This window comes from Fringilla coelebs (genome assembly GCF_963513975.1).
Source record: "Fringilla coelebs genome assembly, chromosome: 10".
Classification (NCBI taxonomy): domain Eukaryota; kingdom Metazoa; phylum Chordata; class Aves; order Passeriformes; family Fringillidae; genus Fringilla; species Fringilla coelebs.
The window spans coordinates 23,961,407-24,093,979 of record NC_140036.1 but is presented as its reverse complement, the minus strand read 5'-3'; the positions used below and the strand labels follow the sequence as shown (position 1 = coordinate 24,093,979).

Sequence of the window (132,573 nt, the reverse complement as noted above, 5' to 3'; positions counted from 1 at the left end):
AATGGGGGATGGGGATGGGAATGGAAATGGGGATGGGGAATGGGAATGGGGGATGGGGATGGGAATGGGAATGGGAATGGGAATGGGACTGGGTTCCTGTGCCAGCTGCAGGGACCCCAGCAGGGCTGGCAGCCCCAGCTGGGTGTGGGGATCCCTCCTGGGCTGGCAGCAGCTGCACCTCTGGGCCCCCTCCTGGTGTCTCCTACATGGGGGGAAAATGGGAAAAAATGGGAAAAAGGGGGGGGGGAGGGGTTGGGGGGGGAAATGGGGGGGGAAAATTGGGGAAAAATAATGGAGGAAAAATAAGAGGGGAAAAATAAAGGGGGGAAAACAATAAAGGGGGGAAAACAATGGGAAAAACAGGGGGGATGGGAAAAAAAGGGGAAAATCGGGGAAAACGGGGTAAATGGGTGAAAATGGGGGAAAATAATGGGAAAAAATAATGGGGAAAATGGGGGTGAATGGGGAAAATGGAGAAAAATGGGGGGAAATGGGGAAAATAATGGGAGGAAATAATGGGGGGAAACAATGGGGGAAAAATAAAAAGGGGGGAAAATAAAAAGGGGGGGAATAAAAAGGGGGTGAAAATAAAAAGGGGGGGGAAATAAAAAGGGGGGAAAATAAAAAGGGGGGGGAAATAAAAAGGGGGGGAAATAAAAAGGGGGGGGAAATAAAAAGGGGGGGGAAATAAAAAGGGGGGAAAAAGGGGGGAAAATAAAAAGGGGGGAAAATAATAAGGGGGGAAAATAATAAGGGGGGAAAATAATAAGGGGGAAAATAATAAGGGGGGAAGGGGGGGAATAATGGGAAATAATGGGGGCAATTGGGGAAAACTGAAGAAAATGGGGGAAAAGGGGGGGAAAATAATAAGGGGGGAAATAAGGGGAGACAAATAAGGGGGCAAATGGACAGAAATGGGGGGAAAATAGGAGAAGGGGGGAAAAGGGGAACAAAAAGGGGGGCAAAAAAGAGGGGGAAGTTTGAGGAAGAAATGGGGGGAAAAGGGGGGGAAATGGGGAAGAAAGGAGGGGGAAAATGGGGGGGAAAGGAAAAGCAGGGGGAAGGAGGGAGAAAGGGGGTAGAAAACAAAGGGGTGTGGGGAGGGATTTCTCCAGCCCTGTTTCAATGCAGCACTCACTCTGCCAGCAGCCAGCCAGGGATTGTTTGCTCCTCACGGATCTTCCTCCTCCCCAGCCCTTGGGGTGAATCCCTTTGTCCTGGTTTGAAGGACAGCAGTCTGCCAGGAGGGCAGGAACCTTCCTGGAATGGAAAATCCCAGGAAAATCCCCTGCTCTGCAGGCTGTAACTTTGAAATTATGGGGTTTTCAGGCAGGAATGTGGGAAAAGGAACAACAGCTCTTTACTAGAATGTGTCTGATGAGGAAAACAAGCAGCAGCCAAGGAAAACAATCCCAGTGACAATCCCAAAACCTTTTCCACCCTTCAGGCCATTCCCCCTTGGGTGTAGGTGTGGCAACAGTGGGATGTCTGGTGGGTGTGGGGTTTGGGGTAAAGTGGAACAAAAAACCCCAAAGCAGCAGCAGGAGACACCTGCAGGAGGGAGAAGAGAGGGATTTTGGGGGGTTTTCCTGGGCTCTCACCTGTCCTGTGTGATGTCCTGGGGGTGCCAGCCAGGAGAGGGGTCAGGGATTGGGGTCCTGGGTTTGCCCTAAAGCACTGAGCACAGGGACTGGGGTCAGGGATTGGGGTCCTGGGTTTGCCCTAAAGCACTGAGCACAGGGATTGGGGTCAGGGATTGGGGTCAGGGATTGGGGTCCTGGGTTTGCCCTAAAGCACTGAGCACAGGGACTGGGGTCAGGGATTGGGGTCAGGGATTGGGGTCCTGGGTTTGCCCTAAAGGACTGAGCACAGGGAAAGGGGTCAGGGATTGGGGTCCCAGGATTCCCCTCAAGCACTGAGCACAGGGTGGGGGTGCCCTCAGAGAGGAGTTGGGATTGGGGTCCTGGGTTTCCCCTAAAGCACCTGAGCTGAGGGTCGGGGTCCCTCTGGAGAGAGGAAATAGGGATTGGGGTCCCAGGTTTCCCCCAGCAGAGGGTGAGGGGTCAGGGATTGGGGTCAGGGATTGGGGTCAGGGATTGGGGTCCCAGGATTTTGAAAAGACCCCAGTTCCTGGAGCACAGACTCACCCACAGCAGGAGGAGCACAGAACTCTGGTGGCAGGGAATTGTCCCCACAGCAGCAGCAGCAGCCTGGCCCCAAACCCATCCCTGTCCCCTCCCTGTCCCCAGAGGACCAAGGGCAGCCCTGAGCCCAGCCAAGCCCCCAGATCCCTGCCCTTCCCTGGAAAACCCCCAGGCACCGAGCTCAGCCCCAGATAAAAACCCCAACAAATCCTCAGCCCCATCCCAAGCAAAAGAAAACCCCAACAAATCCTCAGCCCCATCCCAAGCCCCCCTCGTGTCCCCTGAGCACCTTCATTCCATCTCTGAGGAGCAAAAGTCCCTGGGAGAAGGAAATTAAAGAAAAAAAAGAAAAAAGGGGAAAATGTAACCTTGCACACCTGTGGGGTTTGCACAGGTGGGATCTGGTTCTGGTTCCCCTGGGCATGGAGGGAAGGGCTGCACCAAAAATAGGAGAGCAAGGGCTGAAGAAGACACCCAAATATCCTTTGATACAGGAATTAATTTGTTATTTAACAGTGCTTGTGGGCAAAAAATGCAGCACCAAAGGAGAGCAACACCTCTTTTAAATTAAGATTAAAAAGCACTGGAGAAGCCACCCAAATGTTTTTTGATACAGGAATTCATTTGCTAGTTAACTTTTGTTTTGTACCAAAAGTGCAGCATCAAAGGACAGCAGCACCTCCTTTAAATTAAATAAAAAGTACTGAAGAGGCCACCCAAATGTCCTTTGACACAGGAATTCATTTGTTATTTATTTACCTGTGCTTTTGAACCATCCCTGGTGGTGCCTGCCCAGCACCAGCCCCTTCTAAAGCAGCCCCATCCCCAACCCTGAGCAGAATAAAATGTTTATTTTGAAATAAACCTTCCATTAAAATCCTGGCAATCTTTGGTACCACGACAGGTCACCTCTGGTTTGGTGTCTGTGGGCTGTGAATTTCAAAACCAGATCATTTCCCTGCCCTGGCTGTCACAGGGGTTTTGTCTTCTCTGGCTTTGGGGGGGTTTTGGTGTCATTGTGGCTTTTACCAAACCCCACAAGTGCTGATTCCATCTCGGGCTTGGCCTCAATAACCCAGGCTTGGCAGGCCAGGCTGATGGGGAAAGGACAATGCAGTTCTCAGAATGGGAATAGCACCAGATCATCACCAAACAACACCAGATCATCACCAAACAGCACCAAATAATCACCAAACAACACCAGATCATCACCAAACACCAGATCATCACCAAATAATCACCAAACAGCACCAAATCATCACCAAACAGCACCAGATCATCACCAAACAGCACCAGATCATCACCAAATAATCACCAAACAGCACCAAATCATCACCAAACAGCACCAGATCATCACCAAACAGCACCAGATCATCACCAAATAATACCAAATCATCACCAAAGAATCACCAAACAACACCAAATCATCACCAAACAGCACCAAACCATCACCAAATAACACCAAATCATCACCAAACACCAAATCATCACCAAACAACACTGAATAATCACCAAACAGCAAATCATCACCAAACAGCAAATCATCACCAAATAACACCAAATCCTCACCCAAACCCAGGCAGGACTCCATCAGGGAGCAGTTTGCACTGGGAAGGGGCAGATCCCTGGCTGGGAATAAGGGAGCTGGTAGAAAATCAGGAATTCCCTGGATAATGTGCCAATGGTTCACTTTAAGCCGGGTTTAACTGCCTGATGTGCCCCTGGTTCACTTTAAGCCAGGTTTAACTGCCTGATGTGCCCCTGGTTCACTTTAAGCCAGGTTTAACTGCCTAATGTGCCCCTGGTTCACTTTAAGCCGGGTTTAACTGCCTAATGTGCCACTGGTTCACTTTAAGCCGGGTTTGTTTGGGCTGTGGATTTGGAGGAGCGGAGCTGGGAGCAGCTCCAGAGCTAAACTGGAGGCTCCTGTCTGCCCAGAACTTTATTTTTTTGGAGACTGGGAAGGCAAAAATCAGCATTTCAGAATAAACCTGGGGGCTGGGGCTTTAATGGGGATTCTGCTGAGTGTCCCAGGGTGGTGGAACACCCTGGGCTGGAAGGGATCCACGAGGATCCAGTGCAGGATCTGCCATGGGAAGTGCCCCAGGAATGCAGGAAAATCCCCCCCTGCTCCTTATTTTTGGGGGTTTCCATCCCTGAATCCCGTCCTGAATTTCTGGAGGAATTCCCCCAGATCCCACCCAGGCTCATCCATCAGTGATAATTCCCAATTTTCCTTTGTTTAGACTGATGCAATCTCTGGAATGTTATAAATCAGGAGAGACCATTTATCTTATTCCCCAGGCAGCACTCATGACTAATTAAATCCCATCATTAACTGGAGCAGGCCCATGAGGAGCAGCAGGAACACCATTCCCAGACAATGGAAGAGCATTTCCCACTGGATTTGCATCCCGAGGGCTGAGCAGGAGTAAAACAAATTCCATTCTTTTACTATTTGCTCTCCAACATAAAGATTTCACATTTAAACACAATGATTAATTTCTCTAGATGAATTCTGGTTGGTTTTCCTAAAGCACCAGAGCCAATGGATGCACTCAATTTTTCCAGGGATTTTTCTCTCAGCAGCACCAAAACCCCTAAATATTTTATGAATGAACCATGAACATTTCTCTCCAGATTATCCCTCCCATTGCCTCACAAATCTTTGGAGTTTCAGCTCCTGTAATCCCTCTGCTCCTGGAGGAAAGGCTGCAAAGGGCATTTGAAAGGAGCTGAGCCATGTCCATAGGAAGCAGGATGGGATTTGGGAGCTTTCCCATTTATTCCTCCCTCAGGCTGATGGATGCAAGGCCTGGATTTGATTTAAGCTCTGTGGCAGTCAGGATTGGGTTATAAGTCAGGATTGGGTTTTAAGGGAGCAAGGGCAGCTCCCCCTGGAAAGAAAAACGGATTTTCCAAGAGTTCCACTCATCTTGCACAGCACAAGACACTCAAAATAAACATTTGGGAGAGATCTGAGGACCTAAAATCCACAATTCACTGCAAGAGCTCCTGGGTCTTGCTCTGGGAAGTCTCTGGAGTGGGAAAAAAAGCACTGGGAAGGTTTAAATGGAGCAAATCCACAATAAAACTGCTCAGAGAATGAACAGACACAAGAGGTGCTGGGCAGGGCAATTAATTAGGGATAATAAAGGGGGGGTGACAGCATCCAATTTAGGGAGGAATGAATGGGAATCTGCATCATTCCTGCTGCTTTTCTAGGAAAGGTGTGCTTTGCATCCCACAGCTCTGCTCAGGATTGGGAGGGAGCTTTGTGCCTTAAATGTTTGGGGCTTAGAACAGAGGCACTGAAAATCCATCATTATTTCAAACAAATGTGGAGTTGATGGCTGGACCAAGAAATATTTTGCAGCCTGAACCAGGAACAGTATCCAGGGAAATGCCTCTAAATTAGCCATGGAATTAGAATAATAATTAAGAAATATTTACTTACAATTATATCCAATCCCCCTTTTTTAATGCTGTGATTAATTAAACTCCCAGATTTCCTCGTAGCCCCGAGTATATTACACATGGAAATTAATTTTCTCCAGCAACTCATTACAGAGTCTTCTGGCCTAAGAAAAATCAGCTATTATTACTATTTGGAATTATTATTTCTTTTCCTTTTGTTGGAGGGACACTGCCAAAGCAGAAATCTTTGCACAAGTTTAGGCTCAGGGCACTGACAATGCACCATGAAGTGCTTGAAATCCTTGGAATTACCTCTGGAAAATGGATTTTTGGCAATGTTAGGTAAAAAACCCTTAAGAGTTTGTGCCTGAAGAGCATCATAAACCCCAGTGAAGCCACTTGGATGCAGATTTGGGATTGGAATTGTGTATAATAAAATTCCCCTCGAGGAGCTGATGGAACGAGCTGTTTGGAGTTGGTGCTGGCAGCTGGGGTTATTTATATAAAATATAAAATCTAAACCAGAAAAATAGAATATAGAATCTATAAAATAAAAAAATAGAAAATAGAAAATGGAATATATAAAATCTAAACCAGAAAAATAGAATATAGAATCTATAAAATAAAATATAGAAAATATTAAATAGAAAAGATAATGTAGCAAATAGAATGTATGAAATAAAATACATAAAATAAAATCTAGAAAATAGACTATATCTAGAATATGGGATTGCCGTATTTCTGCGTGCTGCACACACCCACCCCGCCATTCCCGTTCGGACCCAGCCTCGCCCATTCCCTGTCAAGCGCTCCTCGCGGCGGTCAGAGCGGCTCCGGAGCCGCCCGTAAATCCAAGTTTCCCCCACTCCCATGGCTGGCGATGACAGCGGATCCATCCCTGCGCTGGAGCCGTGCCAGAAGTTTCTCCTCTCGCTGGCTGGGGCTGCTCTCCCGCGCTGGCTCTTCCCATTCTCCCCTCCCTCTCTTTGAGGTTTTCCCGGCGCCTTTAGAGTGAGCTCAACTCCGAGGTTCGCAGCTTCTCTGTCTCCTGCTGTTCCACGGGAGGCAGCGCCGGGAGGAGCCGCATTCCTGCCTCCTTTTCCTGGGGAACTTCACCATGCGGCTGGTAAGGCATGGAATTCCAAAAGGCACGGCCCGGGATGGAGCTCTCCGGGATGGAGCTCTCCGGGATGGAGCTCTCCGGGATGGAGCGGCTCCGGGATGGAGCGGCTCCGGGATGGAGCGGCTCCGGGATGGAGCGGCTCCGGGATGGAGCTCTCCGGGATGGAGCAGCTCCCCGGGATGGAGCAGCTCCCCGGGATGGAGCAGCTCCCCGGGATGGAGCAGCTCCCCAGGATGGAGCTCTCCGGGATGGAGCAGCTCCCCGGGATGGAGCAGCTCCCCGGGATGGAGCAGCTCCCCGGGATGGAGCAGCTCCCCGGGATGGAGCAGCTCCCCAGGATGGAGCTCTCCGGGATGGAGCAGCTCCCCGGGATGGAGCAGCTCCCCGGGATGGAGCTCTCCGGGATGGAGCAGCTCCCCGGGATGGAGCGGCTCCGGGATGGAGCGGCTCCGGGATGGAGCTCTCCGGGATGGAGCGGCTCCGGCATGGAGCGGCTCCGGCATGGAGCTCCCCGGGATGGAGCACTCCGGGATGGAGCTCTCCGGGATGGAGCGGCTCCGGGATGGAGCTCTCCGGGATGGAGCTCTCCGGGATGGAGCTCCGCGGGATGGAGCGGCTCCGGGATGGAGCTCTCCGGGATGGAGCTCCCCGGGATGGAGCACTCCGGGATGGAGCACTCCGGGATGGAGCACTCCGGGATGGAGCACTCCGGGATGGAGCACTCCGGGATGGAGCACTCCGGGATGGAGCTCCCCGGGATGGAGCACTCCGGGATGGAGCACTCCGGGATGGAGCACTCCGGGATGGAGCACTCCGGGATGGAGCAGCTCCCCGGGAATAACCGGGGAGGGGATGGCGGGGTGCCCAGCGGGACATGGATGCGCCATAGGATGTGCAGGCACATTTCCTTAAGGAATCTGGGATCCGGCGGCACTTTTGCCTCGAGTCTGGAGCGATCGCGATGCGATTCCTGACGTGCTGTAAGTTTATTACGGGAATTTAGGGCTGGGTTCTGTGCTCGGGAAGGAGGGAATCATCTCCGGGTGATAACAATTCCGAACAGCGCTTGGAAAAGATGCCCGAGGATTCTCGAGGATTCTCAAGGATTCTCAGGGCTCTGCGGAGCCGTGGCCGGGTGCTGTGGCAGAATTTCCCTGGATTTCACAGCCTTTTTTCTTTTGGCTGTGTAATTACTGGGGGTAAAAAACGCGGCTGTGCCTGCCGGGGGGAGCAGCCCGCGGCTCTGAGCCTCGGGATTCCGCAGGGATTTCAGCTCCGAGCGCTGGAAGAGCCGGCGGATCGATGCAGGGCTCCTGCAGCCAAGAGTTCGGCTGTTTGTCAACACGGAAAAGCTCCTGGCTCGGGGCTGGATCCCCATGAAGTCATGCCGGGAATGCTGCGGGACCAATCCGGGCTCTGGCGCTGGGGTTTTGGGGTTTTGCCGGAGCAGTTGCAGCAGGGCTGGCTGGGTTGGGCATCCAGGCTCTTCCCAGCACGTTGGGACAGAGATTCCCTCAGGAGCAGCTTCCACAGGGGGGTTCCTTCCATCCCAAACTCCATCCCCGCTGTGCTGGGCACAGGCAGCCCACGAGGCTGTCCCAAACCTCACTCCAAGGCATTCCATTGGGATGTGATGGATGGGAGTGATTTAAACACCAGAGCATGGAAATAAAGCAGGCAGAGACTCTGGGAGGCAAGGCAGGGAGCTGGGGATGGTTCCTCAGGAATTCCAAGGGCAGGGAGCCGACCCTCAGGTGAGGATCCATCCTGCACATCCCATTCTTCATGGGAGGAGGAGGAGGCTGAACATGTTGGGATTGATGGATCCTCCACAGCTCCAAGCTCCAGAGTGGGTGGCTGGAAATCAGCAAATATTGAATTCTCATTTCTCCCAAGCTGGAATTAATCTGAGCTTCTCTGTTTTCCCAGACAACTTGTCAGACACTGGAAACTCATTTGTTAAATTGCACAGGGATAAAAAGGCTGCATTAGGAATATCTCACTTACCTGAGCTGAATTTATTTGGATTCCCTTTGCTGGTTCAAGTTTTTCAGCTTTCCAAAAGGCTGGAGGAGCTCTAGAGGAGTCTTATAAATAAAATAAACCCATAAGAATTTCCCTGAGCTGTAGGTGCTGGGATTTACTTCATGTTCCCAGTGCAGCACTATCAAACCTCTGGAATTGTGTCCAATCCTTTTGTTCCCTGCTTTCCCTGAGTATTCCAAGGCACAGACAGAATTGGAGTCCTTTCCCTGCTTTAAATCTCTTAAAACTTGGATTTGCTGCCATGAGGCTCCTGCAGGTCCCTGCTGTGGCAGTTTGGGGATTCCTGGAATCCCAATAAAACCTGGGAGACTCTTTGTGTGCCCAAGGGCTAAAGCCTGGCTTTGTGTGCAAAAGCTCGAACAGACCTGAAATACAGGGAAGAGATCAAATGCCAGGGAATGTTTGTCCTTCCAGCAATTTCCCTGGATGCCAAAGAAAACACAGGAATAAACGACAAACTGGTTGGGATGAGCTCTCTGAAGGGGAAATTTTCCTGTTTCAGGGGCCCCGTGGCTCTCAGTGCCCTGATTGCAGCTGGGAAAACACAGCAAAGCAAATATTCCTTATTGTCTCCAGCTGGAAAACCTGATTGCAGCATCCTGGCCTCAGGTGGGCAGGAGGGGTGAGACACCTGCAGGCATTGTCCCAGATTTCTGTGCTGTCCCCTGAACAGGGGCTGGGGGCTGAGTTCCAACTCACTCCTCTACAGCAGGCTGGATGAGTAACTACAGGGTGCAAATACAGAGAGTAATCAGCCAGAGAAAACATGGAAATATCTCCTGAAACAAGGATCTTAATCCAGTTTAGCTGGAGGTTGGGCAGCTCTGCTCATCCCACTTTTGAGCAGGACCTTCCCATTTAGCAAGGTCAGAGCCTTTGAAGGGTCTAAAGAGTGGGTTTGGGGAAAAACAGAGCTGGGAAAATATCCATGAGGAAAAGGAATTCTCAGCTCTCCTCTTTCTCTGAGAGCTGGAGACTGAACTGGGACAATCCCTCAGCTAAAGGGATGTCAGGGGAGTGGAAACAGGAAAACTGTGGGGAAGTGGGGATTTGAGAGCCCATCTGACACCAAACTGGGCCAGCGAACCTCCTGGATGATCCGGGCTGGGCTGATGGGAACAAGGTAGAGAGAAGCTCCCATCCCTTAGGAATGATGATTTTGATTTCCAGGCAGTTCTGTTGGATTTAGGAATCCTCTTGAGGCCTTTCCCAGCTTCAATAATTCCATGATTCCTGCTGAAGGAAGCTGGATCTGCTCTCCCAGCTGCAGGAATGCTGCCATTAGTTTTGTGTGTAAATCCAATTACATCCTCCAGTGTTTTTTGCATTTCCCTTGTTCATGATTAATTTATTTGCCCTCAATTTCACCAAAATTCAGCATTTTCTGTCAGGTTTCACTGACTCCTGCTGTCACCTGCAACCCTTCCCCCTTGCTGCTCCTCTGCTTTTCCCACATAAATAATAAAAGGGATTTTTGGGGAGCTCTGGGAAGCTCTTTACAAGCTGTGCAAGTTGGGCTCATTTAATTCCTGAAGGCTGCACATCCACATCCTGATATCCAGGCAGGGAATTCATTTACATGCCATGGATGGCTCAGCCACCCCTCAACTGCTGGCATTTCGTCCCTGCTTTGGAATATTATTTACATTTATTAAAAAGCAGTTGGAGAAGGTTCAACTTGGTGCCTTTTACAACAATGTGGAGCGGCTGCTTTCAGGAAGACACAGAGAGGGTCCTTTATTCATTAATTTCCTGTTAATCCTTTAAATTCCTTCTATTATCAAGTATTTAAAGTGGTTTTTACGTGCTAATAACTGAATGAGAAGTGTGGAGCTGTTCCATTTTTCCAGGTGCCTGGAATTCAGGGCGATTTTAGCTCATCTCCTGTCTTGTTTTCCCCCTCCACAAAATATCCCAAGCTTTTATCCCATCCTTTCCTTCTCTCCCTGAGGAATGCAACGGGGCCAGCAGTGCCTGAAGGGAATTTTCCATCCAGTGACGTGGTTGTGTGGTCATTGATTGGAATCCTGATGGAAAATGTCCTCTTGCAAAGGGAGAGATGCCAGAGGAATCTGGGAATGCTGGTGGGGTTTAGGCTCAGCCTAAATGGGGGAAGGTGTCTGTGTAAAACCCCTCTCAGGATTGTTTTAGGCCAGCATTTCAGCAGCTGATTTGTGTCAAACTCCTCATCCCAAAGTTCTGCTGGAAAGGGGATCTGCCTACACCTAGAAATAAAGACCCAAATGAGGTATAATTAAAATTAAACCAGTGTTCAAACTGCTATGCAGCCCAGGCAAAACAAACCTGAATTATCCATTTACAAGCACAGTAGCTGATGGAAAATGATCCTTATAATTCAGTGTGGGCACAAAGCACAACTGATTTCAAAGTGATTGTGGCTTTGGGAAAAAGGGAAGAGAGGGAATCTCTCCCTTAGTCCAGGAACCAGCAGCACATGGGTGTCACTGCAGCAGGGAATTTCATGGATGCTGTGCAAATGGAAAGCTCCTTTCTCCCTGGGTTTAGGATTTGAAGGAAGGATCCTGAGTGTTGTAATTAAAAGTGCAGCAGAGGCCTGAGGGTGATGGATGTGAGCCCCACTGAGCAGCCTCTGGGGTCTTCCCTGGCAGAAAGTTGATGGGAATTCACCATCAGGACAGAGCAAACACATCCACACCGGGCTGGGGGGAAGGAATTGCACTGGGAATATTCCAAGGCAAATTTTAATTGGAAATACAGCCTTGATTGTGTGGAATTTCATGGTCACTCCATGAGGGGATGGAAGTGTTCCCTGCCTGGGGATGAAGTAGCCTCAAACTTGTGGGGACTGTCACAATCCCACAAATAATGGAATTAAGGAATAAAGGAATTAAGGAATTTGGGATCTGACATTTGTAAAGATGAGTTCTGACAGTGGAAGTGTGGCTCAGGGAGCCAACCTCAGGAGTCAGGGAGTGGCAGAATGAATGCTCATTTAACAGGGACAGAAGGCCACAAGCACTTGCTGCAGAAATGAAAATGCATTAATTGAGACATAAGACACACAAATGTTTGAAGACATTGGCTTGCTCAGGGTGCTTACAGACCAAAACATCCCTTTTTGGGTTTATTGCTGTTTTCAGCATCCCAGATGGCTGCAGAGTGTGGGGTTTGGGCCCACTGTGTCTGTCCTGGTGCCAAATGGACAAAGGAATGTTCAGTCCTGGGCTGCCCCAGGGCAGTGCACGTGCCAAGGCTGGCAATGGCTGCACTGTGCCCCCAAACTGATGGGAGCAAGGCAGGCTCTGGGAATGTGTGTGTTTTAGGGGATTATTTTGGGATTCAGGCTTCTGCTGGGGGGCTCTCTGGAAGAGGAATGTTTCTGTTCCATGTTTGCCAGCACATTTCTGCTCCCAGTGCTTCCATCTCTCAGCTGTTCCTGGGGGTGTTTTGGGACAGAAACTTGTGTTTGGTGTCAACTGGAGCCTCTGGAAGGTGAATAATTCATTTTTGGCAGGAGGGGTTGCATCCCAAGTGACCCCTCACATTTGGGATCAGTGTGTGTGCTGTGAATCCCAAAGAGGGGATTCCAGCTCTCAGCCCAGCTTCTGGGGACTGGAAAATCAAGAAAGAGATTCACTGACCATGGATTTGTCTCAGCCTTCCTGGAACACCCCCAAAGTTGCGTTTGTCCTTGTGGGAAAATCCAATTTTGTCACCAGGAGCTCTCCTTGACCTTCTCACTCCAGAGCAGCCACTGAGCTCCTGGATTTCACTGGAATGCTGCTGTTTGGAGAACATTCCCCTTGGAATTATCATTTCCATGAGGAAATGTTTCTGATTTCAGCTCTTCCCCATGCCATGGCTGAGCCAGGGTTTTCCAGAGTCACCTGCAATTCCTGGGCACTGCCCAGCCCTGGCTGTGAGGAGCTGGAAATCAAAGCCTGAGCTGTGTTGTGCTATAATTTATGCCAGGAAGCAGATTTAAATTATGCAAATTGCTGTCTGCACCGAAGCTGCCATCTGGAAAAAGTTCTGCATGCAAAAATCTGTCGGGGCAAGGCAAGGGACAAGGGATCATTGGGAAGGGAGAGCTGATGGAATAAAAACAAGCTGCTCCTGGAAAATTGATTCCCCTGCTCCAGTCCAGTGGCAAAGCTGCTGTTCTGTAGGAGCCAGATTAATATAGTAGGGGTAAAATAATTTTTTAAATTATAATAAATGTTTAAAGGTGCTTTGGAGCTGGAAGAATTCCTTGTTATCCAGGAGGGATAAAATGCAGGTTAGGAGGGAAAGGAGGAGCCTAAGGGAAAGGTGGCACATCCAGAGCTGCAGGAAGGCAGGGATCAGCAGGGAAAGGGTGAGGCTGAGAGAGGAGATGTGGCCTGGAAATTCTGGGGCACAGGGTAAGTCCTGGAGCCATCCAACATGGAATATTTCTGTAATAAATGGGAATTGGAGAGGTTAGAGGATGAAGGATTTGCTGCCTCTCTAGTGCTGGAAATCAGGGGAAGGTTCTTCCCTCAGAGGGTTCTGGGCACTGCCCAGGGAATGGGCACATTCCCAAAGCTGCCTGAGCTCCAGCAGTGCTGGGGCAGCGCTGCCAGGGCTGCCCAGGGTGGGATTTCGGGGTGTCTGTGCAGGGCCAGGGGCTGGGCTGGATGATCCTGGTGGTCCCTTCCAGCTGAGGATATTCCAGGATTCTCTATTTTCCATCAGAGCAGACTCATGTGACTCCTTGTCTCCCAAAGCCAGAGTTCCTGTGGCAGAAGGAATGGGCACCTTGGAGTTACATCATCTCCTGGGGTGAATTTCTGGGGCAATCCAGCCCTTTCTGAGCAGGAATTGTCCTTCCCTGTTCCCCCAGGATGCCCTCAGGTAAAACTCTGCAGGGTCCTCTCCAGAAATCAGTGCTGGTGAGGTCAAGGACTTGTGGAACTCCCTGGAAAGGCAGAGGTGGGTTCTCCACACCCTCACAAATATAAAACCTCTGGGCTTTCCAAGCCCCCTCCATGTGCCCACTGTTTGTGCCTCAGTTTGGGGGAGCAGCAGTGGCACCGTGTCCTTTGTCACAGAGCAGCACGGGGTGCCTGTGGTGACATCCCGTGAAGCAGAGCAGTAATTACAGAAAGCTTTGTCAGATTTTATTCTCTGGTCCTGCAAAGGATCCTGAGGATGAGCCCAGGCTGTGGAGAGACCCCTTGCTGCCTGCACTGCCATTAACTCCATAGGCACAGCGTTAATTTGGAAAAATAACAGTTGGAGGCTGTCAGGGATGCTCCATAAAAACCCTGCCAGCTCCTGCTGCAATGCAGACAGAAAACAAATGGTTCCCATTTCAACTTGGCACGCTGTAACCCCACTGAGCTGACTTCCCAGGATAAACTATTGCTGTGGAATTGTATTCCCACAAGCAGCATGAGATCCTATTTAAAAAGCATCACACAACCCTGTGTATTCCTAATTATTTGTGTGATGAAGGAAGAAACACTTCAGTGCTGGTTTATTCTTGCTCACCATCCTCATAACTATGCTGGGAGTGCTTTTCCTATTTCCATGGAGCTGTTCTGGTAGATGGGATGTTGGGGAGGAATTCCTCCTTGTGAGGATGGGATGGGATTCCCAGAGCAGCTGTGGCTGCCCCTGGATCCCTGGACATGTCCAAGGTCAGGCTGGACAGGGCTTGGAGCAGCCTGGGACAGTGGGAGGTGTCCCAGGTGGAACTGGATGGGCTCTAAGGTCCCTCCCAACCCAAACCATCCTGAGATTCTCCAGCAGGACAGTTTTCTCTCAGGAGTTCCTCAGATTGGGATAGCACAGCTCTTCAGTCCTGGTACTGGTGGTGTTTTGTGTTGGTTTCTTCTGGCCATAAAAATGGATTTTCCAACAAGGAAGTGGTCACTGAACCAGGGACCCAGCTGACACCCCTGGGCTTAATCTCTAAATCTAGGGCTCATGTTTTATGGTGGTTTTAATGCTGTCCATGGCATGGTGTGCCCTGTGCCTCAAATTCCCCCATCCCAGCTGTGTCCCACTGGAGAGCCCAGCACAGGGATGGGAGGGATGGGATTCCTTCCCGTGACAGGAATGCCCCAAACACCCCAGCAGCCGAAGCATCTCTGCAGCATTTCCAGCACTGAGCTGTGCCTGGCTCACACAGATCACAGAGCATCACCCAGCTGCCCTTTCCTCCCACAGCCAGAGCTGATCTCCCTGGAAAGCCTTTCCTGTGGGAGCCATGATCTGACCTTTACCAGCTCCAGCAATCCCTGACAAAGGCAGCAGGAGAACACCCAGCACCAACATTTGGATTTGTTTTGAGCCAGATTGTGACAGATCCCTCCTGAGAACGCTGCAGCTGCCAGAGGTCCAAGCACAGCATTAAAGCAGCAGCTCCAATGTAACATTTCCAGAACATTTCCTTCCAGCTCCCCTCAGCCCTGCACACACACAGCACCCACAGGGATGGACTCCTCGTGCCCATTTGACCTTTTCTGCTGCTTCTCAGTTGATGAAGTTCACTCCTGTGACCCCAGTGCAGCTTGGCAGCAGTTGTGTGTTGTTTCTGTGGTGTTCCTGACATTGCTGTAGCATTAAACCTGGCAAAATTGGGATGTTTCACTCTCAGGCTGGGCTCTGAAAGGTCTTTGGTATCACTGTGAACTTTGAGAATTAAAGGTGTTCTAAAAGCAGCTGGAAAAGAAGAGATTTAATCAGTGAGTGGTGCATGGGGGAGCCCCAGGGCTCTGCCTTGCTTTTGGATGGCAGAGAAGTTCAAAGCTCTGCTGGATTGAGTTTCTGTCCTTTCTGTCCCTTGGATGGAGGCAGGAGGGAGACATTTCAAAGGAAGGCTTTTGTCGTTACTCTGTCTGATATTTGAATTCAGTTTTGGTCTTGGAAACCCAAAGCAGAGGCTCCTTCCTGGCAGAGACTGCAGGGAGAGCAGGCAGTGAGGGAAGGGGGGTTTGTCCCTTTTGGGGGTTCTTTTACTCTGAGCAATTATGCAGCATTTTGGTTTAGTGTGGAGAAAGGTCCTGGAAGGGCAACAAAGCTGATGTAATTCCACCCCCTCCCCGTGGCCAGGGCCTCCTTTCATTATCCCAGGTTTTGTTTGTGAACACTGGGATTTGATTTGGTTTTTGATCTGATCTTGTGATGTCTGGGAGCTGAGACCTTTAATTTCCTGTCCTGGTAGATCTGTCTCTGAAATCCTCCTAGGGGTGTGTGTTTGCAGGAAACTGGGGCTGGGCAAAGGCCCCTTCCCTCTGCAAAGATGCACGGGAAGCCCTGAGATGGAAACTGGTCACATTCAATCTCAGCCAGGGAGGGCAGAATTAACAACCCAATGAAGCCACAATTGTTTAATTCAGTTCATTATAAGCTGACCCCACCTGATTAAACTGAGGATGCTGCAGGTCCTGGGGTCACCTTCACATTTCCCAGCACAAATTCAGTGGAGCAGGATGAGCTGCTGCAGAAAACTGGGATTTTGGCTCTGTGATTATAAAATTGAACTTCCCTGGAAAGGCTCACCTGGGATTATTTGCTCTCAGGCACCAGGAGCAGTTTTATCTCTCAGGAACTTGTTAAAAAGCTGGTAATAGGCATAGTTTGGTCATAATGGGGACTCCCACAAAGCCAGTGGGGTTTCAATCATTATTTTATTATTATTTTATACATATTTATATAAATGAGTGGCAGGTTTCATTTGGAGAGTATTTCAGAAAAAATCAGAGTTGAGCCTGGGAGTTGTGTGGCTGCCTGGGTAGAAAAGCTGGGAGGAATCAAAGCTTTTCCAGCTCCTCAGGATGGAGCAGCCACTGACATTTGACAGAAGAAAAACTGGATGAGGTGTTGAACGAGTTCTCCTGGCAGCTCCTGTGAGCTGAGGAGCAGGATTAGGGAGAGCTGGAGATTTGGGAAGCTAAGCTCAGTTTTTGTCTGGCTCCAGCATTTGTGATTAATTTCTCCTGCCTCTGGCTCTTCAGGGCAGCGAGGCTGCAAAATCCAAACCAAACTGCTCTGGAGACAATTCCATTTCCACCACCCATTAAATATCAGGATGTTTCTTTATTAGAATGAGGTTGATGGCAATGTTGGCTGTTTGTGGCTGAGCTCAGGGAGATTAATTAATGATATTCCCATTAATGATGTGGCTGGGGTGATATCTGGAAATAAAGTCCCACCTGACTATTTTTTTTACAAAGTGCTGTGGAAGAATATCCAAAAGCTTCTCTGGAATTCCAAAATCCAGCTCTGCCCCAACATCTCAGCCCAGGACTCACCTTCCCATGGACTTTCCACAGAAGTAGCCAGAGCAATGCTGATTTGGGAGTTGTCTGGGGAGCAAACTTGGAGTGCCAGAACAAGACTAATCCCCCTCTGTGTTTCCTCTAATAAAAGGGAAGAACACTAAATAATTAACGTCAACAAATGAAAACTAATTTGCCAATTTTTAATTTTTCCCCCATTGCGTGATCCCTGTTAATGAATAATTCACCAGCCAGAGCTGAAAATAAAATGAAAGGATTTCTCTGGGGTCTGCTGTGTTCTCTCAACATCCAGCTTCCCTGTTTAGATATCCATATATATATATATTTTACAGACTAAAAAATAACCCCAGAGAAAACAGCATTCAGCAGGAACCAGGCATGAATAAAAAGAGCTGAGCCTCCAGAGGTCTTCCCATTTCCTTCTAGACCTGAGATCATTTTTCTGAGGCTGTTTGTGAATTATTCATACCCAGTGGAGCTCTTTGCTTTCCCAGATTGAATGTGACCAGTTTCCATCTCAGGGCTTCCCGTGCTGCTTCTTTTGTTTGCATTTCAGGTTTTCCTGGGATGCTCTTTATCCCAAGGCCCTGCTGGATGCTGGGGCACTCTGTCAGTCAAACACCCAGAACCTGCTCTGTGCTCAATGCCCAGCACTTCCCACAGCACACAAGGGAGCTGTGGGAATGGGAATGAGATAACTGAGGAGCTGGGAAACCCTGGGAATGATGCCCTGGTTCTGCTTTGGCTTTGGAATGGGACCTCCAAGAGAAAATGTTTGTTATTTTAGCTCTGGGTTGATTTTAAGGATCCTGTGCATCCCAATCCCTGTGTCAGATTAGCAAAAGCATCCCAGTCTGTGGAAGTGTGGCAGGTATGATGGAATGAGATGGGGTTTAAGATCCCAGTTCAAACCCTTCTGCTTCAGCTGCCACTTGAAACCTGCTTAGGTCTGGATCTGTTAAATAGCATTGGAAAAACAGATCCAGGACTGGGGAAACAGATCCAGGACTGGGATGACCAGTGTGTGCTCCAAGGCTTCCTTGGAATTCCATGCCCCACAAGCCTCCAACATGAGCAGCATCTCCACATCCCATGGACACTGGGGGCAGGCTCATGCCATGGAATTCCAGACTGGTTTGGTGGGAAGGAGGAGGAGGAGAGACGAGTTCCACCTGCAGCTGAGTTTCCTTGGCTTTTCCTGCGGCTGGGCACCAGAGCACAACCTGAGGAGGAGCACTTGTGGCTCATTGCTTCGCTGTTTCCTGGCCCGGCTCAGGTTTGGGAGGAGCCACCCCCGATGCTGGTGTGGAGCCATCCTGATGTTTGTTCATGCAGAGCCATCCCAGAGTTCCTGAGGAGCCATCCCAGAGTTCCTGAGGAGCCATCCCAGTGTTCCTGAGGAGCCATCCCAGTGTTCTGAGGAGCCATCCCGGTGTTCCTGAGGAGCCATCCCAGTGTTCCTGAGGAGCCATCCCAGTGTTCCTGAGGAGCCATCCCAGTGACCCTGAGGAGCCATCGCAGTGACCCTGAGGAGCCATCCCAGTGACCCTGAGGAGCCATCCCAGTGACCCTGAGGAGCCATCCCGGTGTTCCTGGGGAGCCATCCCAGTGTTCCTGGGGAGCCATCCCAGAATTCCTTAGGAGCCATCCCGGTGTTCCTGAGGAGCCATCCTGGTGTTCCTGAGGAGCCATCCCAGAGTTCCTTAGGAGCCATCCCGGTGTTCCTGAGGAGCCATCCCAGAGTTCCTTAGGAGCCATCCCACTGTTCCTGAGGAGCCATCCCGGTGTTCCTGGGGAGCCATCCCGGTGTTCCTGAGGACTATCCCAGTGTTCCTGAGGAGCCATCCGGTGTTTCCCTGCTCCAGGTGAAGAGCAGTGCTGCGGGATGCGGTTGCCGAGCAACCGCCAGAATTAAACCATCTTTGGAGCCATCGGCACATCTGAGAGATGTCACTGCTCAGCAGCTCCGGAGCCTCCTCCTCCCATCTGTGCTCACCTGGAAATCTGGCAGGGGTTTTCTTCTCTCCAGGGCTGTGATTTGTGCACATGCCTGGAATCCCAGGATCACCAAGGCTGGAAAAGCCTCCAGGATCCAACCAGTGCCCGATCCCCACCTGGTCACTGAGTGCCACTGCCACGAATTCCTGGGACACCTCCAGGGATGGGCACTCCAAACCTCCCTGGGCAGTTCAAGGCCTGAGCACCCTTTCCATGGAGAAATTCCTGCTGATGTCCACCCTGGGCCTGCACTGGCCCAGCCTGAGGCTGTTCCCTCTGCTCCTGTCCCTGTTCCCTGGTGGCAGATCCCAATCCCAACCTGGCTGTCCCCTCCTGTCAGAGAGCTGTGCAGAGCCACAAGGTCTCCCCTGAGCCTCCTCCACCCCCCAGACTCCTCCGGTTTCCTCCGAAAACCCCAGAAAGAAAATGCTGTAGAAATAATATTTTTTCATAGATGTGATTGTTACTTTTTACAGGAACCTTCTGATTCCCAAACTAGTTCATCCCTCTTTTGTGAGGATTACAGACATGCCCCCACACTGAAAAGCTGAAAATTGGATTAATAGATTTCCTTTCAGTTTTCAAACACTCCTCTGTTGTTGTCACTAGAATTAACAGGCTCAGGAGCTATAAAAAGAGCTCCCTGCTTTTTCTGGGGAAAACCCCTCCCCTGGGAATTCAGAAATGGATCTGTCATGTGAGATTTCCCCCTGCCTTCCCCTCCCTGCCATGCTGGAATTCACTCTGCCTGCTTTCCAAGCTCCTCATATTCCTCTCCAAAGTAATCCAGACTCAAGTGTGTCGTGCAATTAAAGCAATAAAAAAATGAAAAAATATAAAATGAACAAACCCCAGGATGCTGGGTATGCTCAGGCTGAAAAATAATTAATGGATAAATGGAACGAGCACATTAAGGACTAGGAAAAGACACTTCATGTTGCTCTGAGTGTGCTCCTCAAGCTTTCCTGGATTTTTTTCCCTCAGTGTCTCTGTGCCTGGAGCTGCCCAATCCCTGTCCAGGTCTGTATGCAGCTGAAGGAGGGAAAAGAAGAGCCCAGGAAGTTTCACAATATTTTTGTTTTATCCGGGGCTCAGAGAGGCCCCATAACCCATCCTGGGTTCCACCAGAGCGTGGATCCCTTCCGATGGAATTCCCTGGAGTTGGGTCACTCTGGGCAGGATGTGGAGCTGGGGGTGGCACCATCCTGGCTGTCCCTGTCCCCCCCAGTGGCCCTGCAGCATCCCGGCCCTTTTCCCTGGGCTCAGCACCACGGGCAGCTCCATAAATCCCGCTGCGAGGAGCGCCGGTCGATACTCCCCGGTTAATGATGCCCAGCTGAAATTAGGATCGATTTCCTGTCTCCTCCTCTTCCCAATTATGCAAACTTGCCTGTGCCCCCTCCAGAGCTGCCTTTTATCCCATCTTTTAGAGGCACTGCCAGTGAGGTTTCATTCGGAATAGTCAAAAACATCACAGCTGATTCTGCCTTTTGCTTTTTTGCTCTCTGCTCAGTCTTCACCCCGGGGTTAATGGAAAATGATGTCAAACACCAGGAGTGATTTATGGAAGTCAGGCAGCTTTTGGCACCCTGAGCTATGGATAAAGTCAACTGCAAATTGTTTTCACATTCTAAATTACTGTACCCAGCTCTGGAGGAGGCTGGAAAAACTGCCAGAGGGAAAGTGTGGGAGAAGGAAAGGTTGTGTGGTTATCTCTGAACTGAGCTGTGCCTCAGAAGAATTCCATTTTTTAAGCCAAACCTCTGTGCTGAACACCACGGATGGATTTTTCCTGGGAATTACCATGGATGTGGGGATTCCCAGCTCCACATCTGCCACATTAAACTGCTGGAACAGGAACTGGTGCAGGCTGGAAATCTCTTCATTAAGAGCCTGAATAGGTTTTGATTGCAGCACAAAGACTCTGGAAGCAGGAGCTGGTGCTCTTCCCAGGAGCACCTCTGGAATCAAAGACATCCAAGATGGGAAAAAAAACTTCCCTCTTTTATTTTGTGTATTATTTTTGTAGCTCTGATATTTCCTTTCAAACTTGTCTTGGATTATCAATAAGATATTGGTTTCTTTGTTATGGATTTCTAAGTTTAAAATCTTGTAGGAGGCACTTGAGGGATTGTTTTTGTTTTGGGGTTGCCTCAAAACTTGGTTTGTCTTGAAGCTGAGAGGAAATCTCCAAAGGCTTCTCATAAAAATAATAATTTTTTTCTCTCTCTCTCCTTGCAGGAAGAACTCAGGAGGCTCCAGCACACCCTGGAACAGGTCAATGATGGCAAAGACTCACTCCAAAGGTAAATGTGCCTTTTCCAAAATAACTCGCCCATGAGAAAGGGAAATGGATTTTCCAAGGTGGGAACCCTTTGCTGAGGGATCCTCTTTGTCACAGACAATATCCCAAATTTTGCCCTTCTCCCATTAACAATCGCTGGTTTTAGTTACAAGGGGACAATTTCTGACCATGATATCATTGAGTGCCCAGCAAAGTCTCAAAATAACTCCACAGGTCGGGGTCTGAGCTCCCAAATTTCCCTGCCAAGAGCTGCATTCAATCCATGCTGCTGCTCCCATCCAGGGCAGTGTTCCCAGATGCTGGATTTGGATATTCCAGCATTTTCAGATTGCTTTCTTCGAGCCATCAGTTCCCAGCAGCAACTCCTTGGCCATCATTTATTACAAAGAATTTATTCCTCACCCCCCACATGGCTTTTGCTGCTGTAACTCATTTGCTGCCAGCATTCCCATTGTTCCTCTCCATTTCCCTCTCCAGCTTTTCCAGCGTGGCCGTGGGGATGGAAGTTAATTTAGCAGGAATATCTGTTAGATTTGCCAGGGTTTGTTTTTTTTTCTTTTAATTTACAGCAGCTCTTTTGCTGGATGTGCCTGTCACTGGGAGCTGTGGCAGCTGGGAGATTTAAAACAGGGATTCAGGCAGGTTCCCACTGGAAAACTGGATCCAAATTCCCATTTTTTGTTGGGAGTGGACACAGAGGTCCAGATAACTTCTTCCAAAGACAGCAACAGCCCCTGATCAGCAGCTCTTGTTCTTGTCCAGATTAGGGAATTCATCCACAGGGTTACAGGAATGTCAGGCTGGAACACATTAAACTCATTTCCTTTTCTTTCCTGTAGCCATCAGCTCGCCATGGATGAAGAAAATAATATCCAGGAATATCCTATCAACCTCCAGCCCTTGGAATCCAAAGTGAAAATGTGAGTAAGGCAAAGTGTTGGGTCTGCCTTGGAATGCAGCTGGGGGTGTCCAATTCCTGAGCTGCAGGATCCACACTGGATCCATCCTGGATTTCTGTCTAACTGGATAAAAGAGCTTCCAATTAGCAAATTAATTAAGTTCTCTATGTGTAAGAATCGGGAGCTGTGAAAATTGGGATTTTTCAGCCTGGAAAAAAGAGAAGGGTCCAAGGTGACCAAATTGTGGCCTTCCAGTGCCTAAAGGGGCTCCGGGTGAGCTGGAGAGGGACTGGGACAAGGGACAGAGGGACAGGACACAGGGAATGCCTCCCACTGCCACAGGGCAGGGATGGATGAGAGATTGGGAGCTGGGAATTCCTGGCTGGGAGAGTGGGGAGGGAGTGGGATGGAATTCCAGAGCAGCTGTGGCTGCCCCTGGATCCCTGGCAGTGCCCAAGGCCAGCTTGGATAGGGCTTGGAGCAGCCTGGGACAGTGGGAGGTGGTGGTAGGGATGGGATTTCCATTCCCTTCCCACCCAAACCATCCTGGGCTGAATCATAGAATCACAGGGATTCCCTTTGAACCGAGTTTCAAATGTTAAACATCAGTGTTGCACTCATTTTGTCATTTCCTCTGTGTAACTCAAGAATATTTGGGAATCTGCTGGATTTTTCCCCGTGTGCAGAGAAGGCAGAGGAGGGAAGGGCAGCACAGAGCTTTTTCTGTGCCGATTTTCCCATTTAACATCAGTTCCCCAGGGATTCCCCGGCAGGGGCAGCCCTGGAAGTGCAGAGCTCCTGCCCTGCGCTGGGGAGGAGCGGGGTTTGCTCGGGAGGCGGGCTCAGCCACGGCACACGCTGACACCCAGCGCACCCCGGCCAGGGAGGGCTGCACAGCCCGGGGCTCCGGGAATGAGCTCCGCACTTCCAAACGGCGCCGAATCACAGAATCCTGGAATGGCCGGGTTGGAAGAGACCTTCAAAGACCTTTCAGTCCAGCCCTGAGCAGGGATGGCTTCAATTAGGGCAGCTTATCAGCCTGATTTGGGGTGTTTTGAGAGGTGGGAAATCTCCCCTCTGCCACCCTCATGGGCAAAGAAATCCTTCCTCATATCCTAAATCAATCCTCTCTTTGAATTCTAGAATAACTTTAATTTTTGCTGTATTCTAGAAGTCTTGATTTTGAATAATTAAACTTCCCCACATATTTATCAGAGTCCAGGATTCCTTTTGGAGCCTCTCCCAGCATGGATCCTCCAGCCCTGGAACAGGAATTGCCTCCATCCAGAGAGCACTGCCTCACTTACAGCCCATTTAAATATTAATGCATATTAAAATATTAAAAGGACATGAAGTTTCAAATTAAACCCCAGTCTTTTAGGCTTTTAGTCATGCAGATAAAAGCCAGATAAAATAATCCATTTTCAGGGAGCTTTTTGGGACAGTAATTATGACTTAAGCTTCGTCCATTCTCCGGCTTTAAAATAGAAATACATGGAAATATAAATACGTAAATTTAAATATGTAAACACTGCTCATGCCAGTGAATAAACCCTCAATTGCTTGAAAATCCTACAAGGACCCAATCCTGCAGAGAAACTTGTGGATGCTGGAATTGTTCCAGGCCAGATTGGAGGGTGTTTGGAGCAATTTGGGATAGCGGAAATTGTCCCTGCCCATGACAGAGGATGGAATGAGATGACATTTTCTAACCTAAACCATTTTGGAATTCCATAACTCCATGACAGTGCTCTGCCTCTCAAATTCCAGTTGTATCTGAATTATAATCTGAAATGTGGTATAAAAATAAGATGTAGAAAGTTGCTAATTCCTTTATATGGTCAAATGGATATTTTAATTTTAATTGTGGAATGTAGGAGAAATTCTGAGTCCTGGATGCCTCAACTGAAACAACTTCCATGGGTTTTGGGATTGGGTTGGACTCTGAATAACGTGGTGAGAGTTTGGAACCAGACCATCTTTAAGGTTCTTTCCAACCCAAACCTCTCCAGAATTCCCCACTTCTCCTTCAAAAACATCCTAAATTACCCCAGTGGTGCCTTATACAAACCCTACAGAGATATTTCCATGTGATCCTCATCTAGGCAAGGAAACAAAACACAGGAACCCCCAGCCCCAGTGTTTGGAGCCAGGATCTGGACTGAAATGCTTTGTTCCCTCAGCATCCAGCGAGCATGGCGTGAGCACCTGCAGCGCCAGGACCTGTCCCCATCCCCGGAGCTACGGGACAAGGGCAGCCTGTCCCCAACGTCCCCGACGTCCCCAGCGTCCCCAAGGTGGCCAATGTCCCCAGCGTCACCGGCCTCGGGCAAGATGAGCAGGTCTGTCAGCATGAACACCTTCTCCGACAGCAGCACCCCCGTGAGTCCGGCTGGAATTCCTCCTTCTTCCTTTCCTGGCTTCCTTCCTGGGGTTTGGGATAAGTGGAACTTCAGCTGAGGGGTCACAGGGTTGGTAAAGGGTTAAAAAGGGTTTTAGGTGTCTCAAATCACCTCCAGGCAAAGCCTCTTGTAGGCTGATCAGGATGTGTGACTGTGGGTATCAGACCTGGATTTCAGCAGATTTTGGAGGTGTTCTTGCTGGTAAAAAGGGGCTTCCAAGTGGTTCCATGTCCTGTGTGTTTAGGACAGGTGTTCCCGAAAAACTCCAATTGTGGCGCTTGTCATGCAAAGAAATGTGGTTTCTTGGTTGATTTTTGGTTTTGTTTTGTTGGTTGAATTTTATCAAAAAAGAGACTAAAAGAGGCTAAAAGGGACTTTGAGACGTTGATTTAGGAGATCAAAATTAAATTTGATTTTGGAATAAATATTCCTCCTTGACCAGTGGCTGGAGGCTGCATTTCTCTTTTTAAGGTGACCCTAAATAAACCCCAAATACAGATCCCATTTCTGGAAAACAAACAGCTCTGTGACTGTCTCTGATTTGGGATTTTTTTGGTCAATAAATAAATAAATACAGAGTCTGGAGATGTTGCCTTCAGCTTCCTGAGAGAAGACAAGATTTGAGGGAATTGCAGACTGGAGCTCTTGGAATAATTCAGGAATTCCAGGAGCAGGGACTGCCCTGGTGTGTGGTGCAGGAAATGTCTCCCTGCTCCTGAGGAGGGAAAAGGTTGGTTGGATCCTCACTGCCAGTGGCATTGGATCCTCACCCCCAGGACAGCATTTGGTGGCTTCTGAATCCCTACAAAAATCTGGGAATCACTGTTAGTGGTGTCCTTCAAGCTGAATAAATTTAATTCTGCCTTGAGCTGCAAAGTTTGAGTGATTTTAATCACATGAAGCCCGAGGCACTGATCAAACAGAGCTTTTCCACTCTAAAAACTCTGATCTTGGAATTTTGGGGATAATTTGACTCTTTCCTGTGTTGATCCCAATGTTGATCCAGGCCCAAAGTGAAGCTGTTTCCAGAGGGTTTATTTTGGGAGACGGTGCTTGACAGAATTTAATAAAATATTCCCGAGGGCACTGCTTTATTTTTAGTTGGGAGCTGGAGAGCAGGAAGACAAAGTGGGCTGGAATATTGGGTTAGACACTGATTTTTCATGGATTCAAGGGGTTTGGTTCCTTTAATTAGAGGAATAAATGAGCATATAAATGTTTATCTACCAGTGGAATCTGCTTCCACCAGAGGTCCCTCGTACCCTGCGCAGGGACACTCCCGGCTGCTCCAGAGTTTCTCCAGCACTGATCTCGTTTGGAAAATGACACTTTGGGATGTTTGGGAGCTCAGGAATGGCAGCTGGGAGTTCTGTATTTGTGGGGAGGAAGTGATGGCTCCATCTCTGAGTATCTGTGGGGTACAAGGGGTGCAATGTCAGAGCCTGAGAGATGAGAAGGGAATCAGAGAATTCTTGTTTGGCTGCTGCTTTGTAGCAAAGAAAGGTTTGTGTGTGTGTAGTACAAACAGTCATTTAACTGCTGGAAAAAACCTGCTATTGATCACAGATCACATTGTGGTATGAGGAGCACACAGGATGGAGCTGTGTTGTCTTCACTTGCTTTTGTTTTCCTTTTGTGTGTTAATTTTTGCTAAAAAGAAATTAGAAAACAGACATATAACAGATTTGAAACAATGTTCTTCCTTGTAAATGTTTTACTTTTTGCTGCCATGTAGAAAAGTGTCAAAAGTTTCCTTCCTAGATGGGTTTCTGCTTTTTTCCTCCAAAATCACTGAATGGTTTGGGTTGAAAAGGACCTTCAAGCTCATCCCATCCCACCCCTGCCAGGGCAGGGACACCCTCCCCTGTCCCAGCTGCTCCCAGCCCCAGTGTCCAGCCTGGCCTTGGGCACTGCCAGGGATCCAGGGGCAGCCCCAGCTGCTCTGGGCACCCTGTGCCAGGGCCTGCCCACTCTCCCAGGAAGGAATTCCTTCCCAATCTCCCATCTCAATATCCCCTCCTTCAGCTTGAAGCCATCCCGTTATTCTGTCACTCCAGGTCCCAGTGAAGTCTCTCTCCATCTTCCTTGTATCCCCATTCCGATTCTGGGAGGAGCTCTGAGCTCTGCACAAACTTCCTCTCCTCCAGGCTGACAAACTCCAACTTTCCCAGCCCTTTTCCACAGGGCAAGATCTGCAGTCCCCTGTTCAACATCACGGCCAGTTCTGGGCTTGTTCCAGGAGTTCCATGTCCTTCCTACTGCGGGTGCAGCATTGCAGGGTCTCAGGAAGCATTCCATGTCCAGGGGGATGTGCCAGCCCCGCTCCCACCCGGCCGGCCTGCCCGGGCTGCGGTGGCGGCGCTCGGGCGTTCAGCACCGCGGGCAGCGGCGGGGCCGGGCTCGCTCCGCTCAGCACCGCGGACAGAGGCCGGGTTCTCTCCTCCTCGCCCGGGACTCGGGGCTCGCTGCCCTTCAGTGCGCATCTTACCCCAACCCTGTCACTCCTGACCTCCCATCCCGGCAAAGCACTTTTCTTCCTCTCCTAAAAATCACTGGGATGCCCATGAGAATGGCAGGAACTGATTTTGTAAAATTCCCATTTTTTTGCTTGAGCCAAGTGCTCCAATAGGCAACTTTCTACCAAGAAATGCTTTTTTTTAGAGATGTTACCATACAAAACCTACTTTTCCAAAGAGGAACGGTTATTTCCCCATCCTTTCTCCATTGACTGATGCCAAAGAAAATATTCTATGGGGAAAAGAGCCAGGATGGAACTCCTCTGTCCCAACCCCCAGTTTGTTTGTCCTTGCACCCGTGGGGTACCTTTAAAGCTGGGACTTTCCTCAGTGATTTATTAAGGTTTGGTTCTAAAACAGAACCAGATCTCTCTGCAGCCTTTGTGTGTATTCCTAGATCTCCCAGCAGAATCCCATTTTTCCACTGGTGTCTGTGACATTCCCAGGTGGGTTTTGCACCTGCAGAAGCAATGGGAAGTTGAGGGAGAGGGAAAATCAATGTATGGGAGGCAGTGAAATCCTAACAAGAAGTGGGGTGTTAATATGGGAACGTTCCCTCTTTCCTGTGAGCCTGAATTCCCAAATCCGTGAGCAGCAGAGAGGGAACCATCTGATAAATATTTACAATGTGATTTCTGTATAATGTAAAAATGCAAATCCTTGCTCTTGAGCAGCGTGGATGGAAACATAATTAAAGATGAGGGAGACAAATCCAACTGAGATGAAAAGGCCTTAATTAGAAATCAAATATTTGATGGGTTGGGGAGAAACATTAACGCTGATGTGGCTGTCAGATAACACTTGGAATGAAGGGAACATGGAAAAAATGTTGTTTTCAATCTCTCCCATTGGCTTTGGACAATCTCAGTTCTAAATGTGAGCAGGGAATTCAAAGTCCTGTGGCCTAGCATGGAATTTGTCTTTGAAGTGGGTTTTTTATGGAGAAATAGTTGTTGAGTTTGTGTTTATTTGTGTACATAATCATCCCCAATGATTATCCAAGTTTAAATCCCTTACAAATATTATCCCATGGGATTTGAACTGCTGGGATACAAAAGGACCCTCTTGATGCTTTCTGCTGGTGGAGCAGAACATCAACAATTTCTTCATTTTTATCATGTGTGCACTGAAGGTTGGGTATTGATGTGATTATTGATGTCAAATTGAGTCCTTGTGGTTCAGCGGCAGCAAAATCAAACAGAAATGTTCTTGGCTGATGATAAAACCTCTGATAAGACCTTTCTGATGATGCTTCTGGGGGAATATTCAGCTGCTTGAGACACTTGAGAACAGTTTTTTGAGTTCTGGGGTGGGTTTAGCTCTGTGAAGTTTCACAATGAGGTGGCTCTGGTGGGTATCGATGAGAGGTCTCAAAAATAGTTTTATTTATGTCCCACATCAGGAAATTTGGCTGAATCCTTTATAAATCCTTTCTAAGCTAATTCTATTTACAATATCTCATTTATTCCCACAGCAGGAAAATTCCACTGCCTGCCTTTTAGAAATCCAGGCCCCAAAATGAAAATTATATTAATGAAGACTTTAATGCTTAATTAAGCAGGGGGTGCAGGGCAGATTTGCACCATCCCAGAATGTTCTTGGGGGGTTTCTCTCCAGCCCTGTGACAGCACACTGAAAATCCAGAACTGCCTTTGTCTGAGGAACTTCCAGAGGGCAGGGACAGATTTTCAGAAATCTATTTTCATGGGACCACAAAAAAGGGGAAAATGTAAGAAATTTAAGTAATGGACAATAAAGTCATGATTAGACCAGGAGGAATTAGATGTATAAAATATATTTAATAGAAACTTACTGGGATGGAGGGAAAATCCAATGGAAATTGCCCCATACTGAGCCATTAAATTATTTTAGTGGCTCTATCACCACTGAAATGTGGCAGCAGCACTTTAATGGGGTCTATTACAGAACAGTGGATCTTTCCAAATATATCCAGATTATCTCCTTCCAAAGGGCAGAGTATTGATTTCTGCTCATAAAATGAATTTTCAGAGTAAATACACCAGAAAAGTACATTTTTGTGGGAATAAATATGATTTGAGCTATTTTACTGCTTGGAATTTAGGCAAATAATACTCATTATTCTGGCTTTTGGGAGATTCTGTCTCTGTTTCAATAACTCCATTTTTTGAGGCAATTTTCCACATGTGAAATTACTTCTTAGGGTCAGCTAAAGGTCATTAGAAGACATAAATGACAATTTAGGGAAGCATTTTAGGAAAAAGCCGTGTTTTCTTTGGGAATGTTTTCAAGGGAGTGAAAATTTCCAGGGAGTGAAATCTGGGGGTAAAAAAAGCCATTTTAATTTTAACAAAGAACCCAAAGTGAGCAGCAGGGAGGTGCCCTGGTGGTGGTGGTTCTCATCCCACCTGCTCTGCCCATCCTGGAGCTGAGCCCAGTCATGGGTGATGCTTTTGGGAGGAAGGTTGGGCAGCTTTGCTTCTCAACAAGCACCTCCCTAAACCCAGTTTTAATGGACATTCACACCTTGGAGTTATTCAGGATTTCAACAAAACCTGATTAAATCCTGTCTTAATGGAGATTTCCAAGCTGGAGTTATTCAGGATTTCAACAAAACCTGATTAAATCCTGTCTTAATGGAGATTTCCAAGCTGGAGTTATTCAGGTCTCCAGATTTTCTCCCAAACCCATCTCTCATACCAATAATGTTTGGCAAAGCCACCCTTCAGCAAAGGTCTTTAAGAGATCTAAGTCCAGCAGTGGACTTTGAGTTTATTCTGGATTATTCATTATTTCCATGATTTGTTTGATTGCATCACTTGGTTCTCCCTGTTTTAGCTTCTGCTGCTCTTTCTCCCTTTCCTATAAAGTGTCAGCCTTTATGAACCCCAAAACTCCCCAAAGTTCCTCTTTCCAACCATGTAACAGTGAATTTTGCAGGGTTTCCTGTTTCCCAGGCTCTTCTTTCCAGTAAGATTTTGTTCAGCAGTGCCAGGATCACCTCAGACCCCACTTGTGTCCTTACTCCTTGGACTGTGCTTTAAACTTTCCTTCACTGGTGACTTCTGAAATTTTGACCTTATTTTGCCCTTCTTTGCTGACACTGAATTAAATATTTTTCCTCCCATTGGCCAGGGCAGGAAAATGCTGGGAGCTGAGCAGTTCCCACCTGGGAACACCAGGGCCAGAGGTGAACTGTGGAATATTCCTGTGGTTTATTACGTTGGACATTTTCCTGCTGTTCTGATAACGCATTCCCCACACCCTGTGTACACATTATTTGAAAATTTAGGAGCTCTTGTTTTTCCAACTAAACCCTCGTTTCCAGTAGCTAATTAAGGCATTGTTTAATTGCATTAATTCCTCTCACTCCGAGCCTGAACGTGGAGCTTGGAAAGCGCTGCTCCAATCGCGTCAGCAGCCAGGCTTTGGCTTCTCCAAGGTGTTTAAAATTCCATCGCTGTTCCAATAAACCTCAGCCAGTGGATTATTTCTCATGGACAGACAGTCCGTCCTTCTCCTGGGGGTTTTATGGACAGAGTGTGTAAAATGATAACACAATGAATGGGCCACTTGCCATCCTCTATCAGCTGCTTAAATCAGCTGCTCCAGACAGTAATTCAATACAGGAGAAGCTGTTCCAAATGGATTTTTCAGGTACAAGGCACAACAAGGAATTTCAGGAGAATTTCTTGATCCATTGGCACTGAGATAGCTTTAAAGACATTTATGGGCCTTCAATAAAGATGCTTTCAAACCATCTTCAGAATAATAAAATCGCTTTGGTGCTCTGAGGAGCTCAGAAGAAAATCAAATTATTGTTAGATTTGATTATGTCAGTGTCCAGAAATCCCAGATATTGGATAAAATCCTCTGAGAAGCAAAAGGAGAATCTCATTCAAGGAGGGAAAGGAAGAGATGGTTTTGCATGCAGGAATTTAATATTCCCCAGTAATTTTATTTTTATGTAAATTATGTAAATTAGATGAAGATGTCATAATATTTCCCATGCTGAATTCATGCTATTTATGAACACTGCAGTGCCTGTTTCCCCCTCTCCTGTAAAAACCTGCTGTGCTTCCCAGATGCCAGGGATTTATCTTGTCTCCTGTGTTTAATTTTGCAAAATTGGGATGCAAACTTAAATATGAAATCTTGAAGCCAAATTTCAGGAGCAGATTTCCTACCTCGAAGGAAATGGAAAGGGAATATGGAGGTGCCATGGAGAATTCAGTATTTTTAGTCCAGAGCTGTGGTTTTTGGGATGTAGAGAAATTAAAATAGGCTGCCCAGACAAGTGGTGGATTCATGGATTCACCATCCCTGGAAGTGTTTCAAAAATGTGTGAATGTGGCACTTGAGGACATTATTTAGTGGTGAATGTGGGTTGATCCTGTGAGTATTCTCCAACTTTAAAGACTCTGTGATTCCATGAAATTCTGGCCTTGGTGTCCTTCCCAAGACTGGGAATCCTGCTGTGGCTTCCTGCCCACTTGGGGCCCATTTTGATGTTTCTCTTCCTGGCCAAATATTTCCTAGATTTTCTTCCAAAATCATTCTAAATTTGCTTTTTGATGGGAGCTCCATGGGTGGCTGTAGGGCAGGGCTAGACCTTTGTCTGTCCATTCCCATTTCTGGGGGAAAAAAGCCCCAAACCATTGACTGAGCCCTGAATCTCCTCTAGGACATCACTGAGGCTCAGAGGAGCTTGGAATTTGCACGACCAAATCCCAGTCTGGCTTTTCCATGTCACAGTTCCCATTCCATGCCTTTAATCCTGATACACTTTGTTAAGGCTATCTGCAGGAACTCCTTCATTCCCTTTGAATGGAACAGATCCTTTGCTGCTCCTTGCCCCAAAAGAAAAGGAATTGGACAACTTTGTGCCTGGATTGTCACCTTTTCCCCTAAGGATTCTTGCTCCCTCTTGGAGAAATCTTTGGGAGGGCACTGATTCCCTGCAAACCTGAGCCTGACTCATCACATCATCAGAAATCCCCAAACCCTCAAGGCTGTAAAAATATCCCAGAGTTCCTTAACTCGTTTTCCAGGAAGAGTTTAATGATCCAGAAAATTAAGAATATTCACTTTTTTTTTTCCCAGCAAGGAGATATTTTAATTCCAAATGTTCCCACCTAATTTCCCTCGGAGCATAAACTCAGACCTTCCGTGGCAATGTCCTTTCAGCTGTCCTTGTTTTGGGGATTTATCTTCTCCATGCTTTCATTTTAAACCCTGCTCTTTGACACAAGAAAAGAATTATTTCATTTATTAAAGGCTGTGCCCACCATGAGATAATCATGGCAAAGAAATGAGAGGCTGTCACTGACTCCTCTTTCCATGGCAAAGGAATTGCAGAGCTCCTGGCTGTCAATGGATGCATTTTCCAGCAGCACTGAAGGGCTTTATTTGCCTTTTTACAGCACCACTGTCCTTTGTTTCCAGCCTTTGCCACACAGTGGAACTTTGTCTGCTGGAAGGGTTGATGCCAATGGTAGAAAAGGTCCTAAAAACTCATGGAATTTCTTTTGGGACACATGAGCCTCAGTAACGGATGTTTTATTACAGCAAGAGGAGCATAAAGAGAGGGAATGTTGGAGAAGGGTCTTGCTTAGAGTGTGACAGAACAAATCAGGTCGGGCCAGGTTTAATTCAAGTAAATCTGGTTTTACTCCCAAACTAGGGCACTTCCAAGAGGGATTTTTTTTTTTAATGTGTAAATATAAACTTTAATTAAATCAATTTTTTGAAAAAGTTGAAGTCATTTTTAATATAACCTCATGTTGGGGTTTTCCCACTTAATTAGGGCTGAACAGGAACTTGAGTATGAGATTGGTTGATGGTGTGTTTTCCCTTTAACAGTTCATTTTAGTGTCTTCTCCATGGAGCAGCCAAAGCAGTGGGAATGAGCTGTGTTTGTAATTCCAACACTGGTCTGGCTGCAGGGCTGGACACTCTGGATTGATCCATGTCAGAAACTTGGATGCCTAAAAGTGAACTCCCAATGCCTTGGAGTTTTTGCTCCTCCTGTGTTTTCCTGGAATTCCAAGATGATTTGGGTGGGAAGGGACCTTAAATGCCATCCCACCCCATGCTGTGGGGAGGGACACCTCCCACTGTCCCAGGGTGCTCCCAGCCCTGTGCAGGCTGCCCTTGGACATTCCCAGGGATGGGGAAGTTGTCCCAAAATGTTGTTGATTTCCTTGGTTAAATCAGTGCTGGAGATCCAATTGAATTCCAGTGGAATTCAATTTAAAACATGGAAATTACCTGAGGTTTTGGGAATTCACCTTGATGTAAATGGGAAACATAGCTGTATCTTAATATAAATGTTTCCATATATAAAGTAATTTATAATTGCATGATCCAGATGTTTTCCTGTTCCACAAAACCTGGATGGACATGTGCAAAACACAAATATCCAGTATCCATCTGCATTCCAACTCCTGGATCCCTTGGCACAGGGATGCTGTGGCATCAGTCCCTAAAGGAGTCTCTCCCTGCCTCCACAATTTGGGGATTTATCAGAGCAGCCTGACTTTTCCACTGACTGATAACTCAACTTCCTCCCCCTCAGCACCTCCTTTAAATGGTGGGAAAGCTTTGCTTGGTCATTAGGACAAAGAATCCAGGATTGGAAATTGTTGCTTATTAAATATTTCTAAAGAAAAAAGCTGGATTTTAAAATGTAGATGGTTTGGGAGATCAGCAGATGGAGAAGGAGCAGAGAACCTCTCCTGATCACAGCCGAGACGCCTGGAAAAATGTTTCCACAGTGACACTAAAATCTTAATAACCTGTCAAAGGCTCTGCTCAGCAGAGGTTTGGGATGAAAAATAGCTCCAAGATTTCCAGCTGAACAATGCTGGGTTCATTAAGTATCCATCAAAACACAAAGTGAAAGTTAATTTACCTCAAGTCTTGCTCCTGAGCAAAGCCAGGGCCTACTTTTTTATTTTCCAGGAGAAAATTGGGCATTTCAGTCAAGGCTTTCTGAGACCCCAAATTTGTGAGGAGCAAAATCCCAGTGGGGAAAGATTGGGAGTGATCAAGTACTTGAAGGTGCTGTTAAATCTCAAATAATTGTTACCTCAACAAAAGAACTGGGGGAAAAAAAAAAAAAGTAAAACCAGAGCCTAATTAACCTGACATATTAATTACACCCTTGGGGAAATGTGGACAATTGGATCAGGAAAAACTGAATTTGTTTTGGACAATCTGATCAGGAGAAATTGAAATTTCCTGCTATTCAGGAGAGCCTGGACACCCAAATTGTTCAATTTTGGGTGGCCTTCAAAAAACCAGACAAAGAGGAGCTGCCCAAGCCATTTTCTCCCAAAATATGAAATCCATACTTTTCCTCTGATAGATGCTGTCCCAAACTTTGCATTTTTCCCCACCACTGCAGGTTGCTGTTGCTTTACTTTGGGGGAGCTGACATGGTTACAGAAACAGTTTTGGGGTTTTTACATAGGTGTTTTTTTTAGCTTTGTTTAAAACAGTGGAAGGAAAGGGGAATTTGAGTTCTGCCTTCCACACAACCCATCCTATCTTTAAGGGCAGAACTGGTTTTCGAGACAGGCAGGACGATATTTCCTCCTGCTTTAAAGGCCTGTGAGTTATCCAGAGTTTTCTGGGGAGCCATGTCAACATAAGGAATGTGGGGACACCCTTTAAGGAGTTTCTTGGAGCTGTTATGCATTTAAATTGTCCCATTAGGGGGCCATGCTCCCCTGGCTGCCAATACAGATCAGTCTCAGGAGAGCTACTCAGGCTCTTCCAGGAATTATTCCTGCTATTTCCCACTTTAAATGGGTTGCTTATTTTAGGAAAACAATGATTTTCTCCAAATGAGGCAGCCTGAAGTTTAACCTTTGTGGGCAGATGTTTATTTGCTGTGATGTTCTTATCTCTTATCACAGATTTATTCAATAAATAAGTTTATAACAACCTGATCAGGCCCTGCATGGATCCAGATTCCTGCATTCCTTCTCAATTCCTCCATTCCCTGCTCCTTCCAAACCAACAGGAATCCCAAAGAGACTAAAGTTAAAAACCAGAGGTGGGGACACAATTCCCTGCAGTGGCTTTTGTCCATAGTGAATAACAAAAGCTAAAATAGAAATCTTAATAAATACCTGTAATACTCAGCTCTGCTTCACTTCTAAAGGAATGACAGAATTTAAATAGAAAATTGAATATTTAAATAAATATGAATACCTGGGTCAACTTTCTTTTTTAAAAATATAAACAACAATCGGTTGATAAACCTATTTTAACCTATTTTTAAATAAACCTACAAAAAAAAGTGGGGGGGAGGGAAGAGTGAAAATATTTATATGAAGGGTTAAGACATTTCCATTGGCATTTACCTTTAATTTTCAGATTAATTTTCTTCCCAGGGTTGTGATTTCACTGGGATGGAAGTTGGGTGTTAAATCAGGATCTTCCTTTCAATCCTTCCCCCTTCAATTATCCAGCAGTTGTCTGCCAGGGAGCTGATGGAATTAATGAGGGATTATTACAATATTCTAGATTTGAGACATTAGACAACAAGCCCACCCTCTGCCCCCAGGAGATTTGACTTTTATTAACAATTCCTAGAAAGATTGACACTGAGAAGCTGCAAATCCAGCTGCAAATCCTCTTCCCAGGAACAGTATCAAGGAAAAAGTGTGGAACTCAAATAAATTTATTTTCCCACCAATCTGCCAGATCTCATTTGAAAAGTTCCTGTGCCTCTCACTATTTTGGCTGACAGGAGTTGCAGAAATGGAAACCAGCAAAGAAAATTGGGATTTTTTTTCCCTCTCCAGTGATAGAAAGTCATTCAGCAATGCTGCTCTGAAAAGTTCTTCATTCTTCATTAAATTCTCTGCTGCTGCCACTTCATAGTTTGGGATGCAGGAGCTCCTGGCCAGAGTTTGTGCTGCCATTGGATTTTTTACTCTGTTTCCTGGGAGGGGAATTTACCCTGGTGCTGTTGTTCCTGGGCTGGGAGTAGTGGGATGAGAGGAGCCTTGAAATCCTTGATTTTTATTGATCACAACCCAGCTGTGTCCAGGTGTGGGACTGGAGCACCCTCGAGGGGTCCATGGGTACATTTATTCCTGTGACCAGGGCTTAGCAATGTTTTTGTGGTGGAAAATAAAACAGAGTTTAAAAAAAGGTTAAATATTAAAAAGAAAATACAAAACAATTACATTTTTACAAATTTAAATAACTCTTTCAAAAACTAAAATTTAAAAAATTCAAATTAAAAAAAATAAAAATAATTTAGGAATTTAAAAAGTGTCACCCCAGTTAAGAACTTTTGGGAGCAATTTGCAGTTTTAATGCTGAGGGTTGGCCTCAGATCAAAGCTGGGGGGGGTCTTACTGGTTCTGGTCTCCACCAATTTCACTCAGCCCTTCAATTCCCTGACCTGAAATGCAGAAAATGACACAAAGGAATTATTGGTGCTAAAAATCCTCATTTTCAAAGCCAGGAATTGCTTCTTCCCAGCTGCATTCGTCCTTAGGGAGCAGAATTTGGGACCAGAGCTGCCCCTGTGGCACAGAGCAAAGGGCATTTGGGGTGCAGCTGTGAGACCCTGCAGGAAATCCTGCAGGAAATGTGCTTTGGAGATGGTTTCTGAGGGGTGATTTATTTTCCACACCAGTTCCTGCTTTGGGAATGGCTCCAGGCACCAGCGGTCCCTGAGCAAATCCCGGTGCTGTTTTTCCTCCTGCCCCTGGGAAAATCCCAGCTGGGGTGGATTCCAAACCTTCCCTTTGCTCCAGGGTTCAGCTCCATCATTCCCATCCCACCCATCCATAAAACTGCCCTCCAGAAGTGAAGAGTTCTCCCCAGTCCATGAATAAATCCCCACTTTTGCTGTGTCACCGCTGCCCAGTGATGTCACCACAAAAATGCAAATTAACTCCTGGAATTAAAGCTGACTCCGCTTTTCTGAGCTCACCTGAGCCCTCCCAAACCAAATTTGTCCCTTTGCCGGAGCCCAAAATCCCAGTGCTGTCCCAGCCGGAATTTGCATTTCCAGGAGGGATTTCTTTTGTCTCCCAGCCTGATTTTGTTGTCCTCGCTGATAATCTCTTGATTAGCCTCCCATCAGCACTAATCACTTGTTTCCTCCTGATCAGGGAGCCTGAGAAATAAATACGGGATGGGGAATAAATTAGGAGCAGGAGGTTGGGAAAAACCCACGCTCATTCCAGAGGCACGAGGAAAGAACAGCCCTGTGGCTCCGGGAATCAATCAGTTATTGAGGGCTGATTTCAACCACCTCATGGATTTAAACGGAGATAAAATCCCACTTTTGGTGTCAAATAGGGATTGAAATGCGTGCTGAAAGGCTGGGATTGCAGGAGAGGGATTGCTGGGCTCTCCACATGCCCTGTGCTCCTGTGCTCCCAATCCTCTCCAAAACAGGGAGAGCCTGGAGCTCTTCCTAAGCCATCACTCCGTGATATCCCAGGCTCAGGAACCTGGAGCAGGAGGGTGGGGATACCCAGTGCTCATTCCAGAGCCACCAGGAGAGGAACATCCCTGTGCCTCCAGGAGTAAATTAATTACCAAGAGCTGATTTCAGCCACCTCATGGAGATCAATGGATGTAAAATCCCATTTTTAATGTAAAATAGGGATTGAAACGTGTCCCGAAATGCTGGGATTGCAGGACAGGGATTGCTGGGCTCTCCACATTCCCTCCTCTCCTGCCTGAGCCACTCATCCCCATCCCTCCCTCCCTGGAACATTAGGAAAGTAAAGAAAGCTGAATAAATGAAAAGCCCTGTGAATTATTTATCCCTCTGGAGCAGCTCTTCCCAGCTTTTCCAGAGCCCTCCCTCCCCCTCTGCAGCTCAGCTCTGCTTTAGGTTTATTTTAAATCATCCAAGGTTTCGTTCCAATTTGAATTCTCCCCTGCTAATTAATAATTAATGGCCTCACTTGCACTGGAATCTCTTTTTTCCAAGCAGGGATTCAGGGAAAGGGAAGGAGGCTGATCCTGCCCTGCTCAGGCCCCACCACTGCCCAGGTGGGAAATAAATTCAGTTTTTAACCTAAAGTTGTAATTTTTTAACTTCTTGGTGTATTTTTTCCCTTTTTGCTGTACTTTCCCAACTTTTGAGTGCATATTTTTCCCCTTTCTGCTGTATTTTTCATGTCACTGTGCTCCTATGTGGACCTTTTCCAGGCATTTTTTCCTGTCTGCTCAATTTCTTCCCTTTAATCTCATTTTCTGGGGGCTTTTTCCTCCAATTTTTGCCTTCTGTGCCACCACCCCCACTGATTTTTTTTGTTTTTTTTTTTCTTTTTTTAAATAATTTTCACCTCATTTTTTGCACTTTCCTCCATTCTCTCTGGGTGTTTTTCACTCCAGCTTTGCTCAGGAGGTTTTCTCCCAATCTGCCCCTGCTGGAGGTATTTTACAGCCAAAATATCTTGATGATCTTTCCATATTTCTGACAGCAGATGGACCTAGAATTCCAAATTCTGGGATTTGTTCCCTTTTTTTCTGGGATTTATTTTCCTTGTTTTTGTTTGAGCTGGTCATAGTTTAATCCTTGAAAATGAAAAATTGTCTCTTGAACATTCCTCACCTTTTTTTCTTTAAACCTTGAAGGAATTTTTTGCCTTGTGGCTCTTCCTGGGAGGAATCCCCTGAGGATTAACACATAGCTGAGGACCTGCAATGGGAAAAAAAGGATGGAAAATAAATGTTTTTATTTTAATAATTTTTTTTCCGGGGGGAGACTTGCAGGGAGTACTTTGTGTCCATTTTCCAGCCGTGCTGATCCATGAAAAAATTACAATTTACCTAAAGAAAAGCTCAAGGAGGGCACTGAGGACACCTCTCCTGGGATTCTCCTCTTCCAAGTGTCAGCCTGGATTTCCTGTCAGGATGCAGAACATCCCAACAGCTGCTGCTGGAACCTTCACAGCTCCTTTTAGTCTGTTAAGAAAGGGGATTTTAAAAGTCAGGTCAGGTTATTTAAGGGAATAACCTCTGATGGGGGTGAGATTTCCAAGCTTCATTATGGAAAAGTGAATTATGAGAAATTGGAGTTTAAAAGGCAGAATGGAACTAAGGCTTGGAAGGGCTGGAATATTGGTCTGGGATTGCTTTTGTGGTTTGCCTCAGAAAAAGGGGGAATTTCTCCTGCCTTTTCCCACCATCCATAGAGCCTGTGGAAAGGAGAAGTTCATGGGCAGATTTCAAGGATTGGTGCTTGGAAATGAATCCCCATTTTTGAGTTCCCTGCAATTTTCTTGCTGCTAAAAACATTCCCATTTTCTTGAATGATCTCTACATTTCTGTGACAATGAAATGTAAAACCTCCCACTATCCCAGGGTGCTCCAACCCGGCCTTGGACACTTCCAGGCATGGGGCATCCTCTGGAAAATCCACTCCAGCCTCACAGGAGAAATTCCCTCCCAATGTCCCATCCACCCCTCTGTCCTTGTGAAGCCATTCCCCTTTCCCTGTCCTTTTCCAAGGCATGTGTTCACAGGGTGGGAATGGCAAGAGGAAGGAGGAATCAGGGATGTGTTTGTTTGTGCTCCAATCTCATAAGGAATTAGCAGAAACCCATTAGGGAAAACTCTAATCCTGTATTGGAATGGGGGGATTAAGGGACCCAAGTAACTGTCCATGCCTGGAGTTTAGCATATCATGAACAGTTAATTCATTAATTAATTCTGAGAGAGTCGGGGACAAACCAGTCCTGGCTAAAGGGGGGAAGATCTGAGAGAAGAGAAGCAGACCTGTATGGACAGAACACAAGGTCCTGCTCCCACAGCCCCCTTTAATCCCCTTGTGAGGAGCCAATTCACTTCTATTTTGGATTTTTCCAGCCCTGGCTGTCACAGGCCTGTGGGGAAGGGGCTGCACAGGTGAGGAGGAGATGGAGGAAGGCCGTGTCTGTGGGGACACTGTGCCTGGCAGCCCGCTCATGTCCTACGGGGACAGACAGCAGCAGGGGACACCAGGGACACTGTCCCTGCAGGGACAGCAGCGGGGGACACCGGGGACACTGTCCCTGCAGGGACAGCAGCGGGGGACACCCGGGACACTGTCCCTGCAAGGACAGCAGCGGGGGACACCCAGGACACCGTCCCTGCAGGGACAGCAGCGGGGGACACCGGGGACACTGTCCCTGCAGGGACAGCAGCAGGGTACACCAGGGACACTGTCCCTGCAGGGATAGCAGCGGGGGACACCAGGGACACTGTCCCTGCAGGGACAGCAGCGGGGGACACCCGGGACACTGTCCCTGCAAGGACAGCAGCGGGGGACATCGGGGACACTGTCCCTGCAGGGACAGCAGCGGGGGACATCGGGGACACTGTCCCTTTAGGGACATTGTCACCACATGGGAAAGGTCTCTACCAGAGCTTCGCTGCCGGCTTTGGGAGGAGTCGGGGCAGAAAAGTACAAACCGTGGGGGCTTTTCCAGCTGGCTTTTTCAAGGCGGGCTTTTGCGTCTTGTGCCTTTTGCTTTTCGGTTCTGGGGCTTTTGGAGCTTATGCTTTTGTCTTTTTGGGGAGTTTGAGTGTTACACTTTTTGCCCTGGCCCTGGCCCATGCTTTGTCCCTTCTACCCCGGGCCCAGCCCGTTTTGTCCCTTTTACCCCAAGCCCAACCCGTGGTTTTTCCCTTTTGCCCCGGCCTGTGTTTTGTCCCTTTTACCCTGGCCCCGGCCCGTGTTTTGACCCTTTTCCCCGGCCTGCCTTTGAGCTCTTCGTCCCTCACAGCCTCCCCGGCTGTCCCGGCTCTCCCTCATGGCCCTCCCGGCTCTCCCTCATGGCTGTCCCGGCCCTCCCTCAGGCTGTCCCGGCTCTCCCTCATGGCTGTCCCGGCTCTCCCTCACGGCCCTCCCGGCTCTCCCTCATGGCTGTCCCGGCCCTCCCTCAGGCTGTCCCGGCTCTCCCTCAGGCTGTCCCGGCTCTCCCTCATGGCTGTCCCGGCTCTCCCTCACGGCCCTCCCGGCTCTCCCTCATGGCTGTCCCGGCTCTCCCTCATGGCTGTCCTCCCTTCCCGTGTCCCTCCTGCTTCGTCCCTGCTCCCTGCCCGAGCCCCCAGGTCCAGCCCTGCCCGTCCCCGAGCCAGGGCGCTGCCCACACCCTGTGCTGGCTGCTGGCCCTCCTGTGTCCCTCGAGTGTCCCCTCACCTGTGTCCGTCGCCTCAGGAGCCATCTGAGCACAGCCCCGGCCCGGGGACACGGCCGGCACTCCCCGACCGCCGCCGGTCTCGCCCTCTTTCCCCTCTGTCTCCTCTCTCTCTCTCCCTCCCATCTTCCTCCCCCTTGCTTTGCCTTTCCCACCCCTCTTTAGTACGGTAACTCCTATTTTATTTTGTTTTTTTTTTTTTTTTAACACCCTCTTTTCCCCTCTGTCTCCTCTCTCTCTCTCCCTCTCATCTTTCTCCCCCTTGCTCTGCCTTTTCTACCCCTCTTTAGTAGGGTAAGTCGTTTTTATTTTGGTTTTATTTCGTTAGCAATAAACGGTTCTCAGACGCGACGTTTGCCTCGTTTGGGTTAATTTCGGGGCTGTTTTTAAAAGAGCTCCTCGCAGTCCCCGCAGTGGAACGCGGCACCCTCCAGGTGGATCAGGAGGCAGCTCCCAGCAATGCTGGATTTAGGGATTTTTTTTTTTTCCCCCAGGTAGAATCGGGGATTTTCAAATCCCGCTAAATTCTGAGAGTTCCCAATCCCAGAGCTGGCTCCTGCTCCAGCTAAGGATAGCCCATCCCAAAGTGCAGCTTCATGTTCTCGTCCATAGGGAAAATATTTCCAATATTCCCTTCTTTCCAAAATCTGTGAAAAGGGGGATTTTGTTGGAATTGGTCTGTTCCTATTTTGGATAAACTGGAGTTGCAGAAGCCTGGGAATTCCATGCTCGGGATACCTTTCACCCTTCCCCTCTCAGACACAGCCCAGGGTAGTAACAAGCCCACCTTAAATATGGAAAATAATCCAGGGGATACCAAACGCATTGAGGCTGGGAATTCATTGGCTGGAGTTCCCTGCTGCTGGAATGTCATTTATTCAGCTAACAGGGCAGGAATTCCAACTTTTCCAGGGGGAAGTGTTAGTGATGAGCTAATTGCTCATCCCACTTCCAATGGAAAGGGGTTTTCCATGGGAATGAGCAGATTTTGGGGTTTGGCCACGGTGGAGCAGCTTCAGACATCCCAGGTTCCGACTGGTCTCCATGAGGAAGGAAAAAGGATCCTCTGGACACTTTTATCCATTTCCAGACCTTGGAGCAGGTCTGGGATTGCCACAAAGAGCGAAATTCCAGGGACAAATCCCGGTGGGAGCCACAGGGGTGCAGCCAGCAGGCATCACGGGGAGCAGAGCACGGCCTGGCCACCACCCTCAACACCGGCAGGATTTCCTGCCAGCATTCCTTAGAAAGGATAATCCCACGGTTTTTCCTGGAATTCCCAGCACGGATTTTCTTTGCTCCGGGTTTTTCCTTGCAGAGCTGGATGCCTCCCCTGCATTCCATGCCCAGGCAGGTTGGGAAGTGCTGCCAGGAGCAGGAGCTCCGGCTGGATCCAGCCCTGCTATCCCTGTTCCCGGAGCTGCTCCTGGGCTCGTTCCCACCGGGAAGGGAGAGCCAGGGGCTGGAGACGCCGATTCGATCTGGGAAATCCCAGGAATGCTGCCGAACACCTCCAGGATGGCGTGAGTTCGGAAGCTGGGGGTGGGGAAAATAACACCGAAAGGATAAAAAGTCATGGCATATTAATGCTTGGAATTGTCTGCTGGAGCAGCACGGGAAGAGGATGAATAATTCAAGGCAGACAGGATTTCCCTGGCAAGGTCGAGGCTTGTGAAGGGGAGGATTTTTTGGAGAGAGCAGCATCCCGCTTTCCTCGGGAAGAGATCTCCCTCCACCCCGAGGGTGAAGGCGACTCCAGGAGCCGTCCGGATTTTGGGAGATCCTTTGGGAAGCGGCTCCATCGGCGGGACGCAGAGCTCAGCTGGATTCGCGGATGCCGGAGGAATTCAAAGTGGATTTTTCAACTCCACGGGCGAATCCCAGAGGAATGGGCAGCGGGAAGGGGAAGGGGGGAGCGCAGCCGTAGCGGGGCTCGGGATCCCGACATCCCAATCCTCGGGATTTCCCCAAAATGCCCTGAAAGGAGCCGGGAGTGGAAGATGAATGTGAGTACCCTGAAATCGGCTGCCTGCAGCCTGAGCTCTGCTCTGCTGCTCGTTTGCACCTCGGTCCCCTCTGTGAGGCACAGTCTGGGGACAGATCCTTTAAATAATTCCCAAAAAACCCTCCTGGGCCTCGCTGGAAGGAGGAGGATTTTATAGGCACCGGGGAAGGAGCTGAAGGATAGGGAAGAACTCCAGGGTTTCTGATTCCAGAGCCCAGCTCAGCCTGGACCCACCTCAGCAGCTCACAAATACATTGCTTATTAAAACATTTATTTATTTGGACATTCATTTGTTTTTAAAGACATTTGTTTATTTATTAAAATGTTTATTTGTTTGTTTAGATATTTAATTGGATATTTATTTAATTGGATATTTATTTACTTGGGCTTTATTTATTTGTTTGTTTGTTTATTTATTTATTGTTGTGAAGGGATACCCAGCATTTAGCAGTAATAGTAATAATAATAACAACAATAACAATATCAATAATAATTGTACAAAGTAAAAATAATAGTACAAATAATAGTACAAAATGTCTTGGCTCGTTCTCCACATCCCCAAAATGCACCCCAGGCGCCATTCCAAGCTCAGCAGCCAAAAATATCCATGGATTTTATTCTTCTGCAGGAGCAACAACTCCACCAGCAAGTATTGGATCCTTGGGAGGGATCCTAATGGATCTTAGGTCATTATTTTTAACCCTAATTTGATTTATGTGATGAATTTTACGGTTTTGTTTCTCAAAAAGGGTATCAAGGACAGGGGACAAATTCCTTGGAGTGACCTAAAGGAGTTTGTGGGGCTGGAGATTTTATAGGGAATTATTCCAGGAGGGGTTTTAAACTGTGAGACTCTGCTAGCAGAGCTGTGGATTTCCTGGGAATTTGGGATTTTGGGCTGGGATTGTGACTCAGCATCTTCAGCCCAGGGATGGATGTGTTGGGGGCAGGGAGAGACAGGCAGGAGCTGTGCCCAGGAATTCTGGGATCTGCTGGGATGTGCAGTTCCTCTGCAGCACCCCTGGATCCAGGATCCCTCCCTGGATCCCCTGGGATGATCCCTGGTGCCAGGGGCTGCTCCAGCTGTGGATTCCCACCCCTGGGAGGGAAGGGAAGGGAAGGAGCTGCTCCATGGACGTGCCGCCCCTCACTGCCACAATCCATCCTTAGGGATGGGAATTGGGGACACAGCCTGGGAAAGGGGTGTCCACCTCAGGAACGCCCCCAGTCCTCTGGATAGGTTTGGGATTTGTTCCTCAAAGCTTTGGACAAGGTGTGATTGGATCATTTCTCTGCAATTCCCTGGGTTTCAGACTCCTCTTGGCTGGATTTAAAATCCCTGCTTGGGCCAGATTTTGTGAAGGGTTGGACACTTTGGATGAGGAGGGATTTGGTTTGGGAGACAGAACAAGTTAAACTCCAGCACCTGCCCAGGGGAAAAGCAACACCTTGGGTATTTCCAGGTTTTTTGGCTCCTGGGAAAAGCAGCTTTGGGATTTCAGGAGTGTCCCAGGCCTGGGAGGTGTCTGGGAATTTGTTTTCAACACTGGGATGGCTGGAGGGCTCTGTCCTCCACCCCTGATCCAGTGCTGCTTCCCAGGCATTCCTTCTTCCCTCCCTGGCAGTTGTTTGGGGCCATCTCCTTTCTCCCAGCTCTAACATCCCCCATTTTCCCTCATTCCCATAATTAATAACGAACCCTCTGGTGTTAATTGGAGCCTTGCACAGCCGCCCCAGCCCTGCTAAGAGGATTTTCCACTTTCTGTTCTCCCAGCTTCCCATTCCAGAGAGAAATCCGGCAGCACGAGGCCATTCCCAAAGCCCTGGCTGCAATATGAGCTGTAAATCATGGAGTCATGGGAAGAACCATGGAATGGCTGGGGCTGGGACTGTGACTTTATATCTCATGTAGTATATTTATAGTGTAGTCCGTGTTGGCTTGGGGAGTTGGCTTTGGGTTTTTCCTTCCGTACAATGTGGGATATGGGGTGGCACTGGATGGGATTTAAGGTCCCTCCAACCCAAACCATTCCTGGATTCTCTGAAGTTTCAGCACAAGCCCCAGGTCCTGTAACAATTCCCATCCCCAGCTCCCATGCTGCAGGCACAGCACCCCCTCCAGCTGCTCTCTCCTTGTTCTCTTGGGTGCTGCAAGCCCTGGGGGCTCTGCCCATCACTGGGGCTGGGATGGACCATCCCTGCTGGCAGGAACTGATAACCATGGAAAAAGGAACAGCTGAACTCCACCAGGCCTGCAGCAAAGTTACTCCATGGCCAGAGTCTCCCTGGTTGGGATTTGGGGCTGGAAAAGCCCAAAGTGGAGCTGTTTGTGTGAGGCACTGAGCTGAAAAGAGCAGTGAGGGATGGAACAGAGCAAGACAAAGCCTGAGCAGTTGCTTTCAGCCTAAAATGTAGATTTATGCAGAAAACAAATATCAAGAGCTGCATCTGTTGTGGGTGAAGCACAATTCCTCATCAGGGAGCAGAGCTCGTTCCTCACTGCTCCATTTGCTGCAGTCACAGATTTTATTTTCCCTGGATTTGCGTGTCATAAAGGAGTTTGGGGGTTTTCTGAAGTTGTATTTCTTTTTTTGAATAGAAATGAGCGTAAAAATACTTCCCTGGGCCGGGTGGCCACGTTCCTGATGAGGCACATGAGGAATCTCTGGCCATCCATGTATTTGGGAAAACCAAGCAGGGAAAAGCCAGGAAAGAGCCTTTGGATGGTGCAGAGTGTTTGGGGTGGTAACAGGGATGGCTTTCCCAGCCTTTCCCTGTGTGCAGCCTGCAGCCCAAGGGAGGGGGCAGGGAAAGCTCCCTGCAGCAATTCCCCCTCCCAGGTGGCTGTTCCACACTCGGCTATTTTGGAGAGCAGTTCTGCAGTGCCTGAAAGGAATCTGTGTCTGTGCAGCTGCACTTCTGCCCCCCTTTGCTGCCTGTCTGCTCCTGTGCTGCTCTTCTGGCTTCCTCAGACAGCAAATCCTGGGAGGAGCACCTGGGAAGGGGCTGAGCCTGGAGAAAAGGGGGATCAGAGGGGACCTTGTGGCTCTGCACAGCTCCTGACAGGAGGGGACAGCCGGGGGTCAGGCTCTGCTCCCAGGAACAGGGACAGGAGCAGAGGGAACGGCCCCAGGCTGGGCCAGGGGAGGACATCAGCAGGAATTTCCCCATGGAAAGGATTGTTAAACACTGGCAGGGGCTGCCCGGGGAGGTTTGGGGTCCCCATCCCTGGAGGTGTCCAAGGAATTTCTGGATGTTGCACTCAGAGCTCTGGGCTGGGGACAAAGAGGGGATTAGGCCCAGGTTGGACGATTGTGGAGATCTTTTCCAACCTAAATAATTCCATGATTCTGTGACTTTGGGGCTGCCCCATGGATGCCGCACCCCAGATCTGGGGGATAAAGGCAGGGAAATTATCAAGGAGGCCACCAGAAATGGGTCAGGGGTCTCAGTGATACCTTCCCAAAACCAGCTCTTGGAATCCCAGAAACATTAACAAAAAGGAATCCCAGAATCATGAAAGAAAAAGGAATCCCAGAATCATTAACATAAAGGAATCCCAGAATCATTAACAAAAAGAATCCCAGAAGCATTTAGGTTGGAAAAGCCCTCCCAGCCCATCAAACCCAACCTTTTCATCCCCCAAAGCAGGAGGGGAGCCAAGGAAACACACACACAATCCAGGGAATGCTGTGGGCATCCCAGGGACCATCCCCACACACCTGCACCACCTCTGGCAAAGAAAAGAGAGGAAAAGGAGGAGGAGGCAGCACAGGGAGTTTGGGCCTGGCCCTGGGATTTAGAATAAAACCCAAAATTAAACCCAGAACAGTTTGCTCTGAGCCTGGTTATTGAGCTGTGCTGGTGCGATGGCTCCTTGGAAGGGCTGATTGAGGATCTCAGGAGTCACCAGGGAAAAGCAAAGCTGAACCACACCTGGATGGGAACGGGATCTGGAGGGGCAGAAACAGCAAAGAATTGTCCCTGACTGGAACTGAGAATCAGCAGCGGCTGTTGGCTCAAAATTCCCTGGGAATGGAGTGGATTGAGGGATTTGATCCCCCCCCTTTGAAGCAGGAATTCCTTTTGCAGCTGGAATTGCACCTTTCCCTCTCCTGGCTCGAGCCAGGCTTTGGCTGCTTTAGGCTGGGATTAATTATCTGTGACCTGACTCAACCCCTGAGCTGGGCTCAGACGGTGCTCACGGGGAGGGGCATCCTGGTGACCGTGGCACTGCGGATTGTGACAGGAATAGCCAAACTTTATTTTTCCAAACCATTTTCTGTGCTTCTCCTTCAGCTGGCTTGGACAAAAAATTATTCACTGTAAAATATTTGCAGTCCCAGAAAATGTACAATCCTCAGCCCTAAGTCAGGAAGCGAGCTAGACTGTCCAGGATGCAACAAAAACTTGGGAGAAATTCCTGAATTTTGGGTTTTGCTGCAAACATTCCCAGCTTCAGGCAGGTGGGATGAATCCTCCCGCATTCTTCTGGAGCTGAGCTCGCTCCTCCCCGCTTCTGTTGGACTCCAGCCCCTCCCAGTGACAACCGGAGGCCCCCAAGGTGATTAACGCACTCCTTAATTAAGCTGAGACTTCCTTTAGAGGCTGATTCCTCTCTGCCCAAAGGATCAGGAGGAATTTTGGGGGAGAAATGCTGCAAAGCTTCTGTGCACACGCTGGGATTCGGGAGTTAATGCATTTAGAGGAAGCAACATAAATATTAAGATTCAGCAGGGCTCTGTGGATTCATGCATTTGAAATATTCCAGCTATTTCCCTGCTCGCATTCCTTACCCACGTGCCTTCCACAGCACTTTATTAAAGGGCAATTTATTTTTTTTTTCCCCTGGCCTTGATGATTACAAGGCATTCCAGAGGCTGTTGGACAGATAAGGAGATTCCTTTTGTTTACTCCAAGGATTTTGCTGGTCCTCCTGAGCTTCCGGGCCGGGACAGGCACAGGGGAGGCAGCTCCATCCCTGGAATTGTTTCAGCACAGGGGAGGCAGCTCCATCCCTGGAATTGTTTCAGCACAGGGGAAGCAGCTCCATCCCTGGAATTGTTTCAGCACAGGGGAAGCAGCTCCATCCCTGGAATTGTTTCAGCACAGGGGAAGCAGCTACATCCCTGGAATTGTTTCAGCACAGCTTGGACAGGGCTGGGAGCACTCTGGGATAGGGAAAATTGTCCCTGCCCATGGTTAGGGAATGGGATGAGCTTTAAGGTCCTTTCCAACCCATTCCATGATTTTATGATTCATCCCAGAGCAAATAATCTAGAAGAAAACCAGTCTGGGCAGGAGCAGCTGTTTCATCCTCCAATTTTTCCAAAGGAAAAGAGACAATGAGGACTTTGGGGGTGTTTTAGGATGTAGGGAAAACTTCTGGGAGCGAGGGAAGCCCTGGCGGGGGTGGAGCCATCCCAGCAAGCATCAAATCCCAGTTTGGAGAACGGGGGAGGGGCTGCCAGAGCCCAAAATGCTGAGCCTGGCCTAAAAGGGATTATTCTGGGGTGCTGCCCTTGTCCCCCTCCTGCACCTCTGTCCCCTCCTGTGCCACCAGAAGAGCTCTGGTGGCAGTGCCATCGCTCAGAGTCCTGCTGTGATTACCCTCCCCCTCTAAATTACGCAAAGGATTAATTGGCTAAATTTAATTTGCTAAATTTAAAGAGTTAAACCTGCAAATCTAAGTGGTAAGAGAACAATGCCCCAAGGCCAGGAATGCTGTGCCATGGCACCCCTGTGCCCTGCAGCTTCCTGAGGGAGGATGCAGCATTCCAGAGGGGAATGCAGCCCCATGGATCCTGTCCCTGCCCCCCAAGGAGCTGCAGGTGAGTCCCTGCCTAGTTTTACATTAATTAGCTTTAATTTGGCATTTCAGGGGTGGAGTTTGGTTTGGGCTGGAATCTCAGGGATGCACAGGGCTGGAAAACCAGGAGCAGGGCAGCATGTCAGTGCTCCAGGCACTGGCATCCCAGTGCTCCTGATCCCAAAGGCAAGGATTGGGATAATGGGAGTGCACAGGGCCTGCAGGATGTTATTGGAATTTCTGGAGAGGAGACAACTTTTCCGTATGGATAAACTGTAGAATATTCCACTCTACCAGAATATGTATCCCAGAATCATCAAATCAAATTCCAGAATGGTTTGGGTTGGAAAGGACCTTAAAGCTCATCCAGTTCCAATCCCCAGGGCAGGGGCACCTTCCCCTATCCCAGCTGAACTCTGACAGCTTTTTTCCTGCCCATGGAATGAGCAAACCCCAGGAATGCTCAGAGAGCTTGCAGCAGGAAAAGGAAACGTGTCCTGCCCTCAGTGCAGTCCTTTTCCTTTCAGGAAAGGGGAACTCTTTGTGTTCAGAGGAAACTTCCCTTTCCTGCTTTATCCCAGGGATGTTTTTATCCCAGCATCATTTCCCTGGCAAATCCCACCTGGGCAGGGACAGTGCTCAGCTCTGTGTGGGAGTCACTTCAAGGAAAAAATCCCAAGCCCATCTTTTAAAGTAAAAGCACAGATTGGGAGCTCTGGGTGGATATGAGGGTGTTGGGATAAAGACCCAGCTGGCAGAAATGTTCCCATATTTAGGGATTTATGGTGTTTTAAGGGTGATTGTGACTTCCCTGCTTTCCTTCTTCTCTGACCCAAAAACTTCTGCAATTTAGCAGGAGAGAACACAAGAAACCCATTTTAGAATGGGGTTACAGCAGTGCCAAAATAGAAAAATCGAATCAATTTAAAGCTTATGATATTCAGCAAACTGCCTTTGAAACCAACACCAGGAAAAGAATAAAAATCTGATTTTTGTGATATATTTCTGCCTCAGAATCAACCCCACAAGCCTTGTTTGCATTAAACCTCCTGAATAAAAGAGCTGTGAACCAGAATCTTTCATCTCCAAGGGTTTGTGTTCACACCCTTGAAAATTCCTACAAATCCCAAGTTTTCCATGGTGTTGGAAAAGGGCTTGTGGAAGAGAGAAATGCCATTTGTGTTTGGAATAGCAAGAGCTGGCTCCTTCCTGTGCAGGTCGAGCAGAAATATGTTCTCTGTGTATAATTAGAAGTGAGGAGGGTTTACTATGAGGTTAAAAATGATTGGATCTGTCTGCAGTGGGAAAAAATAAAAAGGGAAACTTGGAAAAATCACATGTGTAATGTGTTAAACCTTGTAAGACAACAAATGTGTCTGAGGACAGGGCAGCAGGGAGGGATTTGCAAGGACTGGCACCTTAAAGCATGAACTGAATGAAGGCTGAAGCAGCTTTATCCCACTAAAATGGGAAAACTGGGAATGGGAAGTGCCTGCCACTCGTTTCACACCATTCCAGATGTCACACTGGGAAATTCAGGGAGAGAGAAGCGCTCTTGACCTCCACAAAACATTATCAGTGCACTTGTGGTGATGAAGGGAAGAAACTTCCCCAGTGAAGATCCTATAAATCAAACTGTCCCCAGCCTGGGAGCAGTGAGGCAGCTCCTCCTTTGCTCAGCAAAAAATCCCTTGTGAGGCTGGTGGTGACGTTAAACCGGCCCCAAATAAAGAATTGCACCACACAAATTGTGTCAAATGCCACCCCCTCCCAACCTTGTGGTGAAACCTTTTCCCCATGTAATTCATCTCCAGGATTTTGCTCCTTCCTGCCATTTGCTGGGATTTATTTTTAAAACTGCACTTTGCAGTTCCTGATTTTCTGGGGTTTCAGCCACCAGGCAGCCTGGGAGGGAAGCAGGGATCAGCTGGGAACAGAGAGGGATTCAGCTGCTCCTGGGGGTCAGGGGAGAAAATTGGGATAATCCAGGCTGAGCACCTGGAGGAGACACCTCAAGGGAAAGGTTAATCCCAAATAAACCCTGTGATATTCCCTGTGTATCCCAGCCCCTTTATCCTTCAAAGCCCTGCCTGGGGGTTGGAGTCTCCTCCAGAAAAGCTGGAGAGGTATTTTTAACCAGGGCAGAACAAGGGGGAATGGCTTCCCACTGCCACAGGGACCCTGGGAATTCCTCTCTGTGAGGATGGGGAGAGGCTGGGATGGAACTCCCAGAGCAGCTGTGGCTGCCCCTGGAATCCTGGAAGTGTCCAAGGCCAGGCTGAACAGGACTTGGAGCAGCCTGGGACAGGGACAAGATGAGTTTGAAGTTCCTTTCCAGGGGTCTGTGATTCCCACCCCAGAGGGAGAGCAGGGGATGCTCCAGGGCACGGGAAGCTCTCAGCCCCAGGCCTGCCCTGTTCCCGCTGTGTGTCCCGTCTGGTGGTGGTGGGGGTTGGTACTCCCAGCACTGCCGGGATGCCCCTCCCCGCTCGCTGCTGCCCAGGAGGGGATCAGGAGTCAGACCCGGCACAGGAGACCCCTCCTCTCCCTCCCTTCCCCTCCCTCCCTTTCCCTCCCCCTGCCTGGCCAGGTCCCCCCGGGAGGAGCAGCTCAGCAGTCCCAGGAGCTGAGGGCTGCAGATGTTCCCTTCTCCCTCTCATCCCTTAGGAATTCCCGACAATTCAGGCCCTGGGGAACCTCGAAGGGGGATTCCCCCTGAGCTGTGCCCACTCCCTGGGTGTCTGTGCCATGCCCACCTCTCCCCCCTGCATAATCTTTAATTTTTAACCCCCCTGTGCTGCTCTTGGGGTAGAGCTCATTTCCTCCCAGTGGCTGGGACAGGCTGGAATTACATCTTGGATTTGTGCTGGAGACAGAGTAGATAACACAGGGATGTTTTGATTCCTGTGGGTGACCTCAAGGATATTTCTCACACAAAACCCTGCCCCAAAATCAGCTCCTAACCCGATGCAGTGTTTCAATACTCCAGTTAAGTGTTGCTGGTTCTCCCCTGGCCCTGAGCTCTGCCCCTCCATACCCAGAGGGCTGGGATTGCAGGCACCAGAGGGCAGCTGGCTGCTGCCACATCTCCCACGCCCTGTGTGGAAGTCCCTGATCCATGGGATTGATGCTCCCCATTTCAGCCACAGTGCCTTAAAAGGTCTCCTTGCCGTGGGGTTGGGAATGGGAACATTTGTGTGTTAAACTTGGCTTCGGTGACCCAGAATGCAGAAACTAGATTAGTTTTTTTTAGCGAAGTTATTTATAGGAGACTCTTAACGAGTTACTTTAAATTACTTTTAAAGAAGGAAAGAAAGGGAGAGGGTGGCAGCAGGGATTTGTGGCGGGTCCCTGTGGTCCCTCGGGGCGTGGGAGGGAGGATATCACTCTTTGTCACTCCCTGTGACTCTCTGCAGTCACCCACAGCCCCACACAGAGACAATGCCACCTCCTCCCAAACCCAGCCAGAAAATCATGGAATGGTTTGGGATGGAAGGACCTTAAATCACACCCAGTACCACCCCTGCCATGGCAGGGACACCTCCCACTGTCCCAGCTGCTCCAGCCCCAGTGTCCAGCCTGGCCTTGGGCACTGCCAGGGATCCAGGGGCAGCCCCAGCTGCTCTGGCAATCCCATCCCAGCCAGGAATTCCCAGTTCCCAATCTCCCATCCCTCCCTGCCCTCAGCAGTGGGAGCCATTCCCTGTGTCCTGTCCCTCCATCCCTTGTCCCCAGTCCCTCTCCAGCTCTCCTGGAGCCCCTTCAGGCCCTGCCAGGGGCTCTGAGCTCTCCCTGGATCCTTCTCCTCTCCAGGTGAGCACCCCCAGTTCTGCCAGCCTGGCTCCAGAGGGGCTCCAGCCCTGCAGCAGCTCCGTGCTCCCCTCTGGGCTCTCTCCAGCAGCTCCACATCCTGCTGGAGCCCGCAGACCTGGGGGCAGCTCTGCAGGTGGGGTCTCACCTGAGCGGGGCAGAGGGGCAGAATCCCCCCTCCCGTGCTGCCCACACAGGATCAGCCCAGCACAGGGCGGGTTTGGGGCTGCGCCCGGGTCAGGCTGAGCTTCTCTTCCACCACCACCCCCAAACCCCTTCCCTCCGGGCTGCTTTGATCCGTTCTCTTACCAGCCTGGATTTATGCTTGGGATCGCTTGGGATTGTCCCGACACAACAACTGAGGGAACAAAGAGTAACATTTAAATAGAAATCTTTTTTTCTGTAACAAAGAAATAGTTACAATAGCTACTACGACAACATTAGCTAACATCCTAGTTAAAATTTTCAAAAGAAAGCCAAAACAAGAGTAATTGAACAGAATACCAAGAACGTGGGATTTTCTGCCCGTCGGAGCGGCGTTTCCTTGCCGCCAGCCGGCGTTTCCCGCAGCTCCCGAGCGGCGGAGCCGGAGCCCGGCCCCGCTCCGCCCCCGCCCGCTCCGCCCGGGGCCGCCCCGCGCCGGCGGCGGCTCCGGAGCGCGGGGGCGGCCCCGGGCCGGCGTTTCCCGTGCCCGGCGGGCAGCAGCGCTCCGGGCATCCCTGACACGGCCGCCCTCCGCTTCTCTCCGGCAGGATTCCCGGGAGGATGGCATGGATTTAGGCAGCGACGCCGGCAGCAGCCGCTCCAGCTCGGAATCCAACTCCAGCAAAGCCACGCCGTGCTCGGAGGGCAAGTCCTCGCCGTCCCCCAGCAGCCTGGACCTGGCGGCGCTGGAGGACTCGGAGGAGGAGGAGGAAGAGGAGGAGGACGGGGGGTCCCCGCCGTCCCCGCCGCGCTGCCCGGCCGCCCATGGGCGCCGCTGCGGCCCCGCGGCCGCCGCTGCCCGGCGCTGCCCCCGCCCGCGGCCCCCGCCCCGCTCGGACCCCGCGCAGCGGCGGCGCGGAGCGGCCGCGGGGCCCGGCGGGCGGCGGAGCGCAGGGGCGCGGCCCCCCCGGGACCCGCAGCCCCCGGCCATGGACTGGGCAGCCCTGGAGAGGCACCTGGCCGGGCTGCAGTGCCGGGAGCAGGAGCGCAAGGCGCGGGCCAGCACCGCCTCGGTGAGTGGGGAGCGCTTTGGGGCGCGGATGGAGGGTGGAGCGGGGGATTGCTCGGGGATCCCGCCTGGAGGGATGCTGCCGGGGCTGGCCGATCCAGCGGGAGGATGTGGAGCTGCTGGAGAGAGGCCGGAGGAGGCCACGGAGATGCTCCGGGGCTGGAGCCCCTCTGCTCTGGAGCCAGGCTGGGAGAGCTGGGGGTGCTCACCTGGAGAGGAGAAGGATCCAGGGAGAGCTCAGAGCCCTGGCAGGGCCTGAAGGGGCTCCTGGAGAGCTGCAGAGGGACTGGGGACAGGGGATGGAGGGACAGGACACAGGGAATGGCTTTAAGCTGCAGGATGGTAGATTTAGATTGGATTTTGGGAAGGAATTGTTCCCGTTGAAGGTGGAGGGCCCCTGGTACAGGTGTCCAGAGCAACTGTGGCTATCCCTAGAAGTGTCCAAGGCCAGGTTGGGCAGGGCTTGGAGTAACCTGGGACAGTGGAAAGTGTCCCTGCCCATGGCAGGGGATGAGATGAGCTTTAAGGTCCCTTCCATCCGCAATCATTCCATGATTCTCCAACTTTCCCAGAGCGTCCTAGGGCACTGGTGGGGCTGGTTCCCTGCAGCTCCTGGCATGTGGCAGGGGCTGGTGTCCCCGGCAGGAGCCTGGTGCCACCACCAGGCTGTCTCAGAGCTGGGTCCCTTGGAGAGGCCGAGGAATATCAGCTTTTCCCAGGCTGGGAATGGTGCCAGGCTGGTGCTGGGTGCTCTCCTTTCCTGAGGAAAGAACATTCCCAAGGCCCTGCTGCCAGCCAGAATGAACCCCCGATGATGTTTTAGAGAAACCCCAGTAAATCGGGGGCTGATCCCATCATTCAGGGTGATTTGGGAATTGCACAGAACTTCTGAGCTGCAGTGATGTGAGAGGAAGGGGCACTGCAGACCCCGGTGACATGGCAGGGCCGAGGCTCTTCCATAATGCATGAATTCCAAAGGAATCCACCGAACCTCTCTGGAAGCTCTGCAGGAGCTGTGGATGCCTGAGGAACTGCGTGCCTCACCAGCCTGCCCCGTGGCCTTGCCTCTGGCACACATGATTTTTTTCCATGATTTTTTTGTTGTTGAAAAGGCATTCCATGCCCTAACTTCCTGTGAAGTCACCTCGCTCAGGGAGGTGGGGATTTCCCCCTGAATCCTTGAATTACAACTAATTGGTGACAAATCTGGGTGGGTGCTGGGCAGGATGAGTAAGCTGAGGGATGAGTGGGACTGCTGCCATGCAGGGATGCTTTTTTCCATAGCCTGAACACCGGAGCCTCAGTGCCTTGAGGAACTGACAGGTAACAGCTTTAATTACAGTCATTTGTGCAGCAACTCAGCCTGGAAGAAAGGGAAAAAAAAAAAACACCTAAAAGAAAAAAACCCACCTCATTTTTGTGGTTTGGGAGCTGATTTCTCCAGCATTATCTGGTCAGCTCTGCTGGCACTGCTGGAAACTCTTTGCCTCCAGGCATGAGCTTAACCAGGTGAGCTGTCACCTAAGGAATTCTACCCCTGTCAGGGTTTTCCTCCTATGTCCTCCCGTTCCCTCCTGCAGGCACAGAGGCCCTGGAAGGAATTCAGGCTGCCTCACGCCCTGACTTGTCCCATGCAGAGCTGGGCTGGAGCTTTGCCGTGCAGATCCAGGGCTGGAATAGCCTGGATGGACACCCAGAGGAGCCCAGGGCATGCAGAGCATCTCCCAGGGCTGGGACTGAGCTCCAGGTCTCCTCCTCCCCAGGAGCTGGAGTTTGCCACCCTGCAGATGTGACTTTGCCAGGGTTTGTGGCCCTGCAGAGACTTTGCTCAGCTCCCCAGCTGTCCTGGAGGCACCTTTGCTCCAGGATTCCCCTTCCCTTGGCTCCCAGGGGTGAGGAGGAGGAAGAGGTGTTCCAGCTCTGCTCCTTCCCTCCCGGGATCAAAGGGAAGGGCTGCTGGGAGGGGACATTTCCCCTCCTGGCTGGCTGGGAAGGGCTCTTTGATGTCCCCGTGGCACCTCCTGTCCCTCCCTGGCCGTGCCTGTGAGCACCCAGCGTGTTCCACGTGCTCTGTGTCCCCAAAACCTCCCAGGCTGAACCAGACCAAAGTGAAAATCCCCGCTTTTATTTTTGTTTTCCTTGCCCTTGACATTTCCCTGCGGTTCAGTGTTTATAACAAACCCTTGCCTTGCCCTGCTGGAAGCCCAAGTGTTTGTAAACATGGGAATGGCGGAGAGGAGGCGGCCAGGGAGCAAAACCGGGGGAATGGTGTGGATTGCTCCCACTGCCTGCTGGAAGCCCCAGGAAAGGGGGATTGCAGTGGCACAGGCCTGGAGGGACAGGGAATCGTGGCTGTGAAAGCAGCTGGGGCTGCAAGTGTCTCCTAGGCTGGCTGTTCCCAGGAATCCAGAGAGATGTTCCATCGCGATGATTTTATTAAGATGATTTATTAAGATGATTAAAACCGAGGTTTTTTCTGCTGTCAGGACCTGGTTTTCTTGGTGTTTGCCATGGCCCAGGTGAAGGCAGGGCAGGGGTCACCTGGGGGGACAGGAGTGGCCCAGCAGGGCAGGGGCAGGTGCTGCTCCCTGGGGCTCTGCTCCATCCTCCCCCCTGGCCCTGCCTGGGCATCCCAACCCAGACTCAGGGATCTCTGCTGGGCCCTTGCAAGGCCATACTGACATACAAAAACTTCCAAAATTCAATATATAAATAAAAAATTATATTTTATTAAATATATTTAATTAAATTTTAAAATATAAATATTTACAAATTCATTTATTAAATATATAAATATAATAAGTTCCAAAATAAATATATAAATAAAACTTATATAAATATAAAACTATATAAATATATATAGTTAAATATATTAAATATAAAACTTCAAAAATTAAATATATGATTTTTATAATTATGTATATATACACATATATTTGTAAATATATACATATATATTTATAAATATTTATATTATTTATACTATATTATATTTAATATAGAAATATATTCAATATAATAACTTCCAAAATTTAATATATAAATAAAATGTATATAAATATAAAACTATAGATATCGTTACATATAAAAATAATAAATAATAATTATATATATTTATAAGTATATATAAATAATTAAACGAAGATTATAAATGTGTAGTCTAAATAAAAGTATATAATACCACATAGTAAAAAACTTAAAGGTTAAAGTTTTAAAATATAGTAATATATATAAAACAAGATAAAAAATTTAAAACAGAAACTAGTCCTTCTTAACCTTCTTCTTCACCTTCTACATAAGTTTAAGTAATATTAAGTAATTAATTTAAAAAATCTACATTGTGAAACACAAATTATTAGTTATTAAGTTAAAAATAATTTAAACATCATTTCTTAATTAACCAATTTATCCTTAGAAAACCTTATAAAAAGAAATACATCACCATTTTTTTGTGTTGTTAAAATAAAATACTGTAGAACTCACATCTTCTAAAGCTGTGATATAAATAAAAGCTTATAAAGGTCCAAGTCTGAAGGAAGAATGCCATCTCATGATGTCCCACTGACTGTGCTGAGGGACACAGAGCGTGCTGGGCTCACAGGAGAAGGAGATTCCCGCTCTAGGGAAGCCCCAGTGTGGCTTTACGAGGGTCTGGCTGGAATGCAGGGAGGGCTGGGAATGCTGCAGCTGCACTCAGGGGAAGGTTGAAGGGATGAGGGACCTTTGGCCACATCCTTGGCTGCAGAGATGTGCCCTGGCTGGCTGGAAAGGCTGGAAAGGGAATATTGAATATTGAGGATAACAATGCCATGGGCAGGGCTGTGGCTCAGCTTCCAGGTGGGGTGTGAGGCCAAGGCTGCTCCTGAAGGTGCCTGAAAGCTCCTGACGGGAAATTTGGGAAGGGTTTGGCAGCTTCTGCTTGGCATGGCAGCCCCTCTGCTGAGAGGAGCAGAGGCCCAGCAGGGTGGGATGGCCGTGGATGGCTCCATCCTGGATATCCCATATCCATGGGCAGGCTGCTCTTGGGGTGGGGGCCCCAATCCCCCAGCTCCCCGATGCTCCCTGCGGGCCGGGTGGGCAGGTGCTGTCTAGAAGTGGAGAACACTCCTATCTTTCTCCCCAGAAAAGGATTAAATGACTGGTTTGGGGGCTGGATTGAGTGGATGAGGTCCCTCCAAGCCTGAGTGGAGTTTTCTGGACTCGACCTAAGAGGAGAAACCTCTTTCCTTTCCTGAAGGCACTTGGAGCTCAGAAGGTTCGCTATGGAAATGCTTGGCTCAATCTCCTCACCCAGCTGCAGGAAGCCACCCCCTCCCATTTTTCCATTTTTCCCTCCTTTCCTCCACTCCTGGCTGCATCCAAAGTGGTACCAAATGTGCCACGGGATGATTTATGGCCCTCAGGAGCCGTGGAGGTGCCGGGGAAGCGGCGAGGCTCCGCTTGCTGTGTCTCTAATGGCTCGAATCAAATCCAAATCAGCCTTAATGGCTTTGATATTCCTCCCATTGCCTCTCCAAGGATAATTACAATCAATAGGAGGGATTGGCTGGGAAGAATATCTGCAAATTCTGCAGTCAATTAGGGAAACACTGGCAGGAGGGGAGGTGGCTCAGCCAGACCCAGCCATGACAGGCTGGGCAGGGAGGGAGAGATGGAATTGCCCAAGGAATTGTGCTGCCCACAAGGCTTAGTGCAGGCAGTGCTGCTAAAAGCTCATCCCTGCAGCTTCCAGGATTTCTGCAGGAGCTTTCTGGCTGGGGAAGGATGTGCTGGATTTTATCTTTTCATCCCTGGAACATTCCAGCCTGTGCTGAGACAGATCAATGGTGGTTATCCCGTCCCTGTGGCAGGGAATCCAAGGAATCCCACATCAGTCCAGACACTTGGACTCCTGCATTTCCAGTGCTTCAGGAAATTACATTTGTGTCTTTCCATGGGCTGCTGGTCCTCCAGGCTGTGCTGAGCCTCTGAGGTGGGCATGGTGCTCCTGCTTCCCTCGGAGCTGTCCCATCAGTGCCTGGCTGCCCACGGAGTGACCCTGAAGGTGCAGAGAGCACCCAGAGCCCTGAGCTCACCCTGGGGAGGGTGGAAAAGCCTCAGGTCTGCTTTTGAAAGCAGCTGGGAACCTTCTGGAAGTATTCAAAGCGTGTGGAAGTGGCACTTGGGGATGTGGTTTGACAGTGAAGAGGATGATGGTGGATTCATTTGGATTTGATGGTCTTAGGGAGCTTTTCCAATCTTAGTGATTCTGTGGAAAGACTTCAGGGTTAACCCAGGATATTCCAGAAGCTGTGGGATGGAATTTAGCATGGACCATGTGAATACCTCCTTCTTGCCTGTGTCCCTCTGAAAATGTGAAACTAATTCAAAGCATGGGCTAAAATCTTGAATTTATTTCATAATTGGCCATGGGCAGAAATCTGATTTTCATGGATCAGAGCAGCCAGAATGGAAGGAGAAATGTATGGACCAGCTTGGCATGAGGGAGGAGAGAAATGGAGCCAACAGGTGCTTGTTCAAGGCACGTGGGAGAATTGGTGGAGCAGGATTTTTGGGAATGGGGACTGGGATCCAGCCCAGACCTTTGGCGTAAAGCCTTGATCCACCTTGGAGCGCTGGCCCAGACACTCAGGGAGCAAATACTGGCTTGGAGGTTGGCAGTGGGTTGGTTCTCACTTTAAATGAGCCTTCATTGCCTGATTGAATGTGAGTTCCCTCCTCCCCAGGATGTGATGATGTCTGGGATGGGAGCAGGGAACAGCCAGGGATTAATGCCTGGAAGGAATTTCTCCAGCCAGGAGCTGTCAGTGTGGGAGATTCTGCTTGCTTGCAGGAAATTGCATTTCTGTCATTGCTCAGCCAGACCTTCCCTGTCCACAGGCAGGTCCTGTCCCTGCTGGATCTGAGCACCAAACTCCTCCCCAGGCACCTGGAAAAGGGAACTCCATCATCAGGGAGCTTCTCCAGGGCAATTAATTTGTTGTGAGGCTTTGACATGGCAAACAAACCTTCTGAGTGTGAACAAAGCTGCAACTGTGCGTTGTTCCAGTGCCCTGGGGTGGGATGAGCTGCAGGAATGCTCCTTTCCTGCTGCTGGTGCCTCAGGAGAGCCCTGGACTTTGGCCACTTTGCACCCAGCTCAAAGGTTGGCTGGGAGATCCCTGCTCCTGCCCAAGGGAGCAGTGCCATTCCCTGGGAAAACATCCAGAGCTATTTTCCAGCTGCTTGGTGGGAATTCCTTAGATTGGAGGGATGAGCCTTTGCTGCTTCCCAAAGCTGGCCAGGCAAAACTCCCAGGATTAAAAATCCTGAGGAAAAACTTGATTCCCATCACTGCTGCTGAGCCTTTGCTCAAAGGAAGTGCCAAACACAGGAGGGAACAGCCTGTGGATTCTGCCTGGATGGATAATTCTCCTTTATCCCAGTGCTGCCATAATGTGAATTCCTCCAGGTGATGGAGCCCAGGCGGTTGGTGAGTGAATGTTTCCTGTGGGATGTGGAAAAGCTGGAAAAGTTGGATTTTTCTAGCACTGGTTGTGGTGCAGGCAGCAGTAAATCTCCCTTTAATGTGATGCTAAAGGATCATTGTTGTCATCTGCCTCTGTAAAACCAGTAAAATTTATTGTAAATGAGTATTTTTTGGTGTTTGGGAATCACAAGTAGGGAATCCAAAAGATTTCCAAGGAGAGGAGTGAGCATTTATGCCAGGCAAAATTTGGAATATCTCAGAACAGTGGGGTTTTTGTTTTTTTTTTTTTAAATAGAGAGATTCTGGAGCCTGACACCCCTCCCCTAAATCTTCAAATTCCCACTTGAACCCAAGTGTCTCAGGTTGGAATAGCAGCAGGCAGCAGGAATTTTGATTTCCCAGGATAATAATTATGTACTTAGGCAAATATTCCTTGCTTATTAAGTGGGATAAATGCAAGGCAGGGGGGGTTTAATTCTCACAACTGCCCTGTGCTGTGCAAAACCTGTTATTTTCCCTGTGGGTGGAGAGGATGGATGTGGGATGGGGTGTCTGGAACACCTGGAATTGTGGAAAATCCAGGTGCATGTGGAGGGAGAAATTGCAGGCAGAGGATATTTAAAAACCAGAGTAAAATGAGTTTGTTCAGTGCAACCCCAACCATTCTGAAGACCTGCTGAGGAGCACTGGAAAACCAGGATTGTCCTGACCCCAAAATGCCAGGGACCTCAGGGATGTTCTAATTATTCTAAATGATTTAAATATTGTTTAAGTATTTAAAGATTTGTTTAAATATTCTAAATAATGCTCCAAATGTCCCCCACACCCTCACAGAGTTTGTTTCTGTGAGCAGCAGGATTGCCTTAGCAGTGATAAGAACTGCAGGAATTGTGATTTATTTCCTTCTTCCTCTCTCCCTGGATTTAAGGTGGTTTGGATTTAACTGGTTTGGAAAGCAGGTGCAGCACTTGATTATTTTATAAAGTTTTTGTAGAAACCATGAAGAAATTGCTCAAAGCACCATTACTCTTCCTCCTAACAGCAAAAAACCAGGAAAATCAATATCAGTGACATAAATTTGTGTCCCCATCTCCTCAGGATGTGCTGCAGCCCAAAGAAGCTTTAAGGGAGCATCAGATTTAGTGGGGAAAATGGACTTTTTGGAGGGGAAAACCTTTTGTAAGGATATATGAAATCCCACTGTAATTCACCAAAGTTGGGTGTAATCCCCACTGGGAGGAAATGTGATTTCCCAGCTTCTCCCAATGTCTCACTGTAGGTGTTAATTTAATTTTATAAAAATGAAGCTGTTTGAAAGAATCCCATCATCTGCTCAGTTCAATGTTTTCCAAGGGTGGCCACCATGATCCAGGAATTCCTGTGGCATTCTGGGCACAGCAGCACTGCTGAGGGGGCTGAGGAGAAGCAGAATTTGGTGTGTTCAGGCTCCTCAATCCCAAATAATTCTGCTTTTGTGTAGGAATTTCCTCAGTTAGAACTAAAAAGATTTAAAAATCTCTCTTCCAGCTCTGGCTCTGAAATCAATCCTGCTCCAGCAGAGCACCCATGGACTCAGTGGAAAATGATTTTTCCTGTTCCAATTATCCTTTCACACGAGGTGCTCCATAATCCCTCTTTCCCTGGAGGTTTTCCAGCTTTTCCAAGCCCTCGGATCATTTTGGGGCACCTCATCTCTCCCTGGGGAGCCGTTTGCGTCACCAGAGTGGGAGATTTTATTTATAGTCCCCATCTGGGAGAGCAGCTCAGTGATCCATAGATCTCCTTTAATGAGAAAATCACACCCAGGGCCCTTTATTCCTGCTGCTCCTCTGGAAATCCGAGAGGAAATAGGATTTCCAAGGAAAGAGAAGTGCCAGGCTGAGATTTAATCCCCTCTATGGTGAGGCAATGTTAAAAAATAAAAGAGAACTCTATTAAAGTGCTGGATTCTTTATGCACACAAAAGCTGCTGGTGTGTGTGGCCCCTGGGGAATCCAAATGCTTTTAGTGAGTTATTAAAAATTGAATCCAAACTTTTTATTCCGTGTAATTCCTATATTGGATTTATTAAAGAGGGATTTGGGGAAATAGCAGCATTCTGTAGCAGGGTCATCCTCTGCTCTGGCTGCTTGGCCTGGCAGGTGTTTGATCATCAACTGCTCTTAGGAGTTCAGAAAAAAAATAATTGTGGGAATTATTTTTCCATGTGGAATTCTCAGTGTTCTGCATTTGCATGAATGCATAATATCCAAGCTCTTAGCATTTTCCCTGGCTCATCCCAGCTGCTCTTTCCTTTCTTCTGCTGCTTTCTCATCTATTATTTCTGGGTTTAAAGGCAGAAAGGCAGCTTTGAGCTGGGCCTTGCAAAGATCCAAGAGGCCTTTCCTGAGAGGAACATTCCCAGCTTGGCTGCCCTGGGAGCTGCTGGGAGCAGCAGAGAGACATCCTGCTGGAAAAACTCCTCCAGAGCCTTTTCCAAGGGAAAAGGGCAAGCAGGTGAAAATCAGGGCATGCTCCTGAAAACCTTGGCCACAGCCTTGACCCCCTCTTCTCCTGGAATTCCTTGGAATCCATCCTCAAGCGGCCAAATTGGCTGATATTTCCATATATTAATTATATTTAAATGGTCCAAAATAGGCGCTCAGAGCTCAGGCTGCCCTTCTCCCTGCTCAGAGGCTGCAGGAATTGTGCCTATTCCCAGGAAATACCAATCCAGGCTGTCCATAAATCACATGGATGAGGACTTCCCACATTTTACTCTTGTCCCCACGTGACAGATTCCATGTAAATAAATGCATTTTGCAAGATGAGTTTGGCAGCGCTGCTCCTGGGCTGTTCCCCATCCCATCCCTCTGTCACGGAGCAGAAATGTGTGTTATTCCCAGGAAATTGTGCTGCTGTCTTGGGATAGCTCTGTTCTCCCTTCCCAGCCCCTCCTTCCTCGTTATCCCTACATTTGATACTCCTGGAATGACTGGGATGTACAACTGGAACTGCTGCTGCTCAGGAGAGGGGCTGGAGAGTTCCAGAAGGAATTCCAGGGGCTTCCACAGCTGGCCAGGGGACTGCTGGGCGCCTTTGGGAATTCTGGAGGCTTTTGGGGATGCTGGGAGCTCTGGGGGTCTTTGGGAACACTGGAGGCCTTTGGGAATTCTGGGAGCCTTTAGGAATGCTGGAGGATTTTGGGAATTCTGAAGGCCTTTGGGAGCTCTGGAGGCCTTTGGAAATGCTGGAGGCCTTTGGGAGCTCTGGAAGCCTTTTGGAATTCTGGGAGACTTTGGGAATCCTGGAGGCCTTTGGGAACTGTGGGGGCCTTTGGGAATTCTGGGAGCCTTTGGAAATTTTGGGAGACTTTGGGAACACTGGAGGCCTTCGGGAATCCTGGAGACTTTTGGGAATTCCAGAGGCCTTTGGGAATCCTAGAGGCCTTTGGGATCTCTCAGCCCTCTGGGAGCTCTGGGCCCTCTGGGAATTCCGAAGGCCTTCAGGAATTCTGGGGCCCTTTGGCAGCTCTGGGCCCCTTGGGAATGCTGAGGCCTTTGGGATCTCTGGGAATGCTGAGGCCTTTGGGAATGCTGAGGCCTCTGGGATCGTTGAGGTCTTTGGGATCGTTGAGGCCTTTGGGATCTCTGTCGCTCTGGGCCCTTTGGGAATGCTGAGGCCTTTGGGATCTCTGGCAGCTCTGGGCCCTTTGGGAATGCTGAGGCCTTTGGGATCTCTGGGAATGCTGAGGCCTTTGGGATCTCTGGGAGCTCTGGGCCCTTTGGGAATGCTGAGGCCTTTGGGATCTCTGGGAATGCTGAGGCCTTTGGGAATGCTGAGGCCTTTGGGATCTCTGGGAATGCTGAGGCCTTTGGGATCTCTGGGAATGCTGAGGCCTTTGGGAATGCTGAGGCCTTTGGGATCTCCGGCAGCTCTGGGCCCTTTGGGAATGCTGAGGCCTTTGGGATCTCTGGGAATGCTGAGGCCTTTGGGATCTCTGTCGCTCACAGCCAGCGCTCCCGGCGATCCCGCACTCCGCTCAAGGCCCGTGAATGGCTCCGGTGGCTCTGGGGTTTGTGCTGGCCCAGATCAAACCGGGAGCAGACGGGAGCGGTTCGAGGCCTGGGTCCAATCCCGCAGCTCTCGGTGCCCTGATCCCCGAGGGAATCCCAGCGATGAGGCTGCAGCTGCGGCTTTAGAAGAGGATTTTGGTTGCTACAGGAATGGATGTGGAGGGAAATCTGTAAGCATGTAGCTGGTGGGGAAATAACAGTTCCCTGGAAAATGAACTTTCCCTGGGGAAAGGCACCAGGAGCATCCCTGTGCTGCTGTCCCCAGCATGGAGATGAGAATTCCTTGGAGAAGCTGAGCACTCCTGTGCTCCCAACACAGCAGGGAGATTTATGTTGTCCCTCAGAGCTGGAATTCCCTGCTGGAGCACCCAGTCTTCCCAGTGCCATTGCTGCCTCAGGTTTTAGCTTTTATATTTTTCAGATTCTGAAATAAGACTTCATAACCTAAAGCTGGGATGGGACAATGAACTGCAAGGTGCAAATGGAGCAGAGCTGATCCCAGGGAGAGACCCCGGCAGCGCTCGGGGATTTTGGGGCCATTTTGGTTCATCTTGGGTGCAGCCCTGGCTGGGCTCTGGTGCTGCCCCAGGTGGATCCATGGAGGAGATCCTTTGGATAAATCCCTGCTTTATTCTGGGACTCTGCCCAGCCCCTGCTCCAGGGCAGCCTGCACAGGGCATCACCACCTCCTTTCCTTCCCGTGCCTCAGGGATTGGGTGCCCCCCATTCCCTTTCTCCGTTTTCTCCTGAAAATCCAGCTGGTTCCAGAGCCAGGCTCAGCTCCAGGCCAGCCTGAGCCCCCCCTCCTTCCCAATCCCTCTGTTGTCCTATGGCTCCATCCCAAAATAAAACTGCAGCTCACACCTTGGTGCTCATCCCAGTGAATCCTCTGCCTTTCCTGGGAACTCCTGCCACCAGGAACTCCATGGCTCAACTCAAAGGCTCAATCTGCTGGTATCAATGGAAGAAAAAAAACCAACAAAAAATCCCAAGTCCAACCTCTAACGATCCCTCCCATGCCTGTCTGCAAAAATTGACCCAATTCCAGCAGACACCTTCAAATGAACCAGCCTGGATCTCCATCCTGGGGAAAGATTCCAGGAAAAGCTGCAGGCTGCCAGAGCAAGTAAAGAATGCCCGAGGTAGAACAGGAGGGGGGAAAAAAGGAGATATAAGAGAGCAGAGTTGTTTTCTTGCTCTTATATGGTGCTGCTGTGCCACCAGCAGCTCCCTCGCTCCATGACTAATGAGGCTCAGCTGGGATCCACCCTTGCTTATCCTGTTATTTTTAGCTTTTTCCAGCCTCCTGCTCGCTGTGCCTGCCCTGTCTTATTTGAATTACTGAGTCTGCACTCTCAGTGGTTGTCCAGAGCAGGCAGGAATGGGATTTCTCATCCCTAAGGGAATTGTTTTTGGAGCTGGCAGTGACACCCTTTGAGGAGGAATCACCTTTGTGAGCCAGGCAGCTCCAGACAAGAGGATTCATTTTTTTTCCTTTCTCCCAGTGACCCTGGGATTGGCAGACAAATTCCAAAAATCATCTTTGCATCCACTTCTTAAAGGCTGGAAATGGAAAATTATCCTGAAGCAAGAATGGGGCTTTGATCAGCCTGGGAGAGCAGGGATTCCATGGAAATGCCACTGGGGTGGGAGCAGGTACAGAAATCCCACATCCTCTCCTTAGCAACCATTAAGTTCCTGGTCTGGGGCCAAAAGCCATTTCTGGGTGGAATCTGAAACTTTTGAATTGTGCCAGAATCCCTGGAATTAGGGATCCCTATCCCAGGCTGGCCATGCAGGCAGAGGGAACAGAGCTGATTTAAATCCAGGGGATTCATTAATTCATTAATTAATCCTGAGTGTCCAGTGTGCTGCACCTGCATTTATCCAGCCACAAAAACCAAGCTGGGTTTGCTCCATCCTTCCCAAAATCCCTGATCCCAGCAGGGTTTGAACCTCTCGGATTTGGGGACACGTCAACTTCAGTGCATATTTTAAGGAGGCCCCTCAAAAAGAGTGGATTTCTGCCAAAAAACTTTGGAGTTATGGGCATCAGCCTTCAGAGCTGAGGGAAAAATCCCCTTCTATTTTTGTCCTGACCATGACTCAGAGGAAGATTTGTCCCTGCAAAGTCACTCCTTTTTTGAGGAGGCATTTAAAGGCCGCTGCTGTCACCTGCTTGGCTCAGGATATTCCTATTTTTGGTGTTTGGCTTGGTTTAAAAAGATGTTTTTTCATTGCACATCCACTTTGTAGCGTGCTGTGTTTATTTTTTCAGCCTGCAAGTCCCAGTCCTGGGCTTTTGCCACCCCTTTTGCAATTAAAATTGCAAAATAAAGCCATAAAGAAATGAGGCCTCTCAGCTGTTCCTACCAGGAAGCACAAAGGGAATAGAGAAGGATGGATGGGCTGGAAGTGATAGCAGTGGGATAATCCCATCCCCATTCCCAGATTTTGCCCTCTGGCTCAGTGCTTTATTTCTAATTAATAACCTGATTTTTGGCTGAATGCAGGTGCAGCACACTGGACATTCCACACTCTAATTAATTAATTAATTAATCCCCTGGATTTAAATCAGCTTGGGCTTCCCTCAGCCTGCGATTCCAGGGATTTTGCCACATTTCAAATGGCTTCATATTCCTACCAGGAATATTCCCCAGAGCATAACTGAAGTGTTGAGTAGGGGACATGGGATTTCTGTTTGTGCTCCCAATCCAGCAAGCTTTCCAAATAATTCCTGCTGTCCCGCCCTGTCCTTCATCCTCAGGGAAAATCCTTTGTTGGGCCATTTCTCCCCTCTTGGAAAAATCCTCTCCCTGCTGCTGTTTTAATGGGGCTGGAGGGGGCAATTTTGTATTTTTCAAATCTCTTTTCAAATATTGCAAATTCATACTGGGAAAATGAAAGTGAACAAAATAAGTGGGAGAGGAAGGATAGGGAAATTTGGCTGGACAAGCCTGGATGTGCTGCCCATGGATTTGAGCAGGGCTGATAAAAAATCCTAAATTTGTTATCAGAGGTCAGATGAGGGGGTTACTTATGGGTCACTTTAAATTATTTTGGGTTATTCTGGATCAATGCAGCTGAAACTTTGGGAATCTCTTCTAGATGGGTTTGGGAGTGGATGGGTGCTGCCAGCATCCATCAGTCCAGCCAGCCTGGAGCAGAAAATGGGGTGTGGAGGCAGAGTTGGTTCCCTGGAGTTCCGTGCCGGGTGTGGATGTCCCGGCTGGCAGTGCCAGGCTGCTCCTGGCAGAGACACAGGGATGAGCTGGGGCACAGCAGCTGCAGGCAGGGACACTCTGTGCTTCTCCAGGACTGGGAATTCTGTAGGGACAGCTGTCCCTGCTCTGGGTTGGGTGAGGCTTGGTTGGGGTTCAGCTCAGGCAGATCCCACCCAGCACAATCCCTCTGTTTTCCTGGAGTGCCAGGTCTGTGTGTGCCAGCCAAAACTGGGGAAAATCGTTGGGAGCTGATGGGATTTGCTACAAATCCTCCCCCAAGTTGTGCTGCAGAGCGAGGAATTTGTGAATTTATTGATGCTCAGATAAAAGCTGATTTTTCCTGCTGGTGCTCTCCATAGATCCTGCACACTGGGAATGCTGCATTTCCACAAGAACTGTTGATTCCTAACAATAGAAATAAATCAAATTGCAAGGAGGCAGCTGGAGCTTTTCTGTGCTGTCTCCCCACACTCCTGAAGTGCTGGAGATAAATTGATGGAGACAGGGAATGGTTTGGGTGGGAAGGAATGTAAAGGTTATCCAGTCCCAATCCCTGCCATAGGGACACCTGTAGCTATCCCAGACTGCTCCAGGCTGGCCTTGGACACTTCCAGGGATGATGAATCCTTGAGAAAATCCATTCCAGGGCCTCACAGGGAAGAATTTCTTCCCAGTATCCCATTTAACTTCTGGCAGTGGAGCCATTCCCTGTGTCCTGTCCCTCCATCCCTTGTCCCCAGACCCTCTCCAGCTCTCCTAGAGCCCCTTCAGGCCCTGCCAGGGGCTCTGAGCTCTCCCCAGATCCTTCCCTTCCCCGTTCCCAGCAGTGAATCCTTGGTGGCCTCAGACCTCACCATCAGAGCTCCCTTTTAAGCACTCCTGATCCAGCTTTAGAAATTGTCCCACTGAAAATGAAGCCTGTGTGGTACCATTGAGCCTTCCTGGATGGCTTCCATGGAAAAATCTGCTTGTTTTCCATATGTTTGGTGGCTTTTATATCACTGGAGAGTTATAAATACTTGGGTGGCTTAAATGAGTCCCTGCAATTCTCTGTGAAGTGTTTGAATCAGGATGGGGAATTGCTGTATCCTTTTGCTCCAGGCTTTTAGGAAAGAGAAAATCCTGGTTGGGTTGTGTGTTTTTATCCCAAATCCATCTCTGGTGCTTCAGGTGGGGTTAGAAAGATGCTGCTTGTAAAAGATCTAGAAAAGTCCAGGGAAGTAAAAAAGGCTTGGAAAAGGGAAAGGACATTGGGTCCTTAACCTGCTGGAGGTTTATTCCCACCTGGAGCAGAGTAACACATCCAAAATGAGGGAAAAGCCCTGGGCATCATCTTCCTTCAGTAAAATGGAATAGTGCAGAGCATTATCCATGGATGTAATCCAAACAAATACTCCCCTTTCCAACAGATGTCAAGTATTAACTGATTAAAAATAATCGCTTTTTTCTTTATTTTTCTTGCTGGATTTAAACCCAGGGAAAGCTTAACTGGGCTTAAAGAGGAGCTAAATCCCTCACTCCCAGGAAATCATCAGCAAATAGAGCTGAAATCCCGGGATGCTGGGTATAATTCCTGCTCCCATACAAACTTGCTGTGCTTGGGAAGCCTTTGGGAGCCCAGCAGGAGCATCCTGGAGTGCTGGGGCTGGGCTGGGGCTGGGTCCCTGTCTCTCCCTCTGATGGGGGTTTTCCCTGGGGACCATCATCCCAGAGGGGAGCACGGAGCTGCTGCAGGGCTGGAGCCCCTCTGGAGCTCTGGGAATGTTCACCTGGAGAAGGGAAAGCCCCAGGGAGAGCTCAGAGCCCCTGGCAGGGCCTGAAGGGGCTCCAGGAGAGCTGGAGAGGGACTGAGGACAAGGATGGAGGGACAGGAGCCAGGGAATGGCTGCCACTGCCTGGGTTAGGTGGGATATGGGGAAGGAATTCCTGGCTGGGAGGGGCTGAAATGGATTTTCCCAAGGATGCCTCTGGATCCCTGGGAGTGTCCAAGGCCAGGCTGGGCAGGGCTTGGAGCAATCTGGGATAGGGGAAGGTTTCCCTGCCCGTGGCTGGGAGGGGGCTGGATGGGCTTTAAATTCCTTTCAAACCAAACCATTCCACGATCCTCTGAAAACTGAGACAAAACATTCCCAGCTCTTGAACTACTCCCTGATTTTCACCTGCTCCACGTTCCAGCACCATATTTATTTTGGGATTTGAAAAAAAAAAAAAAAATCACTTATTGAGCCTGGCTTTTGTATCAGCAGGGTGGGTTGGCCAACACCAGCCTGGAAAATAAACCTTCCCATCTGATAAGGCCCCTCTGGGAATGCCTGTGGGCAGGAAAGCATTCCTGGTGTGTCCAGCAGGAATTCCATGTCCCGGCTGCCTTGCTGCTGCTCCTGCTTCTTCCCCTTCCCATTCCAAAGGTTTGTGGGTGAAGCCCTTGTGGCTGGGGGTGATCAGAGCGCGACACAAGTGTGTAAAAATAAATGTGGGAAATGCCAAAAACGCCGGGAAAAGGGCTGGATGTGGCTTTGCTGTAATAACCCGGCATCCCTCCCTCCCTCCCTCCCTCCCTCCCTCCCTCCCTCCCTCCCTCCCTCCCTCCCTCCCTCCCTCCCTCCCTCCCTCCCTCCCTCCTTCCCACGGCTCCCAGCACCGGCAATGGGTGGGATCGGCTTCCCTGGCCGCCTTTATCCCTTTGAAGGAGCGTTTTCCCAGCGGGAATGGGGATGAGAGAGCCGATAACCTCCCTGTGCTCCTCCCTCCGCCTGTTAATGATTTCCTTGGAGCTGGGGCAGCCAGGGAAAGCAGAAAGCCTGGGAATTCCCTGGGACAAGGCTTGGGATGTGCCTTGGGGGCTCCTAGGAGCTTAAGAATGGGAAAAAAAACAAAAAAACAAAAAAAAAAAAACCAAACCAAAAAAAAACCAAACCCAACCAACCAACCAAACAGACAAACAAAAAAACCCTAAAAATACAAGCCCAGAAGCAGAAATTCTCTTTTCCCCCAGAATTTGGGATACCAGGTGTTTCCTCCTTCTGGAGAGGAAAACAATTTCTATTTTTCTAATATTTTTCTATAATTTCTATATTTCTGATATTTCCTCTATAATTTCCTCCTTCTGTAGAGGAATAATTAAGGCAATTCCATTGTCTCACCGGCAGAATTTGAGTCTGGTGAAGCTGAAGTTTCTTTTCCCTGCATGTCTGTGGGCAGGGATGTGCTGCCTGTGCCACGGGGTTGAATTCCCCCTGTGGGCATGCAGGAATCAGGCCCGGCTCGCTCCTGGTGCCCACCTCACCTCCAGGGCACGCTGTGCCCCAGCAGCACCTTCCCAATCCCCTGGAGAGGTTTGGAGGGCAGGGTTTCACGTGCCAGCCCCTCTGGAGATGTTCTCCAGGGATTCCCGAGGCACACATTCCTAATCCAAAACTGGTTTGGGGAAAGGTTCGGGAAAACTTATCTGGATCATCTCACAAGTGGTATCAGACCCCTTAAATTGGGGGTGCTTCATTAAGAGATGCAGCCCAGGCAGGGCAGGCACCCCTGGGCTTCTTTTCCCAGTGCAAAGGGGCGGGTGGGGGTCCCAGGAGCTGCTCACTGTGAGAGCAGCAGCCCGTGCTCATCCTCATCCCAGAGCATCGCTGCTTCCCGCTGACCCAGCTGGAAAGCTGCCAGGAGCTTTCCCTCAGATTAATCCCTCTCAGCTTTAATCATTACCTGCCTGCCCACCTCCTTCCTGCCGGGGAATGCAAACGGGGCTGGAGCAGAGGAGCAAATCCAGAGGTCAGGGATAATTCCTGGCCCTTCCCACCTCCGTGGCTCCATGTCCTGGGGGCAGATCCTGCCGGGGAGCAGGTGGCTCTGCTGCAGCAGGTGAACCTAGCTCTCTCTGGGAGAAACTTTGCTTCCTGGGGGATCCACTCCAGCCCTGGGAATGGGGAGGTTGGCACCAAGCTTTGTGTCACCACTGGACCTTCCCCGTTCCCAGCAGTGAATCCTTGGTGGGCTCCGACCTCACCTCCTCGAAATTCCCTTTGAAGCACTTCTGATCCAGCTTTAGGAATTGTCCCACTGAAAATGAAGCCTGTGTGGTACCATTGAGGGGGGAGATTGGGAGTTTTCCTTGTGATGCACAGAATAAATGGAATTTGAGTTTATGTAATGCTTGGAGCCACTTTTAGCTTGCCACAGATCCTTCTCCAAACAAAGCCAAGGTTATGCAGTAAATTGCAGAGTGGGGATGGTTTATTTGGATGAATTTTTATTTTGATGTCTGCATGAATGGGATTCTCTGCAGATCCAGGAAAAACCAAGGATGACTTCATTCTCTCTGAAAAATTTATGCAGAATATATTAATTATTTCTTTTTAAATGAAGTGTCTTTATTTTTTTTTTAAGCTCTACTGCTGCAGGGGAGAGAGAGCACTGGGGAGGAGGGTCTGGGGGTTCTCTCCATCCGTGCCCCAGCTGCACAGGGACTCCAGGGATTCTCCATCCATCCTCCACAGCTGCTCCAGCCTGTCTGTGCTGGTGGGAAGCTGGGAAAGCTGGGGCAGGGTGATGATCCCACAAAGGCCTTTTTTTTTTCTAGAGGCACATCTGGTGTGGGGGAATCAAATCCGAGCTGCCCTGAGCAAGTGTTCCTGGATTTAGTCATGTGAATCTCTGAACAGCTGGGCCTAGGAGCAGGAGAAATCCTGTTTGGAAAGGAGGGGAGGATGGAATTTCTGCTGTTCCCTGCCTGGCTGGGAGTGCCCGGAGCATGGTGTGAGCCCAGCCTGTGAGCCCATCATTGCTCTCTGGGTGTTTTAGTGCCCCTTGCACGAGCTGTGTCCAGACAAAAAAAGGATTGAAAATGACATTTGGGGTGTCCTCACCCTCCAGCCGCAGCCAGGGCCAAACTCTTTAAATGAGGCTGTTGGGGTTCGTGTTGTGGTTGGAAAAGACCCCCAAGATCACCCAGTGCTCACTGAGCCACATTCCTGAGTGGTTCAGGTTCGTTCCCATCCATTCGTGTTCTGAACCTTTCCGGGGATATGACTCCACCGCTGCCCTGGGCAGCCCCTTCCCGTGCTTAACCCACCCTTCAGTGCAGGAATGTTCCCTGATGCCCAGCCTGGGCCTTTTCCCTGCTTTCCCTGCCCCAAACCCGGCCGGGGCCAGGTGGGCGCTGGGGCCGAGCTCCGCTCCCTCTCTGCCGGCTGCAGGAGGTAAAAATAACCGGGAATGTAGGGCACAGCCTCTCTCAGAAATTCCCGCGCGGGATTTCCGAAGCAGCAGGCACAAGGAAGGTGTCTGCAGCTGCTGTTTCAGGGCCGGCTGCTTTGGGGTGCCCCGGGGACCGCGCTCCATCCCCGGCCGGGCCGGTGCCGGGGGGCTCGGGGGGGTCGGACCTGCGGCCGCCGCAGGACCGCCGGGGCCGGTGGAGCCTCCCCGTGTCCAGCGGGGGTTTGGGGGATTTTTTTCCCCCTCCTGGAGAGAAGCGCGGCCGCGGCGGCCCCGCCCGGCGCCCGGCGCGGAGCGGGCGGAGGCGGCCCCGGCCCGGCCCCCCCGCGCTCCCGGGGCCGCCGCTGCGCAGGCGGAGCAGCGCGGCCGCATCCATCTTCCCGGGCTGCCTCCTCCTCCTCCTCCTCCTGCTGCCTTCTCCCCATCCTCCTCCTCCCCAGCCTCCTCCTCCTCCCCCGCCGGGGCCGCGGCGGCTGCGGGCGCTGCCGGCGGGGCGGCAGCGGCGGATGATGCACCGAGATGGTTCACCAGGAAAATTGCTCCTACCAGGTAAGGGGCGAGCGCGGCCTGGCCCCCAGCCCCGGGCAGCTCCGGACAGCCCCGAGCCACCCCCGGCCGGAGCCAGCCCCGGTCTGTGCCGCCCCCGGGGCTGCGGCAGCGCGGGGCCGCCGCTTCGGGTTTGCACCGAGCACCGCGGGGTTCGCTGCGAGCATCCCGGGGTTCGCCGCGGGCATCCCGGGGTTCGCCGCGAGCATCCCGGGGTTCGCCGCGGGCATCCCGGGGTTCGCCGCGAGCATCCCGGGGTTCGCTGCGAGCATCCCGGGGCTCTCACCGAGCATCTCGGGGTTCGCTCCGAGCATCCTGGGTCTCGCTCCGAGCATCTCGGGGTTCGCACTGAGCATCCCGGGGTTCGCTCCGAGCACCCCGGGGCTCGGCAGGCAGAGCAGCCCCGGGGCTTTTGTGCTCGCCATGTGATGTTCGGGGGTTCATCGGGGCCGGGGATGCCCACATCCCTCTGCCTGCATCCCAGTGCCTTCCTGCCGGGATAAAACCGCTCCCTGGGAGCGAGAGAGCCGCGGGATGGCAGTCCTGGAGCTGCCGCAGCGCGGGGATGTCTTTTTCAGAGCATTTCCTGCGCTTCCCACGTTCCTGCGAGCGCAGGATGGTGATTCACAGGCTGCGGTCTGCTCCTGGTTCCGCAGGAACCGGCGATGGCGGTGTTTGTGAGCAGGCATCCCGGCCGCCCCCAGCCCCGGGGGTCGCCGTGTTTGGGGGGGTTATTTCAGTGAGGAAGTTGGGAGCTGGGCTGGGCTTGGGGCTTCGTTTCCCTCCGGAGAGAGGAGGGGTGAGAGGATGGGTGCTGTGGGTGCACCTGCACGGGAAGCCGCTCTCTGGGGGCTCGATGGCTCATTTGGGGGCTCGATGGCTCATTTGGGGGCTCGATGGCTCTTTTAGGGACTCGATGGCTCTTTTAGGGGCTCGATGGCACCGGCGGGTTATTAAATGCACCAACACCTGTCCCTCTGGCACGGCGATGCTGAGGAATGCCTTTGCCTACGTGCAGTGTTTTGGAAAACCCCCATTCCCAAACATCCCCAGAGCTGGACCCTCAGCAAGCAGGGCCTTGCCCAGACCAGCGCCCCTTCCTTGTTTTTCCTGCATTCCCGTGTTTCATTCCAACTTCAGGCCGTGTTATCCAACAAAATATCTCAGATGCAAAATACCTCACCAAGGGAAAAGATACGAAACAGAGGGGAGCTGAAATGATTTTTCACGGAATATTTTCAGTCTAGCAATTCTGGAAGTGAATTTCCATTTTTAACCTGTTTGGAAAAAAATACCCCGGGGTTTTTTTCGTGGTTTTTTTCCCCCAGCCTTTTGATTTCCCTGCAGCTCCGAGCCTGTTGCTCTGGACAGCCGGGATAAATGGTGCCATTGTTTGGGAGCAGCGGATGTTTTCCCAGCATACTCAGGAACGCACGGGTTAAAGGTTGGGCATTGTTTCCCGACTGGAAGGGCTCCGGGGGGTGGGATGATGATGGTGATGATGATGGTGATGATGATGATGGTGATGATGATGCCGAGCTGCGGCACAGGCCTGGCCAAAATCCCTGGGTGTTACTGCGCCAGCGCTGCTTTCCCTGCTTCCATCCCCTGCTCGTTTATGGATCGGTTCCTCTCCTCCAAACCCATAAATATTAGAGGGAAACCAGCCAGAAACCACCCAAAAAAAAAAAAATCCCGGGAAACATCTTTTCGATTGAAGTGTGTTTCCAAACCTTCCTGGGGTGCTGCAAAGATTAAGAGCAACCCCAGCCCCCTCCCAGCCCCATGAACCCTAAGGCCGAGCTTTAATCCTTTTGTGGACGGCAATCCCGGGCTTTGGGATCACAGCAGTGATGGGATTTCGGTGGCTGCCCGGGGGAGGGGGTGGCAATGTTTCCTCTGCTCTGCTCCTTCCCCACACCCCTTTTTTTGGAGCTGCTAAAGAAACTAAAAATAAATCAAAGAGAGGAACAAGTCAGCACTTGGGAAAACTTAAAAATGGGTTTGTTTTGGAGAATTCCAGCAGAAGAACTCTGACGTGCCCAGGTCATGGCTGGGCCACCAAATCCGTGGCAGGGAGGGAGCTGGGATGGGCAGGTGCTGAGGAAGAGGAGGATATTCCTGAAATCCCTGATTCCGCCAGGGGTGAGCTGTGGGTGCTGGGCTGGGAAGTGCAGGTGGCCCTGGGCTCTCCTGGGGTTTGGATGTGGCTGTCAGGTGAATTCCTGGAATTTAGGGTGGCTCTTCCATGGTCTGGAGGCCCCAGCATCTGCCATCTTTTCCATGGATGCACCCTGGAATCAGATGGAGGCTACCACTCTCCGTGCCATAGGTTTCTCTCTTATTTTTTCTTCTTTTCTTATTTATTCCAGTTTATTTCCCTCTATCAAACATTTTATTTAGGACTCTATAGTTCCTTCTGCAGTCTGACCAGGAAAACCTTGGCTGAGTGATGTTTTCTGAGCTCCTGAGCCCACATGGAATAAAAATCCAGCATGCAAATCCAGGCTTCAACCCAGAAATAAAGGTTTTATTCTGCTGGGTGGTTCAGCTGGGCTTTACTGGCCCTCAGCCTCAGCCAGGCCTTCAGTTTGCTTTGTAAATCTGTATTTTCAGCAGGGCCTGACAGCTCCACAGAGCACTGCTGGGCTCCTCAGCCTCCTCCTGGTTTAATCCATGTTTGTTACCATTGCTGTACAAGTGGGTGATGTGTCTGAATCACTGGTTTTTGAATTTCTGATGAAAAGCAGAGAATTCAGGGGCACCCAGTGCCCGTGCCTGAGGCAGGAGCCTCCCAGTTGCCCCTGGGAACAGGATTTGGCTCCGTGTTCTGGCACCAGGCAGGGCTGAGCTATCTGCTGGCACCGGGGCTCTGGAGATGGTTCCAGGCTCCACACGTGCGAGGAAAATTAAAAAGAAAAAGAGACCTGAGGAGAAAAGAGATTTTATTGGCTTAGAGATCATCTCTGAGGTGGTGCAGTGGTGGAGCCTGGTGGGTTTTTCAGGGATGAGGGATGTGTCCAGGTGTTGGGATTGATTTTATTTGGCTGTTTCTGAGAGGGATCCTTTGGCAAACCCAGTGCCAGGGAGGTGCTGGTGCCACTTTGGATCAGGCTGGAAGCTCCAGGGATGAATCAGGCAGGGCTGGATGCCCCCCACCCCTCCCAGGATCCCAGTGAACCCCAGAATAAATCCACAAAAGTCACAAAATAATTGGAGGCTTCGTGAGGTTTCTTCAGTTTGGTCTCAGGAGGGGTTTGGAGCTCCAGAAATCAGCAGATACCATGTTTTTCTTAAAAGTGAGTGCAAATTCTGGCAAAATATAACTCCAAGGGACAGGCCTTGGGGAAAACCTCAAATTCCATGCAAATCCAGTGTGGAGAAGCTGGAGAGCTTCTGGCCTGGCCCCTCCCCATGGAATATGCTCCAGGCTGGCACAGCTGAGGAGGCTCCCTGGCACTGCCCCACGTCCCACAGCAGTGACAATAAAGCAGAGCCTTTGTCAGGGAGCTCTGGGGCCTTCTTCAGACAGGGATCCCAAAAAAAGGCTCTGCCAAGTGCTGGAAAAGCACATAGGGTGTGCTGAAGCTCAGGGAAGCGTCAGCACAAGGGAGGCCTTGGGGTAAGCTCATCCCTAAATTTTACAAACTTGCAAGAGCCTTGTACTGGAAAGGGACTGGTGGGAGAGGTTTATTCCAATAAACCTTGTAATAAAATTGAGGTTTTGTGGCATGGAATCACAGAATGACAGAATAATTTGGGTTGGAAGGGGCCTTAAAACCCATCCTGATGGGCAGGGACTCCTCTCACTATCCCAGACTGCTCCAAGCCCCATCCAAACTGTCCTTGGGCACTGCCAGGGATCCAGGGGCAGCCACAGCTTCTCTGGAAATCCATTCCAGGTCCTCCCCACCCTCCCAGGGAGGAATTGCTTCCCAGTATCCCACCCGTCCCTGCCCTCTTCCAGTTTAAAACCATTTCCCCTTGTCCTGTCCCATCCTCTTGTAAAGAATCTCTCCCTGACAGTTCTGGCAACTTGACATTCCAAGATCCTGGAATTTGCCTCAATCCCTGAGTGCTCCATGCCCATGATTTTGGCGCCTTAGAGAGCTTTCCTTGAACTCTGCTGGGAATTCAGGGGTTCCTTTCCTCCCTTGGGATCCAGGGTGCTTGGGAGCTGATCCCAGCGGGAAGGGGGAATTCCTCCCCCTCTGGAGCACACCCCAGCCCTGTGGGGGATTTCACTGGCTCCAGCAATGCTTTTATTCTCAGGAAAGGGGAATTTTGCTGCTTTCTTGTCCTGGAGCCAGGGGGGCGTGTTCCAAGCACCCCACACTCAGTGTGCCCTATTTCCTGGCCTCACTCAGGGATGATTTCCACCCTTCCATGCCCATCCCAGGGTTCCTGGCAGAACTGGCTCCGTGTGCTCCCTCCCATTCAGGGACCCCCCAGCACCTGACCTGCTCCAGAGTTTGCTGCTCTGAGCTTTCCCTTACTGCTGGAAAAAGGAAATCAGGCTCTTCCCCCTCCAGAGAGGGAGTGGGATCCCCATTCCTGGGGCACATGGAGCCTTTTTTGGGGTGTTCCAAGCAGAGGGACAATGGTGGCTGTGGGTTCAACCCATGGGGAAGGGGCTGAACACCAAAGGGTTTGGTCCCTGTGCTGAGAATCCCTAAATTCCTTTCCCTTTTGATATCCCAGTTTAAATCGGCATTTCCCAGCCCATCCCAAGGGAGCAGGTCCTGGCACTGAGGACCCCAGATGTGCCCCCAGCTGTGGCCCCAGCTGTGCTGCTTAGCCAGGTTTGGGGCTTCTCCCATGGCCTGGAACAGCTCCTGGGTGCAGGGTTTTCCCTGGAGACTGGGATCAGCTCTGGGAATGCAGAGCCCTGGAGGGCAGGGCAGAGGTGAGCTGAAAGCTGGGATACAGGATAAAATATCCCAAAAACTAAAAGTATATTTATTCCTATTTCTATTTTTAGGGTTGTGTCACTTCCTGCCCTTCGAGGTGGCTTTAGGGTCACTTTGCAGGGGTGGACACAGCAGGAGAGGGCTCAGCCAGGGAGGGGACACGGGGACATCCCCGGTGGTGAGGACAGGGCGCTGCAGGACTGTCACACACCAGGAGGGGACTCGTGACAAATCCCAGGCTCAGCCCCTGCCCCTGCTCCTGGCCACGCATTCTTCCCCTGGGGCTGTGCCGTGAGTTATTTATTTATTTGGGGTTTATTGTGTCAGGATCCGTCCTCAGCTGGGAGAGGAAGTGGATTTAGCGACAGCAGGAAAGAACACAATGAGTCAGCGGCGGAGGGAAACTGAAAATAAGGAAATATCCAGAGAATGACTTTGTTTCATTTGGGAATTACAGTTGCAAAGCACCATCCAGGGACAAAAATGGAATTAAACATTTATTATTGCTGGTTTTGCCTTGAAAATTCAGAGTAGATTCAGGCTGGGATGGATCACTTGGGTGTTGTTAGAGCTGGGAATTTACCTGGAATTTGCATTTGGGCTGCAATGATGTCAGCATGGCTTGGCTATCTCATTAAATTGTCTATAGTTGTGTTGCTCCAAAAATCAGGATTTTTCTTGCTGCTGTGCCAGGTTTTGGGGAAAAACTGTGGCATAATTCCATTTTCCTAAGGATTCCTTTTGGGAATTCCTGCCCTGAGCATGAGCTCTGCTCTCCCTGCAGCTGATCCAGACAAACCCTTCCGGCTGGGATGGGATTTCAGCAGGGACAGAGCAGGATTTGTGTGGCAGGGGGTCGGTAGTGCCCTTGGGAAGCTCAGATCTCCAGGCAGGAATGCTGGAGGCAGGAGCTGGAAGCTCCAGGTTTGCAGGCTGTGAGTCCCCCCAGGAGCCAGGGATGGAATTTTGGGGGATCCCCAGGCTCCCCACTCCCAGGATGGGGAGCAGGATTCGGCTGTGTGCCTCTGATGCTTAATTCAAAGAAATGTAGGAATTTTTGCACCTGGAAGAGCCAATTTAGCCAGGGAACAGCTCCGTGGGGTCCTTGCTGGTGGGTCTTGCATGGAGTAAAAATTCCAGCTGGTGGTTCCCATTTGTGGGATGTGAATCCCTGTGATGGATCTTGGGAATTCCTTGGGACAACTTCCCTGGGGAAAAGCCCCAGGAAGGAAGGAGGAAGCACCTTGCTCCAAGCCCGGCAGCAGGGCCAGCCTGGGGTTTTGACATCAGACACCGGGATTTTTCCTGCCCTTGTGCAGCCGCTGGAGCTCGGGGTTATTTTTATCCGGCGCTGGCAGTGGCTGGAGAAGGACGCGGATTCCCAGCTCCTCTCCCTGGGGCTCCCTGCCTTTATTTGGGAAAAGCAAGGTGCTGCGGGACAGCGGAGAGGTGCTGGAGGAGCATCCCGGCCAGGAGCGAGCCCTCCATCCCCTGGTGTTGGCTGCGGGGCCGGGGCAGGACTGAGATGTGCGGCCGGGAGCGGGGCCGATGCAGCGGGAGCCGGGAGCGGGGGAGATGAGCCGGGAGCGGGATGATGGAATGGGTGACGTCATCAGGAAAGCATCCCCGCCGCCCGCGGAGGGCAGCTATAAAAAGGTAAAGGGACAAAAAGGGACAGAAAGGAGCCTTTGTGTGCCACCCGGCGGGAATGCTGCGGGAATGCTGCCCGGATCCCGCCCAGGCCGGTGGGATTCGGGGGCTGGAGCAGGGAGAATCCACGGTTTGTAAAGTGCTGGCACGAGGCAAACCTTCCTCCTTCCTTCTTTCCTTATCTCCTGCTGATAAAATAGCAGGGGAGGCTTCCAAAGGCATTCTCCTACCTGGAAACCTCCGGGGGGCTTAAGGCATTTTGTGACGTGGCTCAAAAAGTTTTGACTTGGGTTTGCATTTACCCCGGGAAGAAAAAAGGAGATAAAACCACATTTTCTGTGATCCTGCGTTGTTTGTAAATCCCAGAATAGCCCTTGTGCAGTGCAGAGATAAAATGAGACGCTGCCTATGGCTCTGGGACTTTAAATATAGTCCTGGTCAGGCTGGGAATGACAGAGCCTGGCAAAAATAGCCCTGGTGGCCTGGCTGAATGTCCCAGTGCTCCTGCTGGTGTCCCAGTGCTCCTGCTGGGGATCCCAGTGCTCCTGCTGGGATCCCAGTGCTCCTGCTGGGTGTCCCAGTGCTCCTGCTGGGTGTCCCAGTGCTCCTGCTGGGTATCCCAGTGCTCCTGCTGGGTGTCCCAGTGCTCCTGCTGGGTATCCCAGTGCTCCTGCTGGTGTCCCAGTGTTCCTGAAGTGTTTGGTGCTGGAGGATGGGTGGGAAGGTATTCCTCCACTCTGCTCCCCTCTCCTGCAGGGCTGTGTCAGGGCTGGGGATGGGCAGGGCAGGATGGGGATGGGATCCTGCCAGGGCAGGATGTGGAGCTGCTGGAGAGAGCCCAGAGGGGAGCACGGGGCTGCTGCAGGGCTGGATCCCCTCTGCAGCCAGGCTGGGAGAGCTGGGGGTGCTCACCTGGACAGGAGAAGGATCCAGGGAGAGCTCAAAGCCCCTGGCAGGGCCTGAAGGGGCTCCAGGAGAGCTGGAGAGGGACTGGGGACAAGGGATGGAGGGACAGGACACAGGGAATGGCTCCCACTGCTGAGGGCAGGGATGGATGGGAGATTGGGAACTGGGAATTCCTGGCTGGGATGGGATTCCCAGAGCAGCTGTGGCTGCCCCTGGATCCCTGGCAGTGCCCAAGGCCAGGCTCACTGGGGCTGGGAGCACCTGGGGCAGTGGGAGGTGTCCCTGCCATGGATGGGATGAGCTCTGAGGTCCCTTCCATCCCAAAGCAGGATTATTGCAGGAGTGTGTGACACGTTGCCCTTTTCCCTGGACCACCCCAGCCAGGCCTGAGTTGTGTTCCCCTCCCAGGCTCCAGCCCAGGCACTGCTGCCCTTCCGACAGGGAAGGTCAAGGGGAAGAAGGAAAACATCCGCCCCGGATTGTTTTGTTTTCCCCTTAAAAATCAAAAGCTGCTTTTTGTTTAAAATCATTGTGAGAACTGAATTGTGCTCAGCTCTGCACAGAGCAGAAACACTTTTATTTTTTGAGTCAGTGCCAAAATACACATTTAAATACCATGGGGTTATGTTTTCCTTGGAGTTACCTTTGCATTTTGAGGATTTGACCCATTATTCCTTCTATATCAAGTCAGAATATTTCACAGTCAAAACCCACCTTGCTGTTTCCCTTCTCCATTTACATTTTTTCATACCCAGCTCTGGATTTTGAGTGCAGCTGTCAGGTAATTTATCCAAAGCCTAAAGTCCATTTCCCTCAGGTATATTTTATTTCTTACTAACTGCTCCCCATTTTACAATAGCAAACAGGACTCTGGATTTCTTTATGGTCGTTAGCCTGGGCCTGCCTTGGAAAATGGGATGTTCCCAGCTCAGTCCTGGGAGCAGAGTTACTGAGAATCCTCATTAATGACCTGCTGGAGAAAACAAATTGCATGATGATTAAATGTACAGATGTCAGCCTGGGAGCAGTGGGGAAGAGCAACATTAAAACAGATCTGGAGAGACAGATCTGCCAGAAAGGAGGAGAAATGTCCAATCCTGCCTGGATTTTGGGAAAAGGAGCAGCTTTTGGTGCCCATGGAGGAGGTGGGGATGCTCTGGGGAGGGAGAGGTCCCAGCTGGAGAGGAGATGGGGATGTGCTGTGGGCTGGATTTCAGCTGGAGCACAAGGAAAATCGAATTTAGATGGGAAGATATGGGAGAGGATCCTCTGAGCTGGGAAAGGGGAAATTTCCAGGACTTGGTGGAATATTGGGGCACTGGCACAGCCAAGGGCACCCTGAGATGGGCAGCACAAGGAGCTGGCACCAACCTCCCTCCTTCTGCTTCCAGCTCATTAAAAATTTGTTTTCACTCATTTCTCCTTATTTTTTTTCCCTGTTCTGTCCTCCCCAGCAGGGCTGGCTATTTTTAATCCTAAATCTGTCTCCATGTGATTGAGGTATTGATTATTGAAACCTAAAACCACAATGGTCGGGGTAAAACTTCAGGAACCTGGAGCTCAGCCCAAAAACTCAGTACCGCTTGGTGTCATGGGGTTTATTTTTATTATTTTAAGGACTTGAAATAAAAGGAGTTAGGTTAGAAATGAATTATTTTGGTAAGGGATTGACAATTTAATGGGCAGGGTAACAATGTGTATAATCAGCACTGGAGCTGGAATTAAATCATTCGTTATTTTAGGTGAATAATTTGCATTTTGTCACACTTCCTTATACAAAAAAGTGCTTTATTTTTCCTGAGGTGGGATATGGGAAGCACAATTCCATGAATTAGCCCCATAAAAGCAGCCCAGCCTTGCCTGCCCTATTTCTTTTTGTTGTGTTTTCTGGATTGGGTATTAAGTGTTATTTTATAATTAAATGTTTGAGGCTTTCTAAGTGTTTCTTCCATCAATAACTTCCTGAATTTGTTGTCAGTGTTGGCACGTGACCCATTAGTGACAGACACTGGGGGAGGTTTTGAATCTGGAGCTGAGATTTGCATTTATTGCACATTGATTGCACAGTTATTGATCAGGGCTTCGTTGCAAATCATTTTGTTGATTGCTATTTTTTTACTCCTGTACTTATATGTATATTTATGTTTATGGTTGTGCTTGTGTTTGTGGTTGTATTTTTATTTATAATTATACTTGTGTTTGTGTTTATGTTTATATATAAAAATACATTTTAAAATCCAGGGATAATTTGATGACAATGGTTCAAAATCCATCCCTGAGCACACTGGCAGGAGAGGGATTTTTTGTGGGGTTGGAAGTTGCTCAGGGAAGTGGAAGGTACTGATGGAGGTGTCTGTGTGTGGATATAGGTACAGATATTGGGGAATATACCAGGATATATCTATCAGCAAGTTTGGGGTGCAATCAGATGCCCTTTAGGGTCCTTTCCAACCCAGACCAGCCTGGTTCCATGTGGAGAGAGCCGGGGATTCCCAGTGGGATGTGCTCTGTGGCTGACCCAAGTGTGGAATGCTTGGGAGATGCTGGACATGCTGAGCTCAGTGGTGGGGCTGGTGGGACAAGTCCTCTTCCTGTGCCCTTGCCTGGCCAGAGCTCGTCCCTTCTTGTCCCTTCCCAGAGCTTCATCCTTCCATGTGTCCTTCCTGGATCCTGATCCCTGTGTCGCTTCCCAGAGCTTCATCCTTCTATGTGTCCCTTCCCAGACCTCCATCCCTCCCTGTCCCTTCCCACACCTCCATCCCTTCATGTCCCTTCCCAGCTCCTGATCCCTGTGTCCCTCCCCCAAGCCTGACCCCTGTCCCTCCCTGCAGGCCCAGAAGAATGAGCGTGAGTCCATCAGGCAGAAGTTGGCTCTGGGCAGTTTCTTCGACGATGGCCCCGGGCTCTACACGAGCTGCAGCAAGAGCGGCAAGCCCAGCCTGTCCTCCCGGTAAGCCAGAGCCCAAATCCCCAGGGAAGCCTGGGAAGGGGGAGGTCTCTGCAGTGGGACACCCCAGGATCACCCCTCACACTGCCCTTTAACCATGTTCCTGAATTTTCTGTGCTTAGAACATCCCCCAGCTGCAACACCTGTGTGTTATGTGAACTCCTGTAAATGAGGGGGGAAGTTCTCATTTAACATGGAGTAGAAAGGGATTTGGATGTTGAGGGGATAAAGGAAATGAGGTGAAGATTTTCTGAGTTAGGTTTCCTTCAGGTTTTCATTTAGGATTTGGCACAGGGTGCCCAGAGCAGCTGGGGCTGCCCCTGGATCCCTGGCAGTGCCCAAGGCCAGGTTGGACAGGGCTTGGAGCACCTGGGACAGTGGGAGGTGTCCTGCCATGGCAGGGGTAGCACTGGGTGGGCTCTAGGGTCCCTTCCAACCCAAACCATTTGGGAATTCCAACCTCCATGATTCTGGAATTGTGATTAAAGATTGGAAAAGTGATTAGTGCTCAGGAAGCACCAGAGGATGGGCAAAATAAGCTTTAATGTGGCTTCCTGCCTCCCCTCCATATCCATGAGCTCTGCTCCGGACATGGCTCCATCCCTGGAGCAGCAGATGGATTCCTCCCTTGGATTTTTAAAGTTTTTGCATCAAATACACTCCAGAAACTCCTTTTTGTCTTCAGCTGAGTGGAACCCAGGGCACTGGGGAAGCATCAAACACCTCCCATGTTGGGAGTAAAGCTCTACCTGTTGCCATGGGATGGGAGAAGAAAGGAGGCTTAGGGAGGCAGAAACCCAGGAGGAATCCTGCTGTTCCAGGGGAGAGGTGCAGTTGTGGAGTTAAATTGAGCTGGGGATCATTTGAAAGGGAAAACAGCTTTGCTGTGTGTAGTTACAGCTGAACCAGGAGCTGCTGTCTGGTAATTAGAGCAGGGCTTTAATTAATGCAGCTCATCAGGGTTTGGCAGCTGTGCCCCCAGAAATTGCCAGCTGTGCCTGAAGGATTTGGTGGTTGTTAATATTTATAACCCAGGAAAAGTCTTCCCTGTTCCAGGACCTGCAGGAACATTTGCAGGATGTTATTCCCATGTTTTTGTATGGAATTGCAGAGTAGGATCATGAGATGCTGGGGTTGGATGGGACCTTAAAGCTCATCCACTCCCTGTCCATGGCCAGGAACACTCTCACTATCCCAAACTCTGTCCAACCTGGCCTGGAACAATTCCAGGGATCCAGGGGCAGCCACAGCTTCCTTGCCAGGATCTCACCACCTTCACTTGTTCATTAATAAACAATTATTAATCCTGTTTATTTTGTGGTAATGGTAACTAATAACCCCCACAGAAATAAATGGCAAATAGGAATTTGCTGTTCCCAAGAAGCAATACAAGCTCCCAGCACACTGGGAATGAGGAATAACAGGATTTGGGGAGTTCTCCATCTCCAGCAGGTGGGGATGGATTGGGGTCTCTCACCTGGGCTTTTCCCTTCTCTCAGCCTGCAGGATTCCCTGATCTTGCATCCAGAGAAAATCATTCCTGGGGAGTGGAATGTGATTGGGGTTAATCAATTCCAATCCAGCAGTGGAGCAGGAGGGTCTGGAAAACAGCAGAATAAATTCTTGTGTTACAAATAAACAAACTGTGAATAAATAATTTCCACCAATGACAAAATATTTTATATTATTATATATGCTATTTATATCTTTATACATTTCTCTTTATTTTTTCATTCTTTATTTTTAAATAATTTTTGTGGGTTTTTCGTAATAACACGTTCCATATCTTTTATTGTATTTTTAAAGATTTTATTTAATGTAACCAGAGCTAAATAATCAAAAATAATAATGACATTTTGAAATAATGATCATACAAAATAATCAAGAGTCCCTGCGGTGTGGGGGTAATTCTGCAGTTTATCAGTAGATGGTGGTAGAAGCCCTGTGACACTGAGCAGCTCCCAGTGCCACGCTGCGGTGCTCCCAGCCCCAGGGGACAGCAGTGTCACCTGTCCCTGTGCTCGCCCAGGTTACAGAGTGGGATGAACCTGCAGATCTGCTTTGTCAACGACAGCGGCAGCGACAAGGACAGCGACGGCGATGACAGCAAGACAGAGACCAGCCTGGACACGCCCTTGTCACCCATGGTGGGTCTGGCCCCTCAGCCTGCAGCAGGACAGCCACAGGGCATCCCTGAGGAGGCTGCAACCCCAAACCCCAGAGCAGCATTTACAGCCCTCAGTAAATGTGAGATGCTGAGGGACGGATAAGAAACCTCGCCTGCTGCTGTAGAGTTGATGCCTTCATGTCAAGGCTTTTCCTTTTCCTTTTCCTTTTCCTGCATGGATCCAGCATTCCTTTTTGGATGCAACACCACAGCCCCAAGTGTTTCCCTCCACTTTAACCTTCCAACACCTTCTGAGCTGCTGGGCTCCTCCTTCCCTGTAAAGTCAAGGAAGCCTAGCTGGGAATCACTCTGATTTTAAAGATAATCCTGTGGATTAAGATAAAAAATAAATCCATGCCTTTCACAGTTTCTGTAGGAAGAAAAGCCTCAAAAATAGGTCAAACTTTGCTGTGGCTTCTTTGCTTCCCCAGAGCAAGCAGAGCTCGTCCTACTCGGACAGAGACACGACGGAGGAGGAGTCTGAGTCCCTGGATGACATGGATTTCCTCAGCAGGCAGAAGAAGCTCCAGGCTGAAGCTAAGATGGCCTTGGCTATGGCAAAGCCCATGGCCAAGATGCAGGTGGAGGTGGAGAAGCAGAACAGGAAGAAGTCGCCGGTAGCAGATCTCGTAAGTGGGGCTGGGGATGAGGCAGGGCTGAGCCCAGCCCTGGACATCACTCCTCTGGTGGCTCTGGCTCACAGGGGTGGGAGAGGTGGACAGGAGGGCTGGAGAAGGGGATGGAAGGAGAAATGGGAGCAGGGAATGAGGTGCTGGAGGCTGGTGCTGCCTTGAGGCTGCTCATGCTCTGAGCTGGAGCCCGTTCATCTCATCCTGGAGCGTTCCTGCCTCGGCCTAGGGCTGTCACCACCACCCTCACCCCAGTTCCATCAGATATTCCTGCTCCTGCTCCCCTGGGAGCCAATTCCATCCAATATTCCTGCTTCTGCTCCACTGGGAGGCAATTCCATCTGATATTCCTGCTCCCCTGGGCGCCTTAGGCCCAGTTTTGTGCTGGTGGCTGGACTCCATTTGCTGGAGTTGTGGCTGCCTGTTTGTGAGGGGGGATGCAAAACTGAGGGGACAAACTGCTCAGAACTAGAAATAATGGGAAGAAAACAGTAAAATATTGGAAGGAAACGGTAAAATATTGGAAGGAAGCAGTAAAATATTGACTATTTCTTTCCAGCTGCCACATATGCCTCATATAAGTGAATGCCTGATGAAGAGAAGTTTAAAACCCACTGACTTAAGGGACATGACCATCGGGCAGCTACAGGTGATAGTCAACGACCTGCACTCACAGATAGAAAGTAAGTGGTAATTGCTTAATTTTTCTGGGGTTTGCCTGCTTTAAATGAGAACAGTTCTCTGGGATAAATATAACTACTCCTCATGGAAAGGGCCGTCCGGCCTGGCCCAGCTGCCCAGGACTGGGCCAGAGTCGCCATCCCTGCAGGGATTTCAAGCCCTGTGGATGTGGCACTTGTGGGGACAATCCCCAGCTGGGGTCCCCAGGACACTCCAAACTCAGCCCCTTTCCCCCATCTCAGGCTTGAACGAGGAGCTGGTGCAGCTGCTGCTGATCCGGGACGAGCTGCACACGGAGCAGGACGCCATGCTGGTGGACATCGAGGACCTCACCAGGTGAGGCAGGGACTGCTCTCCCTCACAGCTCCCAATTTACCCTCAGCAGTGAGGCAGGGACTGCTCTCCCTCACAGATCCCATTTTACCTTCATCAGGTGAGGCAGGGACTGCTCTCCCTCACAGCTCCCAATTTACCCTCACCAGTGAGGTAGGGACTGCTCTCCCTCACAGCTCCCAATTTACCCTCAGCAGTGAGGCAGGGACTGCTCTCCCTCACAGATCCCAATTTACCCTCAGCAGTGAGGCAGGGACTGCTCTCCCTCACAGCTCCCTGTTTACCCTCACCAGGTGAGGCAGGGACTGCTCTCCCTCACAGCTCCCAATTTACCCTCACCATTGAGGCAGGGATTGCTCTCCCTCACAGCTCCCCGTTTGCCAGCAGCAGCACCTGGGGTTTTTCCTGCCAGAATTTTGGGATTAAAGCTTTTGCCATCCAGGATTTTGGGAAGGAATTGTTCTCTGGGAGGGTGGGGAGGCCCTGGGATGGATTTTCCAGGCCGCCCCCTGGATCCCTGGAGGCGCCCAAGGCCAGCTTGCACGGGGATCTGTCTTTGCCATCAGGAGGGCTGGAAAAGGGGGAGAACTTTGGAATCACTTAATTATTAATATTTAACAATTATATATTTTATATAATGTATATTTAATATAAATATGAAATAAGATTAATGTTATAAATATTTATAATATAATAATATACATCATATATAAAATAAAAATTTAATAAATATATAACATTGTATTATATAATAATATAATCTATTTAACTATATTTTATATTTTAATAATATTATAGATTTTTAATATAATGTATATATTATAAATGATATTATAGATGATATTATTATAATATATAATAATATATACTATATTATATATAGTATAATGTATTTTATGTTATATACATTACATAATATAGTTGTATTATATAATATTATATATTGTATCTTTAATAACAATTAAAAATGAATACAATAATAATAACAAAAACAATTAAAAATAAATAAATAAACCAAAAAGCCTTGCAGGATATGAGCAGGTTCCCTTAAGGGCTCCATCTCCTGGCAGCAAGGCTCAGGAGGCATTTTTTTTGAGATAATTAGGGATGGGCTTCAGGAACATAAAAAGCTCCCAAATATTCTGAATATTTCATTCAGAAATGCAAAGATTGGGGATGAAAGGAGCTGGAAAAGAAGAGGCCCTGGGTAGTGTCAGCACACAAGGAGTGTGATTCCAAACTGAAATGAAGAAAAGAAATGAAGATCAGGTGGGGAGGGTGAAGTTTGGGATGGGAGCTGGGGCTGAGGCAGTGCCCCGACACGTCCTGGGTTCCCCTCCTTTCCTCTGGAAGTGCTTTGCTTTCTCCCTGCAGCTCCTGGCACTTTCAGAAATGGCAATTTTGGGAATGCTGGGGGCACTGGCTGTCCCATGTGCCGTCTGGGGGGTTTTGAGGTTACCCCCTCTGTTATTTGGGAGTGAAGGTGCTGGCCATCCCTGTGGGAAGGGAGGGAAAAATCCCAGGAGCGCCAAACCAAACCCCAGAGGGGCTCCCCTGATCCTTCACCCACCCTCCTGCCAGGAGGAGATCCAGAAAAACTTGGTGCTTTTCTGTGGAAAGCACAATTCCCAGCTGGGTGCTGGAGCAGGGGGTTGGGTTTTCCAGCTTTTCCTTGGAAAACAGGGAATAACAGCCTCCTCCTGCCCCCAGGCACGCCGAGAGCCAGCAGAAGCACCTGGCAGAGAAGATGCCAGCCAAGTGAATCCCTCCTCCTGCCTCTGTCCTGTCCAGGGAGTTCCAGTGTTGCTCATTGACCATGTCCCAAGCTTTCTGTCTGGTGATTGGCCTCTGCTTCTTAATTTATTTTAATTTTTTTACTTGTGCCACTAAATATCAGGCATTTTAATAATAATAATAATATTATTATTATTACAGAAACAAAGAGAATTGTACAGTACTTATAACATTATAAATCATGGGCGAGAAGAGAGGGTAGTTTAACTTTATTTTTTGGTTGTTTAGAGATTTTTTGGGTTGGATGATATTTTACCATTGACTACTTTTTTATTCCTCACTGTAGTTTTGAAATAAAGAACTTGTTCTTGACGGTGCTATACAAGTCAACAAAAAATCCATGCCTGCCTCGTAGTGACGTCGTAGCTTTCAGTAATCTGTACATTTTACTCAGTTCTCAACATTTTGGGGAATGTTGACTACCTGACATTCATTTTAGGTGTGCTATTAACACTCGGTGGGGTGCAGAGAGTTGGAAGTTTTCTGTATAAAGCTGTAAAATAAAAATTACCACCATTGTTTCCTATGACACGTCTGTTTGTTGCCAAGGGGGTGGATTTGCTGGTGGATCCTCCAACTAAATGTGTAAAAAACCTTTTTTTTTGTCTTGCTGATCACATGAAACTGAGTGAACAGAGGGGTGTTGTAGAGTTGTTTATTTATAAGTTCCTAATTCTGCTTCACATGGATTCTTCTGTAACACTGAACCCCGAATTTGTGATGGTTGGAAGCAACAGACACACACCCCAGGTGGGTTTTTAATATTTTGTTGTCTGGGCTGAACATTTAAATGAAATTCTAGGAATAAAAAGAATAATCTATGTTAAAAAATGGGCAGCAAATCAAATGGATTAAATGTGGAATTCCTCACTATGCCTGAAGGAGAGGCTGACTGTAGGAGAGGGGACACTGGGACACAATAAATTTGTCTCCATCCCTCTTTTATTGGATTTAAAGCTGGAAGAACCCAGCCAGCCCTTCCTAAGTCCCAGCCTGGTGCTCCCAGTAGCTTTTTACCTTTTAATTCTCATTTCCTCAGGGGCAAATCCATCCCAGCAAGGCTCTGCCTGATGACTTATTCAGGGTGTTTGAAAAAGGCCTCAGCTGCATTAAAATTTCATCCCTGCCAGGAATAGCTTTTATTAAAGCACTTTTTTCTTTCATTAAATGACTTTTTCCTCCCCTTTTTTTGCAGAAAGGGCAGGGTTGGAAGAGGCCCTCAGAGGGGTTTGGGGCCTGGGATGGGGGTTGGTTTAATTTAGGGAGCAGGAATGGATTAATTCAATAAGAATTTAGCAATTGGATGGATTAGGAGCCCTCACCTGCAGCCCAGGGAAAAGTCAACCCTTTTCTTCCCTATTTTTAAATCCATGCAGAAAATATAGAGAAATATTGGGCTGTTATTTTCCCTGCAATCTCTTGGGTGGCTGCCTGCACATGGCGAGAGCTGCTCGGTTTAAATGTTCCCTCTAAAGGGTAAATTTTCCCTCAAAACCCCCAAATTTGCAGTGTGTGACCCCAAAAGCTCTGCATGGATGCACTGCCCCTCTGGGTCTCAGGGAGGAGCTGCCTCCTGCTGCATCTAAAGCATGAAAACCCCAAATACACAAATTTTGCTCTCAGCTTTAAGGGAAAAAAATACAAAAAAAGAAGCAAAGAAGCCCCTGGGTGCTCCCGGGGAATCCCACAGCTGCCCTGGCACCCTCCAGCTCTGGAGCACCGGGATGAGGCAGCCTGGCAAGGCTGGAATTCCATCCCCTGCCAAGTGCCTTGGACTTGCTGGACAGAATTTGTTCTCCCACTCACCCACCGCTGGTTTCCCTCTCCTGTTCTGGGAGAATTGGGTTTTTCCAGGAGAAAATCCTGCTCTGGCTCCGAGGGGTGCTATGGGCGATGGCAATGCTGGAATTGCTGGATTAAAGGATCTTTCTGAAACACAAGGATCTGGTGTGGTTTCTGAGCAAGGTTTTGGTTTTCTGTTTTGTTCATGGCTCTTGGTCCCACTTGGAACCTCTTGCACCCTCCTGGGTGGGTTTTTGATTCCCAAAGAAACATAAACCCTCTCCCACAGGATGCCAGGCTGGGAATTGTTTTCCAGCTGGTCTCAAACCACAACGTTGCTTAATATTTTTAAGTCTCACCCTAAACCCACCTGTGCCTCAAGAGCCTGAAATGCTACATTAAATAAAGAACAACCCCCAAATCCTTCTCCTGCCTGAGGCAAGGTCCTGCTGATGGGAATTTCACCACCCTTGGGAACTGGGGTGAGCTTTATGAGCCAGCTGCTTCCTGGCAGGGAAGCCCTGTGGTTTGGGTCCCCCTTTTGGGGATTTTCTGCCCTTTTTTAGGCTCCTCCTCTCCAGCAGCTCCGGGGTGTGCTGAGCAGCGTCTCCCTGGACACAGAGGCACCACCATGGGCTGGGAGCATGGAAAAGAGGGGAAGCTGTGGCTGTTCATCCCTGGGAGTGCCCAAGGCCAGGCTGGACAGGGCTTGGCACAGAGGAAGGTGTCCCTGCCATGGGCAGGATGGAATGAGATGATTTTAATGTCCCTCCCAACCCAAACCATTCCATAATCCCATCAAAACCACACACAAGGCCTTTTACTCTTCATTTTCACCTCAATGGGAAGCACTAATGAGCCTGTGATAATGAAGGCAGGCTCAGATGGGACACTTTGGGGTGGGGGGATGCTCCCTCCATGTGCCCCCTGTCCCCTCCCATTCCAGGCCATCCCTGTGCCTCACACCCTGCCCAGGAGGGTGAACAGCTCCCAGATGTTCCCTCCAGAGCAAAGCCACCCTGCAGGCCTGGGGGGGCTCCCTGGGCTGGAGCTGACGTCCCTCCCGCTTCCCCGCACATCCCACGCTCTCCCCAGCCAGTTTCTCTTCCCTCTTCCCATAAACCAAAGGAAAGCCTCAAGTGCAGGGCTCTCTTCCTCCCCTGCTGCTCCAGGGGTGAGCAGGGACATCTGTGTGCCCACAGCACAGGGAACTTTCCGATTCAAATGGGATCAAACCGGCTAAAATCTGCTTTTCTGGTCCCTTGGTGGGATCAGCCCTTGCCTCTTCCCTCAGATCAGCTCCTTCCCAGTGGGAAAATATCATTTAAAGTCTCTTGGCTGTGGAGGAGGAAAAAAAAGGGTGAAAAGGATTTATCCCAATTTTTGGTGGTGCCACAGGTTCTAATCCATCCCAGCCTGTCCTGCTCTGTGAATTTTTGAGTCTGATGCCAGGCTGGGATTGCTGATGGAGAAATTGCCATGGAGGGCTGGGAGCAAAGCCCAAGCATCAGGGTGATGGTGGGCACAGCCTCCCGAGGGAAGCATTTTTGGGGAAGAAACTCACCCTAAATAGAGAGTGAAGCATCCTCATCTGTCTGAAAATTGGGAATTGCAGTTCAACATGGATCTCTGGGGCTGTTCCAGGCAGCTCAGCTCAGCTCAGCTCAGCTCAGCTCAGCTCAGCTCAGCTCTCCTCTGCTTCCAGGCAGGGCTGTGGGAGAAGGAATTTTCCCAGGTGTTCTCCCAGGTGGAGCTGGGGAATCCCACAGCACCGGGATGAGGCAGCCTGGCAAGGCTGGAATTCCATCCCCTGCCAAGTGCCTTGGACTTGCTGGACAGAATTTATTCTCCCACTCACCCACCGCTGGTTTTCCCCTCCTGTCCTGGGAGAATTGGGTTTTTCCAGGAGAAAATCCTGCTCTGGGTCTCCTGGGCTCCATGTTCTACCATGGACAAAGGGCTGACACCCAGACACCAATTTGGGAAAGTCCCACTGGGTGCTGAGGGAATTCTGCTGGAATACCCCAATAACCCCTCCTGGCTCAGGGAGTGAGCCAGAGCAAGGACCAGAGCTGGAACGGGGCTCTGCACTCCCAAACCACACAGAGATGGATTTTTGGGAGTGGGGAAGGGATCCCCATTGCTGGAGTTCTGGATGCTGAGAATTTGAGACTTTCTGTGCTGACAGACTCTGAATCCCAGGAGAGCACTGCATTGACCTGAGGCTGTGGAAAAGGATCCCAAAATGGAATCATAACAATAGAATTACAATTGTTTACTTAATTAAAAGTGTGTAATATCACAAAGTAGAAAACTTCAAGTTTATAGTTTTAGAATGTAATAATCTATACAAAACAAAATTGAAGTTTTAAAACAGAAACTAGTCCTTCTTCTTTACCTTCTTCTCCCTTCTTCTTCAAAAGTTTGAATAGTATTTTGTAATTAAACAGAAAAGTCTGCATTGAGGACTTTAAGTGATTAGTTATTAAGTTAAAAATAAAAATTATTTAAATATCATTTCTTAACTAGATAGTTTAACCTTAAAACACCTTATAACAAAAAGAGTTTTAACCATTTTGTACCTTGTTAGTGAAGAACGACAGAACTCACCACCTATAAGACTGTAACATAAATAAAACCAATAAACACCTAAGTCTAAGTACAATCATCTCAAGTACCTTCAATCCCAATCTTGGAAAAAAATCTTAAAGACAGAAAGTCTTGAAGAAAGAAAAAATTTTTGATTGAAAGTTAAGATTGAAAATTTTTTTCAATCTTAAAGATAGAAAAAAAAAAACCCCAAACCCAGGACCCCATCACTGGGTCAGACCCCTCACCCTGCACCTTGGCATGTGGGGAGGGAGGGGACTCAGCCCCTGTGTCCATGGCCAGGGACGGTTTGGGGTTGGGAGATGGCACCAGGGCTGGGCAACCATTTCTGGGCTGCTCCTGCAGCTCAGCCCACTGGGAATGCTTTGGGATTCCACAAAGCCCCATGGCTGGATGGCAGACACCTCAGGAAAGGGCATAAATGGGATTTCCCCCCAGGCCAGGGTGTATTTATGCTGAATGTTCATGTTTGGTGTATTTCTGGTTTATTTCTGTTCACAGCCAGCTCCAGCTGGGGAAATGCCCTGAGCTCTGCAGCTCCTGGTGCCCAGCTCACAGGATTTGAGTGAAACCCTTTTCATTTTCTGCAGCATTTGCATAAAATGCAGGGTTTATTTTTGCCACGGAGTCACACGACAGCAGGGATCTCCCGGGCTCTGCCAGCTCCTCCTGGGCAGCAGCTGCCCCTGGAAGGAGAGGGAGCCCTGGCTGCCCCACATCCTGGGATGGGGAAACCAGGGGATTCCTGTGCCCTCTGTGGGACCCACAGCACCCAGAGCAGACCTGGGTGCCCTCCCCAGCTGCAGGAATCATCCCAAAATCATGGAATGGTTTGGGTTGGAAGGGAAATCTCACCCCATTCCCATGGCAGGGACACCTTCCCCTGTCCCAGGTGCTCCCAGCCCCAGTATCCAGCCTGGCCTTGGGCACTGCCAGGGATCCAGGGGCAGCCACAGCTGCTCTGGAACCCCACCCCAGCCCCTCTCCACCCTCCCAGGGAAGGATTTCCTCCCAAATTCCCAGCTATCCCTGCCCTCTGGCAGTGGGAATCCGTTCCCCCTCTGGTTTTCCTGCAGCTTTCCCACTCCTTGTTTCACTGGGAAGGACTAAAGGTCCCTTCCCCACCTTCCCCACAGAACTCTGGCAGCTCTAACTGGCTTTAGGGCAGCTCCTCCCTTCTCCAATTGCACTAATTCCCTTTTTCTCCTCACCAAGGCACAGAAAACCACAACATTTGGCTCTGGGGGGTGAATTCCTGCCAGGAGAGTGCCCAGCCTGCAGGAGGAGCAGTGAAATCCTGGGCACAGCATTCCTGGGGGTCACTCCTACTAAGCCCACGGCCCTGGGACAGGAATCCAGGGAATTCTGTGCCCGTGGGTCACCCCAGAGCTCCCAGGTGGCCCCAAGCTCTCCAGGCTCTGAGCTCTGCATCTCCTGGGCTTCCTCACCTGCCAGCCCGGCACAGTTTCCTCAGGAATGGAGAACTCCATCATTAATGGCACTTGGGAAATTATGGTACATCAAAGAAATGCTGAAATAAATCCCCCTGATCAGCTCCTGCTCATCCAAGATCAGATTTCTTTCTTTTCTCCACCCGCAAAGCCAGTGTGAGGTGGAAGGGCAAATCCAGCCCCAGCAAGGACAAAATTCCTGCTTTTCCCCATCCCTGCTTCCCTGCTGCCTGCCCAGCACAGCACCCACAGCCAGGAGGTGACGGGGGGGATACGGAGCAGAAAAAGCACCCAGAGCTGAGAAATCCTGTCAAGGGTGAAAACTGAAAGTGAGAGAGAAAGAGCTCCCCGAAAGTGCCACGAAACCACGGGCACAGCTGGCATCACCTCCTTCCTCACCCACAGCTTTGGGGCCAGGCCCAGGGAGGATGAGCTCACAGCATCCCCAAATTTCCAGGGGGATGCAGCTCTCCCTGAAGCTCCATCCAGCCCTGGTGGTGATTCCTGGAGGTTTTTATTCCTCTTAATTCTGTGGAAATTTAAAACAAACCCCACAGGGCCGATGGGCCCACAGGCAGCCATAAAATCCTGGAAATGGGTTGGGTTGGGAAGGGACCTCAAATCCCAGTTCCATGGGCAGGGAATGATCCTGAATCTGGGCTGTGATGTTCCTCAGTGTTTACTCCACAGAATCATTAAATCATGGAATGGTTTGGGTGGTTGGGTTTGGGAGTGACTCAAAGATCACCCAGTTCCACCTTCCCCTACGCCAGGGTGCTCCAAGCCCCATCCAGCCTGGCCTTGGACACTTCCAGGGACGGGGGATCCAAAATTTCTCAGGGAATCCACAATTTCTCTGGGCTGGGGCGTCCCCACCCTCCCAGGGCAGAATTTCTCCCTGATCTCTGCTCCTCCCAACTCAGTGGGAGAAATTCCCTGCCCCAAATGCTCCCTGAGGGCTTTTTAGGGAATCCCAGCCCTGCCCCAGGGGTTCCCAGCAGGGGATTGGAGCTTTGGAGCCTGCAAAGAGCAGCCTCTGAATTTGGGGATCCCATGGCTGGGTGCTCCCAGAGCTGCCAGGAATCCAGGAGCCAGGAACCAGAAGAGATCATGGGGAAATCTCAGGAATTCTGGTGACAACTGGAAAAAAAAAGAGCCAAGAGATGCAGGTGACTGAGCCAGGATTTTAGAGGTTCCAGCACTCCAAGAAAGCTCCAGAAACACCATTCTATCACCCCCTGATGAAATACCAGCAAAACCAGAGGTTTGGGGATTAGGAATTTCAGGGAATTCCACGAGGAATCAGAACTAGCAGCCACTAAAACACCAGGAAAGTTTCCCCTGACCCTTTTTTCTCCTATTTTATGGAGCCATCAGTTTCCAACTCAAATCAGAAACAGCTTCTGCCAGTGAGGCTCCTCTGGTGATAAAACTGACCTTGGAGCTTCCCAAAAAACGATCCAGAGGCAAATAAATTATTTGATATTCCTCAAGTTCTGTGAGTGGCAAATAGGATGAGATCCCTTTTATTCATTGCATCCAGAATTCCCATTCCATGAGATATTTTCCCATTTTTTAGTGGAGCAGTGATCTCTGTCTACAGCTGCCTGTCAGCCTGGGTAGGATTGAATCACCCTGCAGCTTTAATTTCTATTTCTCTGTAGTTATTGCTTAATTAGAGCTATAAAATTATTGCTATTTCCAGTGCCAGTCTGTAGGGCTGCCTGACAAAGAACCAAACCCTTCCCACTGAGGATGCCACGAGCGACTCCATGACCTTCCCAAAGGGTTTGGGGCCTGTTCCTGAGGAAAATCCCCGAGAAACAGCATCCCACAGCTGGCAGGAAACATCCCCAGACCTCATTTCCCTCAGAACAAGGGTGATGCCCACGATTCTTACCTGGAAACCTTTGGTCCTTTGGTCAAAAGGAAGCCAAAAATTCAATTTCTGTTTATTGGAGGGGGGAGAAGCCAAGGGTGAAACAAAGGCAGGACATTTCCAGGAACTCCCACTTTTTCAGAAGAGTGAGGCTGGACCTGATCCCATTTCTCATCTCTCAACTCTCCAGGCCTCAAAACCAAACTGAGCCCAGGGCTGGGGCTTTGGGGCTTTTCTCACCGGGTTTCTTTCTGATCTGTGCTTTCCCTTTCTGTCTCAGGCAGCATTTTTGGGTATTGATCTGGGGGAGGGCAGAGCCCCGAGCAGGGATTCCCCGAATTTTGACTGCATTAGATCAAATCTAAATTTATAGAGACCCAGAGCAACCCTTCTTTTTCTCTGGAGGATAATTCCAACAAACGTAATTCTGGTTGAAATACAGGCAGTAGAATTGTATTTTCTTGTGGAAAAATCAGAGCTGCTAACACTTTTATAACTTAACAGTTATAAATTATATACATATATAAAATAGTTGCAATATTTATTATCTGTATTGTCTATATATCTATATTATTTATATTACCTATATTATATTTACTATATTTATTAAATTTACTATATTTATTATATTGGGGAGGCCCTGGCACAGGTGCCCAGAGCAGCTGTGGCTGCCCCTGGATCCCTGGAATTGTCCAAGGCCAGGTTGAACATGGGGGCTTGGAGCAACTTGGGACAGTGGAAGGTGGAACTGGATGAGTTTAATGTTCCTTTCAACCTAAAAAATGCCATGACTTTATGATTCCATGAAAGAAACACAGAGGAACATCACAGATCTTTAAGTATTCCCATTCAATTTCAGCATTGCTTCCTGTTCCTCTGGGACTGCACTTGCTCAAGGAGTAATTCTCTTATTTAAATAGCTTGTAATGTATAAAACATATCCTTTTGCTCTAATATGATTAATATAAATATTAATTATCAAGATTTTTCGTTCAGGTTAAGCCTGGTCAAGCAGAATGTGCTTTGAGGTGAAGGAGGAAAAGATGGGTTTCTTCTTCCATCGGAAATAAAAATTCCACTCACCAGAATTAAAATCGCAGAATCCTGGAATGGTTTGGGTTGGAAGGAACCTTAAATCCCATCCCATCCTGCCACGGCCAGGGACACCTTCCACTGTCCCAGGGTGTTCCAAAGGCATCCAGCCTGGCCTGGGACACTGCCAGGGATCCCAGCAAGGATTCTAGGAGAGATCTGTAGGACGTCATTAGGATATATCCCAATTTAGCCAAAAATTAAACCCAAATCCCAGCCCAGCTCTGACCCTGCTGGGAAACCTCGTGTCCTGCTGGGAGCAGGGACTGAGAAACCTGGAAAGCCAAAGTGGTGCCTTTCAGGAACAGCCTTGCTGCACATCCCAAAATTCTCTTTCACTTTTGGCTCTCGGAAGCCACGGCTCCTACACGAGCTGGAAACCACAGCCCACGGTGGAGTGACGGGGCAGGAGTGGAAAACACAGAGAGAAATTGGAAAATGAGGCACTGCTGGTATTGGGGCAAAAAGAAGTCTCAGGACACGCCACAGGCTTCTTATAGGAAACAGTGAAAATGCAAAGAACCTGAAAATGCAATATAGAACTCTTGATTCATCCTGCTCCCTTCCAGTTTGACAGCAAAAATCCCAGTGACTTCATGGCAGTCCCAATGCACAGAAAAGTTTTCTGCAACCTTTTGGGGCGGCTGAGAATGGCCGCTAGAAATAGGAGACCATATTGAAATATTTGTTGATTTATCCAAATATTTCTGCAAAATCAAACACTCAGGCAGGTTTTCACAAACATTCGCTAGGGACAGTTTGTAATTAGAGAATCAGAGAACCATGGAATGGTTTAGGCTGGAAAATATCTCAAAGTTACTCAGTCCAACCATCCCCAGCCCTGCCAAGGCCACCCCTGAGCCCTGTCCCCAGGTGCCACCTCCCCAGGGCTTTAAATCCCTCCGGGGATGGGGACTGCCCTGGGCAGCCCCTTCCAACCTTTTCCATAAGGAATATTCCCTGATATCCAACACAAACCCCTCTGGTGAAACCTGAGGCTGTTTCTTCTTGTCCTGTCACTTTTTCCTTGAGAGGAAAGCAGGATAAAGAATAAAAATGGAAAAGCTGGAGAAAGACGATTTCCGAGGGATGGAGTGACAGAACGGAGAGGGAATGGCTTCAAACTGAGAGAGGAGGAGGTTTAGGTGGGAATTTGGGAAGGAATTCCTGGCTCCGAGGGAGGGGAGACCCTGGGATGGAATTCCCAGAGCAGCTGTGGCTGCCCCTGGATCCCTGCGGTGCCCAAAGCCACCCTGGCACAGTGGAAGGCGTCCCTGCCATTGGAATGAGAGGATCTTTAAGGTCCCTTCCAACCCAAACCATTCCACGATGTTGTGATTCCATGGAAGTTTATCCACGTGACTCGCACTGACCCGAACCAACCTCACTTTTCTGGAAGCCCTTTGTGCTTCCAGAGCCCGAGGAAGGAGCTCCAGCTGTGCCCGGCCCGCCCCAGCACCGTGCGGGATTCCCGGCCCCGCCGCTCTCGGGATGAGCGCGGCCGGCCCGGGGGGAAATCCCGCTGCTGCGGCGGCTCTATAAGAGCTGTCCCCGGCGGGGACCGACGGCAGCGAGATGGAGCGGAGCGGCAGCGGCGAGAACGGCACCGGGAGAACCGGGAACAGCACCGAGAACATCGGGAGCAACTCCGGGAATAACTCCGGGAGCGGCACCGGGAATGGCACCGGGAGCGGGCGGGCAGCGCCGCCTGGCGGCCACGGGCGGGCATTGCTGTGCCTGGCGCTGCTGCTGCTGCTGCCCCCGGCCCGGGCACTGCCCACCCCGGACCGAGCACTGCCCACCCCGGCCCGGGCACTGCCCACCCCGGCCCGGGCACTGCCCACCCCGGCCCGGACACTGCCCGCCCCCGCACAGTGCCTCAGCCGCTCCCGGCAGCTGCTGGAGGCCGCCAACGCCGCCACGCAGCGGCTGAAGGTGCGCGGGGAACGGGACGGGACGGGAGGGATGTGGGGGGCTGGGATGGGGCAGGGGTGGTACCCAAGGAGGGCACGGATGGGGTTAGGGTGGTTCCCAGGAGGGCAGGGATGGCGTAGGGCTGGCAGCAAACCAGGCAGGGATGGAGCAGTGGTGGTACCCAGAGAGGTGGTGAAGGTACCCAAAAGCCAGTGAGGAACCAGTGGTGGTACCCAGAAGGGTGGGGATGGCACCAAGGCAGGCAGAGATGGGTAACTGCGGTCCCCAGGAGGGCAGGGATGGTCCCCAGGCATCAGCTGGGCAACCAGGGGCTGCTGAGAACCCAGGAGGGCAGGGATGAGACAGTGGTGACACCCAGGAGGGCAGGGATGGGACAGTGGTGACACCAAACCTGAAAATGCTGGAGCAGTTTTGGTCCCCAAGACGTCAGTGATGGTGCCAGGAGGGCAGGGATGTCCCCAAGATATCAGTGGTGGCCTCAGTACATCAGTGGTGGCCCCAGGATGTCAGTGATGGTCCCCAGGATGTCAGAGATGGTCCCCAAACTATTTCCTGTATTTCATATTTAACCACAGTCCCCATGGAGCCTCATTCCTGGGGTTCAGCTGAACACAGATACATGAAATTGTATCTGTGTATCAAATTGTGTCTATTTGCAGATAGATGTATAAAAATATAGAAATTGCCCCATGAAGCTGCCAAGGACCCTTTTTTATTCCCTTTTCACCGCAGGAATCCAACACCCTGGGATTCGAATGCACCCTTGAGGAGGTGGATCTGCAGGACATCACTGAGAACCACATCAACACCCTCAGAGCCTGCACAGCTGAGGATCCAGGGGTAAAACACAGAGAAATTACAGATCACATTTAAATTTTACCTCATGGTTTCATGGAATGTATCATCCACACTCCCATTAAATCACAAATCTTAATTCTGCTTCAATTTGCAGCCTGGAAATTGCCCAGTCCTGGAAAAATCAACTTTTGATGAGGTAAATAGAAATTTCAAAAAAAAAACTCCTTCTTTTTCTCCTTGTGTGTTTAAATGAGCAGCAGATTCCCTGATTTCCTGACAATTCTATTTCTTTTCCCCAGGGAAAATGCCTGCAGGGCATCTCTGAGGATGTGAGAGCCTACAGGGCTCAGCTGAGGAGCCTCCCTGACCCCCAGCTGCTGGCAGCTCTGGATGGGATGATGGAGGTGAGGATTGCTGCCCCAGGGACCCCAAAATTCACCAATTAGGGAAGGAGAACCTCAGTTTCTCCTCCAAATATTGAAATCTAACAGACCTGGTGCACCAGGTGTGACACAGGATGCATTAAATGTTGATAAATCAAATTTTAGCCTCAGTCTATAAATGCAATCATGACATATTTCAAAATTTAACTTATTAATGATCAAATCAATATTTCCAATTTGACCCTCACTCTATTCAGGGTAAAATAAATGTTTCAAAATGTACCCTATTAATGCTATCATTAAATATTTCAAATTTTATCCTGAGTCTTTTAATGCTATCGTGAAATATTTGAAAATTTGCCTTAATAATGATATAGTGATTTCAAATTTTACCCTATTAATGCACTCATTAAATATTTCCAAAATTTCCCTGTTCATGATAATTAAATATTTCAATTTTCCTTCTCAGTCTATTCTTGATACCATTAAATACTTCCAAATGTACCCTAATAATGACAAATGAAATAGTTCCAATTTTTCCCTCAGTCTATTCATGATAAATTAAATAGCCCATATTTTTTTCCCTATTTATAATGAGTTAAATATCCCAAATTTTTCCCTCACTCTATTCACAATAAATTAAATATCCCAAATTCTTTTCCTCACTCTATTCACAATAATTTAAACATCCCAAATTTTTCCCTGACTCTGTTCATGATAAAATAAATATCCCAAATTTTTCCCTCTGTCTATTAACAATAAATTAAATATCCTCAATACTTCCCTCAGTCTATTAATGATAAATATCCCAAATTTTTCTCTCTATTTAAGACAAATTAAACATCCCAATTTTTCTCTCACTCTATTTATGATAATTTAAACATCCCAAATTTTTCTCTCACTCTATTTATGGCAAATTAAATATCCCAAATTCTTCCCTCAATTTATTCATGATAAATTAAATATCCCAAATTTTTCCCTCAGTCTATTCATGATAAATATCCGAAATTGTTCCCTCTATTTATGACAAATTAAATATCCCAAATATTAAATATCCCCTCACAAGAAATTAAAATATCCCAAGTTCTTTCCTCACTCTATTCACGATAAATTAAATTTCCCAAATTTTTCTCTATTAATAATAAATTAACCATCCCAAATTTTTCTCCGTCTATTTATGACAAATTAAATATCCCAAACTCTTCCCTCACTCTATTTATGACAAATTAAATATCCCAATTTTTCTCTCAGTCTATTGATGATAATTTAGATATCCCAAATTTTTCCCCTCACTCTATTTATGGCAAACTAAATATCCCAATTTTTCCCTCAGTCTATTAATGATAATTTAAATATCCCAATTTTTCCCTCAGTCTATTAATGATAATTTAAATATCCCAATTTTTCCCTCATTCTATTAATGATAATTTAAATATCCCAAATTGTTCCCTCACTCTATTTATGGCAAATTAAATATCCCAAATTCTTCCCTCACTTAATTCACCATAAATTAAATACCCCAAATTTTCCCCTTTTAATGATAAATTAACCATCCCAAATTTTCCCTTTGGCCCATCTTTACTTCCCACTCCTGCCGTTCATCCCTGAGGGGGCGAAAATCCCAGGAATTTTGGGGTTTAAGCCGTTTTCTCACCCCCTGCAGGCCCTGGGCAGCAGCACCGGGCGGGTTCCCGAGGCGCCGCTGGGATCATTGGCGTTGGGATCATTGGGATTGGGATCATCAGGATCATCGGGATCATCAGGATCATTGGGATTGGGATCATCGGGATCATCGGGATCATCGGGATCATCGGTGTTGGGATCATTGGGATCATTGGGATCATCGGGATCATTGGGATCATCGGGACCATTGGGATCATCGGGATTGGGATCATTGGGATTTGGATCATCGGGATCATCGGGATCATTGGCACCAGTAGGATGGGCGCCGTTCTCGGAGCGGCTGCGGCTCTGCGGGATCCTCCAGGCCCTGCGCATCCGCAGCGTCACCATCACCAGGGTGCTGAGCTTCCTCAGCTCCCCCTGATCCCGGGAGATCCTGGGGGGAAACCCCTACCCAGCACCCCATGGAATCCCCACAAGCTGTGCCTTCTGAGCTTTGTTAAATTCCCGGGGTTTTGGGATTTAAGCTACATCTGAGCGCCAAAATGGTCCTAAATCTGATCTGTTCATATTTATTCTGCTGATTCCTCAGGAACTGAGAGCTGTTCATGACAATTCCTTTTCCTGGGGATCCCTTCCAACTCAGGACACTCTATTCCATGATTTATTTGGGATGACGTTCCAGTCTGTTCCCTGATTTTTATGATGATATTCCTTGATTAGAGATTCCATTCTATTTCATAATTTATGATGATATTCCTTCATTTATGATGATATTCCATTCTAGTCTGATTTCTGATGATATTCCTTGATTTATTTGAGATTCCACTCTGTTTCATTATTTATTTATAATGACATTCCTTGATTTTTTGAGATTCTATTCTATTTCATTATTTATTTATGATGATATTCCTTGATTTATTTATGATGATATTCCTTGATTTATTTATGATGATATGCCCTGATTTATTTATTACACTATTCCCTGATTTATTTGAGATTCCATTCCATTTCATTATTTATTTATGATGATATTCCTTGATTTGAGACTCCATTCTATTTCATTATTTATTTATGATATTCCTTGATTTATTATTATAATCCCTGATTTATTATTTATTATGATATTCCTTCATTTATGATGATATTTCATTCTATTCCTTGATTTATTTATGATGATATTCCTGGATTTATTTATGATATTCCCTTCTATTCCCTGATTTATTTATGATGATATTCCATTCTAGCCCATGATTTATTTATGATATCCCCTATTTATTCTATTTATTGCCTAATAAAATGAAAGTTTCCTTCAAAACCCACAGTGATTTTTTTTGTCCCTTGGGATCCACCACAAATCCTTTGAAACACTTTGGATATTGCTGGCATGGGAAGGCACCTCCCTGAAATTGGTTTCAAAATCCAAATTTCCCTCTTGGAAACACCTGGGATAGGGAAGGTGTCCCTGCCCCTGGCAGGGGAGATTTTGGGATTTCCATCCCAGAAAACCCCTTGGATGCCTTTGGTGGCACCTCCAGCTTTCCCAGAGGCTGAGGAACAACTTCCATCCTCCTCTCCTTCCCAGGAATCAACAACTTCCCAACACTTCATCCAACTTAAACAAAAACCAAAATTCAGATGGAAATAATGGAAATTTTTCCTGTTTAATCCTTGTTTTTCAAAAGTATGTTTTCCTTTCCCAAACATACACAGAGGAAGATGATCCCAAGCATCCCCCAGCCTTAAAAACAAGACAATCCTGGATCTGGTCACTCCTCTCTTCTGCAAATTCCATTTTTCCTAAATTTTTTTCCAATCCTGCAGCACAGGGATTTTGGCTCCTGACATTTTAAGCACCTAAATTCCATCCAAGTTCCAATAAATCAAGTTAAAAAAAAATAAAAAAAGAAATATAAAAAGTTTCTCTTACAAAAAAAGCATTAAAAAATGTAAAAAACAGAAACGAGCTATACAGAAAAAAGAGGGGAGAAGAAATTCCATGGGGAAATTCCGAGCTGCCTGGAGTTCACAGTGGTGTTCCCGTCTCTGGGAATCTCAGGAAGCAGAACCACGGCTGAACAAGGACTGGATGCACAGGATCTGTACAGTAATTCCATATATACAGTGATTACGCCAAGGAATTTGGTACAAGGTTTGGATTCTTCTTCCCTGATCCATGAGGAATCCAATGCACCTCACGATTCTGGCAGTTCAGTGGGTTTGGAAGGGGATGGAAGGTTCCAGGGGAATTCTTCTCCCTGCGTTTCCCTGACGGAAATAAAAATCTTTTCCAGGTGACGAAAAAGATCGAGTGGCTTCTTCCAGTGTTTGTGTCCTCCTGGAGTGGCTTTCCCTGGGGGTGAAGCCCAGAATTCTGGGATCCACCTCTCCTGAAAGCCTTGGAAGTGGCTCCTACCCACAGCAAATTCCATTCACGTTTCTCTGGAGGATCCTGCCTGAACTTCCCGCCAGGAACATTCCTGAGCCCCAGCAGGATCCCAGGGGAGCAGAATGGTTGGATTGGGAAGCTCCCACCTCCTCCTCCTCCTCTTCCTCCTCCTCCTTCCAGCTGGCTCAGCTCTGAGCCAGGAAACCTGAGGGAAAGGAAAAACACACCTGGATTGTGGGATCTCTGGAAGCTCCTGCAAGACTCAAACTGAGAGAAATTGCATTTAAAAATATTTAAGCTGAAAAATAAATGTATTAAACCCTCTGCCCTGAGGCAGCAGAAGGCTGTGGCACAGAGTCTGTGAGGGAGAGCTCTCCTGGATCCCCAGGTTCTTTCCAGGGAGAATTAATCATGGAATGGGGTTGGAAAAGGCCTCCAAGATCACCCAGTCCAACCATTTCCCAGCACTGCCCAGGCCACCACAGCTCCACAGCTGTGAAGGATCCCTGCAGGGTGGCGCCTATGCCAGGCTCTGCCCTTTCCACGAAGGAATGCTCCCAATATCCAGCCTGAACCTCCCCTGGCACAACCTGAGGCCATTTCCTCTTGTTCCAAGTTAAGGAATTGAGAAAGAACAAAGTTGCAAATAAAAAAAAAGAAAAAAAATCAATTTTTAAGGACAATTCCCCTTGGCTGGCTGAGTTCATAAAATGATGGAATGGTCTGGGTTGGACAGGACCTTAAAGGCCATTTAATTCCAACCCCTGCCATGGGCAGGGATAACTCCCAGCTCCTGGAATAACTTGGATTTGCAGAAGGTGAACTGAGCATAAGAACTCCACGGAAAGGAGGGGGAGTTTCCTTGGGAAATCCATCCCCACATGGGATGGAACCACCAAGTCCTCCATCAGTGAAGGTGTTAATTAACCATTAATTAACCATTCCTGAAGTAAAGACCCAAACAGCTCCTCTTAGGACTTCCAGGAAATCCCAAGAACTGCTTTGGACACCCAGGCCATGCTGGGAGAACTCTCCACACTCGGGGCAAAAATATTCACTTTGTATCAGTCCCTGAAGGATAAAAACACCACAAAAAAAATAAAGTCACTGCTGAGAGTGCAAAGGAGACAAATTTTGACTCCAGAACAAACGGTGCAGCGGTGATTTGATAAATTCCCTGATGGAATTCCCAACCCCAGCTGGGTCAGGATGGGCTCAGGCCCCAGGAGCTGATACCTTGCAGTGCCTGCAGGATCTCGTAGGTGGCTCTTTCCCCCAGGCTCCTCTGCAGAGCCTCGGCAGTGCCATGGCCCTGCTCTCTGTCTCTCCACTTGCTCAGCACCAGCAGCTTCTGCATGGTCACGTCGTCCTCCACGGCCCGGATGTCATCGATGTCCTTCATCTCCATCTGCAGACACTCGATGGCCATCTCCCTCCAGTGCCGGTCCAGCAGCTTGGCAATCACCAGCAGCTGTTGGTCTGTTAAGCTTTTTGCTCCCATTCCATCTGAAAAACATGGGATTTTCCCCAAAATCCGCCAGAGCCTGCCCTGGCCGTTCCCTCTGCTCCTGTCCCTGTCCCTGGGATGAGATCCCAAATCCCCCCGGCTGTCCCCTCCTGCCAGGAGCTGTGCAGAGCCACAAGGTCCCCCCTGATCCCCCTTTTCTCCAGGCTCAGCCCCTTCCCAGCTCCCTCAGGATTCTCCAGCCCCTTTCCCAACCCCATTCCCTTCCCTGGACGCGCTCCAGCCCCTCCAGGTCCTTGTGAGGAACCCAAAAGTGCCCCAGGGCTGGGGAGCCCCAGCAGTGCCAGCACAGGGGACAATCACAGCCCCAGGACCTCTTTGGCCACCCCTGGCTCACGTCCAGCCCCTTTTCCACCAGACACCTTCCCAGCTGCTCTTCCCCAGGCCTGGACCACTCCACAGGGAGAAACCTTTGAAGCCTGAGCTCAGTTCCAATCCCAGGACACCAAATCTCAACCAGGTCCTTTCCCACCTGCAGTGCCGCCAGTTTTTTGCTTTTTGCTGTGGAGCCCCTCTTCCTCCAGGATGCTGAGGGCTGGCTTCCTCCTCTTCACACCTGGGGAGGGAGCAGAGCTGTCACTGCTGTCCCCTGCGCCCAGAGCCAGCAGGGGAACAGGGGTCCCACCCTGCAGAGTCATCACTCACTGCCTGTGCTCCTCTTCTGCTCGTTCTTGTTCTGGTCATAATGGATCCAGTCCCCTGGGGAAGGGCAGAGCAGGGAAATGTCAGTGAGGAATTCCCAGGGCTGGGCCCCAGCTCCAACAATTCCCAGGCACTAAGTTGGAATCCACAAAGGGGAGATTCCAACCCCTCGGGTTTGACAGAAGGAGATTTTTCCCCTTTTATTCCACGTGCTGCAGCAGGCCCGAACAGGCAAGAGAGATTGCAAGCTATAATGCAATAAGATGCAAATTTTTTATTATATTATACAATCCTATGGATAATATATGGAGTAATATGCAGGAGGGTTGGAACTGAATGGTCTTTAAGCTCCAAATGAAACTATTCCATGAGCAGAGGGATGGGGCAGGGAGAGCTGGGATTGGTCACCCTGGACAGGAGAAGCTTTGGGGTGACCTCACTGGGGCTTTCCAGGGCCTGGAGGAGCTGCAGGGAAGATGGAGAGAGACAACTGACAAGGGATGGAGGGACAGGACACAGGGAATGGCTCCCAGTGCCAGAGGGCAGGGATGGATGGGATCTGGGAAGGAATTCCCTGGCAGGGTGGGCAGGCCCTGGAAGCTTTGGCCAAGTGCTCAAGGCCAGGCTGGACCCTGGGGCTGGGAGCAGCCTGGGACAGGGGAAGGTGTCCCTGGGGTGGAACTGGATGGGCTCTGAGGTCCTCCCAGCCCAGCCCAGTCCTCCCTGCCAAGGACTCACTCTCCCTCAGCTTGGCTTTCCAGACAGTCTCATCCGAGTCCTGCTCCACCAGGGACAAGGTGAAGTCGTCAGGCTTCTCCAAATACACCTCAAAGTAACTCTTCAGCTTCAGCAGTGACCCATCAACAAACTCAATCTCCTAGACAACAGAAAGAGAAAATAAACATAAATATTGACCTAAAATAAACAAAAGAGAAAGCAGCTGGCTGTTGGGAGAGATCCCAACCAAACTCCAACTTCCCCAGAGTTTTGCTGTTGTCTTTAGGATCGGGATTTCATCCCAAAATTTTAGGGCTCCGAGAGGCAAATGGTTCCTCGTTGTGACACACTTCCAGGGAAGCTGCAGTGCAGGAAGTGAGGGTTGTGCAAGGGACTCACCTCAGGAGTTATTTCAGCCTCTGGCTCACAGATCAGTCTGTACTTCTTTCCTTCCTGCAGCAATTTTTGGCATACAGGGGGCTTTTCAATTTGAACAAATTTCCTTTTCGAGTGTTTGACAGCCTTTGAGATATCCTAAAATTTCAAAACACCATTTCAAGCTTAATATTTCAATGTTACTCATTTCAGCAAAGGAATTAACATCTAAAACCTGCGCTCAGGGGGCTCCTTGGGCTGTTCTCTGGCCCCAGCTTTACAGAACAGCCCTGGTCTGCTCCACAAACTTCCCAGAAAGCTGTGGGATAACCCCCCCACTCAAAAAGCACCACTAAACCTCTCCAGCTGTTCTTCCACGGGGGTGAAATGAGGTAAGAGAGTTTGCAAGCTGAGTAAAAGGAAGGGTTTTGTCCCTGCCTTCACTGTAATAGGGTGAATTTAAGTCCTGCTCCTGCCAGAGCTCCTGAATGATCCCACAAACCCAATTTCCTAATCATAACCCACTGCAGGGCAAGGCAAGGAATTTTCTGAAGCTGGAATTTTATCCAGGGTTGGTCCCATGGCCTCTCTCTTCTCTGCAGACACGCTCTGCTCTCCTCAGAGGTTATTTCTGACGTGACCCTCGGCAGCAGGAGAGCTGGTGGCACGTGGATGAATCCATTGTCAGCTGCTTTCCCAAATCCCCAAATTCTCACTGGGGACTCCAGCACTGCCCCAGGCAACCTGTTCCAGTGCCTGGCCACCTTTTTGCCTGGAGGAATTTTCCCTAATATCCAATCTAAACCTCCTCTGGCACAACTTGGGGCTGTTTCCTCTTGTTACCTGGGAGAAGTGACTCGGATAAAGAATGGAAATGGAAAAGTGCAGAGAGAGACAATTTACAAAGCATGCAGTGACAGAAAAAAGGGAGAAGGCTTCAAATTCAATGACTGAAGGTTTAGATGGGATATTGGGATGGAATTGTTCCCTGTGAGGGTGAGGAGGGGCCGGGATGGAATTCCCAGAGCAGCTGTGGCTGCCCCTGGATCCCTGGCAGTGATTGGGGTTGGAGCAGCCTGGGACAGGGGACGGTGTCCCTGCCCATCCAGGGGTGGGATGAGATGGAATTTAAGTTCCCTTCCACCCAAACCATGGAACCAGGACTCCTCACCCACCCTCCCTCCCCTCGGGCAGCCAGCCCGGGCCGTACCTTGATGAAGGAGTCATTGTTGGTGGCCAGGTAGACCCAGAAGGACAGGGAGGGGTGCTCATCGATGGCCTTGTAGAGGATGACAGCCCCGTGGTACTGCAGGGGCTCCTGGCTGTGGATCAGGGGTCCCACGGGGGACAGGGAGCTCACCACCCACTTGACGTGCGACGCCGAGAACTCGGCCGAGGGCTCGATGGCCGCGCCGCCGCCCTTGATGTGCAGCACCTTGAAAGCCACGCCAGCCCCGTGACCTGTGGGGACAGCCAGGCTCAGTGGGGACAGCCAGGCTCAGTGGGGACAGCCAGGCTCAGTGGGGACAGCCTGGGCTCAGCACCCCCAGGATGTCCCCATGTGTCCCTGTGACAAGCTGGGACATCATCTGTCAGAGCTGGGGCAGTTCTCTGTTGTTCTTTGGGCAGTTTTCTTTATCTCCCCCCCAGCCAATCCTCCCTCCAGGAGATCCCTTCTGTCCATGGGTCATTAATTATTAATTATCTTCTGTCCATGGCCAGTGAGTGTCCCTGCAGGGCTGATCAAATTCCACCATCCCATGGGGAGATGCTGTGCCCAGGGCAGGAGCCAAGCATTCCTACCTGGATACAATCTGAGATTTCACACATTCCTACCTGGATACAATCTGAGATTTCACACATTCCTACCTGGATACAATCTGCCCTGGAACAGCACAGCAGCCTTTGCCCCCTGCATTCCCAGAGGAGCAGCTTTCTCCTGCCCTGCATTCCCAGAGGGAGAGCAGGCCCATCTCCAGCAGCCCTGCAGCTGCAGAGGAAAACTCCCCCCTTGTGCAGGATCCTGCTGCAGCAGAGCCACAGCTGGCACTGCAGGAGGGCTGAGCCCCCCTGGGATGGGGCTGTGCCCCCACCCTGACACACAGGGCACAGGGACTGCCTCACTCTGGCAGGGGTTTGGTTTTTGTACTAGAGCTGCTGGAATAAGTTTATTTTTTTACTTAGAGATGGGGTAATTGAGAGGTGTTTTAAAAACTTTTTCGTTTTATGTGAAGGGTAAGATAATATAGATGTCATAATTTACGTTATTATTAGAAGTTATTTATTTTTTAATTGTAGGATATTATAAATGTTTTTTGGTTTATTAGCTTTTGCTACACTGGAGTGTAAATGTTTTAAAGCCAATCATTTAAAATTACATTTCAAGGCTTTTACTACAATGTCTCTTTCATAGGTCAATTTCTCTAAAGAACTTTGTCTTATTTGCAAGGCCACATTTTGAAACTTGTTTGCAGTTCCATTTCTCTCTCAACAATGTCTATTTTTAAAAATTTTTCTCCTGACAAAGAACTGTTATTCCTACTCCCACATCTTTGCCTGAGAGCCCTTAAATTTCAAAATTATAATAATCTTGAGGGAAGGGAACTCTAACAATTATATATAATAATTATAATTATTATTATTATAACTATAATATAGAAAATATAGAATTATATATAATAAATATAATCTATAAAATTATCTATAATGTATAATACATGTATAATATAAGCTATATATAATGCATATATTATATATATTATATATATATATACATAATATAATCTGTCACCGTGATATTTTATGAAAAATGCCTTCACCAGGAATTCTTCTCCTGGGAAGCTGGGAAGCTTCAGCTTCTCCATGTTTTGCTCCTCTGGAATGTGATTTGGAGAATTGTTTACCCGGCATGTGAATTGTTTTCAATTCATGGCCAATCCCAGCCAGCTGTGTCGGACTCTCTGAGTCTGTCACGGGGTTTTATCCTCCTCATTCTTGTTCCAGCCTTCTGATGGATCTTTTCTCTATTCTTTTTAGTATAGTAATGTAATGTAATGTAATGTAATGTAATGTAATGTAATGTAATGTAATGTAATGTAATGTAATGTAATATAATATAATGTAGTGTAGTGTAATGCAATGTAATGTAATGTAATATAATGTAAATATAATATAATATAATATAATATAATATAATATAATATAATATAATATAATATAATATAATAATAAATAATAAAATTTATTGTTATAGTATATTAATATGTAATAATATTCTATATGACATATAATAATATAATATTAATAATATAATAATATTGATATGATATGATATGATATGATATGATTAATATATAAAATCTTGGAGTCAGATTCTCATCTCTCCCCTCATCCTGAGACCCACAATAATATATAGCAAAGATAATATATAATCATTAATAATATAATAAAATATTATTATATAATAGTAATATGATATTTGTTATATTATATTATATTATATTATATTATATTATATTATATTATATTATATTATATTATATTATATTATATTATATTATATTATATTATATTATATTATATTATATTATATTATATTATATTATATTATATTATATTATATTATATTATATTATATTATATTATTATTTAATGATATTATAATAATAATGATAATAATAATAATAGTAATAGATAAACAGATAGATAGATAGATAGATAGATAGATAGATAGATAGATAAATATATATCCCCACTCACCGCCCAGGCAGAGGCAGTGGGGGAACTGGATGGAGAGCAGCGCGCCGGGCGCGGAGCAGCGCACGTCGAACAGGGGCCCGCCCACGATCCAGGGCTTCTCCACCAGCGGGGCGTACTTGCTCCAGGAGAGCAGCGAGTAGGTGAGCCTGGCCCTGCCCGTCACCTCGAAGATCAGCCCGGTGCTGCTGCACTGGTAGGAGCCCTCTGCGTCCAGCTGCACCCTGCAGGAGAGAGCAGCGCTCAGCCAGCCCGCCCCGCGCTCCCTGCGCTTCACCTCAGAACCACAGCCGGCTCCAGGGCTGCTCTGGGGCCGCTCCCAACGGCCCAGGGCTCCCCCAGGGCAAAAGGAAAGGAGAGTTTTGCAGAAAGCTTCTGTGCCCCGAGGTGCTCCCTTGGGCAGGGCTCGGTGCCCAGCGTTCCACACCCAGCAGAGGTGTCCTGCAGGGACATCCCACAGGACATCCCACGGGACATCCCCAGAGGGGACACAGCGCTGCATCCCGGGGAAAACGCAGGGCCAAAGGGCAGGGTGAAGCAGGCAGGATGCCTCGTGTGCAGCCAGGCTGAAATGAGCACATAAAAACGGGCCTGCTGCTCACTCCTGCAGCAGGACGAGGCAGCGTCCTGAAAACTCTCCCAGGAGTTGTCTTGGACCAGGATCTGGAGGCAGCACAGGCTCTAAACTGATTTTTAAGGATTTGGGTGCATCCCCCAGCATGACTCCAAATGCATTTGTGCAGCAAATGAGCTGTTGGCCCACCCAAAGACTGAAGCACCTTGAGGAGAACAATGTAAACTCAAACCCATTACATTAAAAAAATTCATACGTGAATTGTCCTCCAGCAAGTCTCCTGGGGGTCACTTGCTCCTTCTGGTCCTGGAAATAGATTAAAAAATAAATTATCTTAAAAAAGGTGAAGAGAGAGTAGAATTACAGTTTGCAAATGATCTCATGCAAAGTAAGTGGGTGTTTCTTTCCCCACAAACTTACATTTTCATTCCTGCAGTGCTCACAGGCTGGCAAGCAGCTCTCTCCTAGTGGGAAAAGAGGAAGATGAGCTCATGAAAAGCCAAGTAATTAAACAGCCAGGAATAAAGAAAAAGCCCTCAGGAAATCTGTTCCTACCTGACTCACTGCAGTAAGGTGGGCATTCCTTCTCCTCCTGTTCTTCATCTAGGGAAAAGGAGTTTGGAGTAAATATCTCCATGTTCAGGGGGTTTCTGCTCCCACATTCACCCAGGACAACCCCACAATTCCATTTGCTTAAATTCACCTTAGGAGAACATTCCTGAGAGTCCTTGCAGGCTTTGCACAGCCTGGGGGTGAAGATGAACATCAGGATACAAATTTGCCAAAAGCTCCTAAACTGCCCAAACTCCTGGGAATTTTCACAGGGATTAAAAACAGATTTATCCTGGGATGAGCCTTGCGGTGCCAAGGACAAAGTTCAGCTCCCAGCACGGAAACTGGGAACAGCTTTCCCAAGGAGCAGCCACCACCACATTGTCTGCAGGGTGTTTGTCCCCAAAATGATCTAAAAGTGCCTGAAACCTCCTGGCTGAGCCCAGCAGGATGGAATTCCAGCAGAGCTGAGACCTCAGGCCAAAGGCTGTGTCCTGAGGGCTGATTTGGGAGCAGGGGAGCGGCAGAGCTGCCAGGATCAGCTGCTTCCCCATCCCAGCTCCCTCCCAGGACAAAGGGATGCTGGAGGCTGTCCCAGGCTATCCTGGAACCCCAATTTCCCCCTGGGATAATTATGGGCTGGGAGGGGCACGAAGGCAGCAGCCAGCCCTGGCTGTGTGCCCCAGCCCTGCTGTCCCAGTCCCCAGCTCAGCAGGGCTGGAACAGCCCCAGGAACACTCCCTGCTCTGGGAGCTCCTCATTTCCACCCCTCATTTCCTAGGGATGCTCTCCAGCAGCTCCTTTTCCCAAAGAGATGGAGCTGCTGGCTGGGCCGGCCTGGAATCCTTCCTGCCATGGAGCTGCTGAGCAGGGGGAAACAGGCACAACAAACCACACTCAGCCAGCCTTCCTCCATCCCACTCCTCTGCATCTGCCCAGGAAAACCACTGGGATTGTTAAATTATCAGTGTTACATAAAACCAGCACAACTGCTGGCAGCAAATCCCATGGAAGCACAAACCCACCGACAGCAAACACTTCCTTTGATTATTTTCCTGTCCATCCTGTTTGGCCAGTTCTGTTGCCAACTTTTGAGGAAAATTTATGGCCACTTGATGTTTGGAAAACTGTTGTGGTATAAAAATATCTGTGGGTATTGTGTCTGGGGTGCTGTGTCTGAGCGGTGAAAGCAGCACGAGCTGCTGCCCTTTGATCAGTGACAGGAAACCACCAGGTCCCAAAATTTTATTGGGAAAGCAATCAGAGCTAGCATTCCCTAATAACTGTGAGATTATACTCAGGAGAAGCAGCTGGTTTAAACTGAACATCAGTTTTTAAAAAGAAAACAGAAAATTAAATCATAATGTTCTGCTCACCTGACCCCTCTTCCACGCTGCTGCCCTTTGATCACTGACAGAAAAACATTGGCTCCCAAAAAATTTATTGGGAAGGCAATCAGAGCTAGCATTCCCTAATAACTGTGAGATTATACCCAGGGGAAGCAGCTGGTTTAAGCTGAACATCAGTTTTTAAAAAGGGATTACAGGTAAATAAATCACAATGTCCTGCTCACCTGACTCCTCTTCTGAGCTGCTGCTGGAGCTGTCTTCAGAACTGGCTTCCCCTTAAAAACAGGCATGGGAGGAATGAGAGTCCAGGATCCATCCAGAGGTTTGGATCCATCGGGCCAAGCAGCAGGTTAGAAAATGGAACAGAAAAAAAAGAACTACTGAGGCAGAGAAAAACATCAGAGCATCAAATCCCACTCCAGGGGAGACTCTGGGGTCCCCCAGGCCCTTCTGAAGGGTGCTCAGAATCCTGAATTCTCCTGTTTTACACAACCTGGGATCATTTTGGAGCCTCACCCACGGCACATCCCAGAGAAATCGTGATTTTCCAAGGCAGGTGGGAGCAGCCTTGGTGGCAGCTGCGTGTGCCACCAGTTGTGACTCGTCTGGAGGCACCAACCAATTAATTACTCTTACAAACGTCATTTGAAGAGAAAGCAGCACTGGAAGGCAGGGATGTGTTTTGGGATGTGGCTGGGGGGAAATGTGGGATGCAGGAGCAGGCACAGCAGCCCAGGAGTGAGGAAATGCCTGAGCCATGGTGGGCTCACCCTCTGGGTGTTCCTCAGCCGATCCCGATCCCGATCCCGATCCCTCCATGCCGTTGGCTGTCACCTCTGCAAGGGAAAGGCAGGCAGTAAGAGTTGGAGAGGGATTTAATTCTTCTCTTGTCAATTCTGCACTCAGAGAAAGGGAATAAATAACAAAAGAACAGGCATTGTAAAACCCAGCACAAAAACCAAAGGAATCCACAAACAAAGGGTTTACACCAAGGTTTTAAAGCCAATTCTAGAATTCCCTTTCCCAAGGATGGGCATCTCCCAAAATCCCTCTACTCTTTCAATTAGTTTTTGAAGCCAGGTTTAGAATTCCCATCCCCAAAATCCCTGTATTCTTCAACTGGTGTTTAAAGTCAGTTTCAGAATTCCCGTTCCCATTCCCAAGGATGGGCACTTCCCAAGATCCCTGTACCTTTTCAACTGGTTCTTAAAGCCATTTTCAGAATTCCCATTCCCAAGGATGGCCATTTCCCAAAATCCCTGTACTTTCCAACTGGTTTTTTCCAACAAGCCAGTTTCAGAATTCCCATTCCCAAGGATGGCCACTTCCCAAAATCCCTGTACTTTCCAACTGGTTTTTCAAGCCAGTTTCAGAATTCCCATTCCCAAAGCCCCCGTACCTTTTTCATCGGAGGAGAGGGACTCTGCCCCGCTGGAAGACAAAAGCAGGCACACATGAGAGCTCTGCCAGCCCTTTCCCACACCCCCACAGGGGCAGCATTCCCAGCTCCCTCCCCTGGCACCGCTCCCAGCCCCGGGAATGAGGGAGCTGGGGATCCAACATTCCCCTCCTGCAGCATCAGCCCTGCCCTGGCTGCTGCTGCCCCTCTGGACACAATTCCCACTGGCACCAGCTCCTGCTCCCAGCCCCTTCTGCCAAGCACCAGGAGGCTGTGCCAGAGGCCCGTTGGATTTGGGAGCAATCCAACCAATCCCCAGGCAGGCAGGAGACCCAGATAAACTCTGCTCCCCAGCAGAGCCATCCCTGGCAAACCCACACCAACCTCCAGCCTCCATCCACCCTGCACCGGGGAAACCTGCTGGGTTGTCATTCATGGATTGAAATCCTGCTTGGAAACCTTTCCCAGGAGCTCCACGACATCTGCCAGGCAGAGCCAGCAAGGAGAGCTGAGCAAGGGAATGGCCCTGGGTGCAGGCACCATAAAGCAGCAGGTGACATCCAGCTCACTGCCCTGGGGTGGCACCAGGAAACGTCCCGGAGCCTCCACCCTGCCAGGGGCAGCTGCAGGAGCAGGCAGGGAAGGAGCATCCAGCCCTTTTTCTGTGGAACTCTGAAGGCCACAGGGCAATCCCAGAGATGCTGGGGGTGGTGAGGCTGAGATGTGGGAGCTGCTCAGCTCCGGGGGCTGATTTTGGCCACCCTGGGAGCTCCTGGAATGCCCCTGGAATGAGTGGGCATCACCAGGGGGGCCACACTGGGGCCCTCAGCCACAGGATTGAAAAAGAAATGAATAGATGGGAATGGCAGAGGCAGGAAAATCAACGAGTGAGGATTCCTGAGGAGCTCGGGGAAGCGATGCCAGCTGGGGGGTCCTGGCAAAGCACAGCAAAGGGGCTGCAAAACTTTCTGGGTCAAGGGCAGGAGGAAGTGGGAAAGCTTTTCCCCCCCACAAGAAATTACACAACAGTTTGCTCTTCCAAACTGTATCTTGAAAAAAAAAAAAAAAAGAGTAAATGTATTTATCTGGAGGATTCGGATGAAGGCTGGATGCTATCCAGGGCCGGCAGCCGAGCCAGGCAGTGTTTGTGCAACCCTTCAACCCTTCCACCAAGTGCTGGCTTGCTGAAGCCGGGCTGGCTTCCCTCGAACCCCTCCAGCTGCATTTCCCTCCCGCGCTTGCAAACGGCGGCGCAGAAACGGGGAGGGGAGGAGGGAGAAAACACAGAAACAACAACGCACCCGAGCAGGCGGGCACGGCGCCGCTAATAACTGTAACCATTAATTGCGAACAGGCACGGCGGCTCCCGGCCGCGATAAAGGCACGGGCAGATAAACACGAGCCGCGCTCGGGGTTAGGGCAGCCCCGGAGCACCGGGGGGAGCCCGGGGGGAGCCCGGGGCGGAGCGGGAGCCGCGCTTTGTCTGCGGCGGCGGCGGATGCGCGGCGCGGCCGGGGCTCGGAGCGCGCCCCCGCTGCAGGTGCACGGCCGGGCCGGGGAACCCGCAACCACCGGGAGGGGCCGGGCAGGGCAGGGACCCCCCGGTGCCCGGGAACGGGGGGCCGGGAGGGGAGGGAGGATGCGGGGATGCAGGTGGGGTGGGGGATGGGAGGATGCGGGGGGCGGGGCTGGGGGCGCGGGGGGACAGCGGGACGGACAGAGGGACAGCGGGAGGGTGCAGGGGGACAGCGGGAGGGCGCAGGGGGACAGCGGGAGGGCGCAGGGGTGCAGGGGGACAGCGGGAGGCGACAAGAGCGGGCAGGGCGGCGGGGACGGCGCGCAGGCGCGGGGAGGCGCGGGGGGCTGGCGGGGGCGCGGGGAGCCCGGCCCGGCCCGGCCCGGCCCGGCCCCGCTCACCTGTCGGGCTCCGGAGCCGGGCCGGACATCGCAGCGGCACCGAGCGGGAACGGCCGCGTCCTGCGCGCGTGGGGGGGCGGGGCCAGTGGGACACGCCCCGGACACGCCCCCGACACGCCCCGGACACGCCCCCAGCACGGCTCGCCCCCCTCGCTGCCGCCGCTCGGTGTCCGTCGCACCCCCTCGGTGTAGGTACGGACACAGCCGGTGTAATTCGTAAATAAACATAATTTTCATGTTCTGGGCGCGTGTCGTGTTAATTAGTAAGATATTTGTGTTGTTACGCATATTGTGCTAAAATCCCAGAGTGGTTTGGGTGGGAAGGGACCTTAAAGCTCGTCTCGTGTCACCTCCCCTGCCATGGGCAGGGACAATTTCCATGGATCAGGTTGCTCCAAGCTGGCCGTGGACACGTCAGGATCTGCCTGTTGCTGGCAAAGCTGCTTAGGGGAAAAAAAAAGAAAAAGTTAAAAGAAAGAAAAAAAACAGTCCAAACCTGCAGCACATTCATACTTTTTAATTGATCTTTGTAATTAAAAAATAGGAATAAAAAGGGAATAAAATCCTCTTAACCAGAAGCGTTTTGAAGCTCCTGGAGCACCTCAGCAGAGCAACAAATCCCGGAGCCGCAGCAGTGCTGGGCACCCACCTGCCGCCACTCCTGCAGTCCCTGGGAGAGGGGAATTCCGGAGCTGCAGACAAGGAAAGCCCCTCGCACCCCTCACCCCATCCCCGGCTCCTCCCAGGCTGGAAACACCCAAAGGCTCCTGGGTTCGTGCCCCTTGGAAAGGGGGGCTCACATGCCTGGTTTGGGGTATTTCCCTCATTCCAGGAGCTGACCCAGCCCCAATCCACAGCTCAGCATCGCCCCCTCCCCCTGCGCCCACCCCAGAGCAGCTCGGGGTGCAGGGGGGTCTGGGGGGACCCTTTGGGGCGCCTGCCCAGGGCCCGGAGCAGAAACGAAAATAATCTCTGTAAACAAACGTGAGTGCTTGAGCAAACACAGGACGGTCAGAAAGCTGCTCCCGGCGCCTTCCCAGCGCTCAGCTCCCAGCTCCTGGAAATATTCCGCATTTGCAGCCCCCTCAGTTCTGCCCCTCGCCCCAAATCCCCCCCTCTGGAACCCCAGGACACCAGACAGGTGTGGAAAATCCATCCTCACTGGAAATTCCGTGTGCAGAGCTCGCAGGAACGAGCTGGGCTGCAAAAGGGGGGTGTAAAACTGATGGAAACCCGACAAAATAAACCAACTTTGAATGGAAAAGCGACTGAAGAGGTCGGTTCGGGGGGAGGTGGGAGTGCCAGGGAAGGAAATCCCCTGTAAACAACGCGCAAATCCAGCCTGGAACAAACTGAAGGAAGTGGGAAAAGTTCACGGCACGACGACAGTTGGGAGTAAATAATCACCCAGGACGGAGAATAAATAAGGAAAGGAAAGCAAAGCCAGGGGAGAAGGGAGGAGGGAAGATGGGATCACTCAGGGGGGTTTTGTTTTCCCAGCTCCATCCCTGGGATGCTGCTGGGAGCCTCCCCAGCGTGGCCCAGCCATCGTTTTCCAGCTTTTCCAGGCCGAGGGTGATGCCATAAACACCGCGGGAGCTGTCACAGCCCGGGGCAGCCCCAGCCCGGGCTCCGGAGCCACCGCAGCTCAGCCCAAACCCCTCCAACTCCCCGTTTTCCTCGGGGAAATCCCAATCCCGAGTTTTCCTCGGGGAAATCCCAATCCCGAGTTTTCCTTGGAGAAATCCCAATCCCGAATTTTCCTCGGAGAAATCCCAATCCCGAGTTTTCCTTGGAGAAATCCCAATCCCGAGTTTTCCTCTGAGAAATCCCAATCCCGAATTTTTCTCGGGGAAATCCCAACTCCCAGTTTTCCTCCCAGAAATCCCAACTCCCAGTTTTCCTCTGAGAAATCCCAATTCGCAGTTTTCCTCCAGGGGTCTGATCCACCCCACCCTTCCCAGTTTCCATCAGTAACCCTTCCCAGTTTCCCGGGAGTCGCGTGCTGCTGGGGGAGGCTGCGATGTCTCAGACCATAAATCGGTTTTTTTTTTCCCAAGGCCAGGGGCAGATCGAAGCTTTGCCGGCGCTTCCCAATCCTTTGTGAGCAAAAGGAAGCTGGAGCAGGCGGCAGCTCCAGCGGAATTCCTGCTGCTCCCGGCCGATTGTCCCGGCAGGGGCTGCAGGCACAGCCTGAGGTGCCAGGCAGGATTTTTCGGTTTGTCACCTGAACGCCAGGCTCTGGGGACACCCAGAGCACTTCCAGCCCCCCACAGCCCCTCTGGTCCCGCAGCTCCATCCCCTGAGCCCCGCATTCACCCCCGTTTTAAAAATGGGGACAGATCCTAGAATTCCGAGCTGAAGCAGGGATGTGGAGGGTGGCAGGAGTGTCTAAGGTGAGACGAGACGTCCTTCCTTTTTCCCTGGCAGATTGGATCTGTTTTCCAGAGGTTTTTCAGCACAGAATTTCATTACACTTCTTCTTCTCCCTTTTCTTTTCCTCTTTTTTTCTCTTTCTTCCCTTTCTTCTTCCTCCCTCTTCTTCCTCCTTCTTTGAATCTTCTCTTCCTCCTCTTCTTCTTTTCCTTCTTCTTTCCCTCCTCCTTCTCCTTCTTCTGGTAATTTTCACTTTCTTCTATTATTATTCCTATTACTATTATTATTACTGCTTTTAGCAGGCTATCCATTCACTATTTGAGCAATAAATGCATTTACCAGAGCACTAAACAGAAAATAAGAAAGAGGCACCAAAATTTGCTTCAAACTCCCGGAATCCCCCACTTTTCTGGCCCCAGATATTTCTCCCTTCTCAGGAGGGTGAGATGGACTGTTCAGCTCTTCCAGGGATTCCCGTTTTTAAAGGAATTTCAATGTGAATGCGCTGAAAGAGCGGCCTGAGTGCTGCAGGAAGCCCTGCGGGCTCCCCGTGGCAATTCCCGAGGAATTCCCGTGCCAGGCTGGCGGGGAGGGCCGGCATTGTCTGCGCACTGAGACCCTCTTGGCAGGAAATGCAGAATCTTCCCCGCAGCCCCAGCTGAACCCCGGGGCTCACACAGAGCCCTTTGTACCCAGCGCTGGGATGGAACTCGTGCTCCTGTGTGCCCGAGAGAGAATCGAGGAATTGTTCATCCCAGCGTCAGAAAATTGGTGTTTGTGTCAGGCATTAATCCCAGCGTCAGAAAATCACTCCTTGGTTTTTAAGAGCATCCAGTCCAAGCATTCCCAGCTCTGCCAAGGCCACACTGGCCGTGTCCCCAAGTGCCACCTCCCCAGGGCTGCTGAACCCCTCCAGGGATGGGGATCCCCCCGCCGGGGCTGGACACCCCTTCCAGGTGGAATTTTCCCAATATCCAACCTGAACTCTCCCTCTGGCCCAGCCTGGGGCCGTTCCCTCTGCTCCTGTCCCTGTCCCTGGGATGAGATCCCAAATCCCCCCGGCTGTCCCCTCCTGGCAGGAGCTGTGCAGAGCCACAAGGTCCCCCCTGATCCCCCTTTTCTCCAGGCTCAGCCCCTTCCCAGCTCCCTCAGGATTCTCCAGCCCCTTTCCCAACCCCATTCCCTTCCCTGGACACGCTCCAGCCCCTCCAGGTCCTTGTGAGGAACCCAAAAGTGCCCCAGGGCTGGGGGAGCCCCAGCACAGGGGACAATCACTGACCCCAGCCTGTGGCATTTGGTGTTATCTGTTGGAATATTTGTGTTAGATACATTCAATAATTCCAAAATGATTGAATATGTGTATCTAACACAAATATTTTAATATAGAGATAGCATTACGAGAATATATATAATAAATAAAATTTTAAAAATTAAATAAATAAATAAATAGATTCATAAACAGCATATAATAAATTAATTAAATAAAATAATAACTTAACTGAAATATCTAAAATAAATAAATAAATGAACAGAAATTAATAAAATAAATAAATGAACAGACTTAAATAAAAATATAATAAATAGATTTTATTATATATATAATATATAATATATAGTATATAATATACAATATATAATATTTATAATATATATAATATATTATATATAATATATAATCTATAATCTATAATCTATAATCTATAATCTATAATCTATAATCTATAATCTATAATATATAATATATAATCTATAATCTATAATATATAATATATAATATATAATATATAATATATAATATATAATATATAATATATAATATATAATATATAATATATAATATATAATATATAATATATAATATAATATAAAAATATATATTGTAAATAACAATGCATAATTATTATATTGATAATATATTATAAATATATAATAGAATTCTAATATATTATTACATTATATTATATCATATTGTATATATTATATTATATTATATTATATTATATTATATTATATTATATTATATTATATTATATTATATTATATTATATTACATTACATTACATTACATTACATTACATTACATTACATTACATTACATTACATTACATTACATTACATTACATTATATTAACAATATATTTTATAAACAATACTGTTGCTGGGACAGCCCGGACGCTGCAGGGTTTGGGATAACGGGGTTGAACTGCGGGATTTTTTCTCCCGGGTGCTCCTGGTGCCAAACCCTGCCCGGCCGCTCTTTCCCAGTCCCACCAGTACGCGGTGGTTCCCTCCCAGTATCCGCAGGGATCTGTCCCAGGGCCGCCTGCAGATGGCAACAGCTGCCCGGCCCCGGATCGCTCCCGGCCCATCCCGGCTGCCCCGATGGAGTCACACATCGTCACTCCTAATAGCGCTACGAAACAACAATAATACATTGAATTAATGATTTAATTATTAATTGTATTTGAAATATAATTTAAGTAAATTATTCCGATTAGTAGTAATACATTTATTGTTAATAATAAACAATAACGAGGAGAAACAATAACATCAAAAATTATCATTCCAAAATCCACCATCTCCTTTGGGCTGAAAGAGCCAAAATTGTGTCCCTGCAGCTCCTGCAGGGAACAACTGGGGGCACAGCCTGGCTCTGGTGATCGTGCCAGGGACTTTTGCTGGATATTCACTGATTTTACCCCATTCTGCTCCAGGTTGTGTCACCCTGGGGTGCCAAACGGGGACAGGAATTGCACCAAATGTTCTGTTGGAACCCCCGGGGTGGCCCAGGGAGGGAGAAGGATGCCCTGGAGGATCAGAGCTCAGAGTGCTGGGCTCAGAGTGCTGCAGAATATTTATTATTTGCTGTTTTGGGCTCAGTCACTGCACAGTATTTATTATTTGCAGGTTTTTGGGCTCAGTCACTGCACAGTATTTATTATTTGCTGGTTTTTGGGCTCAGTCACTGCACAGTATTTATTATTTGCTGGTTTTTGGGGCTCAATCACTGCAGAATATTTATTATTTGCAGGTTTTTGGGCTCAGTCACTGCACAGTATTTATTATTTGCTGGTTTGGGGCTCAGTGACTGCAGAGTATTTATTATTTGCTGGTTTTTGGGGCTCAATCACTGCAGAATATTTATTATTTGTTGTTTTGGGCTCACTCACTGCACAGTATTTATTATTTGCTGGTTTGGGGCTCAGTGACTGCAGAGTATTTATTATTTGCTGGTTTTTGGGGCTCAATCACAGCAGAATATTTATTATTTGTTGTTTTGGGCTCAGTCACTGCACAGTATTTATTATTTGCTGGTTTTGGGGCTCAGTGACTGCAGAATATTTATTTTTTGCAGGTTTTTGGGCTCAGTGACTGCAGAATATTTATTATTTGCTGGTTTTTGGGCTCAGCCACTGCACAGTATTTATTATTTGCAGGTTTTTGGGCTCAGTCACTGCAGAGTATTTATTATTTGCTGGTTTAGGTGTTTTGGTGGATTTGTGTGGAGCAGGAGGCTCTGAGGCCATCGCCCACCCTCAGCCCAGCCCTGCAGCCCCTTCCCCCCCTGTGCCTGAGCTCAGCATCCCCCCAGCCTGGGGAGTTCCAGAGCCCCCCCTGAGTGTCCCCAGCAGTGATTTCCCTGATTCCCACCCCGATTTTCAGGGTTTGAATGTCACTGAGTGAACCAACTGCTCCTGCCCGAGCAGGAAGCCGGGGCTGGACACGGCCACCCACCTCATTCCCAGCAGGGAATATTTCCCTTCTCCAGCATCCCCCCCGTCTGTGCAGCCCAGAAGGGACCAGCAGCACCCCCAGGGCCCGGGCTGGATCCAGCAGGGGCCATTCCAGAGCTTTTCCTTGTTTTCCACGCCGCCTCCAGGGCTGACACGGCTGTTTGAGGAGAGTAAAAATAGCAGGGTCAAAGCTCTCCTGCCCCCTCTGCATCCTCATCATCCTCACATCTGCATCTTTCCCTGAGGATCTTCCCTGTGGAGCACACAGCCCTGGGCCTGCCTCACTCCTGGAAAAACAGCTGGAAGGGTTTCCTCCCTTTTCCCCCCACCTTTTTCTCCCTTTATTCCCATTTTTTAACAGCCTCCTGCCTGGGGGATGCCCTGAGCAGCCTCAGCTGGGGGTGTTGGATTTTCCCCCAGGAAAAGTCTCTGGCTGCACAGGGAATCCAGGGAATTCAGGCTCCTGTGGACAAACTGGGGGGGGAAATGTTGAGTTTGGTAAAAATGAAATCTCTTCAGCAGGAAGGGGGAACAAGAGGGAAATGGGAAAGGGTTTGGGGCTCACTCCCTGCCCTGGGGCATCCCCCCACTCTACTGACCCCAAAAAACTGGGATCCCTGGAATTCCTGGGACGTGTGGGACAGCAGGGAGCAGCCAGGGTGACATCCACAAAGACTGTGACTACCTGGAATTCCTGGGGAAATGGCAGGGAAGCAGCTGGGATGCAGCCAGGGTGACCTCCAGGAAAACTGGGATCGCCTGGAATTGCCCATGCAATGGCCAGGAAGCAGCCGGGATGCAGCCAGGAAAAATGGGATTGCCTGGAATTCCTGGGATGTGTGGAATGGCAGGGAAGCAGCTGGGGTGCAGTCAGAGTGACCTCCAGGAAAATTGGGATCACCTGGATTTCCCAGATGCAGGTAGGAGAACTGGGATCACTGGGAATTGCCGCTGGAACGGCCAGGAAGCAGCTGGGATCACCTGGCATTGCCGGGATCACCGGGAATTCCCGGTGGAAGGGCCGGGAAGTAGCCGGGATGCAGCCAGGTAAACTGGGATCACCTGGCATTCCCGGGATCTCCTGGCATTGCGAGGATCACCTGGCATTGCCGGGATCTCCTGCATTCCCGGGATCACCTGGCATTGCCGGGATCTCCTGGCATTGCCAGGATCTCCTGGCATTCCCGGGATCACCTGGCACTGCAGGGATCACCTGGCATTCCCGGGATCTCCAGGCATTCCCGGGATCACCTGGCATTCCCGGGATCACCTGGCATTCCTGGGATCTCCTGGCATTCCCGGAGGAGCGGCGGGCGGCGGGCAGAGCATCCCCCCTGTGCCGAACCGGCCGCGCAGCCCCGGCTGTGCCGCCCCGGCCCCTTCACCTCCCGCCGCCCGGGATGCTCCAGGGCAGCCGGGGCGGGCTGGTCCCGCCGGGAATTGCTGCTCCTGACTCATGAGAGCCGTGTGGGAGAGCGGAGGGCTGGGAAAGAATCCGCTGCTATATTTAACCACCGGGAATGGGACGGGGCTGAGCTTCGGGGCCGAGCTGTGAATAACAGCGGGGTGAAATCACGGCACGCAGCCACGCCTGGATCGCGGCAGCCTCTGGAGAACCGGAGTGACTAACAAGGGAAAACGCTGCTCCCGGGAAAACACAAAGGATTTCGACATGGAAAAAGGTTTTGGTGATTCCAGAGCGACACGGGGATCCTTCCATCTCAATTGTCCTTCAGAGCCTTTTGGGATATTTCAGCGTTTCTGTGTCCAGCCCTGTGTGGGCACTCAGGGATCCCAAATGGATGGTGTGGGGTCAGGGCTCCATCCTGGAATCACTTGTGGGGGTTAAGACCAAAGCCACTGCATCAGTGGGAGCCTTCCCGTGGAGTCAAGAGATTAAAATCCTAATTGTGAGGAATTATTGCAAAGGGAACACCTATGTAAGCCAACCTTCCTAATGCTTCTGTGCAGCAGAAGGAAGAAAGAGGAATATCTGAAGTGTTACAGGCGAGCTGGAAGCCTGAAAACTCATTGATATCAATATCACTGCCCTGAGATTTCCATCTTTTATTTATTGGAGAAAAGAAAATTGAGTTGAATAAATGAATATTTTATGCATAAAATACAGCAATAAATACAGAATAGATAGCAATGAATGAATTTTATTTATTTCTTCGATCTGACTGATTTATTACAGAAAACACATTTCATTTCTGGAAGACACCCAAACTTGTTAACAGCCTGGGAAGGAATCAGGGCTGTCCAGGAGGGTTTCAGCCTCTCTCTCTCACTTTCCCTGGGTTTTAAACAGTCCAACAGCAAATATTTGCTGGCAGAGGAGATTTCTGAGCTGTGAGGTAATGGCTGGTGGAGTTTTTTACATTTGCAGAGTCATCTCCTTGGGTTTTGGGCCTTATTGCAGTTGCAGATGTGCCTGAGCAGGGGAGGCACTGGAGCTCAGCTCTGGGGTTTGATTCCAGCAGTTCAGAGCTGTCCCTGAGCCCTGCTCCGAGCTCCTGCTGCTGGGTGGTTCCTTAGGAGCTGCTCTGGGAGCTTTTACAGGAATATTAGGAATATTTTGTTCTATTAAGAAGGATTTAAGGATTATTTTGGCCTTGGAGGAGGTGCCCACAAGGATGTGTTTGATTTTCATGGAATCCTGGAATGGTTTTGCTGGGAAGGGACCTTAAAGCTGATCCCATTCCACGCTGCCATGGGCAGGGACACCTCCCACCAACCCAGGATGCTCCAAGTGTCCCTTGGACACTTCTAGGGATGTGGCAGCCACGGATTTCCTGTCCAGCCTCCAGTGCAGCAGCCATTTGCTCCCTAATTCCTGTAAAAGCCTCAATTATCACAAGGTTTGGATCCCTCAGATACTAAAATATCACTGAAGCTGAGTGTGCTGGGCTTGCTCCTACCAACACCCAAAGCTGTGCTTCCCTCCATCAACCCCTGGGACTTTACCAAACACCTGAGACTTTCAGAGTCTTCCCAAAAAACAAACCTCAGGTCACCCTGACGTTTTTTCCTGAGCAGTTGTCCCATATTTGGGGGAAAAACCCATCAAGGGAAATTCAGATGTGAAGCATCACTGTGCAAAGAGCATTCCATGGAGCAGCTTCCCACGGGAAAGAGTTTGGAGCTCCCCAAATGCCAGAGGTCCCAGGGACAATGACACCATCAATTGGTTATTGTGCTGTGTCAGCACTTTGGCACCACCTGAGAGCTCTGGAAGAGGAGCCTTAATGATCTGCTGCTCCAAAGGGATCGATGGATTTCTGCAGGGGTCATTTGCAGGATCAATAGTTGTCCATCCCCTGCAAAACTGGAGAAAATCAGCTTGAAAGCTCCTTCCCAGAAACAGCACAGCAGCTCCAGGGAGCCTCAGAGTGGGTTCCCTGTAGATTTTGGGATGGGGGAGGCAGGACATGGCCACTCCTGAGGAGTTTATTCCTGCCCACAGCTCCTGCTCCTGCTCCAGCGCTCTGCTGTGCTCGGGGGACAGAGAAATTCCAGCTTGGATGGAGCTGGAGCAACCTGCTCTAGTGGAAGGTGTCCCTGCCCGTGGAATCCTGATGGAATCCTGGTGGAATCAAAGATCCCTGCCTGCCACCACACTCCTACTCCACAGATTCCCAAAATGAGGCAGCTGCACTTCCCCAGATCCCCCAAACCCGCAGAGGGTGCAGCCCCTCCATCCACGGCCATCCCAGGATGAACCCTCTGGCCCTGGCTCCTCCTGGCTCTGTATTCCTGCATTTTCCTGGGGCTGCTGCAGAGCACAGCTGCAGCCAGGACTGCAAATTTTATTCCTTCCTGTGCCCTGCTCACTCCTGCCACAATTTTCCTCGAGTGGTGGGACACAGAGCTGCTCTGAGCCCCTGCTGCAGGCTGAGCAGCAAAGCCCAGCTCAGGGCACACAGGGCCAGCCTAAACGCTGGCTTTAACGAGCTATCAACAGGCTTTAATATTTCATGGGGCTCAGAGGGAGCCCCAGCAGAGCAGAGACGCTGCTAAAAGGCTGAGCTCTATTAACAGCCGGGCAGGGTGCACCAGGCGCCTGCTGTTTATTCCCAATTTCCCTCCCAAACACCCCCTCAGTCACTGCCAGCTCTGCAGGGAATGTGGGCCCTGGAGCTGCTGCTGGAGCTCCTCAGAGCACCCCAGATCCTGCAGGCCACGGGCAGGGGTGAGCCCCCAAAGCAAAGTCACCGCTGTGAGAGGCAGCAGCTCCTAAAGCAGCTGGGGCTGCACCCACCGCTGGCACCTCCTGCCCTCCTCTCCCAGCCCCTGCTCCCTTCTGCAGGGACACACGGCCCCACAATGGGGACACAGATGCAGAACAGACAGAAGCAGCAATTCCTCCTGGAAATTTTGCCAGGAGCCCAGCACCACCAGCACCTCCTTCCTGAAACTCGGTATCACAGCTGAGAATTTGTCCCCCTGAGCACTCCAAAATGTGTCACAAATACCATTACCCAAAAGTGGGGGTGACAGCAGAGGGATGGCTCGCAGCTATCGGCAGTGACATCATCACCAGATGGGTAAACAGCACAAAGGGAACGAATTTACCCCACATGAGGCTCACGTAGGTGGGGCAGCAGCTGCCTATCAGATTTGGCAGGGTCACCCCAGAGGAAACCAAGCAGAAAAGGTCTGGTCAGCTTTGGCCACGTTACTCACTTTGATGTTAGTCAGTTTTTCCGTGATGAGAGCTCCCTGTCCTCTCCCTTTTGCTGGAGTTCTGCAGTTGGGATGAAGGGAATCAGCAAACCACACAGATGAGGGGCTGTGCTCCTGGGGGTGGCTTGGGACACCACTGGGTGACACAGGGACCTGTGAAACCTTAGTGGCAGGAATAGAGCCCAACAAAAATGAAGAAAGAAGCTCTCACTGTGCCTGCCCAGGTACCAGGGCCCCAGTCTGTCAGTGCCTGTTCTGACACTGCTGCTGCCTCCCTTCTTAAGCTGGGCTCTGCACCCTGAGTGGTTCATGGCTCAGGTGTCACTTACCCTGATGTCCTTGGGTTCTGCTCACCCCTGCACCCTTGGGTTTATCCCACAAGCTCAGGCACCACATCCTGAGGTGCCACACATCCCCGTGTCCTTGGCTCATCCCTGTATGCCCAGCTTCACCCTCCCATCCTCGGGCACCACTCATCCCCACATCCCTGGGTTCCTCCCCGTGCTGGGTCCCGCTGTCCCGGTGTCCCCACGCACAGCCTGTCCCTGTCCCCCGGGCTCAGCTCGGCCGTGATTCTCTGGCGGGGCCATCCCGCCGCTGCCCGCGGGCTGAGCCGCGCCTGGCGGCGTGCCCCGGCCCCATTAGGCTGAGCAGGGCCGCCAAATGGCCCCATCAATATTTGATGCGGGCCGAGCCCCATCAGCGGGCGCGGATAAAGCGCGGATAGAGCGCGGATAAAGCGCGGATAGAGCGCGGATAGAGCGCGGATAGAGCGCGGATAGAGCGCGGATAGAGCGCGGAGAGAGCGCGGATAAAGCGCGGAGAGAGCGCGGATAAAGCGCGGAGAGAGCGCGGATAAAGCGCGGATAGAGCGCGGATAGAGCGCGGATAGAGCGCGGATAAAGCGCGGATAGAGCGGATAAAGCGCGGATAGAGCGCGGCGCTGCGGGCGGGCGGCGCGGACAAAGCACAGCGGGGATGGCGGGCGGACGCTGCGGCCGGGACGGCTGCGGCGGGCCGGGGGTGGCGGCGGCTCCGGGGGCCGTGGCGGGCCCGCCGTGGGTGCCGCGGGCTCGGTGGCTGGCGCGGAGGCTGGCGGCGCTGCTGGTGCTGCTGGCGCTGCTGGCCGCGGGCTGCGCGCTCCGGCGCCGCGCCTGCCCCGCGCCCCGCCGGCCGCGCCCCGCGCCCCGCCGCGCCCCGCCCGCCGCCCCGGGCTCCGCGGGCACCGCCGGGCCCCCGGGACCCCGCACGGGCCTGGAGCTGCCGCACCTGCCCAGCTACGAGGAGGTGAAGCACCTGCCCAGCTATGAGGAGGCGCAGCGCTGCCCGCCCGCGGAGCGGGGCGCGGCCGCGGGGATGCGGGGCTGAGCGCCCCGGCCGGGCCCGGGCATCGCACCGATGGACCTGCGGGACCTGCGGGACGGATCATCCCCGTCCTCATTCTCATCCTCGTCCTCATCCTCGTCCTTCCCCGGGCCCCCGGCAGGGACAGCGGACAGCCCCCGGTGTCGCAGGAGGGATGCGAGGGCAGGATCCAGCAGCGTTCTCTGGTGGGACAGTGAGGAGCCCCGGGAACGCTCCACAGCGCAGGGTGACCTGCTGGACACCCGGCTCTGCAGAGGGACCTGCGGCATTCCTGAGGACGGTGGAGCAGTGGGACACGCTGCCCGGAGCCGCTGGGACAGCCTGCAGGACACCAGAGCGTCCCACAGGGACGCGGCACAGCCCCGGAAAGGAGGAAGGTGACTTGGGGACATCGCCTCCAGCGCAAGGACACGGAGCCATGGGAAGCCGCGGTTTCGTTCAGCATCCCCCGGCTCGCGTTCCCCGGGAATTTTGGGATGGGATTTTGCTGTGTGGACACGACTGGTGATGCTGACCCCCGCGGGTGCCAGAGGGAGCTTTTGGGACAGCAGGACCAGGCTGTGCCCCTGGCCAGGGCAGCAGGGGAAGGAGGGAACCCCTCCAGAACCTGCAAATGAAATGTCAGCACCTCCTGCTCACTGCGGGGAGCCGGGAGCCCTCCTGCTCCAAGGGAGATGAATGTCACAGCCTGCCACAGCTGGCAACTCCTCCATGACCCCGAAGGAGCCGGGAGCGCCTCCCTCACTCCTGAAAGCTTCCTGCAGCACCAGCCCAGCCCGGCTCTCTGACATGGAACTGCTCGGTGCCCAAGGCTTGCATTAAACACCTTTTAGTTTCCTTTCCTAGCTTGAGTTTATCACTCAGAGCTGAGGATGTGCTCAGTGCAGGAGCAGCAGCCACGAGCACTTTTCTCTTTCCCCTTTCCTTTCCCCTTTCCTTTCCCCTTTCCTTTCCCCTTTCCTTTCCCCTTTCCTTTCCCCTTTCCTTTCCTTTCCTTTCCTTTCCTTTCCTTTCCTTTCCTTTCCTTTCCTTTCCTTTCCTTTCCTTTCCTTTCCTTTCCTTTCCTTTCCTTTCCTTTCCTTTCCTTTCCTTTCCTTTCCTTTCCTTTCCTTTCCTTTCCTTTCCCTTCTCCCTTCTCCCTTCTCCCTTCTCCCTTCTCCCTTCTCCCTTCTCCCTTCTCCCTTCCCCTCTTTTGCAGGTGTCTCTAATGGCAAAGCAAACCTGCACAAATAAACCTATTTATTTAAAATACAGATTAGATTTTCAAGACTGCAGGGCTCCAACTAGCACAGTCATTTCTTTTCATGAAGTAAGATAATTCTTGCAGACCCTTCATGAAAAACCCAGAAATAATGAAATACTTTATTGTAAACATGTAAAAACCAATCTAAAAACCATATCTATAATATAAAAATAGCAAATTGCTCCTCTCCAACCTCCCCCCAGCTGTGGGTGATACAAACTTTATATTTCTATAAATACCTATTCAAATTTCAGAATGAGATTTTAGAAAGCTTCAAGCTCTTCCTCAGTTGCTCATTTATAATTGTGACTATTCTGAAGTGAATCAGGCAACAATCTCCAGTTTTTCTGCAGGAAATAGTTCCACATAATCTGTAAAATCAAATTTTCATGTCAGATGATTCAAACCTTCCTCCTGCTCCAGTCCCAAGGGGTAAAATCCCACAGACAAATCCAGATCTCAAAGTTTTATTGCCTTAAAACCAGAAAACAAAAGCTATTTTTAATTTTCCCTCTGAACTATTACAATTATGCAGTAGGTTTTTAAACACCCACCTGAGCTTTTACTTGTGCCTCACTTGAGGACTTTATTTTTCACCTAAAGATGCATTTTTCAACCTCCCTTTTTATAAACAGAGAGGATTTACTGTGGCCAAGGTTAAATGAAGTGAATGAACTCAACTCCCACCCTGCAATGACAAAATTTGGGTTATTTTTGATTATTGATCCATCAGAGCAGCACCTAAACAACTTAATTTTAATCATGTTAATTAATCTCTGTTTCTTAAATTGGTTTATGATGGTTTAA

At 49.7% G+C, this 132,573-nt stretch overlaps 1 protein-coding gene across 3 annotated transcripts; it reads left to right on the top strand.

Annotated features, from left to right (window-relative positions):
* The first annotated feature begins 53,533 nt into the window (after positions 1-53,533).
* On the top strand, positions 53,534-90,124 carry SCHIP1 (schwannomin interacting protein 1). 3 transcript variants are annotated; one of them, XM_084211928.1, is made up of 7 exons: positions 53,534-54,093; positions 83,895-84,013; positions 86,040-86,157; positions 86,609-86,806; positions 87,366-87,489; positions 87,730-87,823; positions 89,531-90,124. In XM_084211928.1, the coding sequence occupies exons 1-7, from the start codon at positions 53,647-53,649 to the stop codon at positions 89,580-89,582; spliced, it is 1,152 nt and encodes a 383-aa protein (XP_084068054.1). In that variant the 5' UTR covers positions 53,534-53,646; the 3' UTR covers positions 89,583-90,124. The 3 variants fall into 3 exon arrangements, with proteins under 3 accessions (XP_084068054.1, XP_084068056.1, XP_084068055.1); XM_084211930.1 differs by lacking the exon at positions 53,534-54,093 and adding an exon at positions 73,426-73,600; XM_084211929.1 differs by lacking the exon at positions 53,534-54,093 and adding an exon at positions 79,864-80,163.
* The last annotated feature ends 42,449 nt before the right edge of the window (positions 90,125-132,573 follow it).

What these genes read in the sequence shown, in the direction of transcription:
- SCHIP1 (XM_084211928.1), top strand. Translation starts at nt 53,647, where the DNA reads ATGGATTTAGGCAGCGACGCCGGCAGCAGCCGCTCCAGCTCGGAATCC. An exon ending in AAGCCCAGCCTGTCCTCCCG is followed by an intron (nt 84,014 to 86,039) that starts GTAAGCCAGAGC and finishes GTGCTCGCCCAG; the next exon opens with GTTACAGAGTGGGATGAACC. An exon ending in GACATCGAGGACCTCACCAG is followed by an intron (nt 87,824 to 89,530) that starts GTGAGGCAGGGA and finishes TCCTGCCCCCAG; the next exon opens with GCACGCCGAGAGCCAGCAGA.